The sequence below is a fragment of the Mustelus asterias genome, chromosome 9 (genome assembly GCF_964213995.1).
Source record: "Mustelus asterias chromosome 9, sMusAst1.hap1.1, whole genome shotgun sequence".
In the NCBI taxonomy this organism is placed as follows: domain Eukaryota; kingdom Metazoa; phylum Chordata; class Chondrichthyes; order Carcharhiniformes; family Triakidae; genus Mustelus; species Mustelus asterias.
Genome location: NC_135809.1, coordinates 29,127,385 through 29,271,563, shown reverse-complemented (window position 1 = coordinate 29,271,563; position 144,179 = coordinate 29,127,385). Strand labels below are relative to the sequence as shown.

The following is a 144,179-nucleotide window of genomic DNA, read 5'->3' as shown; positions in this document are numbered from 1 at the left end:
ATTGTGCTGGCCAGCATCCTTTCTGCTGCTGGTCATGTGTTTACCTGTCTGAGGTTAAGAGAGAGCATTCGCTGGAGAAATGAGGTTGAAAATGGCCGCTTTGGTATCAAATCAGAGCTGTGGATTGACTATTACCTTGATCTGCCCACTCTGCATAATTGTGGCATGCGTTCTAATACCCGTGCTGCAAAAGCGTACCCAAAATGGGATTCGACATGGGCTGCGCTGGAAGTGTGTGTACGTTATGTAATGTGGGTGCCAACACAACACAAACCGCAGGTGCTATATTGCCCAATTTTGCAGCATTCCTCTTTTATTGGAACCATTTAGCTGTAAACTATACTTGACTGCATAATCAGCTTACAGTTTTCTGGTAATTTGCATTCAGAATCATTGAGCATGTTTCCTGAAGAACACCATTCCACACTCAAGATTTCTAAGGTATAAAGTAATTTTCCATTTTCATGTTGTTAATCCCTTTCATTTGAATCTTAGCATCAGGCTGTTTTGTATTCAAAGTCAGTCTGGTCTGTCATAATAGCACATATCACTTAGAACCATACACCAAGGATTTTTTCCTCTTGTCTGAGCAGGAAACTTAATCTTCATGGAAAACACACACTATCCTTACAAAAATGCATTATCCAATTTGTGATTACATGAGAGTATGGCACTTTATTTTCTGTAAGTGTCACACTTTAATTACCAATATTTATAAATTGTAAGAAGTCAGTATTGAGGTACACTGGCAGGTGTTCTGTAAAATGCACATCTGAGTTATCATTTCTGTTAAACAACTGCTTCCAGAATCAATGGGGGGGGGCGGGGGGGCGGGGGGGGGATTCTCCCATCCCCCTGCGCTGCTTTTGTAGTACAGTGGGCCGGGAGACTCAAGCGGAGGCCGTTTAGCGGGCTCCTCGCTGGGCGCCTTGGCCTCCACGTGTCTCTGGCAGCCGGATTTCCGCTGCTGTCAGCTTCGCGTCAGGAATCGGGGCAGAGCTGCATAATGTATGCAAATTAGAATTTGAATATATTTAAAATATCATTGGCGGGCCTGGGACTGAAATCTTTGGACCTGCTAATGTCTCTCTTGCCCTTCCCCCCCGCCAGGAGTGGTTCACTCAGCTCCCACCTGCTGATTTACTACAGCTCCCACCTGCGGGGAGTTGGCAGCCGGACCCTGCTGGAGTGAAGGGGGGCCATCAAGGCCCGCAGAGGGTCAGGCACCGAGGGTGGGTGCCCCCTGGGCATTGACACCTTGGCACTGCCAGCTTGTGACTACTGGCACTGCCAAGGGGCAAGTACCCACTGGGCACCAGCTTTATGGGGGCAGGACCACTGGGGGGGGGTGGAGATCAGTGGGGATGGGGGGTCCAGCTGCCACTCTACAGTCAGGCTGAGTGACAAAGGGAGGGAGGCCAGCGATTGGGGCGGGGGGGTCAGCCTGTTGGGGGAGTCGGGGCTGCGGGTGGGGTTTGGGATTGCGGGGGTGGTTAGGTGGTTAGGCCTGCCAGTGGGGGGGGGGGGTGGGTGGTCGGGAGATTGGGGTTTTGGGGTGGGGACATCGAGGCGGGCTGGGGGAGAGGGGGTGGGTTGAAGATGGCTGGACATGTTCGGGGGGGCCAGTGATTGGGCCATGGGGGGTCCCATGGTCAACGATGAAGAGTCATGGGGATGGCCAGCGATCAGGAGGCCAGCAGTGCAGGGCCACTGCACATGCGCCGATCTCAGCGCTGATAGATCGCCGCCTGCGTAGTGGCCCGCTCAGCGCTATGCTACCGGCCTCTCCAGCGGGAATAGGCACCGCCCCTTGAATTTCAGCGTGATTCACGCTAAGGCACTCTGCAGTGCACAGTGTGGGAGATTCATTTTGAAAATCCCACTGAAAAAACAGTGGGATTTACTCCAGTTTTTACGTGAATTCGACCCTTTGAATGTTTTTGGGAGAATCTCCCCCAATATATTTTACACTCTACCCCTGAATGAATGGAGATGGTGAATTTTCAGTAAATCTTTCTTCCGGTCTGGTATCCAATAAGGAGATCACGTGTTTAAGGGCTGTATTTACCACGTGTATTGCATATTGTTTAATACAGAAATCAATGTTATATAATACAGTCTTGAGTGGATTAAGTATCTGGGGGAGATTAAAATGGATTTCTAACCAATTTAGCATGGCCAGTGCACCTAACCTTATGGTCAATGCATCCTCACCCAAAAATATTCAGCTTCTATGAAATGTACTTTTCTTTATGATCTCTCTTCCAAATTCCTGACAGAGACAATTTGCATGTGGCTTTACATGCAGGTACAGGTATAGATGTTGACTGTTTCTGATACTGATTGTTGGTATAGGAGGAATTTGTGTCCATCCACATTGTTATTGCCACTGGTGAATGATTTGACAGAAAATGTTGGGCAGTAATTTATCCTGAGATGGTTTACTACATTGTTCTGGGTTTTTCTTGATTATGTGTAATCATATAAAACAGATCATAATAAATCAACAGGCTGATTCACATCTCTTCTGATTTTTATTTACGTTGAAATCTCTCACAATCTCTGTGACAAAAGCCAGAACAACAAGAACTTGATTTCATTTTTAACTGATTCTGCGGACAGTTGGATAATCTTGTTTAAGTTTATTTGTTAGTGTCACAAGTAGGTTTACATTAACACTGCAATGAAGTTACTGTGAAAATCCCCCAGTCGCCACACTCTGGCACCGATTTGGATACATTGAGGGAGAATTTAGCATGGTCAACGCACCTAACCACCGTGTCTTTAGGGCTGTGGGAGGAAACTGGAGCACCTGGAGGAAACCCATGCAGATATGGGGAGAACGTGCAGACTCCGCACAGACAGAGACCCAAGCCAGGAATCGAACCCAGGGGGTCCCTGGCGCTGTGAGGCAGCAGTGCTAACCACGTTGCTGCCCAAAATCTTGTGCTTTTATAATGACATGAAGGTGCCAATCACTCTTAAGGGATATACTCTATTTAAACTAGGCATGTCAGAACATATATACATGGATGGAAAACATAAAGACATCAGTAGCAGAGCTGTGTGCGCTGTGTTCTGCTCATTAGCTAAAGTGAAACTGAGGCTGGATCATATGGCATGCTGTTTTCTCTTAAAGGTATATCACCTGAAATAAGGTCTTAAAAATGAATGCCTGCATCATTTAAATAAACAAATAAATATCATTGAATTTCAAAGTGATTCTATATATTTTAAATTGACCATAAGGTAACATATATATTTCAAAATAAGTAATTTGAACATGGAAGAATCAAGGTTTTCTAATTAACATGAATAACTTGAAAATCATGGAGACAATTTCCACTCTGTTGCAGATGATTTTTCTTTTTCATGCAGTTCAGTTCTAAATGTGGAGACTTGAAATAGATCTAAACAGTAGGTTTTGCGTAAGTATAATCGTGTCAATGAAACCCACTGGAAAATTCAAACACTTATTACCCTGGTCAATAGGATCTTTAATCAAACTCCATATTTACTTTGAATCATCACAGTTAGGTGTATATTTGTATATAACAGCCACACAACATTAAAAATTAATAATCTAAATTATTTTAAAATGTATCCCTGCTAATCAGATAGTCTGAATCAGGTTTAGTCTGCATCCAGCACCAGTTCTGCAATGTATATATGTGGAAATTATGTATATATATAGATATGCATTTTGAACAAATTCTGGAAAGGAAGCTGGTACCATTTTAAATTTAGTGAGCAGTGGACATTTTACTTGAGTTTTTTCTTACTCCTTCGTGGAATGTGGACATTGCTGGCTTGGCCAACATTTATTGCCCATCCCTATTTGCCATTGAGAAGGTGAGCAGTCTTCTTGAGCCGTTGCAGTCCAGGTGGTGTAGGTACACCCACAGTGCTGTTAGGGGAGGAAGTTCCAGGATTCTGACCCAGTGACAGTGAAGGAACAGGCAAAATATTTCCAAGTAAGGATGGTGAGTGGCTTGGAGGTGGTGATATTCCCATGTATCTGCTGCCCTCAGCCTTCTAGGTGACGATGGTTGTGAGTTTGGAAGGTGCTGCCTAAGGAACCTTGGTGATTTACTGCAGCGCATCTTGGAGGTGGTACAAACTGCTGCCACTGTGTGTTGCTGGTGGAGGGAGTGAATGTTTGTAGATGGAGTGCCAATCAAGCATGCTGCCTTGTCCTGGATGGTGTTGAGCTTCTAGAGTGTTGTTGGAGCTGCACTCATCCAGGCAAGGGGAGAATATTCCATCACACTCCTGACTTGTGCCTTGTAGATGGTGGACAGGCTTTGGGGAGTCAGGAGGTGAGTTACTCGGCACAGGATTCCCAGCCTCTGACCTGCTCTTGTAATCACGACATTTATAAAGCAGTTTTGCCGGATCTTTAACCTCCTGCCAGTGATTTCATGGATGGAGATTGCAGGCTCAAGATCCCGTCCATTTGGTTTGATGCATATATCTTTTTACATTTCTGTAATACTGCAAAAATAGCATTTCCCAGCATTTCAGTTTCCTACTGCTGTGATTTGATGATGACTAGTTTGATGTGATCAAATGATGCATAAATGGGCACTGGTTTAAGAATTCATCAGGTTTAAAAGTTTTGAGAAACCATCGATTTCTTACCGCACTCTCTTAAATTTTGAAGATATTGGGCTGGATTTTTCATCACATAGCTGAGGTGGGCTCCGAGTGGCTGCACTTGCAATGTCCCCTAACTGGCAGGTATCTGTTGGCACATTTCCACGTCAGATCTATACTTAATGAGATTGCATCAGGTGGTGGTGGGGAGGTGGGGTGGGTGGCAGTGATGACTACCTGCCTGCCAGCAGCAGTTAGGCCAATTAATGTGCCACTTGAGGGCACTCTTCACATGCCATCTGGAATATTTGAAATGGAATGCAATGCCTCGGTGAGGCCAAAGTCTGTTGGGTGGATGAAGGCAGCATCCTGTCAGGGGGATAGCAGTGTTCGACTGGTGAAGGGTGGATGGGGGTGTGGGGGCACAACTGCAGTCACAGGTCAGCCTGTAGAAGCCATTCCCTCCACAAAGCTGGTACAGCAACTTCGACCACGTCATATTTTTAATCATTGAAAAGTCTTCAAAAGGATGCCACCATCCTGAGGCTCCTCAAAAACCTCTCCAGCATTCTGCCCAGGCTCCTTTCAAGTCCCTGAGATGAAATTCAGACCAGGATCAGTATTGGAAACATGTTCTGCCTATCATAACTGATTGCAATCAATACACAACTTTTTGTCATTATGTTGGATGATGTGCGTGGAAACTTTCCATTCTTCACTGCCCCAGTAGAATAGTTTTGCAGGAAACTAGTGAAATTCCACTCGGAATGCATAGAGCACAGTGACTATTTGTGATATCATTCTTTATTCATATACAATACTACAAAATATTGATGTGCCAATGATTCTTTGAAAATACATTTTACAAAATGTTTCCACACATAATATCCTGGATGTGGCCTTGCTAAAAGGTGTCAGTGGAGCTTCACCTGACACAGTACCCAATGCAGAACCGAGTCATATAGATAAAGAAGGTTTCTGTTTAGTGAATGCACTAACTTAGCATCCCACATCTGGACAGCAGTAGGGACTTCAATATTGGCCACAGAATGGCTGGAAAATCTAAGGGTTTGAATGAGCCAGAGTTCCATTCATATCAAATAGCAGAAAATGCACATGTGGATGTTGAGAGAGGTTAGGATCAACTTTCTCTGTGATTTCCATTGTCAGGATAGCTTGCTAATCTACACTTACACATGAGAAATTGCAAATTGAGAAGGTACAGAAGGACAGAATCTCAGCAAATGTCCATTCTTTTAATAGAGAAGAGGGCTATAATTATGGAGGAAAAATGAAATACATTTCATTGGTCTTTTAACATATTCATTTGGAGAACTAATTCTCTCTAAGAAAGGATGCTTCCCAACTTCCAGTCAAAAATGTTGCTTTTAAAAATGGCTAACTGTCTGATCACAACAGGAACTAAAAATACTTTGTTCCAAAGTATTTAGAACTTAGACACATAATCACATCGGTATCTTTGGGGATGGCGGGATTAAACTGAAATATGCAACAGATAGGGGAAGCCAAATTGTTTGTGTTGCTCAGAATTATATTATAAGTAATGCAAATGTTGCCTTGTCTTTTTACAAGGTTGTCTTTAATTATCTTTGGAGGAACGGATCAAGTGTGCTTCATCAACTGATTAAATATTTGACTGATGTTCAGTAAATTGTGTTCATTTATTTTCACTGTATGCACAGTCTTATTCAGAAATTATGTGCTAGTCAAAGTTTTGAGCAACACCGCACTGCAGGTGACCACCAACGTTCCCTGTATGAGGTAAATTAAAACTCATAGCTTGAAAATTATAGATTCTTGCATTTCATGATTTAAATATTTAATTGTAACTCATGTTATGATCTAATGCCTTTCTAAACCAGGTATTAAATGGGTAAACATTGGTGGAAACACAATTATATCCCGTAGGCATGAAGGCAAATAAATGATATTGCCTGGTGTTCGGTTAAACACAGCGGACATTGAGCAGTGAAAGACCTGAAGATCTTGCAAGAAATCTATTTGACTGAAAAGTATAAATGCTTCTTTCAGTCACACATGTAATCATGAACTGTAATGACATTTTAAAATCTCTAACCTTGATGTCATAAAACAGAGTTATTGAAAGATTGCATTTTAAAGGGATGATGGGGTAAGGCCAACACTGAAGCAAAATCATCATGAGATTGCATGGTGGCACGATGGCACAGTGGCTAGCACTGCACCTGGGACCTGGGTTCGGTTCCTGGCTTGGGTCACCGTCTGTGTGGAGTTTGCACATTCTCTCCGTGTCTGTGTGGGTTTCCTCTGGGTGCTTCGGTTTCCTCCCACAGTGCAAAGATGTGCGGGTTAGGTGGATTGGCCATGCTCAATTGACCCTTAGTGTCAGGGGGTTTAGCTGGGGTAAATGCATGGAGTTATGCGGCAAGGGCCTGGGTGGGATTGTGGTCGTTGCAGACTTGATGGGCTGAATGGCCTCCTTCCGCACCGTAGGATTCTATGAGACCTACCACAGGTCACTCATGGTTTTGGCACTCACTTTCTACTGTTATCCAGCCACATATCTTTATTCTTGTTATTGATATAACATACAGCAATTTATTCTGAGCTACTAAAATATAACAACCACATGCAGTTGAAATGCCCCACAATTACTTAGGCCAGAATTTTAAGCCCCCTCACCATGGGAGAACCCATGGCGGGGCCACAAGTCATTGAAATCTCTGTTCTCATCGGTGGGACCAGAAGATTTCACTGGTGTGAAGGGCTGGAACATTCCAGTCTTAGTTGCTCTGGAGACCCAGAATTCCATTGTTTGTGATTTTAACCCATTTGCTTATAGCAGGCAGTAAAGACACCCAACCAAAGCTGGTAGAGTCCTGGTAGAATTGGTACTGGGCAGCACAGTGGAAAAGTACTTAGCACTGCTGCCTCATAGCACCGGGTTCGATTCTGGGCTTGGGTAACATGTCTGCGTGGAGTTTGTACATTTTCCCTGTGTCTGTATGGGTTTCCTCTGGGTGCTCCGCTTTCCTCCCACAGTCCAAAAGAAGCACAGGTTAGGTGGGCAGATTGGCCATGCTAAATTGTCCCTCAGTGTCCGAAGATGTGTAGGTTGGGTGGATTAGCAATGATAAATGCACGGGGTAATAGGGATGGGAGGAGATGCGCCTGGGTAAGATGCTCTTTCAGAGAGTTAGTGCAAACTTGATGGACTGCATGGCCTCCTTCTGCACTGTAGGGGTTCTATGGATTCTATGGTTCTTTGCATGATGCCAATGGGATCCAACTGCCTTTCCCATCTCATCCATTCCAAAATGTGACTGTGTTGGAACCTTGTGGCTATGGAAACCTCTGGGCCATCAGCATCCTGTTAGCTACCCATCCACTATGTGTTGGAGGTGGCTGGTGGGATTTAAATCAGATACAACAATTAAAATCAATTGCTGTGAGTTTGCGAGCAGGAAATTAACACACCAGCATGATTTTCTGACAGGCCCACACTGGTAATTAATGCCCAGGGAAAAAGTTCAACATACTGTTGGATTATATCTTTCTGATACTCTTAGAATCATGGAATCCCTACAGTGCTGAAGGAGGCCATTCAGCCCATCAAGCCTGCACTGACAACAACCCCATCCAGGCCCTTTCCCCATAACCCCACATATTTACCCCGCTAATCCCCCTAACACTAAGGGGCAATTTAGCATGGCCAATCCACCTAACCCGCACATCTTTGGAGTGTGGGAGGAAACCGGGGCACCCAGGGAAACCCACACAGACACGGGGAGAATGCCTGTGTGGAGTCTGCACAGTCACCTGAAGCCGGAATTGAACCCGGGTCCCTGGCGTTGTGGGACAGCAGTGCTAACCATTGTGCCACCATGCCGCTCTTGCTAGAGCTGGGCATGCACAGCATTGTCATATAATTCTACAACTTTTTAAAAAATTCATTGATCCACTAGTAGACAAATTGAGATTTCGGGCTGGACATTAGCTCTAAGGGAATAATGGGGGGTTGGGCCTGGTGAGTTGTTTTGCGGTTGGGAATCACTTGAGTATAAGCCTTAAGAACCTGCATGGTTTTCTGAAACAATATGTTTTGTTGGTTTCCCGCCCACAAGCCAGCCTGACTGTATCCCCCACAGCAAAAGGCTGCAGCCAAGCTGGGCTCAGAACAGGTGTGTCTAATGGGGAGGGAGAGATATTGGTGTTTGGGTCCGATCATGTAAGGAGATGTTGGGGGCGAGCAGAAGGTTGAATTGAGGGGAGGAGGGGAAGGAAGGGAAGAGGGAGGGGGACTAGAGGGTGAGGGAGGGGAGGAGGGAAGAGAGGAAGGAGGAGATGAGGGAAGGGAGGGAACTGCAGATTGGGGGGCAAAGGGGAGGAGAGGATGAGGAGGTAAATAGGAGGAGGATGAGGGGAGGAGGAAGGGAAGGAGTGGAGGGGAAGAGGGAAAGGGGGAGGAAGGGTTGAGGGGAGGGGAAAGGAGGAGAGGACATTGAACATTGAATACAGGAGTTGGGATGTCTTGTTGAAGTTGTACAAGACATTGGTGAGGCCACACTTGGAATACTGTGTGCAATTCTGGTCACCCTATTATAGAAAGGATATTATTAAACTAGAAAGAGTGCAGAAAAGATTTCTGCACTAGGATGCTACCAGGACTTGGTGGATTGAGTTATAAGAGGCTGAATAGACTGGGACTCTTTTCTCTGGAGAGTAGGAGGCTGAGGGGTGACCTTATAGAGGCCTATAAAATAATGAGGGGCATAGACAAGGTAGATAGTCAATATCTTTTCCCAAAGGTAAGGGACTCTAAAACTAGAGGGCATAGGTTTAAGGTGAGAGGGGAGAGATACAAAAGTGTCCAGAGGGGCAATTTTTTCACACAGAGGATGGTGAGTGGCTGGAACAAGCTGCCAGAGGTAGTAGTAGAGGCGGGTACAATTTTATCTTTTAAAAAGCATTTAGATCGTTACATGGGTACGATGGGTATAGTGGGGTATGGGCCAAATGCGGGCAATTGGGATTAGCTTTGGGGTTTAAAAAAAAGGGTGGCATGGACAAGTTGGGCCAAAGGGCCTGTTTCCATGCTGTAAACCTCTATGACTCTATGACTCGAGGAGGGGAAGGGGGGATGGGGAATAGAGGGGCGAGGAGAAGAGGGAGGGTGTGCAAACAGTTTCCAGATGAGGGCTTAACAGCATGGCTTGTTAGGGCTGGCAGAAGCATTTCTGTTCCTCCCGGCTCCCAAGAAGTGCAGTAAAGAAACTCATCTCACGGATTCATCACATGTCATCTCCTTCCATCTGCTGAGTGTACTGATGCCGGAAAAACCTGGCTGCCTGTGGTTAAAAACAGAAAAATGAAAGCATGCAGCTGAACTAAAATATATTTAAATGGACAATCTGCCTCCTGCGAGTGGATTAATCACCTCCATCAAAACTGGAAGTGGATGGGTTTGAGACGGATGGCATTTCCGTTTCAGATTTCTGGCTTTTCAGACTCTGACTTGATCAAATGTAACTGTTGTTTGAGGTTAAAATTCCCTCCTTCACGTGAAGTGACAACAATTTAGTCCCTTCCTGAATTGGCCAAATCATCTGAAATATATTTTGATCATGTCCAATTAACAACGCAATCAGACAGATGTATCCCTTATTTCTCAAATCCCCATATGGAATCGTAGTTGGAGTCGAATATCAAGCCATCCTTTCGCATTCTATTCATTGTCACCCAGCAGGCAGGCCCTCCGGGCTTGTGTCTTTCTCAAGTCACAAGAGTTGATTTAGATAGAAACAAAGGAACTCTGACAGGATTAGATGGCAAACATGTGCAAAGAGCCTAAACACTCTTCAGTTGATCTAAATGATTGGATTCATGGAACGGATGTAGGCAGTTAAAGCTTAGCACACCATCTCACACTCTAACTCCGTCATAGAATCCTACAGTGCAAAAGGGGGCCATTCAGTCCATCGAGTCTGCACTGATCACAATCCCATCCAGGCCCTTTCCCCATAACACAACGTATTCACCCTAGCTAATCTCCCTGACACTAAGGGGTAATTTAGCATGGCCAATCCATCTAACCCGCACATCTTTGGACTGTGGGAGGAAACTGGAGCACCCGGAGGAAACCCATGCAGACAAGGGGAGAACGTGCAAACTTCACACAGACAGTGACCCAAGCTGGGAATCGAACCCTGGCGCTGTGAGGCAAAAATGCAAACCACCGTGGTTTCCCAGGACTTCAAACCTATGGAACTCCTTACCTTCCTCAGCATTGTCTTCCTCTGACAATTAAGTCTTCCCAAAATCTAATCTGGCTGTCACCTAACTATTGCTTTGATTTACATTGTCTTCCCTCCTACTCTTTTCATCTGTCTTTCACAAGGAACTTTGCCATCCATCTAAATTTCTCCAGAGTAAGAAAAATCAATAGTTTCCTTTTGCAAGCCAGCAGTCATCTAAAATCTGTATGTGTTGTTTAATCTTGAATCTCATGGGGAAAAGAGAAGCCAATGTTTAAAGAATGCCACCTTGACCACCACACCTATGATCTAGCTACATCTGAACAGTACAGATGATTGATGCTAGTGGTACTACGTACGAGTGTTCGAAAAGAAACCAATAGTAAGGTAATTGTGTTAAAACCTAAATTTATACTTACTGATGACTGATTCCGAATGTAATTACAGATTTAATTCTCTTTTGAACCATAGCAAATAGCTATAAATGGTTCTTTGAAAAATACAAATTTGTGCCTCAAATGTGATTTAACAGTCTAAATTTAATAGCAATAATATTTATGCCCCTGTAATAGCTCCAGTCTCCATACTGAGTCATTGCTCTGACTCTACGCTATGAACTCTCATCTGTGCAAAGTGTACTGATCCGAGCAGAGGTGTCCAAATTCCTTCCCCCACTATGCTTACTACTAATAGAATCATAGAATCCCTACAGTGCAGAAGGAAGCCATTCGGCCCATCGAGTCTGCACTGACCACAATCCCACCCAGGTCCTATTCCCGTAACCCCCACATACTTAGCCTGCTAATCCCCTATTGACATTAGGGTTGATTTAACATGGCCAATCAACCTAACCCGCACATCTTTGGACGAGAGGGGTGGGAAGATCAGTTGGTTAAAATTCCCCTTTTCATATCAAGAAGACACAACATTCCACTGAGCAAAATAACAATTTAGTTCACTCCTTGAATTGGACACGGCATCTAACATATATTTCGATCATATCAAATGCAGGAAAGTTATTATTTTGCTTCCAGTGTTTCATATGATGAAATGTTTTTGAATTGTATTTTTCAAATGTATTCTTTAAGCTGATGGTTGATGGAGGAGCTAGAGAGAAAATCTCTGACAAACTGGGTATATATAGCCACAGGTTTCGCATTGCTTTCAATTTTCAAAAAGTCAAGTCTTCCATAGCTTGCTATTTGGCGAGCAAAAATCATGTGTTGTAGAGCAGTGGCGGGTAACAGGGTATTGAATGTGGCTCACAAGGCACTTTTGTTGACTGGTTGTCCATGTGTAGGGTTACCACATTCTGCTGGTTTTTGTCCATATAGTTTTTTTTCCTACAGGCATGCCCAAAGTGACGCGTATGCAAAACGAGGCATGGGAAGTGAGGTGCGTCCAATCAAGTACAAGGGCAGGATTTTCCAGCCGCGCTCGCCCCAAGACCAGAAAATCACGCCCGAAGTCAACGGGCCTTTGCATGGACGTATCCCGCCCGCTATGATTCCCATGGCGGGCGGGACGGGAAAATTCCACCCTAAATCTTTCTGTTTTTTTCATTTGAAGTTGATGACAGCACTATTAATATATGAATGATTAAACATTTTCTATGACTCATTATGAAATTTTTGGTGCGTATTAAATGTATTTAATCTTATTTATGGTGTCACGGTGAGTGAACATGCCCGATTTCAATCTTGTGACCCACTGAGATGAAGAAGGGCCACTCACTAGTCTACGTTTCCCATCACTGCTGTAAAGGAAAAAAGAAAAATCCAATCAGCATCAAAAATAATGTAAATAAATGCACCCCTTAAGGATAATACTTCCAAATGTTACTGGTGAATCAGCTTTACAGTAACTGCCAAGATACTTTTTGGGGTATATTCCCTGGAATTTAGAAGGTGAAGGGGTGATTGGATTGAAGTTGCCAAGGTATTAAGGAGAAATGAATAGGACAGATTGGGTGAAACATTTTTTGCTAGTTCAGGGGTCCAGGACGAGGGCGCATTGTCAAAAAAAATAGAACCAGACCTTTCTGAAGTGAAACTAGGAAAAACATCTTCACACAAAGGGTGGTGTAAATTTGGAACTCTCTTATACAAGCAGCAATTGACACTAGATTACATGTTAATTCTAAAACTGAGATTGATAGATTATTGTTGGCTAAAGGTTACAAGGGATATGGGACAAAGGTGAGTTAAGTCATTGACAGGCATGATTTCATTGAATGGCTAAACATGCTTGAGCTGTGAAGCGGCCTGCTCCTGTTCTTATCTTCGTGTGTTCGTATTCATTGGGTGAACCTGTTGGGAGTGCTTACATTGGCATTGGAATACCCAGAAGGAAAAAACAGTAAAATGGGGAAATAAGAATAATGGTCTGAACTGATCTTGTATACTTTACAATGGAACACCAGTGAAACAGGGAAATAATATTAGTCCGATCTTTTTTTCCCCTTCTGGATAAATCCATCTGGCATCATACAATTCCTGCCCATCATATTGGGAATATAGTGAGCAGTTTAATGCTCATAAATAGGCGCTGTGTGATCAAATTTCTTAGCCTTTCTTTCTCTTTTTTGTAAGCATCAGTATTTTTGAAACAACATTAGCTTCAATTTTGAGTCCCAGTCAAGAGTATTGTGGGTGGGGATGACTGTACTCTGGTGCTAAACCATGTTGGCCCAGCACAGGGAGATTTTAAGTCACAGGAGGCATCTGTTTGGTCTGAGTCATTCTCCTGTTTGGTCTGAGTCATTCTCCTGTTTGAACTGGACAGGCAGCAGTAGCTGGCTGGCTGCAGGAATGGGATTTCAGGCAGCGGGAGACTCATTGGAAATCCCGTCAGTTAGTGAGGGGGAGGGAACTGTTTCTTCAGCTCTCAGGGTAACTAAAGTAAAATTCATTTATCTTCAGCCCCAACAGCTTCCGCAAGCATACATATGGTCACATCTGGTGTCGAAGGCCTGGGTTCAATTCCCAGCTTGGGTCACTGTCTATGTGGAGTTTGCACGTTCTCCCCGTGTCTGCGTGGGTTTCCTCTGGATGCTCTGGTTTCCTCCCATAGTCTAAAGATGTGCGGGTTAGGTGGACCAATTGTCCCTTAGTTGTCAGGAGGGCTAACTATGGTAAATCTATGGTGTTTTAGGGATAGGGCCTGGGTGGGATTGTGGTCGGTGCAGACTCGATGGGCCGAATGGCCTCCTTCTGCACTGTTGATTTCTATGATTTGGCCCGAAGATGCCATCAAAACCGCTCAGCACCTTTAAAGAAGGACCCCCACCGCCATCCTCTCATTCAGAAGAGCAGGAAGGCAGCGGGTGATTTGCACAGGTCATTATAGCAGCTCACTCTCCCGATCTCCGACAGGCAGGCAAGGTTGAAATTAGCCCTCTTGTTTTGCAAAATGCAATGGTTTTCCAGATGCAAAATTTCCAGATGTTATTGTTCAATCACCACCACAAAAATGTTTCCATTTACTGGAAATTTGGGATCATTTAAAAACTCAGTTTGTGCAAGATTGGTATTTTAGATTTCCAGCATCTGCAATATTTTGCTTTTGTTACTGGTTATTTGTAGTTGACAGGCTGCATATCTTGGCAGTTCGAGCTGATAAAAGCATGTGGTTCATTTTAAAATTTGGCAAAATGTGTCGCTTTTCTGGAGAGGCTCGATTTCACAAGTTACATATGTGTGACCGATCCACGTATTACATGAGTATAATTTTTCACATAAATGTCCACATCTATGCTTTGAAAGCATTTAAAGAAAACAAAAAAACATGAGGTTATGCCAAAAAGTTTGTTTTTATTGGGAATTTTATTTTGCATCTATTTTCAGATGCACACCGTGGCATGTGCAGAGGTTTGCAGGGTGTGGTAGGGTAAATATTATAAGTTAAAGTTTATTTATTAGTGTCACAAGTAGACTTATATTAACACTGCAAGGAAGTTACTGTGAAAATCCCCGCGTCACCACACTCCGGCGCCTGTTGGGGTACACTGAGGTAGTATTTAGCATGGCCAATGCACCTAACCAGCACCTCTTTCGGACTGTGGGAGGAAAGCGGAGCACCCAGAGGAAACCCACACAGACAAAAGGGGCGAGGTTTTACGACCTTACTCGGGCGAGGCTCATAAAATCCCACCCGAGGCCAACGGAGAATTCTGTTCTGCAAATTCCAGCCAAGAAGAACGTGAAGGCTCCCCACAGACAGTGACCCAAGCCGGGAATTAAACCTGGGTCCTTGGAGCTGTGAGGCAGCAGTGCTAACTACTGTGCCACTGTGCCACTCAGATAGGAGCATTCTAAATCCATTGACCAAACCTACCCCCATAACGGATGGCATGCTGCCACTCTCTCTTACACATCAATGAATTTTAGATTAATTTCTTTCAATTTCTCATTGATTTCTATCTGCAACTTTGGTTTTATATCTAGAATATGCGTGCAATTCTGGGCACAATACTTTGTGTAGTTATATTATTGGATGAGAAAATTGGCATGTCTGGCTAATAATCAAAAAAGTCCCACCACGACAACTGGGGAATTTGAAGTTAGTTTTAATAAACAAGCTGGAAATAAAAAGTTGGCATCAGTAAAAATATCTCCAAGAAGCTATCAGATTGTTATAAGAAACCAATTGGTTTGGATCCAGGTCCTTTAGAGAAGAAACTCTACAGACTGGCCTTGCTGTGATTCGAGTCACAGAACAATCTGGGATTGACTCTGAAGTGCACATCAAATTCCAGGTCATAAATCCTGGCCTTACTCCACAGCATGGATTAAAAAGAACATAACATGGACAAAGAAATTAATCGCTTAGCGCCTTTATATTGGCCTACCTGGCTAGCCTGGCAACAGGCAGCACATCAGGCCTATCCCCATGGCACACACAGCACTCGTCATTGATATGGACACATACAGTTAGAATCATAGAATCCTTACAGTGCAGAAGGAGGCCATTCGGCCCATTGAGTCTGCATCAACCACAATCCCACCCAGGCCCTATTCTCGCAACCCCACATATCTACCCCACCAATCCCTTGACACTGGGTCAATTTAGCATGGCCAATCAACCTAACTTGCATATCTTTGGACTGTGGGAGGAAACCTGAGCATCGGAAGGAAACCCACGCAGACACGGGGAAAACGTGCAAACTCCACACAGACAGTAGCCCACGACCAGAATTGAGCTCGGGTCCCTGGCGCAGTGAGGCAGCAATGCTAACCACTGTGCTACCTTGCTGCCCCAAAGTCCCTTTCCTTTCCTTTCCCAGTTGTGTCCTCTGTGTTTGTTTGAGCACATTATGTTGGCACTATCCTGATGTCTCATAGCCTAATTAGCTGATGTGATGCTGGAATTCTAAATTTAAACAATGCAGGTCCAGGCAACACCTACCTTTGTCAAGGAAGGATAGGAAAGGTAGGATTCGAGAGCCGTGGATAACCAGGGAAATTGAGGATCTGATTAAAATGAAAAGGGAGGCGTATGTTAAGTCCAGGCAACTGAAAACAGATGGAGCTCTGGAGGAATACAGAGAGAGTAGGAAAGAACTCAAACGGGGAGATGGAAGGGCAAAAAGAGGTCACGAGATGTTCTTGGCAGGCAGGATTAAGGAGAATCCTAAGGCATTCCATTCATACGTTAGGAACAAAAGAGTTGTCAGGGAGAAAATCGGACCTCTCAGGGACAAAGGAGGGGAATTATGCTTAGAACCCAAGGGAATAGGGGAGATCCTAAATGAATACTTTGCATCGGTATTCACAAAGGAGAGGGACGTGTTAACCGGGAGTGTCTCGGAGGGAGGTGTTGACCCGTTAGAGAAAATCTCCGTTACAACGGAGGAAGTGTTCGGTTTTTTAGGGAACATTAAAACTGACAAAGCCCCAGGGCCTGATGGCATCTATCCTGGACTGCTCAGGGAGAAGAGAGATGCAATTGCTGGGCCTCTGACGGAAATCTTTGTCGCTTCTTTGGACACAAGTGAGGTTCCTGAGGATTGGAGGATAGCGAATGTGGTCCTGTTGTTTAAGAAGGGTAGCAGGGATAACCCAGGAAGTTATAGGCCGGTGAGCTTGACGTCCGTGGTAGGGAAGTTGTTGGAGAGGATTCTTAGAGACAGGATGTACGTGCATTTAGAACGGAACAATCTCATTAGTGACAGACAGCATGGTTTTGTAAGAGAGAGGTCGTGCCTTACAAATTTGGTGGAGTTTTTTGAGGAAGTGACAAAAACGGTTGACGAAGGAAGGGCCGTGGATGTCGTCTATATGGATTTCAGTAAGGCATTTGACAAAGTCCCACATGGCAGGTTGGTTAAGAAGGTTAAGGCTCATGGGATACAAGGAGAAGTGGCTAGATGGGTGGAGAACTGGCTTGGCTATTGGAGACAGAGGGTAGCAGTCGAAGGGTCTTTTTCCGGCTGGAGGTCTGTGGCCAGTGGTGTTCCGCAGGGCTCCGTACTGGGACCTCTGCTATTTGTGATATATATAAATGATTTGGAAGAAGGTGTAACTGGTGTTATCAGCAAGTTTGCGGATGACATGAAGATGGCTGGACTTGCGGATAGCGATGAGCATTGTCGGGCAATACAGCAGGATATAGATAGGGTGGAAAATTGGGCGGAGAGGTGGCAGATGGAACTTAATCCAGATAAATGCGAAGTGATGCATTTTGGAAGAAATAATGTAGGGAGGAGTTATACAATAAATGGCAGAGCCATCAAGAGTATAGAAACACAGAGGGACCTAGGTGTGCAAGTCCACAAATCCTTGAAAGTGGCAACACAGGTGGAGAAGATGGTGAAGAAGGCATATGGTATGCTTGCCTTTATAGGACGGGGTATAGAGTATAAAAGCTGGAGTCTGATGATGCAGCTGTATAGAACGCTGGTTCGGCCACATTTGGAGTACTGCATCCAGTTCTGGTCACCACACTACCAGAAGGACGTGGAGGCGTTAGAGAGAGTGCAGAGAAGGTTTACCAGGATGTTACCTGGTATGGAGGGTCTAAGCTATGAGGAGAGATTGGGTAAACTGGGGTTGTTCTCCCTGGAAAGACGGAGAATGAGGGGAGATCTAATAGAGGTGTACAAGGTGGGAACGGTGGGAAGCTTTTTCCCAGATCAGAAGTGACAATCACGAGGGGTCACGGGCTCAAGGTGAGAGGGGCGAAGTATAACTCAGATATTAGAGGGATGTTTTTTACACAGAGGGTGGTGGGGGCCTGGAATGCGCTGCCAAGTAGGGTGGTGGAGGCAGGCACGCTGACATCGTTTAAGACTTACCTGGATAGTCACATGAGCAGCCTGGGAATGGAGGGATACAAACGATTGATCTAGTTGGACCGAGGAGCGGCACAGGCTTGGAGGGCCGAAGGGCCTGTTTCCTGTGCCGTACTGTTCTTTGTTCTTTGTTCTTGTCCACTCCTGAAAAACGAAGCCTGAAGCAACAAGGTGAGCCGTGCCATCATGTTATTTAAGGGGCCATCCATCCTGATTGCAGTTTAATAACATTTATGGAACTTCTTAAACTAGGAAAGTATCTGAGAGTATGCATGACCCGCTTTGGAGTTGTTTTGGTTCATTTGCCAGAGAGTGTTGCTACATCCTCACAGCTATCAGGCAGCGAAATAGGTGATCCATCCACACACAGGCTGCAATACGTACATGGGCTGCAAAGCCAGTGCCTCAGTGTTTGTAGCATGACAGGTAGCGAGACTGCAGAACAGGCAAACTCTAGCTCCACACCATGCCCTTTGCCAGTTTGGAATAGAGCTCCTTATGATGCTTGATGGTGATAGCTGTTTGGCAGGTCAGGATGCCTAGATCCAGACCATTTGACCAGGTTCGAAAGGGCAGAATGTGTGAGCACTTCAAACATCATATCTCTTTCCCCATTCAGTTGCAAGAGGGCCTTGGCAATGGGAATCATGGTCTTGGTGTACCTGAAGAACATTCATTGTGCTTACAAGTTCAGACTCTAAGAACTAAGAAAATTACAGCACAGGAACAGGCCCTTCGGCCCTCCAAGCCTGCACCGACCACGCTGCCCGACTGAACTAAAACCCCCTACCCTTCCAGGAACCATATCCCTCTATTCCCATCCTATTCATGTATTTGTCCAGATGCCCCCTTAAAAGTCACCATCGTATCTGCTTCCACTACCTCCCCCGGCAGCGAGTTCCAGGCACCCACCACCCTCTGTTTAAAAACTTGCCTCGTACACCTCCTTTAAAAAGTTTAATTATTAGTCACCAGTAAGGCTTACATCAACACTGCAATGAAGTTACTGTGAAATTCCCCTAGTCGCCACACTCCGGCGCCTGTTCGGGTCAATGCACGTATCCAGCACGCCTTTCGGACTGTGGGAGGAAACCGGAGCACCTGGAGGAAACCCACACAGACACAGGGAGAACATGCAAACTCCACACAGACAGTGACCCAAGCTGGGAATCGAACCTGGGACCCTGGCGGTGTGAGGCAGCAGTGCTAACCACTGTGTTGCCCCTTTAAACCTTGCTCCTTGCACCTTAAACTTATGCCCCCTAGTAATTGACTCCCAAGACATCCCACTGCATACCAAAAACAACTTATTGTCTCGGCACATTTCACAGGCTGAGAAGTGCAGCATGGTAATCTGTATGTTCTCAGGCATATTTCTTAAGTCAATGCTTGGTTGAATGTACCACCTGTTTGCTGGGCCATTGGACTATGGGTACAGAAGACTACTCAAGATGTGCTCAAAGTGCCATGTATGTGCAAAGTCCCTGAACTTCCTGGAGATGAACTGGTGAGCGTAATCTGTCATTATCCTCTGAGGGATGCCATGTGTGGCAAAATGCCTCTTGAACTTGCCTATGACCATGTTGCTCTTCATGTCAGGGGGGTAGTTGAGTTGACCAGGATCAAGGTTTACCATTCCATTCACAGATATCAATGCAGTGAGTGACCACGGGAGGTCCAGGGCCTCATGTAAGTGCAGTGATTCTTTGGCTTGATGGGGCTTGAGTGCATTGTGTGATGCACACCTGAATATGTCCCTCTCCATGTCCGCATACATTGAGGGCCAGTATAGGGATTCCTTTGCCTGTGTCTGGTTGCTTCCAGCCCTGGCTGTCCCCGGTGGAGTTGCTGGGTATATTACCTCTGCAGAGAGGTGGGGATGACAAATTGCTGGCTGCGCAGTATCAGTCCATCTTGTACGGTTAGACCCACTCTCATAAAGAAGAATGTGCAGAGCTCGTGGAGAAGCTCCTTGGAGGAATCGGGTCAGCTTTTCATAATGAATCGTGGATCTGTCTGAATGCAAGATCCGCCTGCAGGGCATCCTTAAGTTCCTTGATTTGATGAGATGCAAGTCGTTGTATGGTCATATCACAAACTGCTTGGTCACTGATGGGTTGGAAGACTCTGGAAAGGGCTTCAGCAAGGTACAGTTCTTTACTGTGTTTGTAGATGACACTGAGGTTGTAACATTGCATCTTGAGCATTATGCGCTGTAGTTGTGCAGCTTGAAGAGGCTGTTTAAGAAGAGTTATGTGACTGATGATCAGTTTCAACACTTATTGGATGACGATAGACGAAGCCATGAAATGTCTAACAAATGAAGACTTGGACAAGAAGTTCCTTCTCTATTTGGCCATAATGAGTCTCAAGGGGCGATTTCACCATTTTTTTGTCTAAGTGCTGGGTGGACTTGAAACTGGGACTTTCAGATCTGCCTTTTGGGTGTGTTTCCAGGCACCCCCCATATGCACGCTGCCTGCAAATTTCTGAGTGAGCCTGTTGCTCGCTGGAGAAGCCTGTGAGCGGGGCTTAATGCACCCGAAAGCCTGCAGAGGGAGGTAGTGGCCTCTGGTGCTGCACATGCGCATCAGCAGCAAAGGGAGAGCTGTCAGGCCCCTGCAAGTGTGGGCTGCCAGAAACAGCTCTCCCCCCCTTCAATCACAGGGGCCCACGGCCCAAGGTAAAGCCTCCACTGACCCCCTCCCTCCCCTACCAATCGTGGCCCCGCTTTCCTCCCCCCACCGATCGTTGCAAAGTGGCAGCGAGCCCCATCTCCCCTCCCTTCTCCCACCGATTGCTGTAGATTGGAAGCAGGCCCCCTCTCCCTCCCTTCCCACATCGATCGCTGCAGAGTGGCAGTGGGCCCCCTCCCCAATTAGCCCCACCCCCACTAGATCCTTCCTCCCATTAGTCCCCCCCACCCCCCGGCACTGCCTGGTGGGCATTGCCAAGGTGCCAGACTGGCACTTCCCATGGGGCAGCCCCCCCTTGCTTTTGTTCTCCCCTGGGGGCCTCAATGGCCTCCGGTTCCACCAGTGAGGCCAAACCGACTGCTCCCTGTTCATGGGGAGCATGTCTATTCCTCGCCAACGAGAAGCTTTCCCGGCGAGGTCATAAAGGTGTTGGGGGGGGGGGGGGGGTGGGGGGGGGGGGGGGGGTGGGGGGGGGGGGGGGGGGGGTGGGGGGGGGGGGTGGGGGGGGCTCGCTAAGCAGATGTTACACAGCATTTAAATAAATTTAAATACATTAACCTGCCTCTTGCCCATTTCCAGCGAGAGGTTGACCGCGTCAGAAATCTGGCGCTCATAAAACGGCGCCGGTCGAGAAAACCGGCGCTAATCACATGGATCGCTTTACTCCCCACTTTACCACCACATTGCGCCCAAAAATGGGCACAATGCAATGGTAAAATTGCCCCCTCAGTGTCAGTGAAGGCCCTTGATATGAGGACCCTTGATTCTGGATGCAGACTGCACCAAGCCTGTGCTGGGAGACATCTGCTGATAGGAGTACAGGTGCCCAAACGTCAAAGTATTGCAGCACCGGAGGGACTGAGAATGCCTGTTTGAGCTTGTTGAACTCAACAGTGTGGGTGCTCCTGCCAACACTATTCGACATCTTGGTGGAGGAGCTGACAAAGGGGTCCAGTGACCTCACTGTAACAATGAAACTTGGAAATTGTCATACTAAGGAAGCACTGTAAAGCATGTTTGTCCTGGGGAACGGACATCTGTCGCATAGTCGTTGTGTTGTCTGGATCTGGCATCACACCATAGGCTGTGAGCAAGTGACCCATGTAGGACTGAGCTTTAACTGTCATGCCCTGATTCTGTCGAGGACTAAACAAAGATGTGCCTCATGTTGTACTGTACCTTCTCCCTACTCCCCATGGCCCCCATCCCTTATCCTGTGACTCCATCTCTCCAACAACACCCCTCCCCTCCTTTCCCACCATGACTTACTGTAGTCTGGGTCCTCTGCAATCCTGGGACTCCAGTGCCAGGGTGTGTGGCGGGGGGGGGGGGGGGGGTGCGGGGGGTTTGGATGTCCTTCTGGCTGCAGTTACGACCTCCTTGGCCTCTATTCGGCTACTAGATCTCATGAGGTAGTGCGACCACCCCTGGAGTTTTGATTACAGGAGAAGGCCCAATGGTGGCCTCGGCACTGGTTGGCTTGTGGTTAACACAGTAAGAAGTCTCACAACACCAGGTTAAAGTCCAACTGGTTTATTTGGTAGCAAACGCCAAACGCAAACGCTTGTGGTTTGGCAGACCTTCCTGAAAAGAGGCAGCGCAGGTTTCTAGCCAGCTCTCTACCTGGAAGGCAAGACACCGACAATTCAACAAGGCCGGTTTAGTGTGAGCAACTCTCTTTGAACCACAATTGTAGGAAAATTTTCACCCATCTCAGCTATGCTGTTTGGAGTCCCTAAACCTCCTTGTGTCTCCCCCTCTGTCTCCACTTGTGAAAAGTCATCAATTCAACCAAACTTCACTCACTCTGCCTATTTCCTCTGAACATGTCTCAACATCTATTTCTTTATCTACTCTTACTTTTATCTCACCTTTTGTAAAGCATCTTAGAATCTTCTTATGTCAAACAGTGCTAAGTAAATTCAAGTTATTGTAGCCGAGCACAGTACGCTGCCTGTGATATATGCTTCATATTTTATGTGGCATTTAAATCAAACTGTTCTTATATCTCATCTGCAGTGATGATTGTCTCAGAAGTAATTCTTCTAAAGAGGCTCTGATGCCAACATATTAGTGCTCAGAGGTTAAATACAGATATTACTGTTTAGACTTCCTCCACATACTGTACTGATAGGTCTTTCAAAGATTTGTCAAAACCTAGACAATTTCTTTAAAAAATATCTTCCTGTAACAAGCTTGGGCACTTTCAAGTGATCATTTGTTAATGCAAAAAGCAGGCAATAATTTAATACAAATTAATTCTAAACTGGCAATTGTTACACAGCACATCATAGAACAGCTACAAGGAAGGGTGGAAAATGTACACCAGTGTAATATGCCCTGCAATTGCGAGGTTGTACATTATTGTAAAAGTACATTATTGGAGTAAATAGAAAAAGGTTTTAACAAGATCTTTACATACCTGACCTTGGAGTGCATGATATTGCCATTGCATGAAAAAGGAACTATAGATTCCAGTATTCGTAGCATCTTCAACCTTGTTGAGCCCAAAGATTTACCAGAAGTGTGAACTTAAATATAAATTCATTGGGTGTGCAATAGTGATTCAAACATAGATACATCATATCCATTTTTATTTATTTGTTCATATATTTGAGTTTGAGCATTGGTGAATTGCTGCAGTGCTTCTTACCGACACTACACACTACCGCCACTGTACATCAGTTGTGGAGGTAGTGAATGTTGAAGATGGTGGATGGAGTACCAATCAAGTAAGCTGCTGTGTCCTGGATGGTCTCGAGCTTCTTAAGTGTTCTTGTATCTGCACTCATCCAGGCATAGATTACAAAGCAGGGAGGTCTTTTTGGAGTTGTATAGAACTTTGTTGAGGCCACAACTAGGGTACTGTGTGCAGTTCTGGTCCTTATAGAAAGAATGTGATTGCAGTGAAAGGGTACAGAGGAGATTCACCAGGATGCTGCCTTGGATGGAACATTTAAGTTGTGAAGAGAGGTTGGAGAGACTTGGGTTGTTTTTGTTGGAGCAGAGAAGACTGAGGGGTGACCTGATCGAGATATACAAGATTTTGAGGGGCATGGACAAGTTGGATAAGAAGCAACTGTTCCCTTTGTTGAAGGGTCAGTCATGAGGGACACAAGTTCAGGGTGAGGTTTAGGGAGTATGTGAGGGAAAACCTTTTTACCCAGAGGGTGTTGATGGTCTGGAATGCGCTGCCTGGGAGGGTGGTGGAGGCGGGTTGCCTCACACCCTTTAAAAAGCACCTGGATGAACACGTGGCATGCCATAACATTCAAGGCTATGGGCCAAGTGCTGGTAAATGGGATTAGGTAGGTAGGTCAGGTATTTCTCACACTTCGGTGCAGACTCGATGGACCAATTGGCAGCTTCTGTATTGTGTGATTCCTCAACAAAGGGGTCACATTGGTTACCCTGCAGTCCCAGAGCTCAATTTGCACATTTAAGGAGGATTGAAAAATTATGGTCAGAGTCTCTGCTATCACCCCCCGACGTGTTTCAACAGTCTAGGCGGTATGCCATCAGGACCAAGTAACTTAACTGTATTGGATTCTGTTAATGTTTTCAGAATCAATTCCTTTTATACAGTTATCTCCGACAATTGTTCCATTTTCTCCTTTGCTGCACCCACATTATAACTTCCATCATCATTTGTAAAACTGATGCTTATCTCTGCCATATCTTAATCCTGCATAACTAGATTCCCTCCTTCATCTCTGAATGTTCCTGCACTCTCTTTAACTGTTCTTTTACTTTTTATGTGCTTGTATAAGCTCTTACTCTTTCCTTTTATATTATTTTCTATACTTCATTACATTCTCTTTTAGCCCTTTTCATCTTTCCTCTATAGTTTCCATATTTCTCGTGGCTATCTTTAATATTGTTAGCTCCAATTTTATTAAATTTTCCTATTTTAGATTTCAAGTTAATTCATTTCTTTTCTATTTATACATGGAATTCCATACTTTGAGATATTTCATTTTGTCTAATGGTAAAATATTTTGTATTCTATCTATCCCATATTTTACTTTCCATCTATTTTCTAACTTTGCTGCCCCATTAATTTGAGCCAAATCATTTCTATCTTAATTCATTTTATTCCTTTTTTTTCCAGTCCAGCGCTGTTACATTTGATTCAACATTGTTATTTTCTGTTCCTTTATTGGACCTGACTATGCTGTGGTCACTATTCTTCTCTTATTTTCAGATCAGTTATTTGTCCCAGTTAATTTTGCAGAACTAAGTCAGCAGTCCTTGATTGATTAGAAATATACTAATCCTAGAAGCAGTCTTTCAAATTGCATTTCTCACTTTTACTATAGGCATTTCGGTTTATCTTGGGAAAGTTATTGCCCAATATTATTTCCCTGTTTTACGTTGTTCTCTAAACTGTTTGCAGATCCTTTCGTCTCTCATTGGCATTAGGAGAGGTCGTGGTACAATGGTATTGTCGCTAGACTAGTAATCCAGAGACCAAGACGTGCTGGTTAGGTGCATTGGCCATACTAAATTCTCCCTCACTGTACCCGAACAGATGCCAGAATGTGGCGACTAGGGGATTTTCACAGTAACTTCAGTGCATTGTTAATGTAAGCCTACTTGTGACCAATAAATAAATATTTTACTTTCATTCTGCTGATTTCCTTTCTAAGTAAATCTCAGTATTTCTGAGAAGATCTAAGTATTTTCGTCTCCTTGTTTAAATAAAAATCATTCTTGTATAAAATTCCTTAAGGCTTTAGTGTCATTTTCAAAATATTATTTGATGCTTGAAAGTAAATGAATGAATAAGTGTGATATAAGATGCCAGAAATATTGTGGATATCGTATGATAAATTATTTCGTAGTGAGACTCTTTTTACAACTTTACTCTTTATTATTCATAAATTATGACAGAGGTCACTATCTGCTAAAATGGTTGCACAAAAATGCCTCAAATGCAGAGAGGTTTTTTTGAATGAAGCTGAAAAATCTCCTGGCTCCAAATTGCATTGAAACAGAGCACTTAAGGGCATAGTTCGAAAATGTGAAGAATGATTCTGTGAGGGAAAATTGGTCATTTTCTATTGCTAGTCTGAAAATGGTCAATTTGCCACTGCTGAGTTTGGAAGAAAGAGCCTGTAATTTAACAAAAAGAATGCTTTATGTTTTATTATTTTCTGGTGCATGTACAACAGGAACATTCAAGTTCAAAGGAAGGCAGATTGATACCTTACAAGAATTTGGTACAGAAATATTATATAGCTTTACTATTTTGACTGATTGTGTGTGTCAATCCATCTATCCTTTTGATATCCTTGATAGAGTCAGTTGATGAGAAATTAGGCAAGTAAACTGTGTCTCTTTGTGTCTCTCCTACGCTAGGCTATCAGAAGTCGAATTGTGGATAAGAACAAAGAGGCACCAACAATAACAAATGTGTGGAAACAGGAATTGGGGAAAAGGAAACAAATCAGATTGAATTAAGTTGGAGTACAGCCAAGATTAAGGAGTTGGGAACGTACATTTTTAAATATTTGAAGGGACTTGTTTTTCTTTCAGAATGTAGAAAATCTAAAAGTAATTAGTAAACCAGGAGTTGTAAAAATAAGAGTGAAGGCAGCTGGTGTGATATACACCGGAATTCTACCGCTCTGCCCACCACGGAATTAGAACGGGCCGGGGCAGACAGTGGAAATGTCTATTGACCTCAGGTGGGAATTTCAGGTCTCGGGTCGAGCAAGGCTGTAAAATCCCGCCCTATTACGGTGTAAGAGACAGTATTAAACTGAGAACAAAGGTGAAATTCCCAGATTCATTTTAGTTGTAAATGTTTTTGTAAACCTTACATTTATCTCTTCTAGCCAGCTGGTGCCATGACTCAGGTTTTGTGTGGGTCTTCAAAATAAAATACCACCATGCCACCAATGATATCCTCAAGCTGCACCCTTTAATTCTAAATAAGGTCCTTGCTTGTTTCAGCATGAACCTTGGCTAATTTCAAAGTCAATGAATTTACAATGTCGCTTGGCGGGAAAATGATTTGGCCTGAGAGCAGTAGCCTGATTGTAACCTCTCCTAGGTTGACTGGAGGAAGGGTGTTTAAAGCAACTATTATATTACATCATTCATAAAGAATTAGGAACTATTTGTTATGTGAATGTATATCCAGGGAGATACATTTACTGTTGCAATGCACTCAGATGCCAAGTAATAGCTTCAGGCCATATCTGTCCACCAGCCACATGGAGAGCAGCAAGAAATAAAGTTGATGGAGCTTCAGCATTTTGAGTTTAAAAATTTTATTATTTTGAATTTATCGGAACAAGAATCTATATAATGATGATATGGATCCATCTACAGAGATGGTGCATGTAAAGACTCACAGTTTAAATGGATTTCATGTTGAGTTAGATTGAGAAAAATCTACCCAAATTAGTACCAGAGAAAGAAAGACTGAGTGAATTGCGTGAAGAGGAAATAGTCACCGCTGCAGTAATGAACACGCAGCTACTGGCCATAATAAATTGGGAAGCTGATGATGTCGTGGAGGCATTTGAGAAGTTTGAACAAAAGTTCAGACTGACATTCGAGAGCTTCCTAAAAGGCATGAGAGAAGAGGAAAGGGTCAGCTCCATCCTTCTGTAGATTGGAGAGAAGGGGTTAAATTTGTTTAATAGCTGGGCGCAGTACCAGATTTAGACTTGGTGAGGCCCTAAGTTATATAAAGCTTGGAGGCCCCTTGTTAAAAAGTTACACCAAAAGGTCTCACAAAGGTGCGTACCAAAACAGGACCTTGGGTCGCCACAAAAAAATTGAAAACATAATTATGCCTTTTAATTATTTAATAGCAAGGTATTTAAAGTGAAAAATACAAATTATTTTCAAATGAATGCATTTACTGATTACATATTTATCATTTGGCTGGCTTGATCTCTCTCATAGATTTTGGTAATTTTGGTAATGTTTTGAGTTGCTCTTCAAGCTGGTGCTTTCTTTTTCTTTTCTGGTATCCGCTCTTAAATGTTCTCTTCATTGTAAACCTTCTGAAATTTTGTGAGGCCCCTGCGGATTGTGAGGCCCTAAGCTGTAGCTTGTTTAGCTTATGCCTAAATCCAGCTGGGGGATTTTTTTTCCATAATTCAGCACACATCTCCTACTAAAGGCAAATCATTGGATCCATCAACATGAGTTTCCAACCCTGAGGCAGTAACCAGGTGAGCCTGTTGACAATTTCTTAAGATTGAAAAATACAGCCAGAAAACTCAAGGAAGCAGATGAAAGAATAATGGATCAGCTCTTTTGGGGCTCAGTACATCCTGATGTACAAAAACATTTGATTAGGAAGGGCAAGCTCACAATGTCACAGTATGTAGACACCATAGGAGCACATGAAGCCACAGATAGATTGATGAAGATGCAGACTATCCAAACAGCCAGCCTTTAGTTAAGTCAAGAGAAAGGCAACAGTGTTTATGCAATGAAATAGCAACAAAAGAACACATACCAGAAAGCGAGAAATAAATGCAGGAACCATGGATGATAAAAAGTGTTCACAGGCAGAAGGAAATGTCTTCCACATGGATCAAACTGCAGAGATGGTGGAAATCCTAATCACTAGGATATGGTGTATAGAACACAGAAAGAACATGGTAAAACAGTTATTAGAGGCAGAGCAACAAGATGAATGAGAAGGACCATAAACCCATGCATCCATACTCCGGAAGGTATTGATGAGTTTAAGAACACAATAGGCATATGAACCATACAACTGCATGAGATAGCTGGATGTGACAGATAAAATCTTCTCACACAATATTCAGATCAAGAAGAGGGTGAGAAATAAATCTACAGTCATAAATTAAGATGAAACTTCATACTGAAGCACATAGTAACATCACATTGCTTAGACTGTACCGGATCTTTCCTGATAATCTGAATGAAAATGGTTACCCCAAGAAGCTCTGAAAGTGTACAACCTCATGCCAATGGAAATAGGGAACTGAGATTCAGCAGCTAGGAATTACCCAAATCAGAGGGACACACGAGAAAAGGATGATAATATCACTGAACCAGAGAGTCCTGTTATCCTGAGGTTTGGCAGTTGTGAAGAGCTGTAGCTTATCTCAGTAAATCAGATGGTAAAGGAGGTGATACTAAAGGTAGTAATATATCTATTGAAAAACACCCTTGACAAGAAGCAAGGAGGATCTGGTACAAATGTATCCAGAGTGCTTTGATGAGGGAGTTGGATGCTTTGAAGATTTTGGTAATTACATAACTATTGATCTAGAGGAGAAACCAGTGATTCGTCCCTCACATAAAGTACCACTAGAACCAAAAGGAAAGCTTGAAAGAAAGCTCCAAGGGATGGGAGAGAAGAAATGACCACCAGAATCGCAGAACATAAAGACTGGAAAATTCCATCATGGTGAGAGAGAAGCCAAATGGTCGGCTAAGAATTTGCTTGGATCCCAAAGTTCTTAATCAAATAATAAGGAGGAATCTCTACCCTATTCCAACAATGTAAGAGATCACACTAGAAATGGCAAAGGCAAATGTTTTCAGCAAGCTCATTGTTGAAAATGGCTACTGGAATATGAAACTTGAAGTGGAATCTTCACTGTTGACAACTTTCAACTCAGCCTTTGGCAGGTACAGATTCCTGTGTCTACCTTTTAGGCTTAAAGTGAATCAAGATGTGCTCCAGCATAAAATTGTTGGGACATACCAAAGATGTAAAGGATCAGTTGGCATAGCCGATGATATCCAGATCTATGATGCAGATAGAATCATAGAATCCCGACAGTACAGAAGGAGGCTATTTGGCCCATCGAGTCTGTCCTGACCACAATCCCACTCAGGCCCTATTCCCGTAACCCTCATTTACCCTGCTAATCCCCCTGACACTACAGTCAATTAAGCATGGCCAATCATCCTAACACGCACATCTATGGACTGTGGGAGGAAACCGGAGCACCCGGAGGAAACCCACGCAGACACGAGGAGAAAGTGCAAACTCCACACAGACAGTGACCTGGGGCCGGAATTGAACCCAGGTCCCTGGCACTGTGAGGCAGCAGTGCTAATCATTGTGCCACCGTGCTGCCTGAGTAAAATGATCTTTCCCCATGGGCCATCTACATGGGGTCATTGAGAGAACCAAGAAATCTGAGATCAAGTTAAACATGGACAGTTGCATTGTGAAGGTAACAGAATGCCAGTTCTTTGGAATGATGTACGCACCTGATAGAGTCAAATCCTGAAAAAGCCACAGCTCCCTCTGAAATGGAAGTTCCAAGAGACAAGAAAGGTTTGAGAAGTTTCCTTGGTTTGATCCAGTGCATGAGTTCTTTCATATCTCACATGTCAGAACACACAGTAAACCTGTGAGAGCAGATGAGAAAAGGTATGAGGTACCAGTAATCAGAGTCACATGAAAGCAGTTTCAACAAAAACAAAGAACTGGAATGCAAGGAGACAAGTCTGTTACGTTGCAATGAGAAAGAAACATGACCATCTGCAAGTAAATGCTTTTATACAAGGAGTGGGAGCAGCCCTGCTCTAAGGGGGATAGAATTTTCACCCAAAGATCTAACATCAGCCAAGACTCCAAGGTCATACATCATTGAGATCAAAGCCAGAAAGCAAAGCAGAAGGAACAGAGTCCATATTTGACCAACACATGAGCTGGAAAAGCAGAAAGGATTATTAACAACACCAGTAACATCACTAACCAATGAGACAATGGTCAGAATTCTCTGACCATGCCTGTGGCTGGGATTCTCCAGCCCCGCTGCAGTGAATTGAGATTTGACCGAGCACCAAATTCTCCATTCTCCCTGGTGGTGGTGGTGCGACATACACGACTGGAGAATTGCAGCCATTTTCAACAACATCACCCACAAATGTTACACTATCACCTATAGGCAGTGCAATATCAACAACAGGAAGTACAATATCAACAACATCACCAACAAACAGTGCAATATCACCTACAATCAGTGCAATATCAACAACAAGCAGTACAATCTCAACAACATCACCAACAGGCAATGCAATATCAATAGGAGATACAATCTCCACAACATCACCAACAAATGACACAGCATCAGGATATCCAGCATGACTCCTACTACACCAGGAAGAACAAGCACAACCTTGCCGGTGCAGTGTGGCAACTCACCACTGAGAGTGATGAATGTCAAATCTACAATATGGACACACAACATCTTAGTACCTAAGTGATATAGTGTATAATTATTTTCAGGTGAAAAAAATCAAATCATAACAAACTCTAGAGGTTCAGTTCAATTATAAAAATTGATTGTTAATCTTCTTTAGTTATATATAGTATGTACAATAAGTTAATAATTGGAAACTTTATATTGATATCAAAACATTATACTATGCTAAAAGAAAAAGGGACATTGTATTGGTTTATTATTTGTAAAGAGTTAGGAACTAATTGTTACCAGATATATATCCAGGGTGCAGATTTACTGCTGCACTGTGGTCAGGTGCCATGCAATAATATATCAGTCCACCAGCAATATGGAGAGCAACAGGAAATACACTCCATAAAGCTCAGGCATTTTTAGTCTGATTATTTCAAATTTCTGGGAACCAGAAGAATAAACAAGATCAGTGGTTTGAATTGAAGTAGCATATAAAACAATACAATTTACTGATCCAGAAATGGCTGAAAAAAAATAACTGCAGATTAATGCTGGTTGCCATTATTAGTTCAGTAAATATCCAGCAATTTGTGGTGAAGAATTGGTACACCATAAGTTGCGACCTTTCACAAATAGCTGGATAATTTGCACTGCTCCTCTATTAGTCTAAAAATAAAATAAAAATGGAAACTTCTCCATGAGCCTCTGCATTGAAATTAATTGCATGAAATTGTTGGATTTACACCTTAATGCATATGGATCTTGTTGTTGCCATTTAAGGCTGGTAATAAATGCCTTAAGGACCCAATTAATGGCACGGTTATGACCCTGATATGAAACCCAACCTCGGAGGCCTGGTGAATGAACAAATTAAGCAGTGTCTCACTCCAACTTGTAGTGGGTTACTCCGAGAGGTTTTAAAATGCCTTTTTAAATCTCACTTGTCAGTAGTCTTGTGACAGTCTTGCTGTTTATATCAGAAGCAACTTTTCACAGTCATGCAGCACCCCAAGTGTTCCCATGCACAAGTTGGGCTCTTAAAGCGATGGCATGTGTGTGGTGATGCAAAACCATTTAAAGGGGCTATGCACTTGAAACAAATTGCCTGCAGATTCCAAAATAAATTAGCATGTACATTGGTCATAGGGCAATAAGCGTTAGGATGCAAAGTTGTTCTAACATTCAGAATGCAAATGAGGCAAAACAAAATTCATTCAAGAAACATTTTTAGGGTATTGTCTGTCAGTACGATGGCACAGTGGTTAGCACTGCTGCCTCACAGCACCAGGGGCCCTTGTTCAATTCCAGCCTTAGGTGACTGTCTGTGTGGAGTTTGCACATTCTCCCCGTTGCTGCGTGGGTTTCCTCTGGGTGCTCCGATTTCCCCCCACAGTCCAAAGATGTGCAGGCTAGGCGGATTGGCCATGGTATATGCGCAGGGCTATGGGGAAAGGGCAGGGGAGAGGGCCTGGTTGGAATGCTGTTTCGGAGAATTGGTGCAGACTCTTTCTACACTGCAGGGATTATCTGGGCGGAAGGCAGGCAGAGTGAGTAAGAATGTTTACACAATTCACGCACCTACTCACCATTCATTGTTACAGACAGAAAGATGGATGGGATAATTCTCCCCTTTTACTCACCTCGCAACTGATTGCAACAAGATATATTTTTGAGGAGTGCTTTAACCTTTTTGCACACTGTCACTTTAAAGAACAAAAATGAACAGGCTTTTTTGAAAGTTTAAATAAGAAGAAAGGATAAAAAAGGATAAATGTTTGTAAATGCAACACGGTGGCACAGTGGTTAGCACTGCTGCCTCACAGCGCCAGGGACCCAGGATCGAGTCTTGGCTTGGGTCACTGTGTGGAATCTGCACGTTCTCCCTGTGTCCACGTGGGTTTCCTCTGGGTGCTGCAGTTTCCTCCCACTGTCTGAAGGGTGTGCTGGTTAGGTGCATTGGCCATGCTAAATTCTCCTGCCATGTACCCAAACAGGTGCTGGAGTGTGGCGCCTAGTGGATTTTCACAGAAACCTCATTGCAATGTTAATGTAAGCCTACTTGTGACACTAATAAATAAACTTAAAAAACATACGCACACCCCGTCGCCAAGTTGGTGGCTGAGATCAGTACAGGCCATTGTCCTTTAAATCTCTTCCATTGAAATGGTGAAAAGTAGTTGATCAGCTCTTACAAATTTATTTGCAATTTGAGCAACTTCCCAGATTCATTCTCTGCCTGTCCAGAAGCCACAACAGTAGTCGTCTGACTTTCTGGAATCCATAAAGTGTTACTGTCCCGTATTGCCGTTTCCTTTTTTAAGAAAAGTAGTGTCCATTTTTGATTCTTAACTTCTCAAGGGTTAATTTAACAATCCCCAGTTGCTTTGGGTTACAATATCCCCTTCTAAAGCTTGGTCTTTCCTTTTTCTAAACTTTGCTGTTGTGTTTCTTTTAATCCACCCTCAATCCACTCTCTGCACCACTCTTTAGATTTAATTTGATTCTAATTCAATCCATTTGGCTCATTTCTCATTCGCACTAGTTTCTTCTCAAACCTTAAAATTTCATTGATTAAAGAAAGAGTCCAATGGTCATAATGCTCACAAGGTCCTCGGTGCAACAGTGACATTGTTGCATTTCTGACCATTTGCAGAGTCAATATAGTGTGACCAAAAGGGTAAGCAAATAAATGTGATTCATGTCAATCGCCAGGGGACGTGCCATTTCAACAGCTTCTGGACCATTATCAAGGCCAACCCCCTTGGAAAGTCAAGAAAAAGCATGCCCAATAATTAGACAGATTGATGCAGGTCTTGGGAAATAAATTTACCTTTAACATCATAGAGGCATTCCTTATAACATTCATGGCATTGTGCCATTTCTGAAAAATTGTCTTTAATGTAGTAAGATGGTCAAAGAGGCACACGGTACGTGCATGTTTGGTGGACTCGTATTTAGACCGTTGCTATTGAAACTACAGGTTTTTTCCAGTCATTTTCAAAACGCAACCATTGGTGAATAACCTTCGGTATATGCATTCAAACAGTTGTACTCTTATTGCTTATTGCTAAATAAAAACTTATATTTCTAGATTCATAGCCTTCATAATTTAGAGAGGTGTCCTGAGTGAATTTTGAGGTGTCGAACCTTCCCCGGTATTTCAATTTATTTTCAGTGTATAGAGAAAGAAGTAGGTAGGAAGTTGCAGAACTGAGCAAGGCACAATTTGTATAGGGGAATAACTCATGATTAATGGAGATTCTGAGAAGTTCCAAGGATACATCTGAGACAGTAAAGGTGGAAATTGTTTTGCCTTTCTCCTGCCTCACATATGTTATCCAGGTCTCACCACTGTAGAGGAGTGCACCCACTCTGTCTGAAAACAGTAGGACTGTCATTTAAAGATGGCACCCTGAAGCCCCGTGTCAGCACTAACTCCCACCCATCTTCCATTATTGTTGGCTCCCAGAGGTGGAGTTTCAATGAAACACACCGTGCCTAGGCACAGGGTCCTGACCAATGGGGGAGCCCCCACTCCACCCGTTGCACTGGGCACCCAATCAGAGCCTGATTGCTCTGCATTTGCTGATAGCCTCAACCAATACAAATGAGTGTACCGCAGGCAATGCAGAGCGAAATTAGACTCTGATTGGTGAATCTGAAAGAATGGGAAAACACTGGTCCAGACTGTACGAATGGTTAACTTGAGGTGCGCTAGGAACTAGGAGAGGCGAATAGGCAAGGAGGGAGAGACTGCTGAGGTTTTACTGATTTTGCAAAAGGCGAGCAGGTTTGTGACTCGACCCAGGGCAGGCCAGCAATAGTGAGGCGCGAGGCGCTGAGAGCAACCATGAGGTGAGGTCGGCCACTGAGAGGAGCAGCAAGAGAGATGAACAGGCAACTCGACCCAGGGCTGTGGGCAGGCCAGCAACGGTGAGGTGTGAAGTGCCAAAATTAAACCAAAGGCCCCACGTGAGCGAGGTGAGTGAGAACAGGAGAGTGTGAGGGGTGGGGATGACTGTGAGGATTAGGGAACTTCTTGAAACAAGATGGCTTTGGGATTCCGCTGCCAGGCAAGACCCCCATCTCTTCCATTAAATACCACCCTTTGTACATACCTCTGTAATTCAAATCTCAGCATTTGCTTTTGTGCATATAAACTCCACTATTAATTGGGCTGATGTGTGAACAAAGAATGTTATACAACTGCATTAGAACACCAAGACTAAATAAAATGCAAATCAGAGCTGTTAAGTCTAATATTTTTGATGTGTGTTTGGTACAAAAATACAGGCTGTTTTTGTCAACCTACATCAGCCTACATCAGCACAATCTTCACACATAAGTAAAAAGATTTAAGATAGATCACACTCATTGTACTCATGCAATGTACCACCTAGTATTATGCCAATTTTAGCAGCTATGCGTAACTAGATCAGTTAATGTTGATTGTGGGATGTTAATATATTCAACATCAAGAATGTTCCTGAGTAGTTTCATAGTTTTTTTTCATTTTCTCACTTCAAACATCTACTTTGATTTCGTTTTGAGAACATACATTTTTTTCCTGTTCTATCTCACTTTAGTTGGCAGAATCAGACTATCTTAGCAAAGCAATTCCTCTCCTTAATTGGTTCACGCTATGGGATGGAAGGGGACTTTTTTTTGTCCTTACTTCAGCTACATGTTCTACCCAGTGGGCCAAGAGGAGCAGACCAATGTGAATATCAACTAAGGTTGGAAACTGAATTCAAAGGGGGTTTCGCGCCCAATTATTAGAACCATTAGTGTATTCACTGACTTTACTACTGTGGAGTAAAATCAGTGGAATTATGATTATGGCTGGCAGCATTTCTGACACACCAACTTCACTCGTGTGTTGCTGTGAGTGGGGAATGCTAAGTTTTTGTTGCCATTCACATGCCATGCACACAGACAGTCACCCAAGTTGGGAATTGAACCCAGGTCCCTTGCGCTGTAAGGTCTATAAGTAAATGTTAAAGGTAAGTTTTTCCCTCTTGTTGGTTCCCTCACCACATGCTGCAGTTCCAGTCTAGTAGATATGTCTTCAGGATTCTGTCAGTAGTGAAACAACTGAATTACTCTTGGTGATGGATATTGACGTCCTCCACCCAGATTCCATTGTGTCCTTGCCACCCGCAGTACTTCTTCTGAGTGGTGTTCTACATGGAGGAGTTCAGCAGATTCAGCAGCTGCTGGTGGCAATCAGCAGATTTCCTTATCATTGTTTGACCTAATGTTTGAGACTTTATGGGATCATAGAGGTTTACAGCATGGAAAGAGGCCCTTTGGCCCAACTTGTCCATGCCGCCCAGTTTTACCACTAAGCTTGTTCCAATTGCACGCATTTGGCCCACATCCCTCTACACCCATTTTACCCATGTAACTGTCTAAATGCTTTTTAAAAGACAAAATTGTACCCAACTCTACTACTGTCTCTGGCAGCTCGTTCCAGACACTCATCACCCTTTGAGTGAAAAAATTGCCCCTCTGGACCCTTTGTATCTCTCCTCCTCACCTTAAGGTGGAGATGCTGGCATTGGACTGGGATGGGCACAGTAAGGTGTCTCACAACACTGCTTCTTCATCAGGTGAGTGGAGGTTAGTTCACAAACACAGCTCTGAAAGCTCGTGATTCCCAATAAACCTTTGGACTTTAACCTGATATTGTGAGATTTCTTACTGTGCCCACTCCAGTCCAACGCCGGCATCTCCACCTCAAGGTTAGACACAGTTAAGCAAAGAGTCACCAACCCAGATTCCTTTCTGCCTGCCTCATTTTTGTTCATATTTATATGGCTAGTCCAGTTGAGCTCTGATCAATGGTAACCCCCAGGATGCTGATAGTGTTCAGCAATTGTATTTCATTGAATATCAAGGGGAGATAGTTAGATTCATTTTGCTGAAGATGGTCACTGCCTGGCAAATCTGTGGCGTGAATGTTATTTGCCACGTATCAGTCTAAGGCTAAATGTTACACAGGTCTTGTAGCATTTGGACGTGGACTGCTTCCTACATGAGGAGTCACGAATGGTAACGAACAATCATCAGCAAACATCTCCACTTCTGACCTAATGATGAAAGGAAGGTCATTGATAAAACAGCTGAAGATGGTTAGACTTGGGAAACTATCCTGAGGAACTCCTGTAGTAATATCCTGGAGCTGAGATGATTGAGCTCCAACCACCACAAATATGTTCCTTTGTGCTGGGTATGACTCCAACTATTGGCAAGTTTTCCCTCTAATTCCCATTGAGTGCAGTTTTGCTAGGGCTCCTTGATGCAACACTTGGTTGCATTCTGCCTTGATGTCAAGGGCAGTCACACTCTTCTCACCTTTAGAGTGCAGTTCTTTTTTCCATGTTTGGACCAAAGCTGTAATGCGGCCTGGTGGGTTATCAAACTGAACGTCACTGTGCAGGTTATCGCTGAGAAAGTGCCTCTTGATTATATTATCGATGACATTGTCCATCACCTTTGCTGATGATCGAGAGTAGACTGATGGGGCAGTAATTAGCTGGATTGTATTTATCCAGCTTTTTGTGGAAAGCACATACCTGATCAGTTTTCCACATTGCAGGGTAGATGCCAGTGTTGTAGCTTTACTGAAACAGCTAGGAGCACGGCAAGTTCTGGAGCACAAGCCTTCAGTACTATTGCTGGAATGTTGTCAGGCCCAGAGCCTTTGCAGCATCCAATGCCTTCAGCACGCTCTTGATATCACATGCAGTGAGTTGAATTGACTAAAGACTGGCATCTGTGATGCTGGGGACCTCCATAGGAGGCTGGGATGGATCATTCAATTGGCACTTCTGGTTGAAGGTTGTTGCCAATGCTTTAGCCTTAACTCTTGCACTGATATGTTGCGCTCCCCCATCTTAGAGGATGGGGATATTTGTGGATTCTGCTGCTTATCATGGTCCACAGTGACTTATCAAAGTCCAGTTTTGAGTTATTAGATCTGTTCAAAATCTATCTCACTTACATTACAAGGGAAATAGGACAAGATTTATACTATGGGGGGATATTTGGACAAAGGGAATGTAAATGGTGATGATAAAGGCTGGGAAAGGTGCTAAAAACATCCATTAAGTGATTAGAATGTATGGACGACAGAACAAAGGTACAGATTGTTAGGGGACTACCTGATGAATGTGGTAGTTGGCCTTGTTTGGGGGGGACGGAGGGGGGGTGTGGTTGTTGGACTATTACTATTATGATCTAAGACAGTTAGGTACAAGGACTATTAAACACACCTACACAGTTTAAATTGAAATTACCTTTTTTTAATCCAAAGCACATTTACGAGATCTGAACTCTTTTCAGGATTTCCTTCTCCCCAAACAACAACCAATTCAATAGGTCTATAAGTAAAGGCCAGCTTATTGTTACTACACTCTATACGATTGAGGAATTATTCTGGGGAACATCTCTTCTTGGTTCGACAAAATATACAATTTTTAATAGCCTCCACGAAGGTATCTGCACTCTTGTTTCTGATCTGCTAGCCAGTACCAACTTACAGACTGCCTCCCTGCTTCCACAAAAAGTTTGCCAATTATACTATCATTTCCTGCTTATGGTTGTCTTTGTGTATTTGCTGTCTATACCCTCAGCTTCTGTCGTTTTAAAAGATTAACATATATATGCCTCCCCTGGATGTGGAATTGTCTACCCAAAATGTTTCCTATTGGCAGAGCGATGTATTCGTCTGGTTTGCCTACACTTCTAATCTCATTATTGGGAGTCATATCCTGTGAAATACCATTTGAAATGCTTTTTACCTGCTGGCACATTCATGACAGTGAGCATGAGGTCAAGTTGGTTTTTCCCTCTTATTGGTTCCCTCACAACTTGCTCCAGACCCAGTCTAGCAGCTATGTGCTTTAGGATCCTGCCAGCTCAGTCAGTAGTATTGCTACCAAGGCACTCTTGGTGATGGACATTGAAGTCCCCACCCAGAGTATGTTCTGTGCGTTTGTTTCCCTCAGGATTTCTTCTAACTCGTGTTCAACATGGAGGAGTACTGAATCATCAGCTGAGCCAGAGTGTAGGGGAGGGGGTGGTTTGGGGCATGAGGGCTGTAGCAGGATGGAGTGGAGGGTGGCAATCAGCAGGAGGTTTCCTTGCCCTTGTTTGACCTGATGCCAAATTTCATGAGGTCCAGGGTCAGTGTTGAGGATTCCAGGGCAACTGTGTGGCTACTAGAGGATTTTCACAATAACTTCATTGCAGTGTTAATGTAAGTCTACTTGTGACACTAATAAATAAACTTAACCTTCTGTAAAACTGTACATCTGTTCTTTCAGAATCCATGATGTGGAGATGCCGGCGTTGGACTGGGGTAAGCACAGTAAGAAGTCTCACAACACCAGGTTAAAGTCCAACAGGTTTATTTGGCAGCACTAGCTTTCGGAGTCTCAAGCTCCTTCATTCGGTGAGTGAGGACTTGTGCTCATAAAAAGGGGATATAAAGACACAAACTCAATTTACAAGATAATGGTTGGAATGCGAGTCTTTACAGCTAATCAAGTCTTAAAGGTACAGACAATGTGAGTGGAGAGAGGGCCAAGCACAGGTTAAAGAGATGTGTATTGTCTCCAGCCAGGACAGTTAGTGAGATTTTGCAAGCCCAGGCAAGTCGTGGGGGTTACAGATAGTGTGACATGGGCTTGCAAAATCTCACTAACTGACCTGGCTGGAGACAATACACATCTCTTTAACCTGTGCTTGGCCCTCTCTCCACTCACATTGTTTGTATCTTTAAGACTTGATTAGCTGTAAAGACTCGCATTCCAACCATTATCTTGTAAATTGAGTTTGTGTCTTTATATGCCCTGTTTGTGAACACAAGTCCTCACTCACCTGATGAAGGAGCTTGAGACTCTGAAAGCTAGTGCTGCCAAATAAACCTGTTGGACTTTAACCTGGTGTTGTGAGACTTCTTACTATGCTTTCAGAATCCGGTAAGAGTTTTAACACCAGGTTAAAGCCCAACAGGTTTATTTGGTACCAAATGCCATTAGCTTTCGGAGCCCTGCTCCTTCGTCAGATGTGGAGATGCCGGTGTTGGACTGGGGTGAACACAGTAAGAAGTCTCACAACACCAGGTTAAAGTCCAACAGGTTTATTTGGTAGCAAATACCATAAGCTTTCGGAGCGCTGCTCCTTCGTCAGATATCCACTCCATCTGATGAAGGAGCAGGGCTCCAAAAGCTAATGGCATTTGCTACCAAATAAACCTGTTAGACTTTAACCTGGTGGTGTTGAAACTCTTGTGTTTACCCCAGTCCAACGCCGGCATCTCCACATCGTGACTTTCAGAATCCTACAGGATGTTACTAAAAATTACAAACTCCCCAATTTTACAATAGGGTTGATACATTTCTGACAAAGGAAATCTTTCCTGTGGTGAGTTTTTAAATCTTGAGTCAGTCACTGTGACAACCGTATACTTAAAAGGCATCGTTTGACTTAAGTTGTGTGTAAGTTTTCTAACTTGTAAACGACATTGCAGCAGCGTGCTTCTGGCGTGCAGCATTGAACGGAAAAGTTCTTTTCTGTCACTAGCCATTCCAGTGTAATTTTTGCTCTCCTGCTGAACATTGAGTGAAAACACCATAAATAAAAATACATTTTTTTTAATTCTGTGGGCCTGGAGTTCCACTGGGCGTCAACCCATAAGCTGCTGTGTAACGGTCAGATATACATATCAGGCAGCGTTTGGAAGCGAAAATGGATCAGCTGCTTTGCAGTGCCAAGCCTGAATAATATTCACTGTTTTTGGGCATAGGGTTTTGAAAGAGGGCTCTGAATGTTCAACTTAAACAGATAAATATATATATATATATCGCTGCAATGTTGCCTATAAAGGGAAGAAATGATTAAAATGCAAATAGAATCAGACTGAGCGAAGAGTTAACAGATCTCAATTGGTGCGTAGCTGAAGGCTGTGTTAAAGCGGCGGGCGTGTGGACCCCGCGGGTATCCCACACACACACACACACACTCTTTGGTGGCTTCACTCCAGTGCTGAATAGCATTGGCATCCGGAAATGATGAAAATTGTGGTCTGGGGAGAAGAGGAGAAAGAAAGAGAGAGAGAGAAAAAAGACTGTGTGTGAAGAAAAGTGAAGAAATGAGTTGGAGAGGAATAATGTAAGAGAAGCAGCTTTAGCAGATCTTATCTTCAACTCAAGCCCTGACTGCAGAGCAGGGGGGACGGTGTGAACTGCAGAAAGTGGCATCGTTTGGAGACTTGAGTAACTTTTTGTTGTTTAATTCGGGCCATCAAATCACAACTCGAGAACAAAACAATTGGCTCTGGGATGGTTTTCAGGTAGGCAACCAAAGGCAAAACCTGAGACTGGGTATTGCACTGTTAGTAAATAAACAAAGCACTAATTTCTCTTAGTTGTTGAAGGAAAATAATCGATATTTTTGTTGTACATTGTTTGTTTTCTGATTTTTGGAGCAGCTGTTGACGTAATTCATATAATGGAGGCATTTATTAAAAACAGTTTTCCACCTTAAGTTAAGGGATGGAGTGGAATGGACTGCTTTTTACATTTCGATTTTTTTTTGTTTTTTAAAAAAAAATCTGCTAGTTGATTACTTTTGAGTTTCCCTTCTTTCCCCCCCACCCCCCTTCTCTCAGGATTGCTGATTCCGTTTCCAGCATCTGCGCCTGAGTGAGAGCTGCTTTTGGCAGATGTCCCAGGTGAAGGAGCCTCCAGGGCCTGGAGGGCCAGAAGAGGACATTTTTACAGAAAACTGCCTTTTACTCCACACTGACGGTAAGGAGACTGGGGCCGGGGGCGAAGGAGGGGTTATGCTGGGCATCTCATGCTTTTGGAGCCTTAGAGGTTCAAACGTTTCAGTTTAAACTTAAAACTTAACATTTGGCCCCCAAAGTGAACATAGAGCAAGCCAAATGAGAATTTAATTAGAGGTGAATGCCTCACTAAATTTACATCTTTCATCTGTAAAGCTTAATTACCTTAAGTGAATATCTGAATACGACACTACCAAGTTTCCATATACACGTTTGATTGCTACAAGAATTAGAATAGTTTTAGGACTTTAGTTGAAACTTGAGATGAATATTCATCTAACCTATACTTTGGGGTCTGTTGAAGTTTGACATCTTGCAGTGGTAATTTAATAAGATCCCCCAAGCTTTTCGTTTGGTTTGTTTTAGATGATGCTCATGCATGTTGCATTGCAGGGTTGATTTATACTTTTGAGATTCAAACTGGGATGCCTTGCACCGCAGGGCGAAAGTGCACATTGGTTTTTCAGACTCTCTTCTGCGAGGAGATGCACTCAAAAGTAAATGTTAAAAAAGGGCAATCTTAATTTTTGATATAATTTCTGGTTTTAGAGTATCTATCTTGGTAAAATCCAATCAATTTCATTGGTATTAAAAATAATTTCTTCAAAGATTTACATTGAAATGTAGCAACGTTTTAAAAAAAAAAGCTACTATGAAATTTAAAATCAGTTAAATCGTGTAGGAGTCTCTATCTTGAAATTAATGTTGTGGAAAATGTTTATTTGAGGCTCCTGTAATTTTCTTAGAACTGCAGTTTAATGTTATCAGCATCTCGTGAAAGACTTCCCTGGCTATCACCATAATACAGCTACAACTTCAGACAAGCACTTTGAAAAGTTGTAAGTTAGATAAACAAACTGGAGGGACAGCAGCTTGCATGAAATTGGTGCTTGGGTGTGTCACCTAATCAACAGCCAGCAGTTTAATCTTGCCAGTTCATTGTGTATTTATATGCTAGGCAGCTGTTTTATTTCTGTTGTCTTTTTGTATTTTGTTTATTTCAAAGCCCTCAACTTTCTGATTTCAGTTGTTGTGAACAATTTGTTTCTCTTTTGCTACATTAACTTCTTTCTTATTTGGCAACTGAACTCGTAGATGTATTTCCTGATGTCAGCATAAATGTGTTATTGTGACAGTCATAGAATCCTACAGTGCAGAAGAAGGCCATTTGGCCCATCGAGTCTGCACTGACCACAATCCTACCCAGACATTATCCCTATAACCCCATACATTTACCCTGGTTAGTCACCTTGACACTAAGGGACAATTTAGCATGGCCAATCCACCTAACCAGCACATCTTGGACTGTGGGAGGAAACCGGAGCACCCGGAAGAAACCCACGCAGACACGGGGAGAACGTGCAAACGCCACACACACAGTCACTCAAGGCGGGAATCGAACCTAGGTCCCTGGCGCTTTGAGGCAGCAGTGCTAACCACCGTGCTGCCCCATATTAACTTTCAAACAAATGAATTCAATTTATTAACGAAGTTGCGAAGTGTCCCACTTAAAGTAAAAGTGCAAGGGAACACTAATGTGTGAGATTACCTACACCCAACTGTTGCAATATATTGTGATGAATGCAGATCATTTCAAACAAACCTATAAAAGTGCCTTGCATTTTTAATGGTTTTTCATCTGTTTCATGTAAGTAAATAACTTGGACTAATTTAGTCATTGAAAGGCATTGAACCAGGCCTTCAATAACTTTAATTTCCTGTGAATTTTGGATAGCTAGGGTATGGTGGTGCTTCACTGGTCAGAATTTGACTATTCTCCTTTTCTCCAGGGCTAGAAAATGTAAAGAGTGATTGTTTTTTATTTGGAAGACTAAACCATTATCTTCAGCTTCTGCCACAAACTCTGTTCCTTCAACCAGTGACTCCATCCCGGTCGCTGGTAACTGGTCAAAGCTGTAACAGACTCTCCGCAACCATGATGTTGCATTTGACCTTGAGTAAGCTTCTGAACATGCGTCTGCACCATCACGAAGACCGTTTATTTCCACTGTCGAATATTACACAACTCAGTTGTGGCAGCAGTTTACCTGCTATTTGAAACTTTTTCCTTGACTGCTCCTGGTTGGCCTCCGATCATCCACCTCCATAAACTCCAGCTCGTCCAAAGCTCTTCCATCCATTTTGCACCAGGTTCTATTCAAGCGTCACCCCTGTTGGCTCCAAGATGATGTGGAGATGCCGGCATTGGACTGGGGTAAACACAGTAAGAAGTCTAACAACACCAGGTTAAAGTCCAACAGGTAATAAACCTGTTGGACTTTAACCTGGTGTTGTTAGACTCCCGGCTCCAAGATGAACAGTGCTTTGAATTTTTAAAAGAATTCTCACCTTTACTTTCAAATCCCCATCCATGGCCTCCCCACTCCCTACCTCTGCGGCCTCCCCACTTCCTACCTCCACGGCCATCCCACTCCACACCTCTGCGGCCTCCCCACCTCTGCAAACTCCCACATAGTTCTTTGAAATATCTGCCCTTCTCCAGTTCTGGTCTCGTGCCCATCCCCAATTTTAATCATTCTGCCATTTGGCAGTTGGGACCTTCAGTTACTGAGGTCTTAGGCTCTGAAAATCACCCCTCCCCTCCAGAAAAAAAACCAACTTTCCTCTTTTTAAGATGCTGTTTAAAACTTGGGAAAAGGAGAAGGGTTTTTATTTTTGCTTTTGATATCTCCTCATGCGGTTTGATGTCAAATTGTGTTTGATTAAAGTGCCTTGGGACTATTTACTTCATTAAAGGTACAATATAAATGCATTTGTTACTTTGCAAATCAGGGTTAACGGTTCTTAAATTTTCAGCAAATGCAAAAAACAGTGTACTGACGTTTAGTTCACTGTCTTGTCATCTCTGGAAGCCATTAAAATACAAATATTGAATTACAAAGAGGTTGCAGCACAGAAACTGGTCTTTTGGCCATTGTCAATGCACCGTGGGAACCTTCTCCCACTGTATTTACTTCATCTCATACTAGCAACCTATTCCATTCCTTTCTCCCACATGCAGTTACTAGCTTCCTCTTAAGTACATCTATGCTAATGACATTGACCACTCCATGTGGTAATTGGTTCAATGTTTTCATAACTTTTCCGAGTAAAGAAGTTGCTTCTGAGTTCCGTATTAGATATACTGGCAACTTCAGAATCACAGAATTGATTATGGTATGAAAGGAGATCATTTGGCCCATCATGGCTGCACCGACTCTCCAAATGGGCAACTCTCCCACTACCCTTCATATTGTTCCTTTTAAGAAAATAATCTGATTCCCTTTTGAGTGTTTCAATTGAACCTGCCTCCACCATACTCAGGCAGTGCATTCCAAACCCTGACCACTCACTATGTATCACATTTTTGATTCTTTTGCCAATTACTTTAAACCTTGTTCTCGATCCTTTTACAAGTGTTGGTGGGTTTCTCGCTATCTACTCTATTCAGATCTTTGTGATTCTGAATACCACGATCAAATCTCCTCTCAGCCTTTCTTTTTGCTTGAGGAAAACAGTCCTCCTATCTTCATAATGGAACTTAAATTTATGGTGGCTGGTTAAGAACATAAGAAATAGGAGTAGAATTATGACCTCCTGAACCTGCTCTGCCATTCAGTAAAGTCATGGCTGATCCTTCAATCACAATCCCACTTTCCCATCCCAATAATCTTTATCAGTCTTGACCTCGCATATATAGCAGTCGAGGGTAGAGAATTCCAAAGATTCCCAACTCTCTTGAGTGAAGAAATTCTTCCTCATCTTAGTTCAAAATGGCTGTCCCCATATCCTGAGACTATGTACTCAAGTTAGAGATTCTCCAGTTGGGAAAAAGCCTTTTCGCAACTTTCCTGTCAATCCTTCTGGAAAAACTTTATATGTTTCAATGCAATCACCTCATTTTTCTAAACTTCAGAGAATTTATGCCCATGCTACTCAAATCACTCCTCATGGACTCACCCTAGGAATCAATCTAGTGAACCTTTGCATGCCTTTAGGCCTTCCTTAAACTTTTAAGCTTCCTTGAGTGCAAAAGCCAAAACACAGTATTTTAGCTGGGAAGTCGCAAAAATACAAAAATTGCAGGAAGATTTCCTTAACCTTGTGCTGCAAAGTCTTGCAATAAGGCCTAATATATAATTCTTATAATTAATTGCTTGCTATACCTGCATTTTAACTTTGTGCTCCTTGTACAAAGGACACTCAAATTCTTTGAACAGCAACATTTAATAGTTTATCGTCATTTTAAAAAAAAACTTAACTCAAAATAATAACCTCATATTTTCTCACATTACACTCTGTTTGCTACCTTCTTACACAGTCACTCAAACTGAGACTCTAGCACTGATCCTTGCAACATCTCACAAGCAGCTGCAAGCCTGAAAATGAACCATTTTGTTTAAATCTGGTTGAGGGAGTCTGTGGGAATAATTTTGAGGTATCCCACCAGCTGTCTTGTACTCAGCTGATCTCACTCAACCAATACATAGACTACAAAAGTCAACATATAGTTAAAGAATGAAAAGGAATCTATTTATTAATGCATGCATCAGGAGAAAGAACAGTCAAGGGTTGGCTATTCTCTCTGACATAATAAAAATGTGAGATTGATATACTCTTCTGAACACTTCAATATCCCGCTCAGTCTGTCACCTAAACTGGAGGGTCCAATTACAATATTACACAGTATTACCTTAGTCAGTAACGTTCCAACAGGGTTAGGAGATCATTGCATCGAAGTTCCTACCCTGTTACCTAGGAAACGTAACCCACTTACATCCAGTATATCCAAGGCCACAGCTAAAATCTGCAATTTTTAATAGGTGAAAGGAGTCATTATTTCACCCGGATGGCCTCTTTTTTTCAGCTTGAGAGACTGCACCAACCTCACTACCCAGGGGCAAATTCACTCCTGTACATTCCAGGCCTCTGACTAAACTTACTTTTGTGTATCCCAAGCAGATAAGCAAAACTGTCTTTCTATACTCCATTGTATTAAAAGAATTTGATCTGTCTACCACAATGTTTCCCATCATGCTGAGCAGCTGGATCATTGTTTGGCCAAAGTTCACAAACACATTAAGAATACAGTTTAATTTCATTATACTTGGTTAAATTGTGGCTATACAGTTTATAATACTTTTGCATATATTGTGTCTCAAACACACACTCCTAGACACGCTGTGAATTCTCACTATATGTAAGGCACTTTATAAATACCTTAACCTAGTCTACTTATTATCGTAAAACTAAAATGAAGGGCCTCATACTAAGAATTTGATACAACCACCCCCCCCCACCAGATAGTATTTTCTTTTAAAAATAAATTTGAACTCCCAGTTGTTAACTGAAAGAATAATGCCACAAGATTTCATGCTTTACAGAATAAGCCTTTACTATACAAGAATTAAACAAACTAAATACTACTAACTTAACACTTTATTTTACAAACCCTTATTATCCAAGCCTGAAAATCTCAACAGGATTCCTTGTTCTATTTTGTTCCACCCAAGAATTCTGTTATACATTACAAGACCTGGAGGGTTTGTTCACCCTTCCTGAGTCCAAACCAAGGTGTGTGACAAGTCTTAGGAATTTCCTTAGTTTCCCAGCCTGGCACTCAGATTTCCAAAGCACATGCTCTCTTGAGAATTCAATGCTACTGATCTCTTCCAGCAGTTTTACTTGCCGACTTTGACAATTTTACTTCCACATATGGTTGGACTTTCCATTCCAAGCATGGGCCCCAGTTGCAATTTCTGCCCAGTGACTCTAGATCAGGAATACTCCTGATTCTAATGGCCTCCATACACCTTGTTCTGGCTGCTGGCAAATACACCATTGCCTTCTTGCAGCCTTGATTTGATTTATTATTGTCACATGTATTAGTAGACAGTGAAAAGTGTTGTTCCTTCCACGCTATACAGACAAAACAAGTTTTTTTTTATACAGAGGATGGTGGGCACCTTGAACTCGCTGCCGGGGGAGGTAGTGGAAGCAGATACGATAGTGACTTTTAAGGGGAGTCTTGACAAATACATGAATAGGATGGGAATAGAAGAATATGGTCCCTGGAAGGGTGGGGGGGGGGGGGGGGGTTAGTTCACACGGGCAGCAGGCTTGGAGGGCCGAAGGGCCTGTTCCTGTGCTGTAATTTTCTTTGTTCTTTGTTCATACCATACATAGAGAAGGGAAGGAGGGGGTGCAGAATGTAGTGTTACAGCCATAGAGGAGATGTCAGGGGTAAGTTTTTCACTCAGAGGGTGGTGGGTGAGTGGAATCGGCTGACGTCGGTGGTGGTGGAGGCAAACTCGTTGGGGTCTTTTAAGAGACTTCTGGATGAGTACATGGGATTTAATGGGATTGAGGGCTATTGATGGGCCTAGAGGTAGGGATATGATCAGCGCAACTTGTGGGCCGAAGGGCCTGTTTGTGCTGTGGCTTTCTATGTTCTATGTTCTATGTTCTATAGCTAGGGTGTAGAGAAAGATCAACTTATTATGAAGTGGGTCAATTCAAAAGTCTGATGGCAGCGGGGAAGAAGCTATTCTTGAGTCGGTTGTTAAGTGACCTTAGACTTTTGTATCTTTTTCCCAACGGGAGACGGTGGAAGAGAGTATGTCTGGGGTGTGTGGGGTCCTTGATGATGCTGGCTGCTATTCAAGGCAGCAGGAAGTATAGACAAAGTCAGTGGATGGGAGGCTGGTTAGCATGATGGACTGGGCTATGTTCATTTGTCATAAATAACCAACTGGTTGTTTTAGAGAAAAATCATGTGGAGAGGATTGCGCACCCATTACAGAGTGCACCCACTTTTACATCCATGAATTTATTCCATTCAACATCCTCAACGCCAACTCCAGACCAGTCAAGATTGACAGCAAGCACTGAATCTCAGTGAGAAGGAAGCGGGAGTCAGGACTGACTAAAATGACTGTTTAAAAATACAGCAATACGGACTTGGCCATCTGGATTTACCTACAGCTGGTCTAGGGGTTAATTTGTAAATTTTAATATTTGCAAATTTATTCCCCCCCTCCCACCCCAACAATCATTTCACCATCTCCCCTTCAAGCTGACTGCAAGAAAACAGAGGTAAACCTGAAATTAAAAAAAACATTTTCCTGTACAACTTAATTCCATAGCAATGTAGCATTTCTGGGTGGAACTGTTCCAACAGAAATTTATACTAATCATCTTTTACCTTCAAAACAACCCTTTGATTCTGGGAGCTGCATGGAAAGTTTATATTGCCAATTGATACCATGGTCCTTTAGACTATTTTAACTACTTTAGACAGCTTTAACTAGACTACTGGTAGACTTACTGGTATTTATAATTTGCTTTTAGCTTCTTTGATTTGGAAAACTTAAATTAATAATTGAAACTTCCCCACTTTTTACTCCAATTTCAAAACATTTTCTGTGATCTCTTGAGACAAACTGGTTCCTCCAGGAAGATCCAAAATAACATTATAATCCTCAGTGTGACTGCTTCTTACCACAGGCCCAACAACACAATGAAACTTTTAAAAACTATAATCAGCCCAGGTCTGCTTGAATTACACTTCCGTTTTTCAATATTTCCATTTATCTTCATTTAGATTTCAATTCTTAAAACTATAAAATATATGTCTAAAACAAATGCAGAAGAGATTTGTCAAACATTATTTTCCTTTCATAAAACCATGTTGACTCCGCCTAATTGTGTTTTGATTTTCTAAATGTACTGCTATTGCTTCCTTCATAATGATTAAAGCATTTCTCTGATGACTGATGTCAGGCTACCAACTTGTAGTCCTATTTTCTCTTTCCATCCTATCCTGAATAGCTGTGTTACATTTGCTATCTACCAATCCATTGGACTATTTCAGAAACTAGGGAATTTTGGAAGATCAGCGCTATTTCCGCAGCTGCCTCTTTTAGAATCATCCTCGGATTTTATGTGGACAATCAGAACATTATGTTTTGTCAACCATTGCTCCTTTTAATTTCTTTGATTTTTTAAAAAACTAATATTGCATACATATTTGACCCTTGCTTTACTGCTATTTCTGGTATTTCTTTGTCTGCTACTTTGAAGATGGACACAATATTTGTTTAATGTCTCTGCCATTTATATTTTGTCCTGACCTAACCTCTGAGAAATCCTGGTTTACTTTACTAGAGAAAAGAACTCCACTTTGGTCAGTCGCTGCTCAGCTACAGAAGCCCTTTCTTTAGTGATGCAAGGGCTATAAGTTAAATAAGTTGAGTGATCTAGATTTGGTTTCACATCACCGCCCAAAGTTATTGACCTTCTCACTAAAGTGAGAGACTCGAGAGTTAGCATGCATGGGAATTAGAAATGGTAACACTTGAGCATTGTGCGAAGTGCTCCTCGATATTCCCAGTCTTTCAGTTTACATGTGCCATCACAGCATTTAGTAACCGGAGAATTCTTTCAAGCACTCTCCCCAGCAATTCTCTATAAAGCCCATTTTTTTGTGCAGTAATGTGTGTTTTGATGTCAGTGTGGAGGCAGTATTGCCGACAGAACCAACCGTGGTCGTGGAAAAAAAACATTGTTTTGTATTTGGTCAGATATCACAAAGAAAATCTGAATAAAGATTGCATGAAATCCAGAGACTGGGATAATTAGTTTCCTGTTGTCACAAATGGGATATAGTCACATAGATGCTGGAATATCATTATTTGGATTTGGCTGATTGCATGATGGGTTTCTGGTCGTCTGAATGTTTTCACCCAAGTGCAAGTTTCTTTGCAACTCTTCATATTATTTGGTCACAGAGGGAACTTTACAGGAAGGAGCAGCTCAGTTTGTACCCCGGAGTGAGATATGAGAGAAATTTTATTCTCGTTTCCCCTCTACTGTAAGTGTAAACATGTAAATTGTTCTGAAATTATAGCCTATGTAGTTCTGAAGAGACTGCCTTGGATTAGCCAGTCTTTATCCCTTGGTTTCTTAAAGTAAGCAGCATTGTTGGTCCTGCACATCTATTAATTTTTTAAAAAGTAATTTTTGTTGTCTCATTAGTCAGGATCACCCAGCATTCTGCACAGTTGTGTTCTTTTAGATACTCCATTCATTGTCCTCTATTTCCTTTCTGACAATGCTGCCCTCTGGCTCTCCCAGTTCCCCAAATCATAAACACTCAAAATTCTGCAAGGGTGCCGTTACATGATACAAACCTAAAAATATGAAGTTGAGTTTTTGGAAATCGAGGGTTGGAAATTTTGTGGGCGGATCTTGAATGCAAAACATGATCGTGCCTTGGATGCACCATTGACTCTGTACCAAGTTCTTGGGTCAGCTTAACGTGGGCTGATGTTTATTTACACTGTTTAGGTTGCCATAGAGTCCTTGCTTTGGCCAAGGTGGGGGAATTTAGTTCCAAGTCCTATCTGCCTATGAATTTTGAATAAAAGATTGCTCACTAAACAGCAGTTTTCCAAAGCAGTCAATTGACCTAGATTGCTTGAAGGATACAGCCTTTTAAAATTTAAATTCCTTTCCATTCTATTAAGTCCTCAGCAATTCTGGTGACAGGACATGAGGGTCATTCATGCATCCATTATTGTATAGTTTTATAATACACCCGTACAGAAAAAAAAATCTGAAGCAGAAACAAAATGCTGACAATACTGGGGGCAGAACAGGAGGTAATTTGCTTGAGAGGTTAACTCTGGCCAGAATCTTACAGCCATTCACGCCAGTGGGATTTTCTGGTCCCACTGCAGTGAATGGAGACTTGGCTGAGTGCCAAATTATCCGTCCTCACTGCAGCAGTGGGGTGGGAATGGCTGGTAACGTCACGCCCTCTGTTTTTCTTTCCACAACTGCTGCCTATCCAGCTGAATATTTCCAGAATTTTCTGTTTACTTTTAATTTCATAATTCTCCAGTCTCTTTGTTGTAATGCAGAGTCTTCAAGCTGCAATTTCTCACAGACGCAAAAAGTCTAAACACTTATAAAATGCATCCTGTCCCAAGGATCTATAATTTCCTTTCTGTTCAACTATTAAAAAAAGTAGTTTTTAAGTAGTGCCTAGTGATAACATCAGAAGTATTGCTTGAATGAACTCAAACAGACCAGAATGAATGACCTTGTAAAATTAGTTGCTGAAAAATCTTCATAGTTTGAAGAGATCCTCTGGGGACTTTGTTTTCTCTTTTGCTCTGCTGCAGGGTGTTTCACTAAGAGGAGGAAGATTACCTTGAGAGAGAAAAAAATGTCAGTGGTAAACCAACTGAATTGAGGCCTGTTACTATGAAAGCATTATTGCATGATTGGCTTGTGTATTAGTATACGGTTGCCTTTTTAACTAAGGATCATTGTTTCCGTGTGTGTATTTGGCCCAGAAATTCGCTAAGGCTGTGCCTATTTCCCAGGTGCCAAATCGGTGCTGAAATCTTCAAAATATCGAGAGCAGAAATTACACACCTTATAGGCTGGAAGTGCATCATTCAGCATATTCGTGTAGGCAGAATGTGTCCAGAGTGCAAGCCTTCATTAGAGCCTTTGTATGTGCAAATAGGGGCATGATACATGTCTGAGCACCTGTGCAAAACTGGGTTTCCCCATTACAATCAGGAAAAGCAAGACTGTTTGGAATCTAACGCATGGACCTTAAACTGTCACCATCACAAAGTAAGTTTTTGAAGTGTAATTGCATTTCATTCCTTTTGTCAACAAACCGCCCCATCTCCTGACTTTTGTTTTAATTTATTAATATCACAAGTAAGCTTACATTAACACTGCAATGAAGTTACTGTGAAAATCCACTAGTCGCCACACTCCTATGCCTGTTCGGGTACACTGAGGGAGAATTTAGCATGGTCAGTGCATCTACCAGTCTTTCGGACTGTGGGAGGAAACCGGAGCACCCAGACGAAACCACGCAGACGGGGAGAATGTGCAAACTCCGCACAGACAGTGATCTAAGCAGGGAATCGAACCCGGGTCCCTGATGCTGTGAGGCAGCAGTGCTAACCACTGTGCCACCATGTTTGCCCCCCCCTCCCCCCAATCACAATTGTGCCACACCACTACCACGCTCCCCAATGCTTTCCCTGCCCCTTTTAATCACTTACCTGAAGTCTTTGCTGCTGACAGTACCGTCCTAAATTGAACTCTCGTCAGTGAGCTGCTTGAGGATGGACAGCAGGTTAGTGCCCTCTACGAGGCAGCTGAAAACTCTGCTTTCAGTCGCACAGTGGCCTATAGCAGTAAATTAGTGAAGGCAGTAACACTTTGCCATCTGAGCTTTTTAATCATTTTTTAAAATTAACCTCGCCATCTCTTTAAAAAGTGTCATGAGCAATCCACTGAGCTGTGCATGTGCCACATTGTGCATTGGAAAATAATGAAATGTTAACTCATCCATTTAGATGAGTAATGGACAGATAGTGGTGTTCAAAATGGGGTTGACAAGCAAATACAATATCAGGGTTTTTAATCTGAGACATAGTTCTACAGAATATGAATTAATGCTCAGTCCAAAGAAATCTGTACTGAACATCAGCAGTGAGTTTTCACACATGACTTGTCATGCTTGTGGTATTCATAGTGTCATTCTTTGACACATTGTCCCTTTGCACAATTGTGTTTTAATGTAGAATTAACCTTTCTGGGGGGTATGCATTAAGGAGTGAAGATTCTGATTTTTAAAAGAATGAAATGCCAAGGTGTAGCACCAAATTCCAAAATTGAAAATATGCTACTTAAGGAAGTTGTGATGCTGAGTTTGGAGTTTGAATGTTTTGATGATCCTAAGAAGGTAAAATTGAGAGAGAGAAGTTTCAGTTTTGAGACCCAAAATATGTTTAAATAATTCAAGAAGTAACAACATCCAGCATGCATTCCATGCTGTTTGTAAAGAGGAATGAGGGCATGTAGAATGCCACGTGAAAAGCAGCACTGGCCTAGTTGTGTTGATAACATAGAGTAAGGGTAGAATGGTTGGAATGGATTTATGGTTGGAGGGAGGAGATCAAGTTGGAGGGCCATAAGATTTACAGGAATTGCATAACAGACCAATATTACTTGTGCAAAAATGCAAGATTGGATCCAAAAAAGTCGTAAAGGCAAAATACTGCACACGCTGGAATCCGAAACAAAAATCGCAAATGCTGGAAAATCTCAGCAGGTCTGATGACATCAGTGGAGAGAGAATAGAGCCAACATTTCGAGTCTGGGTGCTCTGACGAAGAGTCATCCAGACTCACAACATTGGGTCTATTCTCTCTCCACAGCTGCTGTTAGAATTCTGAGATTTTCCAGCATTTTCTGTCCAAAAATGTCTTCATAGATATGGGAGGACTATTCAGATCGTGACAGTCATGGGTTTTAATTTCTTGCTGAAATCTTACTGCCTTTCACACTGGCAGGATTTTGTGTCCTGCCAATGGTGTTCCCCGCCAGGGGTTTCCCGGCATCAAGGAGTGCGTTCAGTGGGAAACCTCATTGGCAACGGCGGGACCATAAGATCCTGCCACTTGCCGCCATGAAACATGCCGCAGAGAGGGAGAAAATTCCACCCATAATTGAAAATGATGGCCAGAATCTATTTTGGCTTATTACTCAGGAAGACCTTGATTACCTCCAAAATGGCATCCAACTGTTTGCAAATTATTTCAAGAATTTTACTTCTGCTTCTCTACCTGAAAACTCATTGCATGTTTTGAGCGTTTAATATGCAGAAGGTCTCCCAGACATCGCTCCTAAATTTGTATTTTGCTACTTTGAACCAATGCCCCTTTTCTCACTTTTCATGTGGCAGTTTGAGATAGTGTTCTGAATTCAGATTGCTTATGTTATATGGCTCTACCTTCCTTTAAGTAGCCCATGTTTCTCTAATTTTATAACTCTAGACTCTGATTAACACCAGTCTCTTGGCTGTTTTCTGAACCACTTCAGAACCTGAAGGTCTATTTCCCTACTGTCTTGGTGAACAGGATTTGGTCTGTGATCATAAGATTGAATTTTACATGCAATTTGAGGAAGAGATGAGTGGGTATAAGACTAATATTTTAAATTTGCATGAAGGCAATTATTAGGGCATGAAAGTGGAGTGAGTGAAAGTGAGATGACAATTTAGGTTCAGGGATAGGTCAATAGAGATACAGTGGCAGAAAGTTAAGGGGATATTTCACAGTACACAGCTGGAAAGCTTTATTCCAATAAGAAAAATCCCATGGGGAGGACCCACCATCTGTGTTTAACCAAAAAGAAATTACCGACAGTATAATTTAAAAAATATAACAACACAAAGATGGGTGGCGGGTGAGAAGATTGGACAGAATATAAAAAACAGTAAAGCATGACTAAAAGATTAATGAGGAGGGGAAAGTTAGAGTACGAAAGAAAGATAGCTAGGAATATATAGATGGTAAGAGTTGCTATATATATTTTTTTAAAGTGCTAATGAAATGAGTTCTATCGAAAGCAAATCTGGGGAATTAAAAATGGAAACTAAGGAGATGGCAGATGAATTGAACTGGTATTTTGTGCCGGTCTTCACTATAGAGGTTTCCAGTAACATGCCAGAAGTAGCTGTAAGTCAAGAATTACAGAGGGAGGAATTCCAGAAAATGACAGTCACCAGGGAAGTTGTTCTTGTCAACCTGCAGTTCCAATAAGTGGTTAAGCCCTGGGTCCTGATGGAATTCATCCACGGGCCTGAAAAGAAATGGCCAGTGAGATAGTTGATGCGTTGGTTTTAATTTTTCAAAATTCACGAGATTCGGGGAAGTTTCCATGAGATTGGAAAATAACAAATGTAACTCTTTTTGATTCAAAAAAGGAGGGGGGCAGAAAGCAGGAAACTACAGGCCAGTTGGCTTAACATCTGTCATAAGGAAAATATTAGCTATTATTATTAAAGACATTATAGTAGGGCACTTCAGAAAATTCAAGGGAATCAGGCAGAGTCAATATGGTTTTGTGAAAGGGAAATCATGTTCAATCAATTTATTGGAGTTCTTTGAAGAAGTCATATGCCATGGATAAGAGAGGACCAGTGGATGCACTGTATGTAGATTTTCAGAAGGCATTTGATAAGGAACCACTCTTATAATGGGAAACAAAAGCTCACGGTGTAGGGGATAACATATTGGCCTGGATAGAAGATTAGTTAGCTGGCAGGAAGCAGAGGTTAGGCATAAATAGCTTATTTTCTGGTTGACAACTATGCAAAGATGCAACTAGTGCCGTAGGGATCAGAAACAAAAGCAGAAAGTGCAGGAAAATCTCAGCAGGTCTGACAGCATCTGTGGAGAGAGAATAGAGCTAATGTTTCGACACAGCCACAGGGATCAGTGCTGGGGCCTCAACCTTTTACAATTTATATAAATGACTTGGACCGAAGGTATGGTTACTAAATGTGCTGATTGACATAAAAATAATTAGGAAAGAAAGTTATGAAGAGGACATAGATTACAAAATTACATAACTAAGATTAGGTGAGTGGGCAAGTATCTGGCCAATGTGAAATTGTCCAATTTGGCAGGAAGAATAAAGAATATCTACGTTATACAAGATTGCACATCTCTGAGATGGAGAGTGTCCTAGTGCATGAATCACAAATGTTTGTTGGCATATACAGCAAATAATTAACTGTTATTGTTTATTATGAGGGGAATTGAATACAAGAGTGGAAAGGTTATGCTTCAATTATACGGGGCATTGGTGAGACCATATCTGGAGTACTCTGTACAGCATTGGTCTCCTTTTTTATGAAAGGATGTAAATGTGTTGGAAGCAGTTCAGAAAAGGTTTACTAAACTAATAGCTGGATTGGTTGGGTTGTCTTGTGAAGAGAGGCCGGACAGGCTAGACTTGTATCTAATAGATTTAGAAGAGTAAAAGGTGACTTGATTGAAACATAAGATCCTGAGGCGACTTGGCAGGATGGATGTAGAAAGGATGTTTCTTCTTGTTGGAGAATCTAGAACGAGCAGTTGCTGTTTAAAAATAAGGGGTCACCCATTTAAGATAGAGATGGGGAGCATTTTCTCTCTGTGGGTTGAGTGTCTTTGGAATTCTGTCTCTCAATAGGTGGCAGAGGCAGTCTTTGAATATTTTTAAGGCAGAGGTAGATAGATTCTTGATATACAAGGGGGTGAAAGGTTATCGGGGGTAGGCAGGAATGTGGATTTAAGGTAACAATCAAATCGGCCATGATCTTACTGAATGGCGGAGCAGGCTCAGGGGCCGAGTGGCCTACTCTTCCTCATTCATTCATTCAAGGTAAGATGTGACCTGTGCATTTCACAGTTGGAGCAAGAATATCTTTTGTCCTGTTTCCCAAATAGTTCTGTATTCCGTTTGTTTCACTGCTTCCCGCCCTGCTATGATCATGTCGGCTGAGTGTTGAGTTTCCCAAAACCCCTCTATTCCTTTCAACTTAATCTTTAACAATTTCCACCTCATTCATGGTGTTTTTATATCACTTTTATCTTTATTTGCATTACTTTCGCTGGCATTAAATTTTATCTTCCATTGATATTACTATTATGCTCATTCTAAATCATTTTGAAGTTCTCCATCTGTCACCTTTACACCCTTTTCACACCTGTGCCACCATTAAGTATCATCTGCAAATTCAACCAAATTGAAATAAGGTTCTGAATTCAAACTGTTAATGAACATTAAAACAGTAGAGTGCTCAATACCAGTCCCTGGGGCAGCCTCCTCGGTACTTACCCCTGAAAAATGACTTATTGCCTCCTACCCGTAGAATTTATTGAATCCCAGGTTTCACTCCAAGGCCCAAAACCTCCTGATCTTAAATAGTAATAAGTGTGATAGAACTTTTAGTCAGTGCCAATTATTAAAGAAGCTATCTCTTCTGAGTAGTTATTCGCTGCTGTTTACTATGCTATTATATTTATCATCAATATCATCATTGCACAAGAATTGTCATTGTAGTGGTAACCTCTAAATCTTTTCTAGTTTTCAAAGTAGATTTCTCAACTCCACCATTGATTTTTTTTTTTCTCTCGATGTACTCTGTTGAAACACCAGCTGATGTGCTGTGAAATTGCTCTTCCTCAAATTGGAGCAAAATATATAATCCACCTAAACAGTGAGTGATGTGACTTTTGCTCACAAATGTTTGAGAAATCCCTGGCATCCACTTAGATGGTCAAAGTAAAGGAGATGATTTGTTCACTTACGTCGTCTTTCGTGTTTTTAGTGCTTGGACAGCTGGAGAAAGCATTGAATAATTGCCTCTTTCAGATACCAATAAACATGATGAGGGGAGCGAAGTTGCACAGCAGGAGGCCTTACCTTCACCAGGTAACTGGGCCGTACATCAGGATGCAGAGCACCCATCTACCCCGGTGAATGACACTACTGGTGACCTCATCAGAAGTAAGTGCATGGAAGGTCTTTTGACTAATGTAGTGCATTCTGGAACAAATTGCTGTCTGACAGTATTACAATAATACCACAATTACAGATAGTGGCAATATTGACATACAGTTAACTTGTGTCAAATGTGATAATGTCAGTAGAGTAACATGAGTCAACGGAATTGCTTTAACAGAATGACGGCTGTCTGAGTGTATTAACAGTTTTGCAAGTGCCACAGGTATTTGCTGAGCCAGGGCTGCTCTTTCTCATTAACATGCACATTGTCAAACTTGTGTGTGTGCTTGCAGTGATATTTGCATTACAGATTTGTTGCCTTTGTTTTGAAGAACAGGAAACTCACTGTTGGTGGAATAATTCTGGTACACATTCATTGGTAGCCCACTGTATGTACGCAACTTGACCTGCTTAAGTTTATAACAATTCTGGTTTGTAAACTTCGCTTTCCACAGTTTCTTGTTGCTTAATTGTAGAAAGTAAATTTGTACCTATGGCATTTTTCAAAAGGGAAAACACTCTTTTTAATCAAAATATGTAAAAATCTTTTTGTCTCTTTTTGCTCTTGAATCTGTCTAATCAGTTGTCATTAAAATTACTTTGTAAGCAAGTTCTAGAAAACACTCTGTGGAAAAAACAGATCCAGTGTTCATTTTGTCTTTCTTTTTCACCAACTGAGGACCAAAAATGTGAAAACAAGTTGAGATCAGCAAGGCCCTTTGCCTCCACCAATCATAAAAAGCTAATTTTATAAAGGGGGTCTGTCAACGTGTTAACATATTCAAGGAAACCATGGCCTGTTTTTAGGCATCTGTCTGAAATGTCCACCCAGCAGTGGGACCAATGCCTGCACTGAAACAGGGCGTGTTATGATCTGAAACCAGACCCCTAGGTTCTCGAGTAAGATCTGGTTAGGGACCAATAGCGGTTTGTTCAAAGTAGACAAGCTTTGGGATTCAAGGCACTTCTCAGTGAATAAAACCATAAGATTCCACAGATTTTGAACAAACAAAAAATAAACTTTATTATGCAAGGTGAGAAAAACAAAACAATTTACAATATTTATCTCATACTCTAATATTCAGGGTTGGTATCAGGTACCTGTAAATTAACAAGCTAACTGTGGGTCAAACGCACCACACTACTCAACAAATGGCAGACATAACCAGGACAGATGGTCATTGACTGAGGGTCCATGGATTTTTCAACAATCCACCCAGACATCAATACCACCGTTAAGTCAACCAATCTCACTGAGCTTCTATATCTTTCACAAGGGATTATAGTTTTCACCTTCAAAGGCCTATCCTTGAGACTCTCTCCTCAAGTCTCTGGCATCAACAAGGGCCCATCTTGCAAAGTCTCAATCATGTCTTCTAAGTTTCCATTCCTTGGATTCTGATGAGGCACCCGAGTGCCAACTCGCAAGCAGTTCTCTGGCCATGCTGAGCAGGACACTACTGCAGCAAAAGGGTACCTTTGCCCGTGGCCTGTAGCACAAAATCCCTTTTCTTTGGCTGCATTCTTCATGTAAAATCTGCTCCCTGCAACCCTCTTCCTTTTTTGACCCGGTTTTTCTGCTCTTTTTTTTAACTGAACTGGAACTTTTCCTTTTCCTGTCCCTTTTTTGGGACCTCTCTCCCAATTCCTCTCCATCTGGGACTTCTAGTCCAATGCCTGGGACTCTAGTCTTGCAAAGTGTTCTGCACCTTGTCACCTGACCTCTTTTCACACTTTTTTTTCCTCCACAGGCACGTTGGACCCAACAAAAGTAAAGCATTGCAGAATTACGCATGTAGATTGCAGATCCGTGCATGTGCAGCTTGCTGCAGTCTATACATGCGCAAGAGCTCTGAAGTCTCTTGGGCATTGAAGCTCCTGACCTCTGCTCCTCAATGAGCCAAGTATAATTTTCATAACAGATGCAACACACAGTTTCTATCCCATTAAATTTCAAGTGCAGTCAGTTGCCACCTTATATGAATTACATTTGAATGATATCTTTGCTTACTTTGACATTTCATATCTGTGAAAGCTGTTTTTTTTCAGTAACTGTATACGAGTCCTCGAGATGTTTAGTTTTAAAAGCAAGGAATCATGCCTATAACTTTATTCTAATTTAAGTTAATTTAAAGCATGGACTATTTCAGGTAAGGAGGGTTATACCAAGCTGTCAACATCAATGAATTATAGAATGATTATAGCTCAAAAGGAGGCTATTCAGTCCATCTCATTCATACTGACTTTTTACAAGAGCAACTCTTGTTAATACCATTGCACTGTCCTTCTCCCCCCCCCTCCCCATAACCTAACATTTTTTTCTCTTCAGGTGCTTATTCAGTTCCTTTTTCACAACCACATTCCTTTGTCAATCACCATAAGTTGGTGTCCTCTAGTTCTCGACCCTCCCACCAAAAGGAACAGTTTGTCTCTGTGCACTCTTTCCAAACTTCTTATGAATTTGAGCCTTTAGCTAATTCTCCTCTCAACCTTCTCTTCCCTCTTCCATGCAACTAAAGTCCCTTGCCCCCTGGAACCATTTTTGTGAAACAAAAGCAGAAAATGCTGGAAAATCCCAGCAGGTCTGACAGCATCTGTGGAGAAGAGCCAATATTTCGAGTCTGATCCAAACTCAACATTAGCTCTGTTCTCTCTCCACGGATACTGTTAGACCTACTGAGATTTTCGAGCATTTTCTACTTTTATTTCAGATTAAAGCATCCGCAGGAATTTGCTTTTACCATTTATGAACCAGTTTTCTTCACCCTCTCTAAAGCCTCTATGTCCTTGAAATGTAGTGTCCAGAATTGGACGCAATTCTCCAGTTGAGGATAACAAGTGTTTTATGCATGTTTATCTTCTGTGCTTTTGTAATCTGTGCCCTTACTAATAAAGCCCAGGATCTTGTGCGTCATTTAAACTGTTTTCTCAAGTTAACTTACGAACTTCAGCTATGCACATATACCCCCCATGTCTCTTCCCTGTTACTCTACCTCCTTTAGCATTGTGCTCTTTATTCTATATTGTATCTCCAACTTCTTCCTACTGAACTGCACCATTTCATTCATTACATTTCATCTGCCACATGTCTACTTATCCCACATGCCTGTCTGTGTCCTCTTGAAATCTATCACTACCCCTCCTCACAGTTCATCATTCAAAGTTTTGTCACTGCATATTTTGAAACTGTACCCTACACATGTAAGTCCAGGTCATTTCTGTCAATCAAGACAAGCAATGATCCTACTACTGACCTCTGGGCAGTCCCGCTTCCTTCAATCTGAAAGGCAATCCTTCCCACTAATGTTTCTCATTATCCGACCATGTTTGTAGCCATACTACTAATCTTCCTTTTATTCCATGGGCTTCAAACTTGCTGACAAGCCTGTTATGTGGCTTTTGGAATCCATTTACATCAACACTCGTCTCTACAACCCTCTATTACTTCATCAAAAAAAACTTAGTTAAACACTATTTACATGTAGTGATTCAGGACACCTGACTGGAAAGGAACATGTTTTACTTTGCATTCTTCAATAAACTCACTGCCGTGGTGTACACACTGGTCCCTGCCCAGGACCACAGTTCAGCAGTCCAGTCCTGGGTCTGCCTTATAAAAGGCTCAGGTAACAAGTTCTAGCTGGGCAGGGCGCTGCCTAATTGCAGGGGAACTCATACTCAACGAGCCCCACAGGGAGATCAATCAGTGATTTCCCCATGGACCTTGAGGGGGTTATCACATTACCTTTAACAAATTTGTGCTGGCCTTCTTTGGTTAACCCACATTTGTAAACCTGCAAGCATTTGTAAACACATAAACCTGTTGGACTTTAACCTGGTGTTGTAAGACTTCTTACTGTGTTAACCCACATTTGTCCAGGTGACTGTCTACTCTGACAGATGCATCTAAGTAGCAATTAGACTTCTTCCTTCTCTTCATATTGAGGTCTGATGTACTACTTTGGTTCCCCAACTGAGAACCAGTCAACATGTGCCAGGGATCAAACTGACTGACTCCTGTTTCCCATGGTTTGTGAGCGCACTACATAGTATTTGTCCAATGACTGAAAGTTTTGATAAATTGTTAATTCAAATTGGAAATAGGACTTCTTTAAGAGTACATTCTTAAAATGTAGAAACCAGAAACAAATTTATTTTTGTAGGAATGACGACTCAAAATGGATAGCCATCTTTTTGTGGGCCTACTCACTCTGAACAATTTTGACATTGGATATGTTTACATTGAACATTTCTATACTAAACTATTTTTGTCAAATGTTTTTCTTGTGTTTTGAAGTTTTTGGACTTTGAGTGCTAGATGACTTAGAAAGGAAATCTAATCATCTGAGTAGACACTCTAATATTGTAGGAGATTATAGTCTGTAGATATTTGCTCCAAGCTAATTTAATTTGAAGAGTTTTTTTTCTCATTGGTTGTGTGCGAGCTCAAATGTGAATAATTTAAATATAAGTTTATAATTTATAGTTAAAGAAATGCAGATGTATTTTGCATTCCAAAGTAGTTTCCAGTCAATGAATTGTTGTGGAGACACAGGGGGCGATTCTCCCATCCTGACGCAATAATTTTTTAGCGTGGCAGGCCAGGTGAACCGCATCTGGGGCGATTCGTGCATGTGTTCCCAACGCGCGTGCAGCGACAAGCGCCAGATATCTGGCTCAGTCGGCACCCCGCTGGAAACTGGCGGGAACAGCAGGTAAGTGATTTTAATGTATTAATGTGATTTAAATGTAATTATCAGGCTCAGGACTGAAGTCTCGGGCCCGATCGCGTCTCCCATCCCGTCGATGCAATTTCACTGCGGCGGGGTTCAGACTAGCTCTCCACTTTGGGGAACTAGCGGGAGACTTTGCTGGAGTGAAGGGGAAGACAATGGGGGGGGCCCCCAAGGAGTCAGGCGGCGGTGGGGGGGTGGGGTTGATACCCCCTGGGCATGGGCACCCTGGCAGTGCCAGCCTCTGCCCCCCTGGCACTGCCCAAGGGGGGAAGTGCCCATGCCCAGGGGGCATCTTGGTGCTGCCCATCGGGTAGTGCCTAGGGGGCAGTCGGTGGAGGGTCCCGCTGCCACACTACATTGGGATCAATCAGGGCTCGAGGGAGGCCAATGATCGGGGCGGGCTGGGGGGAGGATGTGGTCTGCCGGGGAGGATGTGGTCTGCCGGGGAGTCTGCCTCCTGTGGGGATGGGGGTTACCGGAGTTCAGGGCACTCCTGGATGGGAAGGCGGTGTCGGGGCTGACCCGGGAATGCTTATGGGGGCTGCAATTGGGCCGTAGTGGTGGGGGAGGCGGGGGGGGGGGGGGGCGGGCAGCACTGTGGGGGTCCCGGACTGGCCAGCGATCGAGCTGGTCAGCAAACGAGAGGATGACACAAAGGGGCCACTGTGCATGCGCAGAGTTCAGAACTGTCAGCCTCTGGCGTGAACAGACCGCGCCCCTCCGAGCTTTAAATAATCCTCCCGATTGTGACCTCTGCATTGCACAGTGTGTGAGAGATTCTAGTGTGAACTCCCACTGAAAAAACAATCGTGATTCACACCAGTTTTTCTGTGAATTCAGCACTTAGACTTTTTGAGAGAATCGCCCCCAGAGTTGCTGTTATTTTGAGGGCAAATACAGCATCCAAATTTCACACAAATGGACAGCAGCGAGATAAATAGCCAGTAGTTTTGTTTAGAAGGTGTTGGTTAAGGGATAAATTTTGGTCTGGACATCAAGAGAAAGTGCCATATAAACAGGCAAACTTCAGTTTAATGTCTCATCCTAATGACATGCCTACAACTTTGCAGCATTCCCTCAATCCCACACACAGCTGTCAGCCTGGATTATACCCTCAAATCCATGACTTGAGCTCACAACCTCTTGATTCAGATGAGAAATGCCGCTATTCAGTCAAACTTTGGTTTGTTTGCAAAGAACTGACATTTGCAATCAAAACTTGGGATCAAAAGGTGTTTTTTTGGTACATTGTTACAAAAGTCTGGACTTTCCACAAGGATGGAAATCCTTCCGGAAATGTGGCAGGATGAGAATGACTCACACCAGATGTCACTGGAGCTGACATTGCTCTGATTTCTCTGCTGTTTTGCGGGTCAGTTTAATGAGAATAATTTATATCCACTCCTCTGGTTTGGAGCTCACCTATCTCACAACAGTAAATAGCATGCTGCTGCAGGGTTTTAAGATCTGCAGTAGCTTAAAAAGCCTTTCAGCATCAAGTGTTTTGGCTACAGCAGAAGTGATTGCTGTCTAAATGTTAGGTTAATTTTTCCTGTCGACTGAATGCATTCAGTTCCTCACTGTATTGCTGGCAAGGAAGTCTCCTCCTGGCTCCAGAACGCAGAAAGCCATCTCCTTTTTAAAATTCTGTTGCTCATGTCTCAATGGCCAGCATTGTACAAAGGAAAAGATGGGCTGTTGTAATTGGGGTGCGCGTGCGGAGGTGAGCATAAAACCATTGCTGGAAATGTGTGGTGGATAGAGGAAATGAAGCTGTGTAAGGACATTTCCTCATGAAAATGTGAGAGATGGCTGGAGAATTGTGGTGTGATCAACTATTTCAAACACCGCAGGCTGGAATGAGAAGGGATAGAAAACTATAGTTGCAATTGCAGAGCATGTCAAAGCCATCAAAGACAAAGCTTGCCATCATCCTGTGAATAGGATGAAAGTTAGATCGAAGGGTTTTGATGGAAGGAATTTTCAGAGGGTTGCACTCAGCTGGGTGGTTATGATGGTGTGGAATGAACTTGGAGAAGAAGGGAAAGTTATATGTGGGATGATGGTGAGAAAGGATGAAGGGATAAAGAGTGGCTTTTGTGAAGGCAAAATTGTGGTTTTGGCGAAAACGGTAACAATGTCTTTGGCAAATGTGTGGGCCCGAAAAAGCCCAAAGATGTGCGGGTTAGGTTGATTGGCGATGCTAAATTGACCCTAGTATCAGGGGGATTAGCAGGGTAAATATGTGGGGTTACAGGAATAGGGTGGGATTGTGGTTGATGCAGACTCGATGGGCCGAATGGCCTCCTTCTGCACTGTAGGGACTCTATGAAATATTGGAGCAAGAGGATGTGGTTCTGTAGGAAGGTGGTTACGCTGATTGTAGATGGATCTCTGAGGAGGTGGGGAGATGTTTTAATGATTTGGGCCCAGATTGGATAGGAATGGAGGAGGAGAGCATGGCTGAAGCTGCAAATTGAAAATATATAGCAGTAAGTCAGTATCTGTAAATTGTGGTTATAAGACTTTGGCGAATACTTCAAGCTGAAATGCTAACCTGTCTCTTCTATGAATTAGTATTTTATGTCTTTTTCAGACTTCTAACGCAAGTTTTGTTGGTCTTCTGTTGGTGGGTGAGGTAGCTGAATGGTTGGTCTTGATCTTTTGAGAAAAATATTGTCCATGAGCTCTTCAGTCTTGAGCGGCGGAGTGGGAGATTGAAATAGGAGAGGCGGTTTGCCATTAGCCTTGACCTGAAGGAAATGGTAGGCGGATCTGGCTGCACCTATTCGCATGCAGATTAAAGGAGGCTGTATATAATAACCAACAAGAAAATTTTGTGAGCAGACATGTATGCAATTGTCAGTGTATGGGAAGGCAGCGGAAACAAAAATTGCTAAGCTAAGTGAAGGTTGTCTTTTTCCGATGATGAGGAATAGTTAGGGGATGAAGAGCAAATCCTTTGGAACTCTGAGTTAACTGTGGAAGCAAATAGGGAAACCATTGCTTGAGATTCTCTTGTTATGAATTGATAAGGATAGAACCAGCAAAAAGACAGCTCCATCTAGCTGGACAATAGAGACAAAGCTTTGGAGGAGGCTGTTGTGGCCAAGGTGGTACATAGGTTGGGAAGAATGAGGAAGGATGTGCCATAATAGTACACAATCGTATAGAACCCAATTTGTGATTTTGATATGAATCATTCACTGTGGAAGGGTACAAACATAATTGGAGAGGTTCAAACATGAAGTTATGGGAGAGATGGGTATGGATTGGGAAGCAACAACATGTTGAAGGATCCTGGAGCAGAAAGAGAGATTAGAGATGGGGCGAATGTTTGCAAGGACAGAGGTGTCGAGTGTGGGTTTTTTAAGATGGGAAGTAATGGCAGCAGATTTAAAAGGGAGAGGGGCAGTATGAGAGAAGAAAGAACTTTTAACAATGTCAGCAAGCATGGAAATCATAGTGGAAATAAAGTTTGAGAATGGGAGAATGATGGAAATTTAGGGCTGGGGTATGTTTGGCTGTGTGGGCTAGGGGAAGGGAAATGTATTGCAGAAACAGCTGAACAGGTGGACACAATCTCAATGATTGAGACTTCCCCTAGCTGCTCAGACTTTGTGGAGAGGAAAAGGTATAAGGGTTTAAGAAAATGTCTAGTAGTCAGGAGCTGTTCAGGATGTTCTGAGAGCAATGGACAATTTTGGCAGAAGAGAGCAGGATCTGATGGTGCTTTATAGTATAGCCAGATCTGGCATAAATGGCTGAACCAATTATCTGTCATAAATGTTCAAGTCTATGACCTTGGACATAAGCAGGTGGAAATGAGGGCAGGTTTGGGGGGCAAAAGAGTGGTAGAGAGTAAGGGTTTTATGTAGGAAAAGGGCATCAAAGGTGAAGGTAAGGTTGTGATGGAACAAATTGGTAGCTGTATAAATATTGTGGTGATTGGAGGGCCGAAGGTGAATCATTGGGGATTTGTAACCGACTTGGAGAGAAGTTGGGGGAGGAAAGAGAAGCTGTGTGAAGAGAGTTACAAGGCAGTTGTCAGAAGTGGCCTTAACTGTAATTGAAATGACAGGAGTGGAAAGGCCACATAAGATGGTAGGGCTGAATAGAAGTAGAAGTGCTTAAATGTAGGCTAAGGATGGCAATGAACTCAAAAGCGAGTGCGTGGTAAGTTGTGATGGAGGTTGAATCACTGAGGGTGAAAAATCCCTTGGGGTGCAGAAGTTAAGGAAAGAAATTAGTGAAGATATCTAAGTAAGACAATTATCTCATGGAGGTAAAGAAAATGAGGATCTTGAAGGAGAGGCAAGATGCCCAAAGGAGAAGAAGGTGCTGAGGAGTAAGGTGACAGACCAAGTTGAGACGTAGTGATGAGGGCCACACATGCAGCATATGAAAGGTATCTCAAACCAGGGAGACTTCAGTAAGCTGGACTTTCAAACCCATTGAAATTAGTTTTTGTTCCATGTCTTGTGCTACACATGTCCAACAGAAACTGATTGAATAAGATACATATCTTGAATGATAGTAATTAATCAAATGTTGTATAGTGGACCGAGGACTTGTCCAATACCTAAGCGAAGCATACCAGTTATTGATGTCAAGCACTAATACTCAAACATGAACCAGGTTGGCTATAGCAAGGTTGAGTGCTGGTTTTGAAATATTTGGTTGCACTTCTTTTCCATCACTGATACAGGCTTTAGGGCAAGTAACTTGTATGTTGCTTGCCCTCTAATTTTTACATTTAAATGCTTAAATATGTTTGCTCAGTACTGAAGTGGTTAATTACACAAATGATTAGTCAAGTCCTTTAAATTTGTGTTTCCAAAATGAATTTTTTAATTGAAAAATAAGAATGGATGGGGGAGCAGAGAGTTTACCTTGAATAGTCTGTATTACCAAATTTAAGGTTGTCAGCACAATGTCATAGAATCCCTACAGAACAGAAGGAGGCCATTTTTTTTTAGCCCATTGAGCCTGCACTGACAGCAATCCCACCCAGACCCTATCCCCATAACCCCTCATATTTACCCTGCTAATCCCCAGGGTAATTTAGCATGGTCAATCAACCTAACCCGCACATCTTTTGGACTGTGGGAGGAAACTGGAGCACCCAGAGGAAACTCATGCAGACATGGGGAAGATGTGCAAAGCCAGAATTGAACCAGGATCCCTGGTGCTGTAAGACAGCAGTGCTAACCCATTGTGCCACTGTGCCGCCCATGATGGAAATGTGGAAATGAAAGGGGCAAAAGTATATAATTAGAACCTAATTGAGACTTTTCCTTTCATTGAAAGCATATTTATCCACCATTGGACCTTTTGCTTGATAAATATAGAAATGTTGGCAAGTATTATGGCAGGTCCTAATCTGCTTCATGCTCTTCTGGAGTGAGATGTAGGGACAGGAGTTTAGGACCTTTACAGCATTAATAAAATGCACCATCTGAGTATAGAGTCAGTGAATCCAAAATAGGTTTGTCTCTTATTGGCTTCTCAGTAGCCACCTTGGATGATGGATTGTCTGATGGTGAAGCACTTTTCCTTGTTTGCTGTGCAGCATAAGGGAAAAGTACAAACACCCCCTAACCTATTGGGCATGTAACACCAATCCAAATCGCATTAATGGGCAGACAGTGTGAGCAGTAAAAAGTGTTGATTGCAGATGGATAATCTGCCATCCTCAAAAATTGATGTATCATCGTAGGCAGGAACTTGGGCAAAATAGCAGAGATAAGGACTTCTTATTCAGGAACTCTTGAGTAACTCGAATAAAATTAAGTTAATAGACAAGTAAATTGAAAAAAAAACGTTTAAGCCAAGTGAATCAATTTATTTTTCCATTTCGCTATGTTTTAATCTTCTTAAACTTTAAATAAAATGGAAAATCACCAGATGGATATGGAAGTGGTTCTCTTCCTGATGTTCCAGATTACTTTTTAACTATTTCTCTCCCTCCAAATTTTGGTTGAAGAGTGTTCTCTCCAACATTCAATTTTAAATGTCTGAGCCACTCTGCACAATTTCCAGGCAATGTAACACATGACTAACACCACATTCTGCACTCTCTCGTTTCCTTCCCTATAAGCGGTATGCTTTGTCTGTATAATGCACAAGAAACGATACTTTTCACTATATATTAATACATGTGACAATAAATCAAATATCCTAAGTCATGAATCCAGAACCCCCATCATATTTTCATAGAATTTCAACAGAAATAAAATTTCTGCCAGCCTGCATCTCCTTTATATTCCATTACCACTCCTTATCTACAACATTGACATGCGAAGAAGTATAATTCTGACTTCTTTTAATGTTTCCTTCTGTCACTGCAGTACACATTACTTGGGCATGTAAAATAATGGCCGGGATTCTCCAGTCTTGTTTGCCCCATCACCGCTGCCAGTGAGAACGGAGAACTTGGTACTCTGCCAAAGCTCTATTCACAGTAGCGAAACTGAAGAATCCCAGCGCAGGCAAGGTTGGAGATTTCCGGCCATTGAATCAGAAAAGATGTAATATGATTTATTTGGGACCCTATCTGCACCCTTCTAAATTCTTAAGCAACCAAGATGCCTGCAATTTCTGAGACATCGGGAAACTTGGCTGTCTTTTCGTTATCTTTTAACGTTTTGGCCCAGCCCTGAATTAACTGTAAATGGTCAATGAATGTTGCTTAGTGATTTGGTAGTACAGAACTTGAGTATTGGTGAAACAAAGGCTTTTATTTTTTGGACAAAAAAATTCTATTTTCAACAAATTCAAGGAATGTTGCCACTGTGAAATAGCTCTGCCATAGCATGTTTAATCTTCATATTTTGCGCTGTAATTCGCTTAAGTGTGAGATGGAACTGGTGCTGCGCTCCCCTCCAGGGCATCCGGGATCAGAGTGAACAAAGCAAAATATCCATGTAAACTATCCAAATGAAAGATTGTGAAATGAGCAGCACAAGGTCTGTGTTATAACTCAGAAAGCTCAACTGAAAACTAGTAGTATTTATTGTTAAACACAAAAAATAAAGCCACTATGTGGTGTGAATATCTAAGTCGCAATGGGGGCAATAGTTCTGCAGACCCTTTCCTGGTGCCTGTCTTGTAAAGGGCTCAGGTGACAAGTTCCACTTGGGTAGGCCATTGCCTGTTACCAAAGGAACTCGTATTCAAGAGCCCCACAGGGAGATCAATTAGAGATACCCCATGGAACTCATGAGGGTTATCATACTCCTCCCCCTCCAACATTGAGGGTGCCCCCCTCACTCCTGTGGTGGTCATTTGGCCTCTGGCCTCATTTCTGTCACTTGCATGGTCTGGCCCGGGGGGGGGGGGGGGGGGGGATGTAGGAAAAGGGCATCAAAGGTAAGGTTGTGATGGAACGAATTGGTAGCTATATAAATATTGTGATGAATAGAGGGCCGAAGATGAATCATTGGGAATTTGTAAGTGACTTGGAGAGAAGTTGGACAGAGAAGGAAGTGAACTTGGGAGGGAGGGGAAGGAGGAAGAGAAGCTGAGTGAAGAGAACTACAAGGAAGTTGTCAGAGGTGGCCTTAACTGTAATTGAAATGACAGGAGTGAAGAGGCCACATAAGAAGGTAGGGCTGAATAGAAGTAGAAGTGCTTAAATGTAGGCGAAGGATGGCAATGAACTCAAAAGCGAGTGCGTGGTAAGTTGTGATAGAGGTTGAATCACTGAGGGTGAAAAATCCCTCAGCAGTGGTTAGCACTGCTGCGTCAAACCGGGAGATACCATCCATGTATGGACGGCTCCTCTTGGATCCCAGGAGTTCTCCTCTCAAAAACAGGACCAGTGTCCGCACTGTACGATTCTGAGATTCTATGATCTGTTTTGGGGCCACTGCTGTTTGTAATATTTATTAATGATCTGGATGAGGGTATAGTTGGGTGGATTAGCAAATTTGCTGATGACACCAAAGTCGGTGGTGTGGTAGACAGTGAGGAAGGGTGTCGTAGTTTGCAGGAAGACTTAGACAGGTTGCAAAGTTGGGCCGAGAGGTGGCGGATGGAGTTTAATGCGGAGAAGTGTGAGGTAATTCACTTTGGTAGGAATAACAGATGTGTTGAGTATAGGGCTAACGGGAGGACTTTGAATAGTGTGGAGGAGCAGAGGGATCTAGGTGTATGTGTGCATAGATCCCTGAAAGTTGGGAATCAAGTAGATAAGGTTGTTAAGAAGGCATATGGTGTCTTGGCGTTTATTGGTAGGGGGATTGAATTTAGGAGTCGTAGCGTTATGTTGCAACTGTACACAACTCTGGTGCGGCCGCACTTGGAGTACTGTGTGCAGTTCTGGTCCCCACATTACAGGAAGGATGTGGAGGCTTTGGAGAGGGTGCAGAGGAGGTTTACCAGGATGTTGCCTGGTATGGAGGGGAGATCCTATGAGGAGAGGCTGAGGGATTTGGGATTGTTTTCGCTGGAAAGGCGGCGGCTAAGAGGGGATCTTATTGAAACATATAAGATGATTAGAGGTTTAGATAGGGTGGATAGTGATAGCCTTTTTCCTCTGATGGAGAAATCCAGCACGAGGGGGCATGGCTTTAAATTGAGGGGGGGTAGTTATAGAACCGATGTCAGGGGTAGGTTCTTTACCCAGAGGGTGGTGAGGGATTGGAATGCCCTGCCAGCATCAGTAGTAAATGCGCCTAGTTTGGGGGCGTTTAAGAGATCCGTAGATAGGTTCATGGACGAAAAGAAATTGGTTTAGGTTGGAGGGTCACAGTTTTTTTTTTTAACTGGTCGGTGCAACATCGTGGGCCGAAGGGCCTGTTCTGCGCTGTAATGTTCTATGTTCTATGTTCTATATCTTGACCACCTCGAAGGACAAGGGCAACAGATGAATGGGGAAATCATACAATTGCAAATTCTCCTCCAAGTAGCATAAAAGACTGGGGAGAAGACTATAAAACTGTCGATCCCTTCCGCCATTGGGAACAGGGGCAACTGCTGCACCGGACATGCCACCATTGGCAACTTATACCTCTCCTGACCAATGATACCCATGTCCCACAAATGAATAAAAAAAGCATTCTTTGACAGCACCTCTGAAACCCAGAAGGTATTTGGGTGGCACTGAGCTTAGCACTGTTGCCTCAACGCCAGGGACCAGGGTTCGGTTCCCAGCATGGGTCACTGTCTGTATGGAGTTTGTACATTCTCCCCGTGTCTGCGTGAGTTTCCTCCCACAATCCAAAGATGTGCGGGTTAAGTGGATTGGCCATGTTAAATTGCCTCAGTGTCAGCAGGACTAGCTAGGGTAATTGCATGGGGTTATGGGGATAGGACCTTGGTGGGATTATGGTCAGTGCGGACTCAATGGGCCAAACGGCCTCCTGCACTGTACGATTCTGAGATTCTATGACATACCCCCACCACCTCGAAGGACAAGGGCAACAGATGAATGGGGAAATCATACAATTGCAAATTCTCCTCCAAGTAGCACAAAAGTTATATCACTGTCACTGGGTCGAAGTCCTGGCACTCCCTCCCTAATGCCACTTTCCAGACTGCAGCGGGTCAACAAAGCAGTTTACCACCACCTTCTGAAGGTAACTAGCATTGCACAGCAATTCTGGCTTTGCCAGTGAGGCTCTCATCCCTGACTGAACTTGTAAAAAAAACCATATTTTTGTTTATTTGACCTGGAAGTGTTGGTGTATTTATTTAAGTATTGAATCCCACAGCAGTAAGAATTCTTTCTGAAAACAACCATGTGGCTTTTGTAATTCTGGCCTTGTTTATTTGCAAATAACATCACAGCATTCCCCAGTACTGCTTTTTCATAGTTAAGGCATTTGGGTAGTTCTTGTCTTTGTGTGATGCTATAAAATAGGTGACGGGGAATCAGCAGCCTGGTTTACATCTCTCTCAGTGGAGGCCAAAACATCAGTGGCCATGTAAGATTGTTTGCTGACTCACTGTCATTCTTAGAGACAGGATGTATGTGCATTTAGAACGGAACAATCTCCTTAGTGACAGACAGCATGGTTTTGTAAGAGGGAGGTCGTGCCTTACAAATTTGGTGGAGTTTTTTGAGGAAGTGACAAAAACGGTTGATGAAGGAAGGGCCGTGGATGTCGTCTACATGGATTTCAGTAAGGCATTTGACAAAGTCCCACATGGCAGGTTGGGTAAGAAGGTTAAGGCTCATGGGATACAAGGGGAAGTGGCTAGATGGGTGGAGAACTGGCTTGGCCATAGGAGACAGAGGGTAGTGGTTGAAGGGTCTTTTTCCGGCTGGAGGTCTGTGACCAGTGGTGTTCCGCAGGGCTCTGTACTGGGACCTCTGCTATTTGTGATATATATAAATGATTTGGAGGAAGGTGTAACTGGTGTAATCAGCAAGTTTGCGGATGACACGAAGATGGCTGGAATTGCGGATAGCGAAGAGCATTGTCGGGCAATACAGCAGGATATAGATAGGCTTGAAAATTGGGCGGAGAGGTGGCAGATGGAGTTTAATCCGGATAAATGCGAAGTGATGCATTTTGGAAGAAATAATGTAGGGAGGAGTTATACAATAAATGGCAGAGTCATCAGGAGTATAGAAACACAGAGGGACCTAGGTGTGCAAGTCCACAAATCCTTGAAGGTGTCAACACAGGTGGAGAAGGTGGTGAAGAAGGCATATGATATGCTTGCCTTTATAGGACGGGGTATAGAGTATAAAAGCTGGAGTCTGATGATGCAGCTGTATAGAACGCTGGTTAGGCCACATTTGGAGTACTGCGTCCAGTTCTGGTCGTCGCACTACCAGAAGGACGTGGAGGCATTGGAGAGAGTGCAGAGAAGGTTTACCAGGATGTTGCCTGGTATGGAGGGTCTTAGCCATGAGGAGAGATTGGGTAGACTGGGGTTGTTCTCCTTGGAAAGACGGAGAATGAGGGGAGATCCAATAGAGGTATACAAGATTATGAAGGGTATAGATAGGGTGAACAGTGGGAAGCTTTTTCCCAGGTCGGAGGTGACGATCACGAGGGGTCACGGGCTCAAGCTGAGAGGGGCGAAGTATAACTCCGACATCAGAGGGATGTTTTTTACAGAGGGTGGTGGGGGCCTGGAATGCGCTGCCAAGTAAGGTGGTGGAGGCAGGCACGCTGACATCGTTTAAGACTTACCTGGATAGTCACATGAGCAGCCTGGGAATGGAGGGATACAAACGATTGGTCTAGTTGGACCAAGGAGCGGCACAGGCTTGGAGGGCCGAAGGGCCTGTTTCCTGTGCTGTACTGTTCTTTGTTCTTTGTTCTACTGTATTGTACAAAGTCAAGATCTACCTCAGCACTTCTAGGGCCGTTACAGGTTTGGTTATGGGGCTCTTCACTGCTATATGCACCATCTGGATATGTGAGGGGAAACCTTCGGCGATAAGTTTAATTAAACAATTCTGAAACATTAGAACATCTTGTAAGATAGAAAACTCCCCCAGTTTTTTAGTTTACTAAGTGGGCATGATTATACTGAATGTATCCTTTCCTACCCAACCCTTACCTTGCGGCTTTTTAAATTAAATTATTTTGAAGCAATTTCAAAAGAATGACATGAGTTGCAATTCTTCGAATGCATTTTTTGGTGTTAACTGGGCACTTGATCAATACTGTAAAAGTTGTTGGGTAACAGGTCACTCAGAAGTACTGGGAGTCACAAGCGATTTAGCTTAAAGGGGTTTATTGAGATGTGATAGTTCCATCACACAATCAGAATAGACGGTGCAGACGTATGACCTTTGACAGGTAAGAAGATTCACTGGTCCTGGATCAGACGGATGAAATGACCTGTTCTCTGCTGCCTGCCATAATGCCGTGCCTTTGATCTGATCAGGATGTTAAGACAAAGCAAGCAAACCTGAAAAGTTTCTCCCCTGCCCCTCTCTCCCATGCATTTTTCTCTGCTTGAGAGCCCATTTATATGCTTCATTTTTAGGGATTGATGGATATCGTATACCAACCACTTGTTCAGCTGCCGTTTTCCATCCAGTTATCCAATTACCAAGGGGCGGGTGCCTATGGTGGACCCTTCCTTTCCAGCCTCATCTTGCCCTTGAGGTCACTTCATTGCTTATCTTCTGTAAGAACATTCCATTCATTTATTTGGATAAGTGGACACATGCTCCAGCTTATCAGGCCCAGAAATGTTGACTTGAAGGCCTGTGCCTGAAGGAGCTATGTGATAACAACCTTCTGGAGAACAATGGATAATTGACTGCTCTGCGTTTGTTATCTCTAGCAGGGGTTGGAGAGTTCTTTGAACTTGAGCGAGGGGGAAACTTATTGCTCAGAAATCACAGCCTCGATGTTTCTTTAACAAATATTATTTCGAGCAATTCTATAATATTCTCTGAGCTATTCTATTTCAGATTCTTAGAACTACCATTTTCTTATTGTTACCAAAATCTATGCAATGAGCAGCTGTAGTTAATGTTTGTTCATTTAAACAGAAATCTTTGTATAGTGAATTTCGGTGGACCTGTCTTATGGAGCAGATATTTGTGAAATTATTTTCAAAGCTTATCTGTGGTACAAAAAAGTGAATGTGACACAGTAGTTATTTTCAAATTGACTGGGACTTAATAATTTATTAAAATGTCAAACTGATGTATATAAGTGCAGGAGATTACTTATTGCATTTTCAAAATGAAAATCTCCTTTGTTCCTATTCTATGTAAGTGCAGCTGAATTTGTCCAGCTGGATTGATGTATGAGGCTAGCTACAACCACAACAGCAAAGGGCAGCAAAATATAATATAGATCAATGTGATGCTATCCTTGACATTTCCAGCTGTTCCGTGCAGCGCTTCTTTCTTTAATGTGTTTCTCAGCAAGGGATTATTTTACAGGGTGAATTTTCTGCTTGTGCGGCCCTCGAGTCAAAGTTTGGAAGTCTCTTCAGCAAACAACAATTGATACTAGATTAATTGTAAATTTTAAATCTGAGATTGCTACATTTTTTTTTTCTGGACGCACCAAGGGATATGAACATATCGAGAGGGGTATATGAAGGTCGGTCGTGGAGCCTGCACGATCTTGTAGAAATACACAACAGGTTCAAGGAGCTAAAGGGCTTACTCCTGTCCTATGTTCTGTACCCCAGAGCTTTGCCCACAGTTGGTGGATTTTGGGCCATTATTGACAAAATCCATGTCCCACACTATTCAATCCAATGATTTAAAAGTTGTGGGCTTTACACTGACAAGTTACTAATGTGTGCTGCCAAGAGGTGCAAGAAGGAAACTTGGGGTGGAATTCTCCCATCCTTCCTTTGGCAGGCGGGAGTCAAAAAGTCAGGTGTAAAATTGCATTGCAATTCTCCCCATGGTGGGTTAATGGTGGGCCGGGCTTCTGCTGGCTGGTGGCGTGAACGCCATTTGTGTTAATTTGCACCTCATGAATTTGCATTAAAAGAAAGCTGCCTGCCAGCCGCTCAATACCCTAGGTAGAGTTCCAAATGCGGCATGGGTGCTTTTGTAAGTGATGGGCTCAGGGGGGAGTGGTTTTCTTGTTGAGGCCTTTTCCTCTGGGTTGCTGACATCCTGCACAGTCTGATGAAGAGAGGTGAACTGAATAGAGTGATATAGCTGCGCGGGACTGGTGTTTAAATATGGTATTTAAATTGAACCTGCCAGCTGAAGGCTGGCAGCCTTATCAGCTGTCAGCCTACCAGGTAACTCTGAGAAGAACTCACCTGTGCATAATTAATTAGGTTTCCAGCGCCGAATCTTGCGCGGCATCTCGACACTCTGGCGAACAGGAAAGGTACCTGCCTGCATCTGCCTGCCACTGCACTTAGTCTCAAAATAGGATAATTCTGTCCTTAACTTCATCTTCCTTGTTGCATACTGTTATAGTGCAATTGTTGCAATCAAATTTCATCTTATACTTAACATTCCTGTTGGTGACAATATATTGGGGATATCAGCAGCCACATTGGTTTGAATTTGTGGTCGGCAGATCGAGAAATGAAAAATTCCAGAAGTATTAAGAGCACGTTGTAATAATACTAAGATGCAGAAAATTTTCAAGTATATTTTTTTTAGCTTTACAGAATTCTAGCTTTGCTTTCCTCCACTGCTTACACTTTTTTTTATAGTTTTTAAAGGAAAGAAAGTTTTGTGGAAATTTCCCCATTTTTATTTCAACACCTTAAACAATATCCCCCAGTCCTCAACCTGATGGAAGAACTTCCCTGGATCCAAATTTTCATATCTTAGCAGGCTCTTTTATACCTTTCCATAAAGTAAAGTCCTGGGATAGGTTATCCTACTTAGCTGTGCCCAATTAGCTTTGCACTCACTTCTTGGGGGCAGCACGGTGACACAGTGGCTAGCACTGCTGCGTCACAGCGCCAAGGACCCGGGTTCGATTCCCGGCTTGGGTCACAGTCTGTGTGGAGTTTGCACATTCTCCCCGCGTCCGCGTGGGTTTCTTCCAGGTGCTCCGGTTTCCTCCCACAATCCAAAGGCGTGCAGGTTAGGTGAATTGGCCATGGTAAATTCTCCATCAGTGCACCCGAAACAGGAGCCAGAGTGTGGCAACTAGGGGATTTTAACAGTAACTTCATTGCAGTGTTAATGTAAGCCTACTTGTGACTAATAACTAAACTTTTAAACTTATGACTCTGTTTTTGATGATTTTGGAGGGCAAACGAAATGTATCGCTGATTGATGCAATCTCACCAAGGCCAGGTACATCTTTTAATGTCACCTGTGCAGGCTTGTATGTTACATCCCCACATTTAATTTTGTGGGGCTTTTTCTTTTGAGTCGTTGAGTACTGAACCAATGATTTTTTTCATGGTTTATCAGCGAAAATTGTAATATCTCTATCCTGTTGCTTTTAAGCATTGCTCTGATTGGAATCCATTTTCTCATTTCCTTTTTCTAATCCATGTTGAATTGATTTGTGTCCGTTACTTCTCAGGTTATTGACCGAGCTTGTGCTGATCTCTTTGGATTATTGCATGTTGGTTACCATTATTGATTGCACACAGTTTATTGGCGTGGGCAAACTTGAACACCCTGGTCAGTAATTTTATCTCGGGTGCTTGTACATAGCTAGCAAGTTTGTACATAACTCGTGGTAGCCTTAACTTGAATCCTTTTGAGACTCTATTGTTGATAGTATTTCATTCTGACATGTACCCAAACATTCTTCTTTTGTGCAGAAATCCAACCTAATACTTTGCTAAATTTCCCACTGGCACCAATTTGTTCACAGGCTAGATTCTAGAGTTGGTATCATGAAACAAAATTCATTTCTTTATTTGAAATTCAATTAAAATGTTGCACTCAAAAGAAATCCCCCCCCCAAGCTTCACAAACTCTGCACTGTCTTGAGGTGAAGAAAATAGTAACACCTGGAAAGAGGATAGGTAGGAATATTATTTTTGTGATTGTTCCTTTTTAACCAGGGTGGGAAAGGTGTCGAATGGTGTTGTTTGATATTTTGTGAGAATTATAAGACAAGGAGCAAAAACACTTGGCATCAGAGGGGTAATAAAGAGTATGGTCTTTTTTCATATTTATTTCTTCATGGGGTAATAATGGCAATGCTACAAATTCTGGACAGAGATTGCTTTTACAATGGAATGGCTTGTGAGGTCCATTCAGACAATGTTACGTGCCACATGCAGGCCAGATTGAATTTGGGTGGCAGCTTCTCTTCCCTTGAGGGCATCAATAAACTAGTTGAGATTTTAAGAAAGTATTCATCGTCATTTCTTCTTTTTGGTGCCATCCCAAACATTGCAATGTTTCAGCATTGAGCAGTCTGTTCTCCGTGATTGATTATTGATTAGATCAAAGTAATTTTTTTTCATTATTCCAATAAGATTTACTGTGAGTTTTCAAATTGCTCTTGTGTGGTTCTTTGAATTTAAAGTTCATGAGATCTATTGAAGTGCTTTAAAGTTTCTTAATGTTGGTCTGAAGCAGTTGGCTTTCCATTGATCCGTGGCGTAACTTGAAAGCAGCAAGACGGTTTGCCAAATGAATAGGAGGAATAAGACCTTGAAAATACCACCACTGCTGAATGCCCATCTTGTTAAAGAAGGGGGTGCAATTTTAGTTGCAATTTTTTATTAGTGTATGTTATTAAACTCTTTTTAAATCAACAATAGGCAGCAATTATCATCAAACTGTTATGAGCCTCCTGCCCTTGACTTGGCTCACTCATGCCTTTGATTATTCCAGTGCTCCCCTCCCACCTTCCAGGAACATTAACTCATCTAAAGTTCTGTTGTCTGTATCCTATCACACATCAGTTCGCATTTGCCCATCAGCCTTGCGCGCACTGACCCATCTTGGCTCCGTGGTGCTTCCAAGTATTGTAGATTGCTTTTGGAAAATGTAGATTTTCAATTCCAAGCGCTAGAGTCATAGAAGTTTGCAGCATGGAAACAAGTCCTTCAGCATCCCCCCCCCCCCCCCTTTTCATTGTCAAGCATGGCTTGTTAAATGGAAGTTTCAAGATCCTCTTCTCACGCAAATTCACGCTGGGGAACAAACAAAAGCTGACTAACAACCTCACAGAAACCCTGGCATTTCAGAAATATCTCTGAACATTGACCTATGATAAATAGAGGTTGAAATGTCACGAGTTGCAATCACAGCAGTTGCACTGTGATTAAGCTGATGATAGCCACTGGCATTTGGCTCTGCAGGAGATTGCAGTGTCAATGAGAGGGTGCTTAATTGGTCTTATACAGGCACCATTTTTGGAGCCTGTCTTGCCTATGTGCCTGGAGACCTTGGCCTACAATGGGACTGAAGAGGGAGTTGTCTCTAAGTGCTATCCTGACCCTGCACACATGTTCATATTCTTTTTCAATTCTTTCAAAATTCAAATGACCACAGAAGATATAGGCTGAACCTAAGGATCATTGAGGTAGCGATGAAAATCAGCTAGCTGCAGGAAGGACAGAATATAGGAACAGGAGTAGACCATGTGGCTCATTGAACCTGCTCTGCCTTTCAGTACAATGATGGCTGATCATGGATGGAATTACATATCCCTTGATTCCTTGAGAATCTGCCTATCTCCGCCTTAAATATATTTTATTCTTTCATTAGACATGGGCATTGCTGGCAAGGCCAACATTTATTGCCCATGCCTAATTGCCTTTGAGAATTGGTGGTGAGCATCTTCCTTAAGCTGCTGCAGGTACATCTACAGTGCAATTATGAAGAGGGTTCCAGGACTTTTGAAGGAATAGTTGTATATTCCAAGTCAGCGTGATGTTTGGCTTAGAGGAGAAACTTGCAGGTAGTGGTGTTCCCATGCATCTTATCCTTCTAGCTGGTAGAGATCGAGGGCTGGAAGGTGCTGATGAAGGACTCTTGGTGAGTTGCTGTAGTGCATTTTGTCAATAGTATACACTGATGCCACTGTACGTACATGGTGGAGGGGGTGAATGTTTAAGTTGGTGAACAGGCCACTTAAGTGGCTAGTAATATTTGTGCCACACATAAGCCAAACCTGAATGTTGTTCTAGTCATGCTGCATATGGACACGAACTGTTTCGTTATCTGAGGAGTTGCGAATGGTGCTGAACATTGAAAGTTTTGCATCATCGTCATCAGTGAATATCCCCATTTCTGACCTTAGGATGGAGGGATGGTCATTGATGAAGTAGCTGAAGATAGTTGGGTCTAGGACACTATCCTGAGGAACTCCTGCAATGATAGCCTGTGACTGAGATGATTGACCGCCAACACCAACTGTCATCTTCCTTTGTGCTAGGTATGACTCCAACCAATGAAGAGTTTTCCCCTGATTCCAATTGACTTTGATTTTTGCCAGAGTGGCTTGATGCTGCAGCATCAACAATGGGGCATCCACAGCCCTTTATGGTAGAGAATTCCAAAGACTCTCAACCCTTTGAGTGTGGAAATTTCTCCTGATCAATCCTAAATGATTGTTCTCTTGTCCTGAGATGACATGACCGCAAATTCAGCCACGAAACTACTCCAACTGTGAACGTCCTCGAGTAGAATTCCATTTTCTTTTCTTTAAGGATTTAGACACCCATTCTCATTCAACAGCAGTTTCTGACCAACCTGACTTCCATGGACATGCTCTTCAGCAAAATGATTCATTTCTCCCGAAGCTGTTCAGCTCTACTCACAATAGTCTTGATAGCATGGATCCACCAACACTACCTTTGTCCGAACAATCATAGAATTCCTTCAGTACAGAAGGAGGCCATTCAGCCCATTGAATCTGTACCGACCAGCCAGCCCCTATTCCCGTAACCCCATGCATTTACCCTGCTAATCCCCCTGGCACTAAGGGTCAATTTAGCAATCAACCTGACCTGCACATCTTTGGACTGTGGGAGGAAACAGGAGCACCCGGAGGAGGATGTGCAAACTCCACGCAGACAGTGACCTGAGGTTGGAATTGAATGGGACCCTGGCGCTGTGAGGCTGCAGTGCGAAACACTCTGCCGCCAGGACAATCAATCACTTTTACGTTGTATTTCTCTATAGCCAGCTGCTGGATCAAGCCTTCATTTTCTTCAGCCTGCCTGCACTGCGCCACTGAATGATCAAATGGCTCCATGTCCTTGATCTGGTTTCAATCTTCATTTTAGTTTGTTTCCCTAGAAACTTGAAAATTCAATTTCCTTTTCAGTTAAAGTCTGACTCAAAAGAAAATACAAGTTTTGAAACCAGGGATTCCATTGCAAGCCCTTATTGAAGGCTCACATTTTCCACTTAATGAAGCAATCAGATTTTCTGAAAAGGCAGAGCTTGGACACATGATTTTAATATCTTTATGACATGGCACTGATGGAAACTCCATAAGCCTTCTTCCAATGGTCATAGACTCATAGAATCATGCAGCGCAGAGGAGGCCCTTCAGTCCATCGAGTTTGCACTGACACATTAGAAACACCTGAACTCCCACCTAATCATATCTACCAGCACTTGGCCCATAGCCTTGAATGTTATAATGTGCCAAGTGCTCATCCAGGTACTTTTTAAAGGATGTGAGGCAACTTGCTTCTACCAGCCTTCCAGGCAGCGTATTCCAGACCATAACCACTCTCTGGGTTAAAAAGGTTTTCCTCGCTAATGTTTTTCCTCCCCCCAAACCTCCTGCCCCTCAACCTGAACCTATGTCCCGTCGTGACTGACCCTTCAACTTCTGTCCCTCATAATCTTGTATACCTTGATCAGGTCACCCCTCCGTCTTCTCTGCTTCAACGAAAACAGCCCAAGCCTACCCAACCTCTCTGTCAAATCACTCAATTTGAGGATGATGCTTATTCAGAGTTGCATGTTTCTGCAATAGGTCTTCTTGTGACTGAACAGGGCAATTCTTGACCTACAGATCTTTGAGTACATATGGCAGGGTAGGATATTCTGCAGGCTAGTGCAGAATTTGTTTCCTTTACTTTCCTCCTTTGTCGCTCATCTGCATCAATATTAAATAGTTTGGACTCAAAGCATGATGCAGCTTGATGGATAAGATGCCATCAATCTGAATGTCTAGTAGCCAGCAACTCCCAACCATCAATACCTGTGGTGTTCTAAGTGTTTGTTAGCCATATTCATTGACTTTGAACTTTACACGAAAGTTTACCTGAATAATTGCGCTATTCTTGAAGGGTATGGGAGGGAAAAAAAAGTGCTGTCACTTAATCTATTTTGTTTTGGGGATATTGAAAGCTGGTAAAGTTCATACATGTTTGCACACTGTTCAAAACTAAAATACAGGAGCATTTTGAAGGTTAACTATAAAATATGTCACAATTTGAGCAATATTTTCTTTAGCTTGTATTCTGATGAATTGCAATCAGTAGATTTTCCACATCTGTTTGTGATTTAAGATGTAAAGCATTGAGATTTTCTGAAGAAAGTGTTTCAATGTTCTGCCTTAGCAATGTCATTTGACTTGGAAATGTTTAAATGGGAGTGTTTCTAAATGCCCAGCAAAGGGTGGTGCAGTAACTGGAAAACATTTGAAAGCCATTCATTCTGTGACTCTTCAACATCGTAAAAACAAACATGTATTCATAATATGAGAGCCAGAGCTTTAGTTTTAATGTGAATTGTAAAATTGGTCTGTACCTGAAATATGGATGCCAACATTTTTCATGCAAGAATGAGAGGAATGGGTAGAAGAAAGGTTCCAGTGTAAGGCTCTGATTTCACACGGCAAAATGCTTTTTTGAAAAAAAGGAGGTTTTGGAAGGATCATCGTTGGCAAGACATTTTGTATGCTGGCCATGTGTGCTTCTAATTACAAGTGTAGTAGGAGAAACTTTAGCTTTGTTCATCATTGGCCACTTTTACTGTTAGATCAGCCAGATGTTTTGGACTTGAGCACTCAAACTTCCAGTTGTGTACGAGTGGATGACTTTAAAAGTCGCCTCAATGCTTTTATGCTCGTATACATGTCCTCGAAGGATACATAAAAATAAAAATGCTGTCTAACCTATTTTCTGTTTTGGGGATCTTGTAAAGTTCACAGATGTTTGTGTGCAGTTCAAACTGAAATAGAGGATGATTTTGAAGCTTAACTATAAAATATGTTACATTCTGAGCAATGTTTTCTTTGAATTTGTATTCTGATAAAGTGTAGGCAGTTGATTTTCCATATCTATCTTTGATTTATGATATACTTACAGACTTCTTTCCAATTCCAAACCAGAACTTCTGCATACAAATACTTGCAAGAGCAGAAAATCAAAGGGATATGACACATGACTTTGGAATGGTTTTCGCAATGCAAATATTTCAATAATGATCGAAAAGTGTCATCTTAAATCAAAAGGTTTTCATAAAATGGCACGTGCAAGTGTCCAAAAATAGCATGATTGAGAAATCAACAGAAGACTGCTTTCCCTCTGTCCTCATTGATTTTTTAAATGAAGCGCTGTTTCTATACAAGACATTTTTGGGTTGGAATTTCATTTAGAAATGCCAATTAAAATTTTGTAAAGGAGGAAGCTATTAGCAAGCATAGTACGACACCCCACTGACTCAACGATATATAATTTAGAAAAGATTTTTTAAAAATTGTACGCAGCTCATTATCAGCACTGTGCCTCATCTCGAGGAAGTCCTCTTCCATAGTTAGCTGTCAACTATGATATTTGTCCTCGAGTACCTCCATTAATTAGACGTGGGCCTTCTTGCTTTGTGTTGCTGAATTCTGAGCTGAATTTGCCCAGATATAGTTTTATATCTTAATTTTGTGCTGGAAAGTCTGCTGGGTAAGGTAATAATTAACAATACCGGCATCTGATATTGTCCTCAAGTATCTGAAATGTGGGTTCGCCTTTGTGTTAATCCTCTGCAACAAATCTTCTCCTCAATCCAGGAATATCTGATTTTGGGTCAATAGTCAGCAACTAAAAGATGACTCTGGCATGTTGATAGATTGGAAATTTGTCCCCTAGAATTATGTAACAAGACATAGAGGGCACGCTGTTGTTAAACTACTATCCTGTAGAAGATCTTTCTCTGAATGGTGTACTAGCTGTGATATAAAATTGACTTAGAAGCTTGTGTAGGGCTTTATTATCAAATCTGGTGAATATAAATACTTTGGTCAATTTTAACTGGGTTGGACACATCTCTGCCAGCTGTCTGGAAAAGGTAGTGGGGTGGGGATTTCCACGCCACCCCCCCCCCCCCCCCCCCCCCCCCCCCAACAGAGTTGAGAGCTTCAAGTTTTTAGGTGCCCAAATCACCACCAACAACCTATCCTGGACCCCCCATGCCGACACTATAGTTAAGAAAGCCCACCAAAGCCACTACTTTCTCAGAAGACTAAGGAAATTTGGTATGTCAGCTATGACTCTCACCAACCTTTACACGTGCACCATAGAAAGCATTCTTTCTGGTTGTATCACAGCTTGGTATGGCTCCTGCTCTTGCCAAGACCGCAAGGAACTACAAAAGGTCGTGAATGTAGTCCAACCCATCACGCAAACCAGCCTCCCATCCATTGACTCCATCTACACTTCCTGCTGCCTCGGCAAAGCAGCCAGCATAATTAAGGACCCCACACATCCCGAACATTCTCTCTTCCGGCTTTTTCCATCAGGAAAAAGATACAAAAGTCTGAGGTCACGTACCAACCGACTCAAGAACAGCTTCTTCCCTGCTACCATCAAACTTTTGAATGGACCTACTTTGCATTAAGTTGATCTTTCTCTACACTGACTGTAACACTATATTTTGCACTCTCTTTCCTTCTCTATGAACGGTGTGTTTTGTCTGTATAGCGTGCAAGAAACAATACTTTTCCCAGTATGTTCGTACATGTGACAATAAATCAAGTCAAAATCATGGGTCCCACCATAATGGGGCTGGAAAATCCAACAAAAGTTATGGTTTTTGCCACCGATTTTGATCTTGTCTGACTTGGGGCAAGTTAACTGAGTTAGTCTGTGCAATCTACCTGTTACTAAATACCTGTTACTCCCTCGAATGTCTGTTGAAAATCTTCTTGGACTTGCTTCTTGCGAGGCAGATAATCACCGTGTAGTCAGAGCCATTATAGTGGAGATTCTATGGTTGGTGGTGCTCTTGCTTGATCTGATTGCAATCATATGGATTTGGAATTTGAACATTCTAAATAATACTATTAAACTTATGTCAGTTACACGGTCACCCAATTGCCAGCCAAGATTTATGGTTCCTCTTCTAGCTTAATGAGCATACCATGGTTAGGTTAGAACATTCCCTCATTTTATGTAATTGCAATCACAAAGGCTGTTGCGGTTCTACAAGCTGTAACTTCCACAAAATGTGGGTTTAAAAAAATTGTTTGTATTTTGGTTTTTGGTTGCAATGTGAAAGTAATCAAATACTGCAGGGCAGTTACCATATTATACAGAATTACAGAGAATGTGCTCAATTAGTTTGTGCAGATGTGCCATATGAATTCTATCTACTCATCTGCCTCTCAGCATATCTTTCTATTTCATTTTTTCTTTTGTACTCTAGTCTCCTTTTGAAAGTATCTAAGCCATTGACCCCAATCATGTCCAGTGGTGGTGAGTTTCACATTCTAACCATTAACCAAGTAAAGACATTTCTCTTTGTTTCCCCATTGGATTTATTAGTAATTATCTTGATTTACGACTCCTAGTTGTGTTCTACTGAACTAAACCTTAAAAGTAGGACAAGGGGACAAAGGTTCAAATTTGTTTTTAAAAAAAAACAAATTTAGAACTGACGTCAGAATGAGCAACAAGTGGATCAATTAGTGGCAAGTTATTTCAATATTTTGTGTTGATTAAAGGGAGTTCTTGCATAAAATCAAATGAACACAGCTCTATAAGTGTTACGAATTGGCCTATTTTGTCTTGCTTCAGTGATAGCCTCCTCCTCCCTTTCTGGTCATACTTGCCATATGTTGGAAAGCCTTGAGAAATTAGGCCATATAATCTTGGCAAGAATTGCTGTACTACTCAGCAGATTGAACTGTGAAAGCCAATCTATCAGCCTTTTATAATTTCTACCTTTCATTGTGTAGTCAGGTCCTCAATGTTAAAGTTCTTAAATCAACAGAGGAACACACAATCTAGTAAACTCATTTGGCTTCTGATGTACCCATGTCATTGCCACTCTAAATCCACTCGTAACTTGGGAAGATTGTTCAGGAAGAACATGACAAAGCAACATAAGAACTAGGAGCAGGAGTAGGCCACCTAGCCCCTCGAGCTTGCTCCGCCATTCAATAAGATCATGGCTGATCTTTTCGTGGATTCAGCTCCACTTACCTGCCCACTCACCATAACCCTTAATTCCTTTACTGTTCAAAAATTTATCTATCCATGCCTTAAAAACATTCAATGACGTAGCCTCAACTGCTTCATTGAGCAGGGAATTCCACAGATTCACAACCTTTTGTGTGAAGAAGTTCCTCCTCAACTCAGTCCTAATTCTGCTCCCTCTTATTTTGTGGCCTTATTACTTTGCCCCCTAGTTCTAGTTTCACCCACCAGTGGAAACAACTTCCCTGCTTCTAATCTATTCCCTTCATAATCTTATATGTTTCTATAAGATCTCCCCTTATTCTTCTGAATTCCAATGAGTATAGCCCCAGTCTCTTCAGTCTCTCCTCATAAGCCAACCCCCTCAACTCCGGAATCAATCTAGTGAATCTCCTTTGCACCCCCTCCAGTGCCAGTATATCCTTTCTCAAGTAAGGAGACCAAAACTATACACAATACTCCAGGTGTGGCCTCGCCAGCACCTTCTACAGCTGCAACATAAAACCTTGCTGTTTTTAAACTCCATCCCTCTAGCAATGGAGGACAAAATTAATGACCCGCTGCACCTGCAAACCAACTCCTTGTGGTTCTTGCACAAGGACACCCAGGTCCCTCTGCACAGCAGCATGCTGCAATTTTTAACCATTTACATAATAGTTCATTTTGCTGTTATCCCTACCAAAATGGATGCTCTCACATTTACCAACATTGTACTCCATCTGCCAGACTCTCGCCCACTCATTTAGACTATCTATATCCCTTTGCAGACTTTCAGCATCCTCTACACACTTTGCTCTGCCTCTCATAGTGTCAACTGCGAATTTTGACACACTACACTTGGTCCCTAACTCCAAATAATCGTAAACACTTGTGGTCCCAACACTGATCCCTGAGGCACACCACTAGTCACTGATCGCCAACCAGAAAAACACCCATTTACCCCCACTCTTTGCTTTCTGTTAGTTAACCAATCCTCTATCCATGCTAATACATTACCCGAAACACCGTGCACCTTTATCTGATGCAGCAGTCTTTGGTGCGGCACCTTGTCAAATGCCTTCTGGAAATCCAGATACACCACATCCACAGGTTCCCCATTGTCCATTGCGCATGTAATGTTCTCAAAGAATTCCACCAAATCAGTCAAACATGATCCCTTCTCTTCATGAACCCATGCTACGTCTTACCAATGGGACAGTTTATATCCAGATGTCTCGCTATTTCTTCCTCGATAGATTCAAGCATTTTCCCTACTACAGAAGTTAAGCTAACCGGCCTATAGTTAGCTGCCATTTGTCTATCTCCTTTTTTAAACAGTGGCATCAGATTTGCTGTTTTCCAATCTGCGGGAACCACCCCAGAGTCCAGCGAATTTTGGTAAATTACCACTAATGCATTTGCCATTTCCCCCGCCATCTCTTTTAGTACCCTGGGATGCATTCCATCAGGGCCAGGAGACTTGTCTACCTTTAGCCCCATTGGCTTGCCCAACTCTACCTCTTTCGTGATAATTAGTTTTTAGGTCCTCACCTGCCATAGCCTTCCTGTCATCAATTTTTGGCATGTTATTTGTGTCTTCCACTGTGAAGACCGACACAAAATATCTAGTTCAATGCCTCAGCCATTTTCTCAATTCCCATTATTAAATCCCCCTTCTTATCCTCTAAAGGATCAATGTTTACTTTTTTTCGTTTTATATATTTGTAGAAACTTTTGCTACCTGTTTTTATATTCTGAGCTAGTTTACTCTCATAATCCATCATATTCTTCTTTAAAGCTTTTTTCGTGGCTTTCTGTTGACCTTTAAAGACTTCCCAATCCTCTAGTTTCTCACTAATCTTTGCCACTTTGTATCCCTTTTCTTTCAATTTGATACCCTCCTTTATTTCCTTAGATATCCATGGCTGATCATCTCTTTTTCTACCGTCCTTCCCTATCACTGATATATACTTTTGCTGAGCACTGTGAAAGATCGCTTTGAAAGTCCTCCACTCTTCCTCAATTGTCCCACCATAAAGTTTTTGCTCCCAGTCTACCTTAGCCAATGCTTCCCTCATCACTTTGTAATCTCCTTTGTTTAAGCATAAGACACTGGTATTGGATTTTATCTTCTCACGCTCCATCTGTATTTTAAATTCAACCATACTGTGATCGCTTCTTCCAACATAATTGACACTGCATTGTAAATATTTTTATTAAAAGGGTAATCTTTTCACTGCAAATGATTTAATCCAGGAAAATTTCCAATAAGTACCTGTTTACCAGTCTCGGAAGTATCCTGGCAAGAAACATTCTTAATTCTATTACCATTTTTCTTATCTTTCTTGCCACACTCATAGATTGGACACACAGACACACGTGCACACATTCAAGATAATTTTATTTTAAAAATCTCTTTCCCCAAAAAACGGATTCTCTGACCTTGTGTACCTCCGTGCATCTGCTCTTTGACTATATAAAGGATCTTGATTCCCCCTGTAATGCATAGCTGGGCTTATTTTGAAGTTCTGAGGATATATACCAGAATCGCCACTATTTTGGATGCTATTATGAATCAACGCTTACTGCTTAGAAGCGATTGGTCTAAGCTATACTTGGATAGGAAATAAGATCTTAGAAATATAGTGCTGTTATGCCAGCCCTGTAAACCCAACTGGACCTTGATAAATGATTAAACTCCGAAAGGGACATGAGCAACTATTATAACTGTTATAATTTATTAGGCTGACGCACAGCTTGGAAACGTCCTGTGTCCAGTTTTATTGAAGTTAGATATTTGTAGTCTCCTTAAATATCATCTGTATAGTACAAGTAAATGCTTGCCAGGATTTTATTATTTTGATCTCTAGGATATTAAAGAATAAACCAGTGCCCTTCGTTAACACACACCTCAAACGCAAACACTTCTACTTTCACAGGAAACACGATTGTTTTGAAAGAGGCAGCTGATTAACTCTCATCAAGTTCATTCTGCTCTCTGTTGAGCAATCCAGTCAATTCCACTCCCCCGCTCGATCCCTGTAACAACGCAGATTTATTTCCTTCAAGTGCCCATCCAATTTCCCTTAAAATCATTACTTGCTCTTCCACTACCCTTATGGGCAGCGAGTTCTAGGTTATTATCACTTGCGTAAAATAAGTTTTTTTTTTTCCCCCTATATCTCATGCCCATGACCATAAATCTGTGTCCCCCTGCCCTTGGAATAGTGTTTCCTTGACCTGTCCAAACCTGCCGTGATCTTGTACACTGATCTCCGCTCAATCTCCTTTGCTCCAAGGAGAATCTCTCTCCCACAATCTTGAGGATCATCACATTCTTTCTGAAGTGTGGTGACCAGAACCTGATACAGTACCCTTGTTGGAGCCTAACCAGAGCTGTTTAAAGGTTCAGCATAACTTCCCCGTTGTACTCGATGCCGTTTTATGAAGCCCAAAATTCAACCCCCCACCCCCCCCCGGCATGTCCTGCCACCTTCAAAGATCAATGCACATGCACCCCCAGTTCCCTTTCTTTTGCACACACTTTACTACTGTATTGGTAAGTATATGTTGCCTTTTCCTATTCCTGGTGTCAAAATGCATCATCGTACAGTTTAAATTCCATCTGATGAAACCATCTGCAACTCGACATAGAATGGATAGGCAATGTGTGAAATCCCCACTGTTTGCCACACATCCATGTGATTTGAATTTCGGTGATCAGAAACTGCTTATCCAGGAGCTCATATTACATCCATTTCGATAAGTGAATTGTATACCCTTGTTAGTAAGCAACATTGTCTATCGTTAAGATAGATCCTAGCAGTATCCGCAGTTTTCCAGATGAATTCTTTCTGGTTTCTCTAAACTTGGAATTGTTTGTATGGACCTGAAATGGTTCGATGTCTCCTGTTTCTCATAGAATCCTTACAGTGCAGAAAGAGACCACTCGGCCCATCGAGCCTGCATAGACAACGAGCCTGCATAGACAACAATCCTACCAAGGCCCTATCCCTGTAACTCCAGGTATTTACCCTGCTAATCCCTTGACAGTAAGGGGGAACCTACCATGGCCAATCAACCTAACCGGCACATCTTTGGACTTTGGGAGGAAACTAGAGCACCTGGAGGAAATCCATGCAGACAAGGGGAGAATGTGCATACTCCGCACAGAGTGACCCAAGGCTGGAATTGAACCCGAGTCCCTGGTGCTGTGAAGCAGCAGTGCTAACCACTACCACCATGCCGCCCTGACTATATAGAGGGGATTACAATGACTGAACTCTTCACATTGCATTTAAAGATAATTAATTGATCTCACTATTAATTTTCAACCTTGGCTGAAAACATTTTTTTTTTGTTTGCCTCTTGTTGTGGGCCATATGGGAAGGTGATGGTGCAGTGGTATTGACATTGGACTAGTTATCCAGTGACTGAGGTAATTGCTCTGGGGACCCTGGTTCAAATCCCACCACAGCAACTGGTGAAATTTGAATTTGATTTTAAAAAATCTAATGATGACCATAAAATCATTGTCGATTGTTGTAAAAACCCATCTGGATCACTAATGTCCTTTAGGAAAAGAAATCTGCCATCCTTCATCAGTCTGGATGACATGTGTTTCCAGATCCACAGCAACATGGTTGACACTTAACTGTCCTCTGAAATGACTTAGCAACCACTCAGTTCAAGAGCAATTAGGGACGGGGAATCAATGTTGAGCCAGCCGGCAACGCCCCACATCCCATGAATGGATTTTTATGAAACTACTCATTGTACTAGCTATGGAACACTGAAGGGAGAGTTTAATTTTTGATTTGTGGAAGTGCGGATAATCATCTTTATCAACTGAGTATGGGGAAAGAAGGCTGGAAGTTTACCAGATATTTGCCAGCCTCTTCCCCGTATCTGAGTGTTTATTGAAAGAGAATTATCTGTCGTGTATGAATAATACAGATAGAAGAGGATGCCAGATTGCTCCCTCTAGGTATAGAATTCAACTTTGGAACGATTACTGCTTGTGTCATGGTTTCTATCACTCCTTCCTCACCTTCAGGTTTAATCTTTTCGAACTGTCTTTCTCAGTTTGGAATTTTGTCCTGTTCTCACTGTTAGTGGCTCTGTATCACTACATTTTTGCAAAGACTGGTAGATTGAAGGTCTGACACGCGTGAAATCGAGATATGAACCTCTAGAGTGTGTCTCAATCTTGAATACATTTCTAATTTCCAGAAACATCTGACCAAAACCAGAACATTAAATTTGCTGCTTTTTAAAAATTTATAAATGTCAAATAATCCTCAAACGACTTGGCCAGGAGAATGATTTACAGATCTGTTCTGGACTTCCGTCTTGATCTTGTGCTATTCAGTTGCTTCCCACTTGAAACATTTATTTGGGGATTCTGTGTAAAAAGACAAAGGAGGGACAATGGTGTTCATCCTGATTCAAGCTCTCTGGTGGTGATCATCATATGTGATTTTACTCTATAATGAAGGATAACTGTATGAAGAATGAGGTTTACTCACAGCCATTTCATGTAGGTTAAACAAACCTTTTAATTACCCGCACCCAGAGATTAACTTGGCCTTAAGTTTAGCAACATTTCTTTTTGTGTCACAAGTAGGCTCACATTCACACTGCAATGAAGTTGCTGTGAAAATCCCCTAGTTGCCACACTCCAGCGCCTGTTCAGGTACACTGAGAGAAAATTTAGCATGGCCAATGCACTTAACCAGCACGTCTTTTGGACTGTGGGAGGAAACCAAAGCACCCGGTGGAATCCCACGCAGACACGGGGAGAATGTGCAGACTCCGCACAGTGACCCAAGCCGGGAATTGAACCTGGGTCACTAGCGCTGTGAGATAGCAGTGCTAACCACTGTGCCACCAGCAGACATTTTTTCTTATTTTTAGTCAGCGTAATTACACCACAGAAGGAGGCCTTTTGGCTTATCATTTTGGATAATGTGTACCATTTTCCTGAGCTTATAAACCAGGTTTTCAGATTTTGCTGTATGAGCAACTTGCACTTAATGTGCTGAAATGGCCCACAACACTTTACAAAGGAAAACTTGCTTATTAGTCTGATTTTGAGGTGATAGTTGAGAGGGAAAGATTTGTGAAGACAATATTAAAGTGCAAAGTAATGATGATGAAAGGTTCTGTCACCAATGGTGCAGCAGAAGAGTTGTAGTCTGAAGTTGGAAAAAACATCAGCAACAAACTTGATAATAAAGAAGGAGAAGGTTGCAGAGGTTGAATGGAGTAAGGCTGTACAGAGATTTATAGGTACATTTGAGAATTTTGATAGCAGTGTGTTGAGGAGTTGGATTCTGATAAAGGCAACAATGAAGGATCCTTAGTGTGGGATAGAGTTCAGATGATTTGACAAGGAATGTGTTGGAGGAATAATCTGGTCATGAAGAATGCATGGACAAGAATTTCAGCAGTGCTGTGGTTCAGCTCATAACAAGGTAGGCTAGTTGCTGGAATGGAAGGAAATGATGTTTCGGAGGGGGTTTGAAGCTTGGCTCTGGAGTAAAGAGGAGATTTGTACATGGTCTGGTCCTGAATAAGTAGTCAGAGAGATAGATTAAATTGACAACCAAGTGCACGGCTTTTGGTGAAGGCTTGTGAAGGCTCTTTGGCCAGTGTTGAGCTGGAGAAAGTTCCTGTTTGCCTATAGCTTCATGTCAGACGGGCATGTTACCCGAACATGGATTGTTTTTGGAAGATTTTGGTACAATATAAGGAAATACAGTTTGGGATTTGGAGTTTTCCAAAATTTCACAGAGAATGGGCTGGGTGATATGAAGGTCAGCTCCCTGCACACCAGCATAAATGTTGGGGTGAGTCCACCTCTGCTTGGCCAGGTAGCCTCACTTTCATTATTTGGGCAACAACCCTTTAGAATGAGGAGGATTTCCATCTGTCTCCATGAGGAAGTCCCGCCTCAAAAAGTTGGTGACCATAACTGATATTGTAGGAAGCCCAGGATGATGAGATATCATTATGCCTTGAACCCAGTTAAATCCATGATCTCGCCAGGGCCAGGTTGGCTGGTGGTTGTAAGGTGAGGGGGGAGTCTCTGATTGCCACAACTGACCAGCACCGCATAAGGCTAAACCTGCTGGGCTACAGGTTTTGCACAAAGCTCTGCCACTGTCAATTAAATCAGAGCCATGACCAAGACTGCCTACTCTCTGTAACATTGCTCTACTCTACTTTGAGGCATAGATCGGGTGGACTCTCAGAGGCTTTTTCCCAGGGTGGAAATGTCTGCTACGAGAGGACACAGGTTTAGGGTGCTGGGGGGTAGGTACAGGGGAGATGTTAGGGGTAAGTTTTTCACACAGAGGGTTGTGGGCGAGTGGAATCGGCTGCCGTCAGTGGTGGTGGAGGCGAACTCAATAGGGTCTTTTAAGAGACTCCTGGATGAGTACATGGGGCTCAATAGGATGGAGGGTTATAGGTAGTCTAGAAGGTAGGGATGTGTTCGGCACAACTTGTGGGCTGAAGGGCCTGTTTGTGCTGTAGTTTTCTGTGTTTCTATGTTTCCACCCCTGCTTCAGCTGATTTACTGCTGTCCCCTTCATCCCTGACATGGCTAATAAAGTGCTGTGCTGTTCAGGCTAGTCACCCATTTTTCACCCACCATAAATTTAAACTCATCAAAGCTCTGCTGCCCATATCATGCATCAAATCCTGTTCAACCATCGCCTCTAAGCTTGCCAGCCAACATTGGCTCCAGATCCAGTGATAGTCCAGTTTTAAAATTCTCATCCTTATTTGAAAATATTTCTATGCCCTTGCCCCTCCCTATCCCTGTGACATCCTTCATCCTGTGAGATCGCTGCCCCTCTAATTCCAGCCTCTTGCAGCTTATTTTAAATGTTCCACTGTTGGTGGCTGTACTTCTAGCTGCCTTAAACTCTGGTCTTCCCTCCGTCGACCCCTCTGCTGCTCAGACCCTCTATATTACTTTTGAGATGCTGCTTGAAACCTATGGATGTGATTTCCTCCACCCTGCGCCGCCATTGGTCGGCGGTGGGATCTTCCAGTCCTGCCGCTTCCAACAGTGTTTCCCATTGTTCACACCTTCTGCCGCCGGGGAACCCATGGTGGGGGTTCACTGTTGGTGGGAATGGGCAGAAAATCTCTCCCTACATTTTTGACTAAGGTGTCCTAATATTTCTTTGTGTGGCTCAATGTCAGATTTTATTCCATGACACTCTGACGAAGCATCTTGGGATGTTTTACTTTGTTACAGGTGCTATGTAAATGCAAGTTATTGATGACGTGACGTACAATTGTACATGCTTTTAGTTTGTGCTTTTATAGTTTTGCCTAATTTTAATGGATATAAGATTGCATTTATATAGTAAATTTTACAACCTCAAACTCCAATGAAATACCTTTGAAGTGTAGTCACTGTTGTGTGGCTGCTTTACTTCTTAGAAATAGAGCTAACTTTGCCATTTATAGTGCAGGTGTTCTTGCTGTTTTCAATTGTCCTTTTAGGTGCAATTAGATTATGCATTGACTATGTAAGAATAGTGCAAAATTATACTAAATTACTAAATTATATTGAAACTGGTGCTATTTTACCACAGATTAATTGCTTTTAAAACATATTATACAGAATGGTTATTTCTAATGTCGATATGTTGTGTTTAAAAACTTGCATTTAAAGATTGTTACAACCGTTTCTCTTCCAGAATTTCAGCCATTTTGCTCATCTTTAACTTTTGGTGGAAATCAGCATTTGTTTGGAAAGCAAAACTCTTTAGTTTTTTTTACCCCTTTTTCAGCTCAACCTCAATCACTGCCTTGGCCAACTACTTCAGCACTGGAACAGACTGAGGGGGAAACTGGCAAATTACAAAATGGCCACGTGAGTCTGAGTAACGTAAATGGAATGCACAATGGGGTCACACATGGGATTCCAGACCACAGAAAGCTCTCGGCTCCAGTCTCTCAGAAAATGCACAGAAAACTCCAATCAAGCCTTTCTGTAAGTAGTACTGGCAGCAGGAAAAGCAAATTAAGCTCTACAAACTCTCAGAAACCAACGTCCACACCAGACGGTAAGTTTAACTATACAGGATCGTTTTATTACACTCCAGTCCAGTACTACTATTAAATAATGCTATGGGGCATGACTAGCAGGAATCGGGAGCTATTTTTGTTTATTTAGTAAAAATGCTTTTATAATTTATTTGATAAGAATATTAAGAACAATAGCATGTTTTGAATTATTGTTTGCCAAGGATTATTTCTTTCAGTAAACTCTTCAAAGCAGATCTAAAAAAAAAGAATGACTTAGTTCCCTTGTAGGCTTATGAATCATTTTGCTTTACCCGGACATCCTGACCGATCCACAGGAAGTAATTTCTAATTTAAGGATCTAACATCATGCAAACTGGTTGCTTGTCATGTGATTCAGTGTGAATACATAATTATGTATCACAAGTTACGCACAGATTTTGCAGACATCTGCTTCAAAATCTAATCATTCTGTTCGTTTAAAACCTCGTGTTTCTTGCATGATCTAAATTCAAGGACTTGAATTCTTATCAAAATATTGGATTTTCTTCTTTCTTAATGTCATGTCCAGAATAAGACATTACTCTTTTAATGCACAAGCCAAATAGTGTGTTCCCAAGCTTGTATAACTGTTGTGATGTAAGAGTCAAGCCCATCTCTTTCCAATGTGACAGCTATTCGTATGCAGTTAGCACCTGGTGATTGGATGCTACTCAGTTTCAACAATCCTGGTCAATTTTCCCCTCCCTATCTCAGGGATGGTGATCACTGAATGTATTGCACCTCCTGTCGTCCGGCAGAGATCAGACGACTCTGCGCAGAACAAAATTTGAACTTGGAAATCACTTGGTTTTTTTATGACTCAGTAGGCGAATGTAGAAGCAAAAAAACCAGTTGTTGGTACACTACTTCTTCCACAGCACGGTAGCACAGTGTTTAGCACTGCTGCTTCACAGCTCCAGGGACCTGGGTTCGATTCCCGCCTTGGGTCACTGACTGTGTGGAGTTTGCACATTCTCCTCGTGTCTGCGTGGGTTTCCTCTGGGTGCTCCGGTTTCCTCCTACAGTCGAAAGATGTGCGATTAGGTTGATTGGCCGTGCTAAAATTGCCCCTTAGTGTCCTGAGATGCGTAGGTTAGAGGGATTAGTGGGTAAAATATGTAGGGATATGGGGGTAGGGCCTGGGTGGGATTGTGGTCGGTGCAGACTCGATGGGCCAAATGGCTTCTTTCTGTACTGTAGGGTTTCTATGATTTCTATGATTATACCATATTGGTAAAACAGCTTGGGTTGCTGGATTGGATGCAAAATACTGTGTGAATCTGAAATAAGAGCAGAAAATGCTGGAAAAACTCGGGTGTGGCAGCATCTGTGGAGAGAAAAATGGAGCTAACATTTCAAATCCATGAGAAGAGTTGCATGGGTTCAACATTAGGTTTCACCGGAACTTTCTGGCTGTTCACGTCGGCAGGATCGTCTGGTCACATCGACGGTGAACCCCCCCCACTGTGGTTAGCACTGCTGCTTCACAGCTCCAGGGCCCTGGGTTTGATTCCCGGCTTGGGTCACTGTCTGTGTGGAGTTTGCACATTCTCCTCGTGTCTGCGTGGGTTTCCTCCGGGTGCTCCGATTTCTCCCCACAGTCCAAAGATGTGCGGGTTAGGTTGATTGGCCATGCTAAAATTGCCCCTTAGTGTCCTGAGATGCGTAGGTTAGAGGGATTAGTGTGTAAAATATGTAGGGATATGGGGGTAGGGCCTGGGTGGGATTGTGGTCGGTGCAGACTCGATGGGCCGAATGGCCTCTCTCTGTACTGTAGGGTTTTGATGATTCAATATGTTTAGACAGTAATGGGTAACATTCCTAGGATGTTTGAATACTGATCAAATAACTAAGAGACTGATAGTGTTTAACTGCATTTGCTTGAGTTTTGATGTTTGACTAGCCCTGTTGAATCTGTATTGGAATAAATGTTGCATATTTGTCTTAAATATTTCCTTGAATTCGGTGGCAATGGTTGCTTCATAAGGAGGTTCTGCATCTTAGACGGTCAGGATGCGCCCTGGAGACCAATGCATCAGCAGAGATGGCATAGTGGTAATGTCATAGAACCATAGAATCCCTACAGTGCAGAAGGAGGCCAATCGGCTGTACCGACTCTCTGAAAGGACATTTTATCCAGGTCCATCCCAACATGCAATCTATCCCCATAACCTGTAATCCCTCTAATCTATAGCTCTTTGGACACTAAGGGGCAATTTGGCATTGATAAAGGAAATCCATGCCGACACAGGGAGAATGTGTCAACCCAACACAGACAGTGACCCAAGGCTGGAATTGAACCTGGGTCCCTGATTCTGTGAGGTAGTGGTGCCCACCACTGTGTCACCATGCCATCACTGGACTAGTAATCCAACTCTGGGCACATGGGTTCAAACCCCAAAATGGCAGCTGTGAAATGTAAATTCAATTGTGAGAATCTGGAATTGAAAGCTGGTCTCAGTAATGGTGACCATGAAGCTGTCATCGATCGTTGTAAAAAGCCCATCTGGTTCGCCATTATCCTTTAGGGAAGGAAATCTGCCAACCTTACTTGGTCTGGCCTACATGTGATTCCACACCCACAACAATGTGCTTGACCCCCAACTGCCCTCTAAAATGGCCAGCAAGGGTAATTAAGGATGGGCAAAAATTGCTGGCCTTGCCAATGATGCCCACATCCCATGAATGAATAATAAAAAAAGAGGATTCGGAGGTTTAACAGTAATACTTATGATCTGAAACTGCTATTTTGTCTTCATGAACATTTTTCCAATTTTTCAGTAGGTCGGTCAAAGGTGGCCTCAGTGTGTCAAGACAAGATGCAAAATCATTAAATTACTTTATTACACAGAGAACGAGTGAATGTGCAGTGACAGTTATTTTTTAAAAAACAGTTCCCTTAACTTCAAGTCCCTTCTCTCTAATTATTAAACCATGCAACAATGTCACAGCCCTTTGGTTAAATATGGCAGCTGTTCATCCATCTCATTTACTCCCTTCCTAGCCATTCCGAAAGTGCAGTTTGGAAAATTGGACCCAGTGCCTGTGAAGCCACTTAATCTTTGAGGGTTGATTTTAGAACCAGTCTAAATCCAAATTTGGGTCTAATTCTGGACCCAGCAAAAGTGTCATTGCTTGCTTTCAATATTGTTTCCACACTTCTGGGGGCAGCTAAACTAGCATTTCAGGAAGAAGAGAATAGATGATTACAATGGTAGCTTTAGATAAGAGAGGATGGGAAGAAGCTTGAGGGGAGCATAAACATCAGAATGGACTGCTTGGGTCAATTAGCTGTTTCTATGTATATCCTACATTCAGAGGGTGTGCGTGTGTGATGGTGGGAAACCCAAAGGCCCAGGCTAATGGTCCTGGGACATAGGTTCCAATCCCACTATGGCAGCTGGTGGATTGTAAATTCAATTAATGAATCTGGGATTTAAAATGTGTCCCATTCACTATTGCTATGTTATACAACCCATCTGGTTCACCAATGCGATCATATGAATTAGCAACAGACGTAGGGCATTTGGCCCCTTGAGCCTGCTCCGCCATTTTCATAGAATCATAGAACCCTACAGTGCAGAAAGAGGCCATTCGGCCCTTCGAGTCTGCACCGACCACAATCTCACCCAGGCCCTACCCCCATATCACTATATATTTTACCCGCTAATCCCTCTAACCTACGCATCTCAGGACATGAAGGGGCAATTTTAGCATGGCCAATCAATCTAATCGCACATCTTTGCATCAAGGCTAATTTGTTTGTGTTTCAAATTCCATATTCCCATCTACACCACCACCCTCTTTCCCCCCCACCACCCCGCCTCCCCCAAACAAAAAAGAACCTTGGTTTCTTGTTAGGCAAGGGAAGCAATCTATCTCCACCTTTAAAATATTCAGTGATCCCCCCACACCCACCCCACCACCTCCAACACCTTCTGAGGCAGAATTCCAACACTTGGAGAAAAAAAAATTCTCCTCATCTCCGTTTCTCTATTCTCGATGTCGTTTTGACAAGAAAATCAGCCACACTTTCCTGGTCTGGCCTGTATGTAACTCCAGACCCACAGCAATGTGGCTGATTCTTAACTGACCTCTGAAATGCAAAGCTACTTGTTGGGCAGTTGGGGAGGAGGACAATAAGTGTTGGCCTTGCTGGTAATGCCCACATCCCATGAAAGAATAAAGAGAAAGGGAATCCAGCGCTGTTTCAAACCCATAGGATCTCTGAGACTCCGGGAACAAAAAAAACCTCCACGTAAATAATTTAAAGATTGCAGGTACGACTGCAAGCAAAGTCTAAGCATTTCAAATGCAGGGAGTGAAATTTGCGCATCAACTGGGCAGTACGAACTCGATACTGCCACCTGAAATTCCGACACAGTAGAGGCACCTACCGTCTATACAGAGAGGGATGTCACGTGCTTTTGTTTAACCCCGTACATGCCAATCAGCAAATGATACTGGAAACTGCCATCAATCTGATGGTACTGTGCATTATTTGAAATGTAACTTGGTGTTTATTCACTTTTTATTTTCACCTCTGCAGGGGACTTGTATGTCTATTGCATAAATATGAAAATCTCTGAACTAGATTCCTTTGCTAGGTTTAAAATGTAGGGGATTCATCAAATGCTTAGTTAGATCCTTCTCTAATTTGCATTTAAACAGAGAATAGTCTGCTCAGTTTCTGATCTGTATTGAATAAAAATGTGATTTATTCATACTTGCGAATTTCTCTCAGTTAAACCAAAGCCAGTAGTTTATTTTACCAGTGCCTTATTTGCATTTTATAATGGAGCAAGGAAGTAATACATATTTCTTGTATTCATATTTAACCACAGAAATGCCAGTTCATTCCAGTCTTTGATGTACTTTTTGTCTTCTCAAATCACTTTGGGTTTAGCGAAGCCAGAAAGTGCATTTATAGTGTTTTAATCGATGTCTTGAACTTGGGTAATACCTGAAACTGGAGATAAATTGATGAGTCAATTACTGCTTCTGCCTTCAGGGCCTAACAGTCAGTTATATTAACGATAATTAATAGACTTTAGGGAGCAACTAATTTTTCAGGAAATCAAAACAGGATGTACAAGACATAAAGGAAGTGAGTTGAGAACTCTATTTGAAGCAGCATATTAATGGGTGATTTTAAAAAAAAAAACACAACATCCCTGCCTGTTGGCCTTCATTGACAGAATTAGCTCATTATCACCGCTTATATGATTTTGTAATGTTCCGATGGTATTTAGGGGGACAGAAAATGAATTGAAATATGAAACTATTTCCACAAAAAATACCGATATTTTCCAAGATGTGTATTTAAAAAAAAAAGGTGGGCAGATATATTTGACTTGGAACCTAAATGCGCGCACACCTCCTTCGTATAGGTTGCATATCTACATGTAATCGGGGGAATGTATGAAACGAGGGGGAAAGGAATCGAAAATAGAATATCCCTGGAGAAGAAAACCTTGGCTTTCAAGTGCATTTAAGATGTGTCAGCATGCCTAATTGTTTCACATTGAAAGGGAAAATGTCGCACACCATTTCAAAAGCTGTACCAGAGCAATAAACACCAAAGTATCTCGACCAGAAAGGTGCTGAATATGCAAAACAGGATATTTCCCGGAGAGTAGTTTTGTTTAGTGTAATCATTTTTCTCCATACTACGCACAATGTTTAACGTGTAACGATTTTGGCCAGATTTTTATTTAATTATGTAAATTAATTATTTGAAGCAGCCTGTTCCAGTGCATTACGATGCATTTAGACTTTTGTCCATTAATTATTCGTTTATGTTATTGGCTTGTTAAGGGAGTCCGTTAGCTCAGTTGGCTAAATAGCTAGAGTGTAGTACAGAATGAAGCCTGCACTACTGGTACAATCCCTGCACTGGCTATAGTTCATGGGGCAAATTAAGGAAGCAGACTTTCACACTTGATGTGGATTGATGTCATTTGTCTGCCTCTAGTAGAGAGCGGTGCCTCTGATCCCTTGTGGACAATGACTAATTAACTTGCCATTGGATTGTTGCAATATCGACTCAGTCTTGAAGAGATACTAGAACTACATTCATGACTTCCTCTGTATTTTGTTGGATTTCCAGGGTTCCAAGAGCTCATAGTCATTCAGATATTTAATATTTGGGCACAGTTTTACTGAGGACCAGTTGTAGGAGATTTACCTGCATCTATATCCACCCACCCACCAAGGGCGAGCTAAATCTTTTTAACCATCAGACTCCAGCCAGTCCTGAGAAGCCCCTTTTACTCCTTCAGTCAGAAATACTGTTTGATTGAAACCCGTTGCTCATCCCAATCCCCGACTCCGAGCTTGTCCTCCAAGTTGAAAAGCAAAAATAATAATGACCTGACTCAACTCTCAGAAGCTTGTGTCCATCCAAGTCCTTAAACAGCAAGCCTACACTTTATTTAAGCGCCTCGTTACTTGCAGTGCTACACTGCTTGGTGTGTCAGGTTGGCAGACAGTGTGCCCATGGACTCACATGGCCATTGTTAAAATTCTTCTTCCAGAAGTGCACCGCCACGATTTGCGATGTCTGACAAAACTGGCAAGCACAGGGAACCCCCTTGTCTCACTGGTAATGCCATACTGTAATCCAGGGAACTGGAACAAGCTCTATTGGTGGGGGGAGGGAGGAGGGGGGTGAATTGCCTTCTCGTGCTTTTCTTTGATTTGAAACCCAGACAGATTGCTAAAACTATTGCTGTGCAGCTAATAAGTTTAAAATGAAGGACTAAAAACTGCCCAACCAGTGCAATAGGAGCCTGCTGAAATTGGCAGGTGTTAATGTAGGCAAGAAGACGGTGTGGAGCTCGCCAGCTGCACTTTTAAACACTTTGGGGGGGGGGGAAAAGTGTTGGAGATGTAGCTCACGCCATGACAGTGGTGGTGGGGAAGGGTCAGAAATAGCTAGCAGCCGGGAATCCTGAGATAGTGCCCTTTTTATCGATCACGGAAAAAATGGCAGCTGCAGAGCCATCTTGAAGAAAAAGAATTAGAAGCACTCGTTTGTTACATAAAGGGAAATGGATAGAAAATTAAAACCAAATTAAACCAGGCCCAAGATTGGGAGCCTTAATAGAGAGGGGGAGAGAGGAATTAAATTATCAGAGTGCATCAGGTCTAAACCCAATCTGAAAAGTCCAGATTGAAAGAGGGATTAGCAGAGCAAACGAGTAGGGATAGGGCCTGGGTGGGATTGTTGTTGGTGCAGGCTCGGTAGGCCAAATGGCCTCCTCCACATTGTTGGGATTCTATGAATACCTTTTTGTCCTCGTTTGGTGAACTTGCTAATGATGTAATCCTAATAGAGTGCATTGATGAGACTTCAACCACTTCGGTGAAATATTAACAGCCTTTGATGAATATGTGGGAGAGTGCAAAACCTAAGAATTGCTGCCCTGAAAGACACTTTGAAAAATCGATACATGCCCTTGGAAAAGACACTATGCTATAAAAAAGCTGCATTAGAGCTAACAGCAATGACAACAGCACTGATAGGCAGATTGAGAGACAAGTCCTTCAGGAACAGGTTCTCGGGTGGCACAGTGGCACAGCGGTTAGCACTGCTGTCTCAGCGCTAGGGAAGCAGGCTCGATTCCCAGCTTGGGTTGCTGTCTGTGCGGAGTCTGTACGTTCTCCCCATGTCTGCGTGGGTTTCCACAGGGTACTCCGATTTCCTACCACAGTCTGAACGATGTGCTGGTTAGGTGCATTGGCCATGCTAAATTCTCCCCCAGTGCACCTGAACAGGCACCGGAGTGTGGTGACTTGAGGATTTTCGCAGTAACTTCATTGCAGTATTAATGTAAGCCGCCTTGCCCAACATTCAAGTAAACTTTAACAAAAGTGGTCTGTTACTCTTCAGCAACATGACAGAATAAAAAAATACCTGAGTAGTAGGATTTCAGATTAAAAACTCCGTGAAACTCTAGTAAATTACAAGAAAATTTGAGATGAAGTACATGAGCGAAAAGGAAAGTCTGTTGATGGATGTGCACACCTTCCAAGTATTCCTTGGGTCTGAATTTGGTCCTCAGTAACATTATGAAGCAGATCAAAATTAATTTAATCTCAGAGTGAACTGACAAATCAGTTTTCAGGGAAGATTCAGAAATTTTCAATATTCTGGGAGGAAGCCAAGAGGTACAAAAAAAAAGGTTGCAACAGTTGCACATCTGGAAAGAAACTTGCAAATCATTGCATTGCCAAAGAAGTAGAGATGAAAATCAAGAATATAAATGACAAGCAAGGGGAGGCAATGGCCCAGTGGTATTGTCGTTAGACTATTAATCTGGAAACTCAACTAATGTTCTGGGGTCTCAGGTTCGAATCCCACCAAAAAAAACATCTGGAATTAAGAATCTAATGATGACCATGAAACCATTGTCAATTGTCAGAAAACCCATCTGGTTCACTGATGTCCTTTTAGGGAAGAAAATCTCTCATCCTTGTCTGGCCTACATGTGACTCCAGAGCCACAGCAATGTAGTTGACTCAACTGCCCTCAAGCAACGAGGAATGGGCAATAAATGCTGGCCAACCAGCGACGCCCACGTCCCATAAGTGAATTTTAAAAAAGCGAAGATAGATTTCCTCACTAAAAGAATATGAGGTCCTACAAAACCAATGGGCAGAAGCAGAATTACAGCATGTGGTTGGGGGATTAAACTCTTCCAAGGGAAAAATCAATCAGTGGAGAGAAACCAACATGGGGCAGCAAGCAAATCTGTGAGCTAATGTATGTCATCCGTAACCAGCCTTTCTCTCTCCAGAGCAGGGATGTCTGTGTCACCTTGGATCTCCTCTAGATGCCAGAGGATGTCATGATTGCCATTGCACTTAGCCAGCCAGAACAGCATGGTCCTGAGTGCTCTAACTCTGAAGAGTATCCAGACTTAGATTTCAGCTTCGTGCTTTTCCCTTTGCGGACCATGTTTATCCTTCTAGAAAACCATCCAATGGGCAGACCAACACAACGCCATGAAATTACCATCACATCTCCAGTGGAAGTTGTAGCAGCGAATGACCAATAGTCTGAGAAGCCTCTGCCTCCAACTATGATGGTGGTACAGTTGGTCAACGCTAACCACTGTGCACACACAGCAACTTCCAGCCAACATGCCACAACCACATGGGATCCTGGAACCGGTCTCTCTCCATTGACAACAAAGTGCAGAATTGAGCATGCCACTCAATATTCATCTGGCCACAGGAACGTTCTTCCTTGACCTCAGAGGGTGTTGAGATGGCCCACATGGAGAAAGATGATGAAAAATTAGAGCCAAGAAACAGAGACCCATGTTGGTCCACCACACGAAACAATTGAGAGTAACAGTATCCGTGGAGCAACACAACAGCCAACTCGAGCAGGAGTGGATTAACACAAAGCAATGGGAGAAAAGGAACAGAAGCATATCGAACTGCAAATCCAAAGTCCAAAACAAGAACCAGAACCAACAGAGACTACCTCTCATTTGACAGAATGGCAAATGAGATGTGGAAATGTTTTAAGGCCCCCAGACTGCCTGAACCTCTTAACTTCAAGTGGAGGAGATAGGGTACTGAGAACGTCATGGAGGGGCTAAGACCTCCACCTGTATTTTTTAAATAAAATATTCAGAGCTATGTTCATTGCTATCTCTAAAAGTTACAAACTGGACAAAGACCTAAAATAACTGAATCTATGTCTGTCTGTGACCCTGAACAAAAGAAGCCACCTGACACAATTGAGGAAACTTGCACATGATTATTCCTGAAAAGCCACAAACAGCCCCCTACATGGACCAGATTCAAAGACAGCTATACAAAGGCCATCAGCATTTCATAATCCAGGCTGGCCAAAAGGAGTCTGCTCGACTGTTGAGACAAAGGGCCCCGCAACCTTCATAGAAATCATAGAAACCCTACAGTGCAGAAAGAGGCCATTTGGCCAATCGAGTCTGCACCGACCACAATCCCACCCAGGCCCTACCGCCATACCCCTACATATTAACCCACTAATCCCTCAAACCTACACATCTTAGTACACCAAGGGGCAATTTTAGCATGGCCAATCAACCTAACCCGCACATCTTTGGACTGTGGGAGGAAACCGGAGCACCCGGAGGAAACCCACGCAGACACGAGGAGAATGTGCAAACTCCACACAGACAGTGACCCGAGCCGGGAATCGAACCCAGGTCCCTGGAGCTGTGAAGCAGCAGTGCTAACCACTGTGCTACCGTGCTGTCCTCTCAATTCTTAATGGTTAAGACATATAACAACCTTGGGGACCCAGATGAGGGGAACAGATCCTTTGTCAAAGGCAGTGTGGAGAGGTGGGAGTCATGTGACACGGGCCCCTGGTTTGTGAAACGGGTAATATAGTCTTGCTGAACTGCAAAGCCTCAGTCTACTCATCTGACTAGCAGCTTGAGAGGTGCGGACATCTGGCCCTCATCTACTGGAAATTCTGCACCATTGCTTGGAAGACTGATTCATCTTCATATCTATCTCATCATATGAAGTCAACACTGCCAGAGAACTGAATTATGTAGCATTGGTTTTCAGCCCACTGACCTCCATGAAGAAATATCTCTTTGGACTTGATCCTGAATTCTGGAACTCACATGAACGAATATTTGTTTTCTTTGTGGTCTCTCTGCCTCAAATCCTCCTTTTTCTCTATCCCTCTATTTCTGTTCGAGTTTAGAGGTGATCATCCTTTGTATTATGTGCAAATAAACTAACCCTTTGAGTTCGTCCTAACTTGAGTTTGCAGTGGGGTTATTAATTAAAAATTGGATTGCACCAAAACCGAGGGGTTGGCAAATATACCACCACTTATAGAGGGAATTAAACCAAAACGTTTTTCAGTTTATGGATGGGTGGTGAGAGGAGAAAATAGTGGTGTTTAAATTAACCGCCCTCTTGTCTGTAACAGTTGTTAATGCTAATACAGAAATAGCAATAATGTTGGAATAGCATTAAAATTGTAAAAGTAAGGTGAATGCACAATATTTATAACAATGTAAGACTTGAATATATATTCCTGGGATAAATACTTGGAGGAGGTGTAGTAGAAGGGTCTGGTATACACAGGGTTAGTGTGGGACTGAGTAGAATACAACCCACGCAGTGATGTAAGAAAAACACATGGCCGAGAGCTAGGTTCTATATGGTGTTGGCCAGAGCCATATTAAGACCTAGAGAAGGAGATAGCTCCATGCCTGTACCCTTTACTGTATATAAGTATATAGTTACAAGTAGTTAATAAAGACTTGCTGGTAACATACCGAAGATGACAAAGATAACAGATACGTTAACAGTTTCTGTAACCAGCACCATCACAAAACTTCTCTTTTGGTGAAATGCGAAAAATTATTTTGCAATGTTCAAGCATCTTCCAAACAAAACTTGCGTACAATTATTATTCTTGCATGTGATCAACAATAGTGTAAGATCTATGCCATTGCTGTGCTTGCACTAGAAGTGAAAAGTAGGAGACAACATGGCTGTGGTCCTGTTGTGCTCCAGAGATAGCTGTAAGTTGTACTCTAGTGAGAGGTTCCAGGAACCCAGTCATGGTCATGATGTACTTGCCCTGCTGGTGGCAATATCAGTGAAAATGAAAATCTAGTAGCTGATTAGTATTCTTGCTGCTAATGCCCTGCAGCTGAGTGAAATAGAGAATTGAGCACTTTCTAATAGTGCAGAACTATTGGAGGTAATTTAGCATAACCTGCCCATTAGGAAACTGATGAGATTGGGAAGACCACTGAGTTTACTCACTGCTTTATCTTATTCTTCATCAAAATTAATGCAGAGTAATGTTCAATGGGGTACAAAACCAACACTCCACCTGAGGGCTTCCCAGCAGTGAATTGGGTTAAAATTCACCTAATTGTTGCTGTTTGTTGATTTGCTTTTTACAGGCATATGATCCGAAGTGCATTCAAGTGTGGACCTCATTTCATAACAGGACATTGCTTTCGGAACGGGGAAGAATAATCTGCCTTATGGTGTTTCTTCCATTTATGACACACTCCTCCTATGGATTATCTTGTATTCTTTATCTCATTTTGTGTTTTATCGTAAAATACTTCCTGGGGTGGAAACTTTGTAAGATCCACTCATAGGATCATAGGAGCAGAAATAAGCAAATTTAGCCCTTCGAACCTGCTCTGCCATTCAATCAGATCTAGTCTCAAATCCACCTCACCAACTGTTCCCCATATCCCTCTTTCCTTTTAAAATTAGAAATATATCTATCTCCCTCTTGAAACCATTCAACGATTCAGATTCCACCGTGTTATGGGGCAGCGGGTTCCTCAGATTCACCACCCTCTGCAGTTCCTCCTCATCTCAGTTTTAAATCTACCACTCCTCGACCTATACCTGTGTCCTCTTGTTCTAAATTGTCCCATAAGAGGAAACATTTGATCAACATTTACTTTATCGGTCCCTTTTAAAATTTTATATACCTCGATCAGATCCCCTCTCATCCTTCTAAACTCCAGCGAGTACAAGCCCAAACTGTTTAATCTCTTCTCATATGTCAACTCCTTCACCCTGGAATCAACTTGGTGAACCTTCTCTGAACTGCCTCCAGTGCCAACATGTCCTTCCTCAAATAAGGAGGAAAACTGGACATAACCTGACACTGTGGTGGATCTGTTGGTGAATCACTCCATGTTTGGTGAAAATCGGTGCCACGATAGAACCTACCAGACACAAAATTGTCCCTATCACAATTTGAAATCAAAAAATATTTGGAATGTTGCTCAATTTATGGGAAGGTTTTGTTGATTTTAATAGATACTTGAAAATTAACTAACACATACCTGTTGACCTATAGCTCCATTCATGGCTAATGGAACAAATTCTTCTTTTTGGCTATAGGAACTCTGATATAAAATAGGTTCTGCAGTCTCAATCCACTCGCTTGCATTGCTAATACTTTGGCACGTCCTATGATGGTGAAGTAGGGTCATCTTCTGAGAGGAAACTAGAAGGCATACTATTGTAACAGAATAAAAAAAAGCTTTACTAAATGTGTCATGATCTACACGATTTTGATCTGATACTTAATGGAATAATCATTTCTTCAACCACTTCAGTGAGTGGCCAAATAAACTACACCAATTTGATTTTGCGTGTTCCTATTAAGTGTCACGTGCTCCCCCCCCCTTGTTGCTTTTCGCCACCGTGCTTTCCTCCTCAAGGGAGCATTTTGTTTTGGTGTGGCTAGCTAACATGAACCTCTAACCTTTTGGTATTGACTGGATTTTTTTTATTTTTGGAGATTCCTCATGGTGCTTTATCTGTAAACTCTGTTATTAACTGGCAACACTTACTCCCTCAGGATAGGTGAGTGACGATTGTCAACCAAGGCAGTGATTTGAATTTGTGACCCTCTGATTAGGAGGCCAACAAGCTACAGAAATGCTATTGGGTTGTACACTATAAGCATAATAAATTTAAACTTACAATATCTGGTTGTTACATACACTACTAGGCTTCTCGCCTGCCTATCTGTATCTTTTGTCCTTGTATTAGATCATAAATTGGTTTAAATATTCAAATATTTGTTTCATAGTGTACATTAGATTTTATATATTTAAAAAAACCAAAGCCAAGAATTTAGGAAGGAGATTTGAACAAATGTGCTTCTTTTCATGTCCTTTATGTTTACTTATTTTACTGAAATTATTTTATTTATTCAAGCCTTCCTTTCTGCATCAGACTGCCGCACTTCTTTGGTTCTGGCCTGTCTCTTCTGTCACTGCGCCGAGCTCACCCTTGGCCGCCTTCAGGTTTGCTCTTGTCAGCTTGCTGTCTGTAATTCCTGTTGTGATTGCTGTGCCTATTGCTGCATTGAGCTTTGAGGAGACCCCTGCTGAGGATCTCAACTGTGTCTGTGACTTCGATTTTGCACTCTTTAATTCTTGCTGTGAGACAATCTAGTGTCTGGAGATTTGTGTTGAGTGCTCTGAACTCTGCCAACATAGCTAACTAAGTCAGAGCTGGCCCTCGGTTTGTGTTGCATAAGTGAGCTTAACGATATGTTAATGTCATGTTCAAACCTTAAATTAGCTACTAAGGGAAAACCTTGCATTTGTTCTCTTCAGTTAGCAAGAAATTAGAGTTCAAAGATTAAACTGGGTAACAATCTTCACATTGTTCAATTTGTGCACTAAAATCTACTTGCATGCAATTCAGATATGTCGATTGCCAGGCTTTCTCCCGATTGGCTGGAGCAAATTTGGAAACCTTATTCAAGCAATTAAATGGAGTACCACAGATCTTTTGTCAAATTTCCATTGGCTGAATAGGAGAAATCCCGAGCAATTGGCTGGTGCAATTCTTGAGAAGTGGCATGCTATTTTCATTTTTCATACATCGCTTGTATAAACATTCTGGTTGAATGCAAGAAAAGTAAAAATAGTATATTAATAAAAATAAACAATTGCGGATCTGGGCAATATGTTGGAATGATCTCTGGAGCATAAATTCAGATCAAGTCAAGTCCGATGAGCTGAAGATTTGCTCTGCCTGTGGTCTCTGTTGGTCCTTCATGAAATGAGCTTGATTGGTCTCAGTTGAAAACTTAGCCTATGTGGCCCCACAGCCTAAAATTGGCACTGATTTGCAATCCTCCTTTAGATGGCTGTTGTGAAAATGCAAATTATATTTAGTGCAATAGATGGTGCTCTTCTAAGTTGGATCGAAGGCATGTTTTTATGGTAGAGTATCTGTTGAAAGAGTGGTTTAGGTTTATTTATTAGTGTCACAAGTAGACTTACTTTAACACTGTGAAAATCCCCTAGTCGCCACATTGCGGCGCCTGTTCGGGTACACGGAGAATTTAGCGTGGCTAATGCACTTAACCAGCACGTCTTTTGACTATGGGAGGAAACTGGAGCACCCGGAGGAAACCCAAGCAGACACAGGGAGAATGTACAGACTCCACACAGACAGTGACCCAAGCTGGGAATTGAACCCGGGTCCCTTGCGCTGTGAGGCAGCAGTGCTAAGCGCTGTGAGGCAGCAGTGCTAACCACTGTGCCATCATGCCGTCCAATGGTGATGCTGGATAATCAAGTGGAAAGAGCTCAACTGCCCAGCACAGAATACAATCGCTGAATATTGTTTATTTTTTTTCAAATAAATTATTGGAACCCTTGCAGTGGTAATGGAAACATGTTTTGCATATTTCTTGAAATAGAACTGCTTAGTCTCCTCTGTTTATATGTAATGATATATTATGATCCCAACTAGTTGCATGCAAGTGATTTAACCATTCACAATGCATGGTCACCAATGTAACAGCATTACATTCACTTTAAAGTAGTAAATGGCATTCTGACCAACTCCAACATAGATATAAGTTAAGCAAAACTATTAACTAGTGTACAACATTTTGAGAAGAATACAGAAAATTTCAGTGCAAGTCTTTTGTGCAGCTTGTATACTGGTGTCATAGAGACATAGATAGGATGCAAAGCTGGGCTGAAAAATGGCGAATGGAGTTTAACCCTGATAAATGTGAGGTGATTCATTTTGGTAGGACTAATTTAAATGTGGATTACAGGGTCAAAGGTAGGGTTCTGAAGACTGTGGAGGAACAGAGAGATCTTGGGGTCCACATCCACAGATCTCTAAAGGTTGCCACTCAAGTGGATAGAGCTGTGAAGAAGGCCTATAGTGTGTTAGCTTTTATTAACAGGGGGTTGGAGTTTAAGAGCCATGGGGTTATGCTGCAACTGTACAGGACCTTGGTGAGACCACATTTGGAATATTGTGTGCAGTTCTGGTCACCTCACTATAAGAAGGATGTGGAAGCGCTGGAAAGAGTGCAGAGGAGATTTACCAGGATGCTGCCTGGTTTGGAGGGTAGGTCTTATGAGGAAAGGTTGAGGGAGCTAGGGCTGTTCTCTCTGGAGCGGAGGAGGCTGAGGGGAGACTTAATAGAGGTTTATAAAATGATGAAGGGGATAGATAGAGTGAACGTTCAAAGACTATTCCCTCGGGTGGATGGAGCTATTACAAGGGGGCATAGCTATAGGGTTTGTGGTGGGAGATATAGGAAGGATATCAGAGGTAGGTTCTTTACGCAGAGAGTGGTTGGAGTGTGGAATGGACTGCCTGCAGTGATAGTGGAGTCAGACACTTTCGGAACATTTAAGCGGTTATTGGATAGGCACATGGAGCACACCAGGATGATAGGGAGTGGGATATCTTGATCTTGGTTTCAGATAAAGCTCGGCACAACATCGTGGGCCGAAGGGTCTGTTCTGTGCTGTACTGTTCTATGTTCTATGTATCTGGACTTGGCTTTAAGTAACATTCAAATGTATTTTTTAGATCATGTGCTTTGGAACGGTAAGTTGTGACTTCGAACCCAAAACCTGAAATTGTTTCTTGGAAATATGAAAGGACATTGAATGCCTCCCTTACCACAGACAGATGTTTGCTGGCATAGTATTTGTTCTTGGGGATGGAACACAAAATAGAATGATTATTAAGTTTCTTTCTCTATTGGAATCACTCCAGTGTGAAGTTGGTAAAATAGATAGAATATCAAAAAATGTCAATATTTTTACGAACCAACACTGATATTAGTTGCAGATTTCTCAAAAATTCACTCTTTCAGTTGTACAATAGTCATAATCAGCGGGATTTTCCGGCCTTGTTTGCCCTGAAACCGGAAAATCCTGCCCGAGGTCAACAGATCTTTCCATGGTCTGCTCCCCGCCTGCTTCGATTTCTGTGGCGGGCGGGACGGCAAAGTTCTGGCCAATATGTCACTATTAAACAGAGGATACCTTCACACCAGTGTGTTTGGATTTACTGTCACCTTTTTGCCTTGCTATTGTGTGATATTATCCCTATCTTCTCTTTCCCCCACTTACCATCTACTTTTTTCCCATTTGAAGATGGTTGCGTGCATTGCATTCTCACCTGTCTATTCTGTGAGTTTGTCACCTTCTGCAACATTATCCTGGGACAAGCTTCCTGTGGTATCTGTACATCTGAAAACTGTTGCTGCTGTTGTGGAGCAGATGACTTTGGGGATGATTGTAACTGCCCATGTGACATGGACTGTGGCATTATGGATGCCTGCTGCGAGTCCTCGGACTGCTTGGAAATCTGCATGGAATGTTGTGGGATTTGCTTTCCTTCGTGATCACCTGAAGCACCATGAACTTTTTTCAAAAGAAAACTGAATAAACTGGAGATAATGTCCATACTGTTGCCAAGACAGGAGGTACCAAAATACGTGGCTATGTTGAACATTATGAAGACAAAACAGTTGCACTCTTAACTTCTACGTTGATTTTAAAAAAAATCTCTGTGGAAATGTACATCATCTCTACTAATGTGGACGATAGAATTGCTATTTTTGTTTTACAACGTGCAGTACAAGTTCTTCATTAATGTTTGCAAATGTTGCTTTGTTAATAGGCAAACGTGTTGCCATGAACATTGTAAATGTCCATGATTAGTTTGTGTACAGTTTTGAAAACTAAAGCTGTTTCTCTGCAAAATTTTATATGCATTAATGTTGTATGTTGTTTGTGATAAAGATCATTTTCAACCAGTTTGTATTATGTGGTTAACCAGATTTACAATCCAGGTTCGCAACCTTCAGCCTTACCTTTTCTCAATGCTTTTGGTTCAAACTAAGGAATCCGTTTGGTTACCAATTATATTAAAATGTTACATTAAATTATTAAATATGCATATTACTGTAAACTACTGTTAAGAGCATAATCTTTAAATGTCTGGTTTAAATACAAGTTATGGATTTGACTGTGTAAAGCCGTTGTTTTGATGCATCCTAAACATAGGAATGATTGTTACAAGTATTCATCTCTGCTTATTTTTCTGAAGTTAGTTTTTAATTGAAAACATGATTAAGCATACCTGCATGGGGAAAATGGGAGGGGTTTTAAATACACTTTTACTTCATTAATTTAAGATTTTAATTTTTTTGTTTGTGTTTTATTTCTGGAAACTTATTGTGTCGATTAGTAATGAATCAAATTAAATCGATAAAGCAAATTGTATTATTGCAGGTTAGAGATGTTTTCTTTGAATTTGTACGTAGCTTTATTTTGTGAGATAAACCAGATACATATATTTTTTATGGCTTTCTGTATTTTTTTAAAAGATTAGAGCATTAGCCTAAGCCATGTACTAAAACAACCAACACAAAAATAAAAGTAATTAGACTCAATTTAAACATTGGTATATTTTGTTCAACCCTGTGAATGAATAACCTGGTTGACACATTGGATCTTATTGATCATGTTCTGAATCTTAAGCATTGCTTTTCTTTTCTTAATGTTAGTCTCTTTTTAAAGATTTTATTTGCATGTTTTTAGTCTTGACAGTGGTGTAACCACAGACCCTACCGATCAGAATCAAGTGGGAAATGTAACAATTCTGTGATTTGAGTATTGGATTTGGTATTCAAATCCTGAGAATACCAGATTGGAATTTAATGGTTTGAGATTAAATGTTTGGTCATGACATATCTATGTAAGTATTAAATATGCACCATGAAATCTGTCAGAATATGCATTCTTTTGAATAACAGCAGTTAAATATAAATTTGAATTAATTATGAAGAAAAAAAGTCTTGTAAAGAGTGATCAATATTATGGTAGGATCCTTGGGATCAGAATTGCTACGTATTTTTCTGTGGCCCAAAGCAGGTTCAAAAAAGTCAAATTCTATTGAGCAGTATTCCTTACTGAAAAAGCACCTGATGTCATTTTGGTCCAGGTGCCTGAAACAATGTCAATTTAAATATGGTGATTTGAGTCTTGTACCTTGTGAAATTGATGTCCATGCACACCTGAATTATCACTTTCTTAAAACCATCCAGCAAATCCTAGCAGGAACAGTTGGCGACCATCTTTCGATTGATATTTCACGGGATCATCGCCTCCAATTAAGGTTAGTCTCTGTTATTTGCTTTAGGCTTCTAAGATGCTGTTGGGAATGTTTTAGGCTGATTGGGCTGATTTGAGATACTTTGAGCATGGGTTGGTGAAGGGAATGTTCTTTGTTTTTTGTTGTCCTTAGTTGCGAAGCATGAGAATGTGGCTGGGTTTACCCTTCAGACTTACAAATCAAGAGGAGCAGCAGCAGCCAAGAGCTACGCAATGTGCAAGAAGAGGACAAACAATGTAAGGGCACAGAAGGCATTACTGCACTGAGATGCTGAGAACATGATGCACAAACCTCTTGGCGGAACATGGTATAATACAGCTGTGTGCCAAGAAGGAGACTGTCACCTACCTGTACCATCTGTTGGACTGAGAATTGTAGTCCCACCAGTGTAAGCATTTCACTGCCCGAGGCACTTAAAGGTCACTGTAGCTATAAACACCCATGTGTTTAGCTCTTTCTTGACTTGCATTTATTTTTGATGATTTTTCAGGCCATCTAAAGTGCTTTACAGCCAATTAAGTACTTTTGAAGTATTGTCACTGTTGAAAATGTAGGAAACTTGACAACCAATTTGGATGCAACATGCTCCTACAGCAGCAATTAGATGATGAAGAGATAATCACTGTGTGATGTTGACTAAGGGATGAACATTGGCCAGAACGGCAGGGTTAGCTCACCTGCTTGGGCTTTGGTTTAATGTCTCATCCTAAAGATGGAGAAATGCTCGATGGAGCTTTAGTTGCATCTAATTGATTCAGCAGTTGTTCTGAGCACAGTACTCCTGCACCTGAAAATTGGCAACACACCAATTTCTACACCCATTTTGGTTTTAATCCATATTATTGAAGGTCTTTTCTTGAAATTCAAATTAAGACTTGGACTTTATCAAGAAAACTTTCTCTCACACCAGACCAGATGATAGGTTTTTTAAAAAAAGCATCTGTTTAATTTTGATCCAATTTAATTTTGATCCTAGTAATTTATCTGGGTAGTGTCTCCATTAGAATTCCCAGTTGTAAGTTAGCTCACCAAATTTAATGGGGTTATAAACTGGAAGCTCTAATTGGCTGTGACAATGCTTGGTCAAATCCTTCCTGCACTTTTAAAATTGAATTCTAATTCTAATATTCACTTTTGACTATGTCACAGGTTATTAGAGATGGCTACTTGCTTTGGATTCTGTTCCACATATAGTAATGGTGTTTCTCTTCAAAATAAATTCCTCATAAATTCACATTATCATGGGTGATCTTGTTAAAACTTTTTTTTTAGGGTCGACTAGTTTGGAATGTTTTGGTTTTCTGTCGGTCAAGTTAACAATCGTTCCTTCAGCATAGTTAAACTGCTATTTGTTACTGTCAACAATGATGAAATGCATCCGCTTCCTGCCTATCTTTTAACATGTAACATAGAATGTAGGCACTTTGAGCACTGCCATGAAGTTGTTTTGATACATAAGCCTCTGGAATGATGCCTGATCATGGCATGAATTCTGCAAGGCATATCTGCACTAAGATATTGAAAAGGAGAAACTGAGGTGAGAAAAATAGTTTGTCCAGAAAATTGAATTATTTAAAAGTTATGTTCACTAATTTCATGGAATTGCACCTCAAGTCAAATATTCTGGTTAATCAACCATCTCTAATATTTGTGTTGATATTCTTTCTGACTCTTCAGCTTTTATCTTCTCTGCTCCTTCCTGTCCCTCTTTTTTACGCTGCCTTTTGTTCAGGCTACATTCGGGTTGGGGGTTAACAGGTTAAATGTGGCTTGCAGCTTTTTTTTTTTGCTTTCATCTTGCCATGCTATATCACCATCTTTGCAATCACTCATGCTTCAGCCCACCCACTCTCCCTCTTATTGACTACTACATTCATTCACAATGTCCTTTCCTCCATCTACCCTGTTGGCATCATTTTTTTTTAAACCTTTCATCCACTCAAGCCTGATTTCTAATAGTCCAGATGACACCTTCACCTTCAATTTTAAAAAATATAACAATTTCAAATCAAAATGACCATTTGTCCATCCAGTCATCTGCTTAGCCACTCCCTCGCTCCAGCTCTTTTCCCACCCATATATTTTTCTTCTATCTCGTGTTCTTGTATATTTTGTATGTGCTTGTTTTCATAGCTCTAGTACTCTTTCTCAATGTCTCTTACCTTTTCATGCCTCTATTAGTGTTATGGGGTTTATATGGTGTGATGTTTAGTGCTGTATCATTAAATTTTTAAGGTAAAACAGCAGAAATGTGACCTGTTCTGAAGTCTGCTTGACAGCAAACTTGTTAGAAATTAAAAGAGCCCTGACTCTTTTACTGGGAAGAAGGTGCAAGGTATTTATACTTGGAGACAATGGCAATAGTCTGTGTGTTAACAGTGGATAGACTATGAGTCTCCAAAGTCCCAGAAAAGTATTGAGATTGTATGATTGTAAACTATTGTGATTTCATCTTGGAACTAAATGGACAGTTTAAGGAGAGTTGGGTTCTCACAAGATAGCTAATGAGCATTGCAGCTTGGACACAAGGCCCATGCGATTCACATTGCCGTGGGGAAAGATGCAGAGGAAGTCATTGCAAAGATCAGGTTACAGGTTTACCTAAAATATCACTGAATATCACAGACAACGGGTGGGATTTTCTGACCCTGCCACCGGGATAATCTGATTATGCTAAAAGTGGGACGGGATTTTCAGATTTGGGTGCTGCCATGATGGGGCTGGAAAATTTTGGCCAATGTTTCTGAGCCTCCCTGGATTTGGGAGAGAGGGGAAGTTACAGTATGCCATGCAGGAATGTAGATGGAAGCTTGCACTTGGATTGTAATGACCAAGTTTCATAGTGTGTTAAAGCAAGGCTGGAACAGTCCTCGAGCTTGGCTCGAAAGAGAGTTTCCTGGAAAAGAGGGCCTCACTACAAAAGACCATGCTAATATTGTAAGTAACAAGGTTGAGAAATGAAAAGAACAGGAGTAAATCCTTGGGAGCTACTAATCACTTTGGATTGATATCTATGTACAGGATAGTGTAAATTGTACCTGTCAAGTTTTTTTTTTAGTTGGACAAAGAATAAGAAGTGGGCTGGGGCGATATTTTTGTAGTTTAAAGTACAAGTTGCCTCAAAAAAGAACAGGATTTAGTCCGTTTTTTTTTAGTCATTTGTTGCAGTAAAAGTTGAAGTGTGAAATTTTGTCGTGTCATTCATTTCAGTTAACAAGAAGTTCAATTTATTTTTGACATTATTGATCTCCAGGGGGATCATGACACTATCGTCCCCTCTGCCCACTGTCTTGTTAATTTAATGTTTGGGTCAACTACAAGAACAATTATTTTCTGTACCTGGATATATTCTATTGGCAAACAAAAAAGTCAAGATAATTTGTGGTTTAAACTAAAGGCAAAGTACTGCGGATGCTGGGATCTGAAACAAAAACCAAAAGTGCTTGCAAATCTCAGCAGATCTGAAGGGTCCTCCAGACTCAAAGTTGGCTCTATTCTCTGTCCACAAATGCTGTAAAAAGTTTAACAACAACAGGTTAAATGCTGTCAGACCTGCTGAGGTTTACCAGCATTTTCTGTTTTCGATTGAGGTTTAAGCACTTGTTATGTATATACGTTTGCAGACTTGTTGACTGCTATACAAATTTGGTTTGAACCATCGTCTGATTAAATGTAATACCAGGTAAAAGAAATTGGGCCCTTGCTGCTAATAAAATGTTCATTAAATCATTGCTGATGAGCAGTAATACAGTGACAATCTTTTTATTTTTCATAATGAATTGAAACCTCTACTGTTTAAAAATCACATGACACTGAGCTTCTGCTTTATAAACAGCCTCAGGTTAAGAGGGCAGGAGTGTTGGTGTTCACGTTCTAATCCTCAAAAATGTTAGTAATGCTTTTATGGCCAATTAATTACAAGTTATCCAGACTTAAGGAATCTGCCAAAAGTAAATGGTACTCGTTTAATCAGTACAAATTTTCAAATGTAAAGGGTGTTCTTTCAAATTGTTAAAAGACATATGACAGCAATATTGCAACAGAATATCTCACACACATTGATTGGAGTGGGGCACGTTCTTGATGCATGCCATTACTTGTTGTTGACTCCATTATGAAAACTAGAAACACTATCATTAATCCGTTTGTTGTGAAAACTTTAGGGGTGGAATTTTCCCACCCCACCCGCCATGGGAATCGTAGCGGACAGGACAGGACCATGCAAAGGTCCATTGACCTTGGGTGGGATTTTCTGGTCATGGGGCGAGCGCGGCAGGAAAATCCCGCCCTAGATGTCTGAGATCACCTGGTGATTTTAAAAGAGGATTGAACCATTTCGAGCATGGGTTAAAACTTGAGTTATGCTGTTGCTAAATTTTCCTGGTTATCTGCAGCTTATCACGAACTTGCTGTATTGATTATGCTTTTAGGAAGATTTACTGCTAGTGTGCTAGTGTATTGAAGGAGAGGCAACCTCACTAATGCAATGCAGTTCTTTGGTAGAAAAATCTGGGACAAATTTAACAACCACTTGGACAGGTATGGATTAATTAAGGAAAGCCAGCACAGATTTGTTCAAAGCAAATTGTGTGTAACTCGACTTGATTGAGTGTTTTTTTTTTAAAGAGATAACAGGGTGATGAGGTTGGGTTGATTGTTATCCATGGACTTCCTAAAGATGTTTGATAAAGTGTCACACAATAGACTTGTCAGTAAAATTGATGTCCATGAAATATAAAAGACAATGGTAGCATGGGTATGAAATTGACTGAGTGATGGGAAATAGGTAAATAGTTGTGTTTGGGATTGGAAGAAGCTTATATAGTGGGAGTTCCCATGGGGTTGGTACTAAGACCACTAGATTCATATTAATAACCTAGACCTGGGTATATAGGGCACAGTTTTAAAATTTGCTGATGATGTGAAACTTGTCAGCATCGTCAGCTGTGAGGAGGACAATAATAGACTTCAAGAGGACATTAGCTGGTGGAATCGGTGGACACATGACAGATGCAATGAAAAACAGAGAATTGTGAAGTGATACATTTTGTTTGGAAGAACGAGAGGAGGCATTATAGAAAAAATGATCCAATTCTGAAAGGGAGAACAGAGAGACCTGGTGTTGCATGTACACCAATTGTTGAAGATAGCAAAGCAAGTTGAGGAATAGTTAAGCCTGGGCACAGACTACAAAAGCATGTACATTATCGACCTTGACAAGCACTCTTTTTGCCTCAGTACCTGGAGTATTGTCTCCAGTTATGGGCTCTCCACATTAGGAATGATGTGAAGGCTTTGGAGAGGATGCAGAAAAGATTTACACGGATGCGGAACTTCAGTCAAGGGAACAGATTGGAGAAGCTGGGGTTGTTATCCTTCGAGAAGGGAAGGTTGAGAGGGGTTTTGATCAGAGGTGCTCAAAATCATGAGGGGTCCTAGACAGTGTAGGTAAAAATTATTCCCTTTGTGGGGAGTGCTGAGAACCAGAGGAAACAGTTTTTTTGTGATTGACAAAAGAACCAAAGTTGGCAGGAAGAATAACGTTGCCAGAGTGTGATAGGAGCTATTCGGTCATCGCTTTCTAGACGGAATTGGATAAGCACCTGAAGAGAGAGAATTTGCAGGGCTACGGGAAAGGATGGGGGAGTGGGGCTCGATAAATTACCATTGCAGATCTTCAGCAAAGCTTCACTGAACCGAATGGCTTAATCCTGTTCTGTAACCTGTCTATGATGCTTTGGAACTGTTAAATTGTTTAAACATGGGTCGAGAAAATATGCCCATTAAAATCTATTTATATTGAGTGCTACAAAGCAAGTAATTTGACGGGCATTTCATTTGGTGATTTTTGACACTTTTTAGAAGTGGTCAAAATGAATTGTAATTCAAATATTTTTACACATGCTATCACTTTTCTTTTGCATCTAATGCATCCCCTACTGATTTTGATTCATGATCAGATATTTGGAATGGTACTATTTATTGACATAACTTGCTACAGAACATGTTTTGTTTTGAGAAAGGATGGAAAGAGTACCAACCAAAATGATTAGAGGTTTAGATAGGGTGGATAGTGATAGCCTTTTTCCTCTGATGGAGAAATCCAGCACGAGGGGGCATGGCTTTAAATTGAGGGGGGGTAGTTATAGAACCGATGTCAGGGGTAGGTTCTTTACCCAGAGGGTGGTGAGGGATTGGAATGCCCTGCCAGCATCAGTAGTAAATGCGCCTAGTTTGGGGGCGTTTAAGAGATCCGTAGATAGGTTCATGGACGAAAAGAAATTGGTTTAGGTTGGAGGGTCACAGTTTTTTTTTTTAACTGGTCGGTGCAACATCGTGGGCCGAAGGGCCTGTTCTGCGCTGTAATGTTCTATGTTCTATGTTCTATAATCCCTCGAGAGCGGGTTTGCACTCGTTCAAACATACTATTTCAGAGGGAATGAAATCACACGCACTGAATAAGTTTTTCCATTTTCCTCATTAGACCTGTTGAACTAAATTCAATTCATGTCTTCCCAAAATAAATTTGACCCTCAGTTTACCAGAAAGCAAGCTTTATCACATCGTGTTAGAGCTTTAAAAAAAACTGCTTGATTCTAAACTGGGAGTTCGGTATGTCACCAGTACAAAGAATGAACTGATACAAGCGAAGTGATTTAGTATGGTATTCCTGTTTGGTTTAAAAACGCTTTTTATAAATATTTCTGATTAATTGTCTTTGCAGTGATCCTGCATGGAACCTTTTTAAAATATTGTAAAAGCTTGACTTCCACCTAGACACCGTCATATTGAAAAGTTGCAATTTATTATGGGGTGGCACAGTGGTTAGCATTGTTGCCTCACAGCGCCGGGGACCCGGGTTCGATTCCTGATGTGGGTCATTGTCTGTGTGGAGTTTGCACGTTTTCCATTTGGAGTATTGTGAGCAGTTTTGGGCCCCATATCTAAGGAAGGATGTGCTGGCCTTGGAAAGGGTCCAGAGAAGATTCACAAGAATGATCCCTGGAATTAAGAGCTTGTCTTATGAGGAAAGGTTGAGGACTCTGGGTCTGTACTCACTGGAGTCTAGAAGGATGAGGGGGGATTTTATTGAAACTTACAGGATACTGCGAGGCCTGGATAGAATGGATGTGGAGAGGATGTTTCCACGAGTAGGAAAAACTAGAACTAGAGGGCACAGCCTCAGGCTAAAGGGACGATCCTTTAAAACAGAGATGAGGAGGAATTTCTTCAGCCAGAGAGTGGTGAATCTGTGGAACTCTTTGGCGCAGAAGGCTGTGGAGGCCAGGTCATTGAGTGTCTTTAAGACAGAGATAGATAAGTTCTTGATTAATAAGCAGATCAGGGGTTATGGGGAAAAGGCAGGAGAATGGGGATGAGAAAAATGTCAGCCATGATTGAATGGCGGAGCCGACTCGATGGGCCAAGTGGCCTTATTCTGCTCCTACGTTTTATGGTCTCCCCATATCTGCGTGGGTTTCCTCTGGGTGCTCTGGAAACTTTGTGATATGATTGTATCTAGGTGAAAGTCAAGATTTTAGGGGGTTAGGTTGTCATGGTAAATTGCCCCTTTGTGTCAGGGGGACTAGCTAGCGTAAATGCATGGGGTTATGGGGATAGAGCCTGGGTAGGATTGTGGCCGGTGCAGACTCGATGGACGAATGGCCTCCTTCTGCACTGTAGAATTCTATGATTATTTTCCAAACTTGTAGCCACCTTTTTTCATTTACGGGATGTGGGCATCGCTGGCTAGGCCAGCATTCATTGCCCATCCCTAATTGTCACTGAGAAGGTGATGGTGAGCTGCCTTCTAAATCGCTGCAGTCCTTGTGGCATTGATACACTCTCAATTTTGTTAGGGAGGGACTTCCAGGGTTTCGACCAACCGACAAAATGAAGTAGCAGTGATGTATTTCTGCATCAGGATGGTGGGTGGCTTGGAGGGGAACTTCCAGGGGATGGTTTCCTATGTGTCTGCTGCTCTTGTCCTTTTAGATGGTACTGGTTGTGGGTGCGGAAGATGCTCCCTAAGGAGGCTTGGGGTGAGTTCCTGCAGTGCAACTTGTAGATGATGCACACTGCTGCCACAGTTTGTCTGTGGTGGAGGGAGTGAATGTTTGTGTAAGGGGTGCCAATCAAACAGGTTGCTTTATCCTGGATGGTGTCAAACTTCGAGTGTTGTTAGAGCTGCACTCATCCAGGCAAAGGGAGAGTATTCCATCACACTCCTCACCGCGTGCCTTGTAGACGGTGGACAGGCTTTGGGGAGTCGGGAGGTAAGTTGCTCGCTACGGTATTCCTAGCCTGTGACCTGCTCCTGTAGTCAAGTATTTATATGGCTGCTTTATTTCTCAGACCACTTGTGCTTATAAATAGCAGTCAGAATTGCCTAATTTTGTTCTTTCTGAGGCATTGCCTTTTCTGTTTGAATATAGCTCGGGACTAATGAAAGTTCAGTTTTGGTATCCTGTTCACCAAACATTTAAATCCTCCCCATTGGTTTTTGGCACAGCGGGACAATTTTTAAAAAAATGCATGCTTATTTTATTGTATATAGACAGCTAAGCTTTAAAGCCATTTGACAATATAATTTTGACTTCGATGCTACAAATTATTTGATTCCTACTGGCCGCAGTTGCTTGGCTTTGCAACTTGCTGAGTGATGCTGAGCATTTTCAGTCACTGAGTACTTCCCACTGAATAATTTCCAGGACAGCTGTCTTCAATGTCCTCTGTAATCACACGATATTTTAAAATGTAATCCGTTTTCAGATTTAGAACTACGGCTGCATGTGGTTGACTTCTTTACCAAATGATGGCCCTTGCAACCAGGTTGCCGAAATAAGATTTTTTTTTGCAGGCTAAGGCTTTGATGGATTTGTGACCTCTACCTAATTCCTGGAGGGGATAGATAATTAAGGAGTGCTGAGATTTGTAGAAGGTGCTACATATCAGAATAAGAGCGTTAGAGTTATGTTCCAATTGCTAAAATATAAGGCCTTCGATAGTTGGTCTTTTCTTTGGGGAAACTTCAGTGTGAATTTCTCCACGTGTTGAAGTGTCAGTTATATTTGCAACCTCATTGACCACAAAATAACGATTTGTTTTTTTTAACCATTAGATCTCATCTTTAATACAGCAAAATCCACCACCAAGATTAACAAAATATTTCAAATTATTTATACCTTAACCAACCCAAATTTTAAAAATAATTCAGAAGTTAGGAGGAAGAAGAAATTTGTGTGGAACCTTTTAGAAAGGAAGGACATAATATATTCGTGGATCAAGTTTGAGGAAAACCATTGAACACATATATAGACTAATCAGGAGGTGACTACAGTATATACATTTCTGAGGAGGAACATAATTAAAGATCATGGTCAGAAGACAAGTAGGTGGGCATTTGAACCATAAAATGTAAAAGAAGTCTTTGCAGTGGCCTTTTTCTATGCCTTAAAATTTTGATTAAGTACCAAGTGTTACTCCAACAATGTTTTAGCAGGATACTGACCTGGAGTTGTATACTTGCTTTCATTCAATGCCGTCACAATGTTATCTCAGATAGACAGCTGCTAACAAGTACTTTGGTGTTGCTACACTCCGAATAGGGTTTAAGAATCCCACTGCCAATTTATTCTACTGTACTATATCCCTTTTTGTAAGAAGAGGTTGTTGGAAATGAACATAAGATATGGTCTTTCTCATTCTTTGAAAGAAGTACAAAAGTCCTAGAGAGTTCCCACCCATCAATTCTTAGCTTTTGAGATGACTGGACTGACCTCACTGTGGTTAATCACTGAGGGTTGTTATAATATTCAAGTCAATGGTACAAGAACTTTGAAATGCAGAGGTATATTTCAACAAAGTAATTGTTACTGCTTTAGTCATGAAGATTTTAATCATAGGAGGGAATTGTTACCGACTTTCATGTAGGCCTTAAGTGAGTGGATCTTATTCTCTTCCTAGACTATTTATTTAGAAGTAGCTGCTTTTATCCAAAAAAATTAATATGTTAAGCGATAGCCTTATGAAGCCAATAAATGAATAGCACTGAGGTTCCAGCTAAACATTATCATAGGAACTACGCTTTCCCTTTTCTTTTTTTTTACATACTCATGTTATATGATAGGAAACAAGTCCAAAAATCAATTGAAGAATGTTCACCACAATGAAAAGTAATCAATACGTTTTTCAGAATGGCTCCAATTTTGTGGTCAGTGGTTAAGTGATAGCTGACCTGGGGGAAAAACACTGACCTTGGAAAAACACTACCACAAAGTTCTAGCGATATTTGTGCATGGTTGGTTTTAATCTGGAGCCAAGTCAAGAAGATCTCCTGGCCTCAAGCAACATTGATACCATCAAGCAGAATAAACAGCGAATCCCATTGACCAATCCTCACATATAGCAAAATAAAAAGTAAAACGCGTGGATTGTCCTTTACTTAAATCATTTTACAGATGTCATCATAATCGAGAAACATGACGGCGTAAGATTTTAAAAAAAATTTCAGTTCTACTTGGCACGGTGGTTAGCACTGCTACCTCTCAGCGCCAAGACCTGGGATCGATTCCCGGCTTGGGTCACTGTCTATGCGGAGTCTGCGTGTTCTTCCCATGTCTGCGGGGTTTCCTCCGAGTGCTCCGGTTTCCTCCCACAAGTCCAAAAGACATGCTGGTTAGGTGCATTGGCCATGCTAAATTCTCTCTGTGTACCTGAACAGGAACAGTGTGGCCATTAGGGGATTTTCACAGCAACACAGCAGTGTTAACATAAGCCTACTTGTGACACTAATAAATAAACTTTAAACTTTAAAAACTTTTATAACGGAAATAGACATTAAAAGTTTTGCTATATCAGAGAGGTTGTAACTTAGCGTGCCATTTAAAGACCCAGTTACTCCTCATTCAACAAAGTTTAACTTTTTCCAGGGTTTGTACAGTGAGTGTAAAAATTGAAGTTCTCAATCCTTTCTAATTGCAGCCTGCAGGAATTTCAGCAGAGCAACCCAAGGAGAAGCACATAGAATCATTGATAGCAACTTCTGGCTTGCATGTTTAACTGCACGTGTGGTCTGCAGACAGTGTCAGTTTCAGAGGAGCGATAATGGTAAAATTTACAGTTTTGCAATATTACGACTGGAATATCAGTATCCATAGCTATTTTAATATGGTGCTTTGCCTACTAAAAATGAAGTTGAAAGAAAAAACAAACTAAGTATAACTTTGCATCAATAAGATAAGTTTGCTAAATTTTCATATTTGCTACTTTCAATTTCTGATAATATGCAAGAACAAATCAAGCTCAGTAATAAGAAATATATGTTTATGATCAGTTTAATAATTCTGATTAAAACAGTCTTCAAATATAGAAAAGTCCTTGGTGATTAAAAGAAAATCTTTGCCTATAAGGTTGGATTTGTCGTTATCTGGCAATATCAGTATGTCACTGACCAATATCATAGAATCCCTACAGTACAGAAGGAGGCCATTCAGCCCATCGAGTCTGCACCAACCACAATCGCACCCAAGCTCTATTCCCGTAAGCTGATTATATATACCCTGCTAATCCGTCTGGCCATGCTAAATTGACCCTTAGTGTTAATCAACCTAACCCGCACATCTTTGGACTATGGGAGGAAACCGGAGCACCTGGGGTGAATGTGCAAACTCCACACAGACAGTGACCCGAGGCCGGAATTGAATCCGGGTCCCTGGTGCTGTGAGGCAGCAGTGCCGTCCCTCATAGCATGTTAGTTTACATTTTAAAATCTTACATCTTGACATACTTCCTGACAATATTTTCCATTATAAATCCGTGTGTGAACTGGGAACTGCTGATGGAAAAGTTAACTCTTGAATATAACCCTCCTACCTGTGGAGACACTGCGGTGTTGCCATTGGCAGAAACTATAATTACATGACAAACTTTAGTCTATTTTCATTATTAGAATCCTATATCTACATTTATAACAGACTTTTTAATGGACATGTGAAAATAAAAATACTGTGTATGAGCTTGAATTGGAAATTCAGTTACATCTGAGTGAAAATGATGGACGGGAATGGACCAGATTCATTGAACCTGCCCTATATTGTGTCTCCCTAAACATCGTAATTCATAAATTCCTTCACCAACCTTCAGCCATTTAATCTTCCTCCGAGACAAAACTATATAACAACTTTTCTATAAAATGTATAGTCCTCTTCCATCTCGTTGGGTGATCGTGATTATTTCTCCTCACTAATATTTGGAAACATGCCAAAATTGGGAGAGCTGTTCCACAAGCTAGTCAAGAAACAGCCTGTCATTGTCGTAATCACTGAATCACACCTTACGGACAATGTTGTAGACTCCTCCATCCCATCCCAGGTTTGTCCTGTCCCACCAGCAGGATGAACCATCAAAGGTGGCAGTGGGGAGGTATACTAGGAGGTGGGAAATGGTCATTGGAGTCCTCAACATCGTCTCCAGATCACATGAAGTCTCATGGCATCAGGTCAAACATGGGTGAGGAAAAACCTGCTGGTTACTTGCCAACTTCTCACCTTGGAAGAAGCATAGGAGGTAGCATGTGAAAAGAACGTACTCTGGCAGGAGAACATCGATGTCCACCGTCACCACCAACCTGCTCACCGATGCTGAGCTTTGCTTCCACCAGCGCCACTCTGTGCATTACAAAGAATAGAATAGAATCCTACAATGCAGAAGGAGGCCATTCAGCCCATCAAGTCTGCACCAACCACAATCCTATCCAGGCCCTATCCCCATAACCCCATGCATTTACCCTAGCTAGTCCCTTGACACTAAGGGGCAATTTATCATGGCTAATCCACCTAACCCGCACATCTTTGGACTGTGGGAGGAAACCGGAGCACCCGGAGGAAACCTATGCAGATACGGGGAGAATGTGCAAACTCCACACAGACAGTGACGCAAGTCGGGATTGGAACCCAGGTCCCTGGCGCTGTGAGGCAGCAATGCTAACCACAGTTCCACCATGCCATCCAGTCTTACAGTCTTCGTCCAAATATAGACAAAAGAGCTGAATCTCAGAGATGAGGCAAGAGTGACTGTCTTGATATTAAAACAATATTTGATCAAGTGGGGCATTAAGGAGCCTTAGAAAATTTGAAGTCCCTGGGAGTTGGGAAAAATCTCCACTCCAGTCATACCCACCACAGAGGAAGATGATTGTAATTGTTAGGAGCTGAGACAATTGGCCTCCTTCATCTTGATGCAGGAATTCCTCAGGGTAATGTCCTAGGATTGACCATCTTCAATTGGATCATCAATGACCTCTCCATCGCAAGCTCAGAAGTGGGGATGTTTGCTGATGATTGCACAATGTTTACCATTTCTGACTCTTCAGAGACAAAAGCAGTCAGTGTCTTCATGCAGCAAGACTTGGATAACATTCAGGCAAGGCTTATGTGTGACACAGATGTTACTCACCACTTAAGTACCAGGCAATGCCCATCTCCAAAAAGAGAATCTCACCATCTCTCCTTGACATTCAGTGGCATTATCAACACTGGATATGCAACCATCAACATCCTGAGACTGAGCTGGACAAGCCACATAAATAAATAATGTGGCTTCAAGAGCAGGTCAGAGGCTGGGAATTTTGTGGCAAGTAGCCCATCTCTTGACTCCCCAAAGCCTTTCCACCATCTACAAGGCAGAAGTCAGGAGTGTGATGAAGTACTTCCCACTTGCTTGGATGACTGCAACTCCAACAACACATCAATTCGCTTGATTGGGACCCCATTCACCACCTTAAACATTCACCTCCTCCATCACCAGAGCAAAGGTGGCAGCAGTGTGTACTGTGTACAAGCTGCACTGCAGCAATCTGCTAAAGCTTCTTGTTCAGCACCTCCCAAGCCTGTATCTTCTACCACTTTGAAGAACATGGACAGCAAACACATGGGAACACCGCCATATGCAAGCTCCCCTCTGAGTTACACATCATCGCCACTGTCACTAATTCAAAATTCTGAAGCCTTTCTCAGAGTGTGAACCAATGGTTCATGAAAGTAGCTTATGACCATTGGCTCAAGTGCAATTACAGGTGGACAATAAATGCTGGTCTTTCCAGCAATTTTCACAACCCAAGAAAAAGTTATAAAAATGAGACCCCGTTGACCATTATTTACCATGCAAAATGTCGGTGAAATACTGTGATCCCTGCCACAGTTTTGAACCCTTTCAGTGAACTCTTTTTCTAAGTACGTAGCAAACCAGCACAACTGTTTCGTCGGTCTATTCTCCAGGAAATGAAGACCCTCCTGATGTATAACTTAGTACTGCTCTTTCATTATTTCAATGCATGACCCCCTTCTCCTCCTTATCCAATTACAATCTGTCAGTCTGGCGCACTGGGTTCTTCACTATTTTAAGCATCTCTTTCAAGTTGCACCCGCAATTACATTTCTAAAGTAACCCCCCCACCCCTGTGTTTTAACCTATCGAATGTGCTTTAAAATGGAGTATCATTCTTGGTGGCCTTCCCGAACGTTGATCAAAATCTCTATATCACCAATTATGTCATGCAACTAAAGCTCAAAGAGTGGGAGTTTCCCGCCATGCTCGCCCCAAAACCGGAAAATCCTGCCCGAGGTCAACAGCCATTTGCATAGCCCCCCCCCCCACGCCCGTTATGATTCCCGTGGCGGGTGGGATGGGAAAATTCCCCCCCAATAGTGTTCAAACTTCATGTACAAAAACAAAATGTTAAGTTTTACTTTGTATTGAATTGTGGTGGTATTTCAGTCTAAAATCCTATTTGAATGGATTATTATTTCATGGATTTGGCCATGAGCCTCAAGAATAGTATGTACAATAACAGCAACATCTTTTCCTAGTAGTTCAGTCTTGCATTTATACATCACCACTCATGACCACCTGATGCCCCAAAGCATTTTGCAGCTAAATAGATGCTTTTTTAAAAAAAAGGTATAGTCAGAGTGATAGGCCGTAATTTTACCGTTCCGCATGCCACAGTAATCGGAGCAGGTGAGGGGTGGAACATGGAAAGATCTGCTGACTTAGGATGGGATTTTATGGTTGCAGGACGAGCAAGGCCATAAAATACCGCATATCATAGAATCATAGAAACCCTACAGCACAGAAAGAGGCCATTCGGCCCATCGAGTCTGCACCGACCACAATCCCATCCAGGCCCTACCCCCATATCCCTACATATTTTACCCACTAATCCCTCTAACCTACGCATCTCAGGACATTAAGGGGCAATTTTTAGCATGGCCAATCAACCTAACCCGCACATCTTTGGACTGTGGGAGGAAACCGGAGCACCCGGAGGAAACCCACGCAGACACGAGGAGAATGTGCAAACTCCACACAGACAGTGACCCAAGCCGGGAATCAAACACAGGGCCCTGGAGCTGTGAAGCAGCAGTGCTAACCACTGTGCTACCGTGCCGCCCATATAGGGTGGGATTTTTCAGCCTGCTCGAACAAGACCAGAAATTCCTGCCCGAGGTAAACAGACATTTCCGTTGTCCACTTCTTGCCTGCTCCGATTCCCGTGACGGGCGAGGCGGTAGAATTCCGACGATTGTGTAGGAAACACAGCTACCAGTTTATATATAGCTAGCTCCCAAAAGCAGCAATGTGATAATGCGCAGATAATGTGTTTTTGTAATATTGGTTGAGGTATAAATGTTGCTGTGGGCACTGGCAAGAACTCCACAGTTGACTTTGAAATAGCGCCACAGGATCTCTTGCATCCGCTTGTAAGGCAGGGGCAGTTTCTCACATCTGAAAGGTGGAACTTCTGACAGTTTGGACGCACTCGCGCTTTAACTCCTTTGTAACTTGATGTCTCCTATCTTTCATCCTATTATAGACCTTCCATTTCATTCCCCTCCCTCCCCCACCCATAACCCTTTCACTTCTCTGAAACGTGTTTCATTAGAAATAGAAAAAGTTCAAGACACGAGATCTTCGACCTAGAAACATTAACTCTGTTCTTTTTTCTCCACCGATGCAACCTGACCTGCAAAGTGTTTCCAGTGTTTTCTATTTCAGATTTCCAACATCTGCACTATTTTGTTTTGCATCATTAGACTACTTGCCACGAGGACCACAATTTATTGTTCTAGTTCTCAGTCATTTTGTATTTGTATTGGTAATATTTATTCCTGAGATTCCTTTGTTATAAAGCTGTGTGCTAATTCTACATAGGTAATGGCTTTAATTGAATTTAACTTTCTTCTTTTATTTTATTTTAACTATTTTACTTGCAAACCTAGTCATTGAAGTGGTTGCTTTCATGGCCACCTTTTCATCGTGCTCCGGAAATTATTGAAAACAAATTGACTCCTCTGACCTTACCGTTTTCCCTCATTTTGATAGTTCCTGCTTACGCCTGTCCAGAGGAAACAATCCAGGAGAAACCTCCTAGGTGTGTCTGCCTGGATAACAGGCTGTCAGCATTACACGACTGATACGTAAACAAAGCCTACTCTGGATAATAACGTTCCACATATCCAACTCCGAACAGGGAAAGGAAAGGGGCTCAGCCACACGGATGAGTCCAGGAATGTCACCGTGGTCCCAGCTGAAAGACAATCCCTGGTTTGTTTGCTAGTAAACTCCCAGAGAGCAGAACACAAAATTCCAATAAATAATTAGCTCTCCTGTGACAGGCTTCTGAATTACTGTGATACATTAATTGGGCAAAATTAGCATGAATTAAGGCAAATAAGTATAACATGTAATTTATTACTTACCAAGCATGGTGCTGCGGTGGAAACTTGCAATTTCCCTCAAGATTGCTTTAACAGCTATAATGCATTCTGTAATTTACTCTGTGGAAAATTAATTTTTCAGAGTTCATTAAGCACCAATATGTTAGAATGCAACTCCCAAGAGTAAATAGCTACAATATATTATGCAAATTCTTTCCAGTATATTTCAAATATGTAAATAGCAATAATACCAGTGTCAGCATCCTGTGTTCATTTGCAACTCAAAAAGCTATAAATGACATTTTTGCAAGGAATTTAACTTTTTATTTATGAAACGCATGTTAAAAAGCAATATTTGTCTTAACACGTATAAGTTGGCTAATTGGCGCTCTGGGTGTTGATTCTCCTCCTACTTCCCTCTTTTTTTTTACCAAATGTGTTTTTTCACAAGTCAGTATTTTCGTACTCTTGTGTACCGTGTCCAGTTTAAGGAATCATGCATAGATGCATTGAACATGTATGTTGGCTGGCATTGGGATCCACATTCCATGTGCAGATAAAATTTTTATTGAGTGTCCTTATCCTGTCCCAAGGGCCCAATCCTTTTGTTTGCTCTGGACAAGTGGAGGCAGGAGTTTAACCACAGCTGTCGTGGATTCTTTAAGAAAAGTTCCTTTAAAGTAAAATGATGCTTTCTCATCTGGCATTAAAGTCATCCCTTACAGTGCTCATGAAAAGAGGGCCCCAAAAGCAACTGCATACACAGTCAGCTAAACCAGTGGTTCCCAACTTGTGTCCATGAGGGTACTGCAGCTGGTCCGTGGAAAAAGAACATCAGCCTTCTCATTAGGTAAGCATTACCTGCTTTCACTGGTAGGCCTACTGTAAGTAAATGTGCTGTGATAAGTCCAGTGAATTTGTGAGTGCATCATAAACGATTAGAAATAGCTGCCTTTTTAATACCTGTTGATATACAAATTTGACTCCGAGCAGTCGCAGGCTACGTTTTTAAAAAAAAAATGTATGAAACAGCTAGTGTATGTTGTGGTCCGCAAATGCCTTTGACAATCCAGTGATCCGCATAAAGGAAAAGATTGGAAACCACTGAACTACATAGGCCAGGGTTTTCTGATCCCACCTCTGTATGACCCACCACAGGAGTGCAGCAGGTTAGCCAAAGGTCCATTGAATTTAGGCAGGACCAGAAGTTCCTGGCCAGGAAATCCCGGTAATAATGATGTGGAGAATTGACAACCTTCACATAATGTGGAGATGCCATCTTTGGACTAGGGTAAACACAGTAAGAAGTCTCATAACACCAGGTTAAAGTCGAACAGGTTTATTTGGTAGCAAAAGCCACTAGCTTTCGGAGCGCTGCCCCTTCGTCAGGTGAGTTGGGATAGAGGGAAAGTTGGCCGATTGGATAGGTAACTGGCTGTCTGATCGAAGACAGAGGGTGGTGGTCGATGGAAAATTTTCGGATTGGAGACAGGTTGCTAGCGGAGTGCCACAGGGATCAGTGCTTGGTCCTCTGCTCTTTGTGATTTTTATTAATGACTTAGAGGAGGGGGCTGAAGGGTGGATCAGTAAATTTGCTGATGACACCAAGATTGGTGGTGTAGTGGATGAGGTGGAGGGCTGTTGTAGGCTGCAAAGAGACATAGATAGGATGCAAAGCTGGGCTGAAAAATGGCAAATGGAGTTTAACCCTGATAAATGTGAGGTGATTCATTTTGGTAGGACAAATTTAAATGTGGATTACAGGGTCAAAGGTAGGGTTCTGAAGACTGTGGAGGAACAGAGAGATCTTGGGGTTCATATCCACAGATCTCTCAAGGTTGCCACTCAAGTGGATAGAGCTGTGAAGAAGGCCTATAGTGTGTTAGCTTTTATTAACAGGGGGTTGGAGTTTAAGAGCTGTGGGGTTCTGCTGCAACTGTACAGGACCTTGGTGAGACCACATTTGGAATATTGTGTGCAGTTCTGGTCCCCTCACTATAAGAAGGATGTGGAAGCGCTGGAAAGAGTGCAGAGGAAATTTACCAGGATGCTGCCTGGTTTGGAGGGTAGGTCTTATGAGGAAAGGTTGAGGGAGCTAGGGCTGTTCTCTCTGGAGCGGAGGAGGCTGAGGGGAGACTTAATAGAGGTTTATAAAATGATGAAGGGGATAGATGAAGTGAACGTTCAAAGACTATTTCCTCGGGTGGATGGAGCTATTACAAGGGGGCATAACTATAGGGTTCGTGGTGGCAGATACAGGAAGGATATCAGAAGTAGGTTCTTTACGCAGAGAGTGGTTGGGGTGTGGAATGGACTGCCTGCAGTGATAGTGGAGTCAGACACTTTAGGAACATTTAAGCGGTTATTGGATAGGCACATGGAGCACACCAGGATGATAGGGAGTGGGATAGCTTGATTTTGGTTTCAGATAAAGCTCGGCACAACATCGTGGGCCGAAGGGCCTGTTCTGTGCTGTACTGTTCTATGTTCTATGTTCTAAGTGGGAGTTCTGTTCACAAACAGGGCATATAAAGACACAAACTCAATTTACAAAATAATGGTTGGAATGCGAGTCTTTACAGGTAACCAAGTCTTAAAGGTACAGACAATGAGTGGAGAGAGCGTTAAGCGCAGGTTAAAGAGATGTGTATTGTCTCCAGACAGGACAGTTAGTGAGATTTCGCAAGCCCAGGCAAGTTGTGAGGGTTACAGGTAGTGTGACATGAACCCAAGATCCCGGTTGAGACCGTCCTTCATGTGTGTGGAACTTGGCTATCAGTCTGCTCAGCGACTCTGTGTTGTCGTGAAGGCCGCCTTGGAGAACACTTACCCAAAGATCAGAGGCCGAATACCCGTGACCGCTGAAGTGTTCCCCAACAGGAAGAGAACACTCTTGCCTGGTGATTGTCGAGCGGTGTTCGTTCATCCGCTGTCGTAGCGTCTGCATGGTTTCCCCAATGTACCATGCCTCGGGACATCCTTTACTGTAGTGTATCAGGTAGACAACGTTGGCCGAGTTGCAAGAGTATGTACCGTGTACCTGGTGGATGGTGTTCTCACGTGAGATGATGGCATCCGTGTCGATGATCCGGCATGTCTTGCAGAAGTTACTGTGGCAGGGTTGTGTGGTGTCATGGTCACTGTTCTCCTGAAGGCTGGGTAGTTTGCTGCGGACAATGGTCTGTTTGAGGTTGTGCAGTTGTTTGAAGGCAAGAAATGGGGGTGTGGGGATGGCTTTGGCGAGATTTTACATGTTGCAGCCTATGTCTCAGGGACAATCAGAGGACACTTAACCAAATGTTCTTTTACTTTTTATTGGACACCTATCTCCTTATCTCTGATACTGTGTGTTTGTGTGTGTCCATGTATGTGACCATCCGTCTGTCCCCGATGACAATCTGAAGGTCAAATGCATCATGTGTTTCTGTTATGTTCATCTCTTAAGAAAACCTTGATTGACTTATTATTCACAGCTTAAATAGTTAAATATATTTGGATTCGGAAAAGGCATATCTTCGTGAAAAAGAAACTTAAACCTTTGTAGTGACCAACCGAGGAGGCTGAATAAAGGGGAGCCAGTTCACTCCTCACCTGGTCCTAACAAAATACAAATAGCTTTAATAGTGCAAATTTGGTTAATTTGGTAGCATTGACACATTTATGTATCAATATTGAATGGAAATTGTATTACACTTGAAGCTGATCAGAAACCTACCTGTTAGCTTTCCAAATGCTTCGCCCATTTATTCTTTGTTCAGACATTCTAATTCAATAATTATATTTTGGCTATTCTAAACTCAGATACTGAAGCAGTCCCTGTCCATATGTAACAAGACTGGGACAACATTCAGGCTTGCACTAATAAGTGACTAGTAGCATTTGTGCCACACAAGTGCCAAGCAATGAACATCTCCAACAAGAGAGAATCCAACCATCTCCCCTTGATATTCAATGGTATACCATCACTGAGCCCCCCACTATCATCACCTCGGGGGTTACCATTGACCAGAAACTGCAATGGACAGCCATATAAACTGTAATGGACTAGCCATATAAATACAAGAGCAGGCTAGCTGGTAAAAATTCTGCAGTGAGTAACTCGCCTCTTGATTCCCCCAAAGCCTGTTCATTCTCTACAAGGCACAAGTCAGGTGTGTTGGATTTTTCCCACTTGCCTGGCTGAGTGCAGTTGTAACAACACTCAAGAAATTTGACACCACTCAGGACAAAGCAGTCCATTTGATTGACACTTTACCCACCACCTTCAACATTCACTCCCTCCACCACTGATTCACAATTATAGCATTGTGTATCGTCTACAAATTGCACTGCAGCAACTCACCAAGACTCCTTCAACAGCACTTTTTTAACCTGTGACCTCACCCACCTGAAAGGAAGAAGCAGCAGTATGGGAACACCAGCAAGTCTTCCCCCCCCCCCACCCCCCACCAATTCACACACCTCCTGACTTGGAAATATATTACCCGTTCCCTCCTGTCGCTGGATCAAAATCCTGAAACTCCCTAAAAGCACTCTGGGAGTACCTACACTACATGGATTGAAGTAGCTCATAAAGGCAAATCATCACTATCTTTTCAAGGGCAATTGGGGACAGGAAATAAACACTAGTCCAGTCAGCAAACGGTCTTGTCAGCAATGCCCATATCCTGTGAAAGAATTTTAAAAATCATGGGTTCAAATCCCACCATAGCAGCTGGTGGAATTTAAATTCAACTAATAACATCTAGAATATAAAGCTATCATAGAATGTTGTGAAAATTCATCCGGTTCACTAATGAGCTTGAGAGAAGGAAATCTGCCATCCTTACCTGGTCTGGCCTACATGTGACTCCAAACCCACAGCAATGTGGTTGACATTTAATTGCCCTCTCAAGCCAGTCAGTTTGAGGGCAATTAGGATTGGGCAACAGATGCTGGCCTTGCCAATGATGCCCACATCCTATGGAAGGATTTTTAAAAATGCCCACACAGACTGCAGTGTATCAGGAAAGAGCGGATCTCCACAAATGTTAACCTAGTCAGCTTTGTTACTCATAACTGCTAAATTACATAATCATAATAAGAATAACCTGGTGCTCTATTAAATTGAATTGACATGGTAAGTGGTAATGCTACTGGTTCAAATATAGTTTAAATGTAACTGTTGAACTCACTCAGTTAATATTTACTCAAGTATTTCACATCCTCTTTAATGGTTAATCTAATGGTGCTATTAATCATGATATCATAGATGTGTTAATAAGTTCAAATATCACCATGGCAAAAATGTAATTGAATTCAATAAATCTTCTAATTCATGGGCTGGCAACAGGAAAACTAAGAAATATATGCTGCTGTTTCACTACCATCCTTCAGAAAGAGAACTTGTTAGCCATGCCTGGCTTTGCCAATATGTGATTCCAGTGCCACAATATGTGACTGACGCATAATGTCCTCTGAAATTGTTCAGCCAGTTACTCAGTTAGCCACTGGATAGAGTCGTAGAGAAATATCAGTTTGACATCTTAGCTATGAAGTTGGCAAATCAACCGGGGCAAGGGGAGATGATGGCGTCGTCATGATATCATTGGTCAAGCAATTCAGAGGCCCAGGCTAATGTCCTGGGGATTTGAGTGCAAATCCCATCATGGCAGCTGGTGGAATTTAAGTTCAATTCGTAAAGCTGGAATAAAAAGTTACTCTCAGTAATCGTGACCAAGAAATTATCATCGATTGTTGTTTTAAAAAAAATCCCCATCTAGTTGACCAGTGTTCTTTCGGGAAGGAAATCTGCCATGCTTACCAGGTCTGGCCTACATGAGATGCCAGACCCACAGCAATGTGGTTGATTCATAATGGGTGGCACGGTGGCACAATGGTTAGCACTGCTGCCTCAGCGCCAGGGACTCAGGTTTGATTCCTGGCTTGCGTCACTGTCTGTGTGGAGTTTGCACGTTCTCCCCGTGTCTGCATGGATTCCCTCCGGGTGCTCCAGTTCCCTCCCACAGTCCAAAGATGTGCGGGTTAGGTGCATTGGCCATGCTAAATTTCCTCTTAGTGTCCGGAGATGCGTAGGTTAGAGGGATTAACGGAGTAAATATGTGGGGTTATGGAGATAGGGCCTAGGTGGGATCGTTGTTGGCGCAGACTCGATGGGCCGAATGGCGGCCTCCTGCACTGTAGGATTCTATGATTAATTGCCCTCTGAAATGATCGAGCAAGCCACTCAGTTGGAGGGCAATTGGGGATGGGCCGCAAATTCTGGCTTTGCCAGTGATGCCACATCCCATGAAGGTATGAAGAAAAAGGAATTAAAGCTTATTTAGCCCTGAAAAGTGCTCATCACTAATACCCAAGGACTAGGACCCAAATTGGGAGAGTTCTTCCCACACATAGCTACCATATAGTCAAGTAGTGACCTGATATAGTCCTCTGGAGCCATATTCATCAGCCAGCATTGCAAACTCCTCCATCACTATTCCTGATATGATGTTAGTGTACCTTTAAGAGATGTTTTTAAAAAAAATCATGTTCTCTGTAGCTCACAGCCATAGCTGATGTCATTGTGGCACCAGACTGTCTACTAGGAGCCCTTTTAATGCTACTTAAATAAGGTTTTGTTTATTTTTACTTTGGGATTTAGTTTTATGACCCTGCATTGTCGGGAGGAAGAACGTTTGCAGGTCAGGTGACAGGAGCTGTTTCATTTTCAGTTCTGAGCTGCAGGTTTTAGCTTTTAACAGGGATATCAAGCTGGAAAGAAGCGTCTCTCTCTTTCTCTCCCTGGTTTTGGGAAATCCTGCTGTTTAGCTGAAAGCCTTCCTGAAGTAGAAAACCTGCTGTTGATGGCTTGACCAGAGAGTCTCTATGGTCTTCTGGGAAGCTGTTCTAACTTCAAACTGTCCTGAGTTTATCAACAGAGCTGCAGCATTCATCCAAATGACTCAGTTCCAGTATCATGTGAGCATTAGTCTTTGCTGTGTTAAAACCTGTGAAAAAGGTTTTGTCTAAAGGAAGTTTTGGTTTTGATTGCAACATCTTAGATATATTTGTTAAGGGTTATACATTATTGTGGTTGTTTTGTTTTTGTTTGTAATTTTCTTTCCATACATATTAACTATATTCTTAAATAAACTTTGTTTGATGAAAGCTTCCTAGTGGGTTGTTTGAATCATACCTGAGGTGAACCATATCATGCTTATTCTAGCCAAATTCAAGGTGCAAAACTTATGATCCAGGCGAGCTCCATAAAACACTTTGGAGTTTCTGACCTGAATAATAACACTGAATATATAAAAATATATAGTCAAGATATCTAAATGACCTTTGTTGCCTTTTTCATCCTTGCTTATCTTGTAATACTGGAATTATAGAGTTCCAGATATTAAAAGAGAATCTCATGGACTGAACTTGTTTTAATTGGGGGAAAAAAGCTGAAGGGGTTGGAGACTTGGGTGGAGAGATGGCAAATGGGGTTTAATCTGGACAAGTGTGAAGTAATACATTTTGGAAGGTCTAATACAGATAGCAAATATACAATAAATGGCAGAACCCTTAAGAGTATTGATAGGCAGAGGGATCTGGGTGTACAGGTACACAGATCACTGAAAGTGACAACGCAGGTGGAGAAAGTAGTCAAGAAGGCATACGGCATGCTTGCCTTCATCGGCCGGGGCATTGAGTTTAAAAATTGGCAAGTCATGCTGCAGCTTTATAGAACCTTAGTTAGGCCGCACTTGGAATATAGTGTTCAATTCTGGTCGCCACATTACCAGAAGGATGTGGAGGCTTTGGAGAGGATACAGAAAAGATTTACCAGGATGTTGCTTAGTATGGAGGCCATTAGCTATGAGGAGAGATTGGAGAAACTTGGTTTGTTCTCACTGGAACAACAGAGGTTGAGGGGTGATCTGACAGAAGTCTACAAGATTGTGAGGGGCATGGACAGAGTGGATAGTCAGAAGGTTTTTCCCAGGGTGGATGAGTCAATTACTAGGAGGCATAGGTTTAAGGTGTGAGGGCAAGGTTTAAAGGAGATGTATGAGGCAAATATTTTACACAGATGGCGGTGGATGCCTGGAACTCGCTGCCGGAGGAGGTAGTGGAAGCAGATACGATAGTGACGTTTAAGGGGCATCTTGACAAATACATGAATAGGATGGGAATGGAGGGATATGGTCCCCAGAAGGGTAGGAGGTTTTAGTTCAGTTGGGCAGCATGTTTGGTGCAGGCTTGGAGGGCTGAAGGGCCTGTCCCTGTGCTGTAATTTTCATTGTTCTTTGGGTTTTGTTTAAATCTTCAGTACTGAGAATAAGGAGTAGATATAGCTAATATGTTCAGTTGGGCTGTGAATGTTAGCACAATATTGGCATGTTCATTTAATGCTTCCAGACTGCTTAGGAGGGGCTTTGCAGAATAGGCTTGAGTGGGCATTCAGATCTGTGGTCACTGTGCATAACTTTGTCAACGAGAGGAACAGGCCTTACCCACAGCCTAGGTAGTAAAATGTATAGGAGGAGGAGTGCAGGAGTAGGATCGACCATTAATGCTCATGTTTGGCAAGGCTGTTGAAGAACAGCTCATTAAAGAGCAGTCCCATTCCCAATACAAAAACAATTTTGTCATCTTTATCATCAGTGACAATACAACCACCGTCCTTCCGCCCGATGAGTCTTGCTTTCACTACAAATATAAATATCAATCACAATAAAAAAAATCAACCAACTGAATTCAATACTTAAAAGAAATAATCCATCTAAAAGCTTGGTCCTGTTTTTGAGCTCTTGCACTTATTGTGTTGCTCCTACAATGGCTACTGCTTGGGAGGCTGCTGAACATTCATTGTGGACACTTCAAATGGCTGTGGTGGTTATCTTCTAGCAGCTCTGGACCTTGAGTCCAGGCTGAAGCATTTTTTTGTTTGTTAAGTTCTAACAACAATCATAATGAACAACAGTACAGAAAATAGCTTACAGCAATAATTTAATAAATTTGTATTTGGAAGAGAAAGATGAGGAAGAGGATAAAGGAAAGAAAAAAGAATAGAAGATTAAAACGAACCCTCCCTCCCACCCCCCCCCCCCCCCCCCCCCCCCCCCCCGACCACAAAAAGTAATGAGTCATCAACAATCGTAGGACAGATATAGGCAGGAACTCTACCACCTTGCCCGCCACAGCACCGGTGCGGGCAAGGTCTGACGACGGAAATCTCCGTTGACCTTGGGTGGGAATTTCCAGTCTCTCACGAGCGAGGTCGTAAAATCCTGGCCATGGTTTCAAATGATAAAAGATATGCAACCTAGAGTCAGTTATATGGAAGTGGAGATCTGTAGTTCCCCAAAATAATCTAGGAAAGGTTGGGAAGCTGCATTAAATCCATCAGTGGAGCCTCTTATAGTGTACCTTATTTTCTCAAATTTGAGATTCTGCATAAGATTGCATATCTAATTAGTAAAAGAGGGTGAGGCAGACCGCTTCCAATTTAATAGAATAATGCATCTAGCTAATGATGTTGAAAAGGTGAGTGCATCTGTCTGAATTTTTGTAAGAGGGAGGCCATTTGGTTCTACTCCAAAGAATGCTGTAATAGGAGCAGGTTCAGTGTTACTATGAAACATGAGAGTGATGCAAACGTTTTTGTCCAAACAAAGCCAATTTGGGACACAACCAGTCCATATGAATTAGAGAGACCGGGGCAGTATGGTCTTTATCACAGTTTGGATCAAAATTTGGATAAAGCTTAGCTAATTTAACTTTGGATAGATGGATACAATGTAAGATTTTAAATTGCAGCAACCCATGTCTTGCACATACAGGTGAGGAATCCACACGACTTCCAGTTATCTTCTGATAAGTCTGAATCAGTATCTCGCTCCCAAAGAGTTGTTAGAGTGGAAAGCAAAGGGCAGTGTAGTGAAAAGATTAGAGAATATAATTTGGAAATGAACCCCCTAACAAAATGATTTCGTTCTAACATATCAGTGACGAGGGAGCAAAAAAGGAAACAGCGATTTTTTTTTTTTGCACACACAATCTCTGATTGGTAAGTAGTGAAAGAAGTGTGTGGGGGAAAGATTGAGAGAGTCAAAAAAAAAAGCAAAATTATTATCAATATATAAGTTAACAACAGTTTTGACACCTCTCATGTGCCAGACTTGAAAGGCAGAATCTCCTAATGAAGGTGGAAGTAAGTTATTTGCATCAACGGGCTGCATAAAGAGAGAGATTGTAGCCCACAGTGTATTCTGATCTGGGTCCATATTTTTAGTGACTATCTACCGATAGGGTTTGAAGAGAAGTTACTTGTTGAAAAAGGATTCAAGGAACACAACTGAACAGACCAAGATGTGGATTGACAGGAGGCTGCCTCCAATTGCCTCAGAGCTAAACGAGCTGGGTCTGAATGAAGCCAGAAGAAATATCATGGAGATTAGCAGACCAATAATAAAACTGAAAGTTTGGCAGTGCCAAGCCACCTAAATGCTTGGGTCGTTGTAGAAAAACGTTCAGAATTCTGGGTGTTTTATTCCAAATAAAGGAAGAAATTAATTGGTCTCTTGCAGCAAAAAAAATGCTTGGGATAAACAAGTATGGAGCAGTGAGGGATGAAATAATGGTGTTTGTGCGACCAGGAGGAGGTGTCGTGAGGAGTGACGCAGTGACTGTAGGAGAGTGAAGTTAACGAGGCTGTTTATTTTAAGTTGGCTGGCTGTAGGTGGTGGAAGTGTGAGCAGGGAGAGTAAGAGGGCAACATTACCTTCACAGCTCTGGTGAGATCATTGAACCTTTTAGCTGTGTCCTGATATTGACTTCCTCTATATGACACAAACTGTTGCCTAAGCGCTTTCTGTCCCTGTGAGGTTCCGCCTCCTTTCACCCATTAGTTTGCGAGGGCCCCCAAAGCAGAAAAATCTGGGAACCTGAATTGCAGCGTTTACAGCTACTCCTCTTTGGGTTAGTGTTTGAAGTTTACTGTATTTTTAAGTTCACTTTTACTGGAAATTGCTTCAAGTTTCACTGTCACCAAAACCAGGTTAGAGGAATCATTATTCTCAGATAAAGTTGACCAGTTTGAACAAAAAGCCATAGGTTGAAGAGACAGCAAGTGATATGAAATTGAAATACATATATTCAGTGGTATGTGGGAACATTAGACATGGCTGTAGTGAGCAATAGCCCAGTTCACCATCCTGATCAGGGGTTAAAAACTTAACTTAATCAACTTCAATGTGTCTATCTATCCTTATAGAATCCCTACAGTACAGAAGGAGGCCATTCGGCCCATCCAGCCTGCACTAACAACAAGTGATCCCACCCAGGTCCTATCCCTGTAGCCCCATGTGTTTACCCCTGTGCTAAGGGGCAATTTTAACGTGACCATTCGAGCTAACCTGCACTTTTTGGAGTGTGGGAGGAAACCGGAGCACCTGGAGTAAACGCACACAGGCACATGGAGAATGTGCAAACTCCACACAGGCAGTCACCCAAGGCTGGAATTGAACCCGGGTCCCTGGCACTGTGAGGCAGTAGTGCTAACCACTGTGCCACCATGCCATCCTGTTTATATTCCACAAATATGTCGAGGGTTCTTTGCACTTCCAGTGCATGCACAAACTTAGCAGTTGCAGATTGGCTATCTGTTCTCCAACTATCAATGTGCTAAAATCAAAATCTGCTCAGGTGTTTGTTTACTGAGGTGGCATTTACTGAGTTTACTGTATAAAGATTGCATGTGAGAAGGTTACTGATTATTAATTGTTATGACAGTCATTATTTTAATGCATTTTCACTGGGTCTGGGTTGTCCAATTGGGGAAAATTGGAAGGACGCCCGCCTTTTGTTAATTATTTTTCAATATGGGAAGTAAGTGATTTTTCCACTTTGATTTAGTATGAGAGCTGTGATCGCTGCACTGAGCTGAGGTTAGTGCACTTTTAGAAGAGCCATGTTAAATTCGGGATCTGTAAAAAGAATTGATGAAATCAATCCCTAAAATCTTGAATATGTGAAATATATAATTGGAGTAACATATGTCCAAGTCATGCATTTCTTTGGGACCAGAATGAATATGTATCTCTGCGTAAGCAAAATGCAACTTCTGCAGAACATTTAGTATCTTATTCATGTTTTATTCAACTAATATACAAATGATGTGACTTCCGTTTCAAACATCTGAATGTTAATTCTGCCAATCAAAAACTAAGGACATTTGCACACAGCATCCCCATATAAATGAAAGACTATTGTGTCGCGAGGCAAGGTATCTTACCACACAGGGTGTAAGGCAGTGTCCATCTCCAAAAGAGAGTATCTATCTACCTTCCACGGTTAACACGGTAGCACAGTGGTTAGCACTACTGATTCATAGTGCCAGAGACCTGGGTTCAATTCCTGGCTTGGGTCGCTGTTTGTGTGGAGTTTGCACATTCTCTCCGTGTCTCTGTGGATTTCCTCCGGGTGCTTTGGTTTCCTCCCACAGTCTGAAAGGCGTGCTGGTTAGGTGCATTGACCCAAACAGGTGCCGGACTGTGGCGACTAGGGGAATTTCACAGTAACTTCATTGCATTGTTAATGTAAGCCTTACTCGCGACTAATAAATAAACTTTAACTTTCCCTTGACATTGATGACATCACCATTGACAAATGCTCCACAATAAATGTTCTGGAGATTGACCAGGATCTCATATGGACCAACCACA

The 144,179-nt window shown here is 42.2% G+C and overlaps 1 protein-coding gene across 3 annotated transcripts; it reads left to right on the top strand.

Moving 5' to 3' along the window:
* Window positions 1-40,721: 40,721 nt before the first annotated feature.
* Window positions 40,722-114,433, top strand: mdfic (MyoD family inhibitor domain containing). 3 transcript variants are annotated; one of them, XM_078219885.1, is made up of 5 exons: window positions 40,722-41,170; window positions 41,670-41,808; window positions 58,089-58,223; window positions 95,515-95,790; window positions 112,738-114,044. In XM_078219885.1, exons 2-5 carry the CDS (start codon window positions 41,724-41,726, stop codon window positions 112,986-112,988), a joined length of 747 nt encoding a protein of 248 aa, XP_078076011.1. In that variant the 5' UTR covers window positions 40,722-41,170; window positions 41,670-41,723; the 3' UTR covers window positions 112,989-114,044. The 3 variants fall into 3 exon arrangements, with proteins under 3 accessions (XP_078076011.1, XP_078076010.1, XP_078076012.1); XM_078219884.1 differs by having other exon boundaries at window positions 40,728-41,351; window positions 112,738-114,433; XM_078219886.1 differs by lacking the exon at window positions 112,738-114,044 and adding an exon at window positions 109,526-109,797 and having other exon boundaries at window positions 40,731-41,351.
* The last annotated feature ends 29,746 nt before the right edge of the window (window positions 114,434-144,179 follow it).

Coding starts and splice junctions, on each gene's coding strand:
- mdfic (XM_078219884.1), top strand. CDS start 41,724: ATGTCCCAGGTGAAGGAGCCTCCAGGGCCTGGAGGGCCAGAAGAGGAC. Junction 41,809..58,088: donor CCTTTTACTCCACACTGACG/GTAAGGAGACTG, acceptor TGCCTCTTTCAG/ATACCAATAAACATGATGAG. Junction 95,791..112,737: donor ACCAACGTCCACACCAGACG/GTAAGTTTAACT, acceptor TCCCATTTGAAG/ATGGTTGCGTGCATTGCATT.